Source organism: Saccopteryx leptura, chromosome 4, assembly GCF_036850995.1.
Source record: "Saccopteryx leptura isolate mSacLep1 chromosome 4, mSacLep1_pri_phased_curated, whole genome shotgun sequence".
In the NCBI taxonomy this organism is placed as follows: Eukaryota; Metazoa; Chordata; class Mammalia; order Chiroptera; family Emballonuridae; genus Saccopteryx; species Saccopteryx leptura.
This window is the reverse complement of record NC_089506.1, coordinates 106,494,563-106,638,741: the sequence shown is the minus strand read 5'-3', so window position 1 is coordinate 106,638,741 and position 144,179 is coordinate 106,494,563. Positions and strand designations below refer to the sequence as shown.

At 40.4% G+C, this 144,179-nt stretch overlaps 2 protein-coding genes across 4 annotated transcripts in view; one reads left to right on the top strand and one right to left on the bottom strand.

Moving 5' to 3' along the window:
* LOC136404213 (guanylate cyclase soluble subunit beta-2-like) overlaps nt 1–15,530 on the top strand; it is a 59,713-nt gene extending 44,183 nt beyond the window's left edge. The window contains exons 11-17 of the mRNA XM_066383615.1: nt 1,539–1,687; nt 2,193–2,339; nt 8,656–8,810; nt 11,595–11,953; nt 12,038–13,003; nt 14,682–14,844; nt 15,449–15,530. Of these exons, the coding sequence (XP_066239712.1) occupies nt 1,539–1,687; nt 2,193–2,339; nt 8,656–8,810; nt 11,595–11,953; nt 12,038–13,003; nt 14,682–14,844; nt 15,449–15,530 (2,021 nt within the window). The remainder of the gene's footprint in view (nt 1–1,538; nt 1,688–2,192; nt 2,340–8,655; nt 8,811–11,594; nt 11,954–12,037; nt 13,004–14,681; nt 14,845–15,448) is intronic.
* A 24,093-nt stretch (nt 15,531–39,623) lies between these two features.
* On the bottom strand, nt 39,624–123,547 carry RNASEH2B (ribonuclease H2 subunit B). Of its 3 annotated transcripts, XM_066380928.1 has the most exons (11): nt 122,667–123,544; nt 99,082–99,153; nt 88,817–88,924; nt 86,202–86,278; nt 81,106–81,220; nt 69,169–69,233; nt 67,326–67,431; nt 66,050–66,131; nt 64,645–64,687; nt 60,787–60,867; nt 57,961–58,377 (listed from the first exon to the last, which is right to left on the bottom strand). In XM_066380928.1, the coding sequence occupies exons 1-11, from the start codon at nt 122,728–122,730 to the stop codon at nt 58,261–58,263; spliced, it is 930 nt and encodes a 309-aa protein (XP_066237025.1). In that variant the 5' UTR covers nt 122,731–123,544; the 3' UTR covers nt 57,961–58,260. The 3 variants fall into 3 exon arrangements, with proteins under 3 accessions (XP_066237027.1, XP_066237025.1, XP_066237026.1); XM_066380930.1 differs by lacking the exons at nt 57,961–58,377; nt 60,787–60,867 and adding an exon at nt 39,624–40,264 and having other exon boundaries at nt 122,667–123,547; XM_066380929.1 differs by lacking the exon at nt 60,787–60,867 and having other exon boundaries at nt 122,667–123,546.
* Nucleotides 123,548–144,179: the final 20,632 nt, after the last annotated feature.

The following is a 144,179-nucleotide window of genomic DNA, read 5'->3' as shown; positions in this document are numbered from 1 at the left end:
GACAGAACCAGGAAGAAAGGCTTGAGGGCGGCAAAGTAGGTCAGTTTTAGAACTGTTAATTTTGAACTGCCTGTGGGATGCTGTATGTAACATGACTAACCGGTAGTTAGGAATTGTAGGGAGAGCTCAGTGGAAGTTCTAGAACAGAACTACGGATCTGGGAGTTACTCCAGGGTGGGTGGTGGTGACATAGACCCTATGAATGATGGATAAGGTCATCTTGGGGTAGGAAGTGAAAAGAGAAGACAGTTGGGTACTGAACCTTAGGGGACAACTGTTATGTAAAAATGGAGAAAAGCCAGTGAATATATATAAAACAAGGAGATGAGAAAAGAAGTAAAAATATAGAGGGAATGGTAAGCCAGAAACCAAAGGGAAGAGAAAGTTAGATTAATAGGTTATTGCCATAGATATAAATAACCCAGAAGGCACCCAGCTCTGTTCAAGGAGATATCCATTTAGTCACTCAATTTATTGAACATCTACTATGTGCCAGATCTTGCTCTAGGTACTGGGGATAAAACAAAGATCAAAACAGTCTCTCATCTCATGGAGCTTATGTTCAAATGAAAGAGATCAGAAATAACCTAATAAACAATTTTATATGAAATGTCATGCTACATAAATCTTGTGGGGTGAAGGGCAGCATTCAGGCTAAGAGGACAGAGACCTAGGTACTGTTATTTAGATAAGGGGATCCGTAAATTTCTCACTGAGGTGGTTACATTTGAAATGCAGAGACAGAGCCGTGTGGGTATTTGAGAAAGAGTGTGTCAGGCAGAGTAAATAGCATGTGCATAGGCCAAGCAGGAGGCACTTGCTGTGCCGGAAACATCAGGAAGGCCAGCGTGGCTGGAGTGGAGTAAGCCCGAGGGAAAGCGTGGAGACGTGAGGTTAGAGAGGCGGTGGGGACAGAGTGGGTCCCTTGTTGGGCTATGGTAAGGCTTTTGTGTTTTAGTCTAAATGTGATAGAAGTCTTGGAAGACTTGGGTCAGAAGAATCAGGGATCTGACTTAAGTACATCACCTGGCTGCTATATGGAATGAGCTGTATGGGGAAAGGAGTGGAAGCAGCCAGAGGAGTTGAGGACATGCTGAGGATATGGGAGCTTCTCCACTGAGCTTCGTGGTATCCTGTTTCTACCAGCCCTAACTCTGGGTCTCCTGTAGGCAGGCTCTGCCTTGACCTGACAGGGCTTCACTTATGTCAGAGTCTGCCCAACCCACATCTGTCATCCATGGCACTTGGCACATCTTACTGAGTATCTGCTTACCTGTCTGTCTCTGTCTCTAGACTGGCAGCTCCTTTAAAGCATGGTCTGCATCCGTTCATGTTATATCACTTTCCCAGCTTGATGACTAGCACATAGCCGGCACTCAGTAAGCATCAGCTGACTGAATGGTGCATGGTCAGTGGCGTCTGGCTCCTTTTCCTCAAGGCATAGTCAGATTTAGTTCACAACGGACACCTGAATTCAGAAGTTACAGAATTATTATTCTATAACCTTGGCTACTAGTAATTCTTGGTTTCCGTTGCAGGAGAATTTAAAACCTGCACAATCCTTTTTAGCGATGTGGTGACATTTACAAACATCTGTGCTGCCTGCGAACCTATCCAAATAGTGAAGATGCTGAATTCAATGTACTCCAAGTTTGACAGATTAACCAGTGTCCATGAGGTCTACAAAGTAAGTGTCTAAGTAAGGGCAGGCAGGCACTTGGTGACAAGTCTTTCTCTTCACTGGTCGGGGGGGTTGGTGTGAGTGCGAACAGGCGTGGGGAAGAGCTAACAGGAAATTGGAGGTATTTCAGAAATTTTAGTTTCTTAGAAATCCTTCATCATATCCGATGCTAAGATGCTCTTGAGAGTACACTGCTTTCCTAGAGTTCTCCTACTCCTTAAAGCAGCGCATCTAACCCAAGTAGTACATGTTGAACATACAGCCTCACACCCTGACCCTAGGAGTTTCATCTTCTCCGGGCTTTGTTTCCAGCCAAAGTGAGGGTGGGGGGCTTTTGGCTCTCCCTTGGTTATTTTCTGAGTCAACTTTCTCCCCCTCCCCACATACCTCATACTCGTAGCAAATAATCACCACTGTTCCAACAACATAGGAAAATATGAGAAAAATATCTAGTGATATGTTTGGTGCATCTAGGAAAACCTCTGAATGTTCCTTTTTTCCCTCCTTACAGGTGGAAACAATAGGAGATGCTTACATGGTGGTAGGGGGTGTACCAGTGCCTATCGAAAGCCATGCTCAAAGAGTGGCTAATTTTGCCTTAGGGATGAGAATTTCTGCAAAAGAAGTGATGAATCCTGTTACTGGAGAGTCCATCCAGGTAGCAAACAACTGAGTACTTTATGTAACACCAACCATCTCACACGAAAAGTAGGGTTCTGTTTATGAGTCTGCTCAGGTGGTTCTTGGGTATGTTACAGCAATCCAAATGAGTGATTTCTCCCAGCTCTTCCCTTCTCTGGCATATATGACTAAGTAATGGAGGTATTAGTCAGGATATAATTGTCCCAACTTCTCTCAAATTTCAGAAGAGGCTTTGGAGCTTGGGATTTTCATGTGATTCACTGCAAGTTTCTTTGTCTGTAATTTAGGACAGAACTGAACACCTCTTCTCATTTATTTTGTAGGTTTCCATTCATCTTAGAAGCCATCTCATTTATAATTCCTACTTTTTTTTTTGTTCACACATTTCAACAAGTGGTCAGGTTTATTAAATAGCCAACATTTCCTGCTTAGAAAAACTGTGTATCCAACTTGCTGTCTGACAGGTTCAGAACTCAAACTGAGGTGTGAAACTGCCTCTAGCCAGCAGGCCAGACTCCATGGTGCCATAAGATATTCAGAATAGCTTTCCTTCCACCACGTGGCTATTAGCAAGACATCTGCTCTCCCTTCTCACAGGAAGCTAGCTACTCTTATAGCTTGTTCACTTTATAAAAGTTGGACAGTTTTAGAGTTGAAAAGTAGGTCTGCCCTCTGTCTGCTCAGCAGATCCGAACTGCCCTGAGATGGCTTACAGTGGTGTCTCTTCCTTTTAAAACCTACTCACTTCCTTGCTTCAATCAGTCTATCTTCAAATATCCAACTAAAAATAAATCAAATTATGAGACACAATATGATTTTTCCAATTAAAAGCCCTATGCAGAAGATTCTGAAAATCTGTGCCACTTACCCTCACCACAATAATTTCGAGGCTGAGAAATACTGCTGATCCTGGTTATTGTGTCCACTGTGGTCTTCTGAGTCCAAGTTGGCTTTAGGTGATTGCAAGAATATCGTGTCCACAATACTTGGCCTGTTGAATGCACACAGATACATCTGTTTAATAAAACCTCCAATGTAAGAGAAAAAATCAAGATGGGAGGTAACGAGGGAGTAGAGATAAGAGGTAAGTGTTTCAGTTAAAAGACTAGTGGAAGCTATTGAAGAAAAAATAATTGAAAATATACTGTTGTGTAAATAGTGTGTGTGAAAGAAGCATAGCCACAGAGATATAAATCATGCGACAACTATAGGAATGAAATTGAACAATGAATTCCTGGAAACTGTCAAGGTGGATTTACCAAGAAGAAAACAGGAAAAGATATGATCAATTCCAAGATAAGAATAGGGACATAGTTAGGAGCATCATTAAATATCCACTAGAAACAGCATGTCATGTGAGTTTATTTAAGAAAGTAGGAAAAGGACTAGAAACATTTTCTCTCTTAAGATAATTGTGGTGCATTTCTCTTTTTTTTCCACAAGATAATGAAACACAGCCAATTTCATTCAAATTCTCCAAAACTTATACTCAGTATACTGTTTCCAAAATGTATGGCATCCTTTATATAATGCTTTTATTATTCAATCTTTCCTTTATAGTTTTTTTTTATTTTTTATTTTAGTTTTTGGTCTTCTCTTTACATTCATCAGTAAAAGCCAGAGTCTTGAGTTACCCAGTTAGAAGCCCCTGACCTACTATTCTGATTTAGTTTCTTCTTAATATTCATGGCCAACATCTGGCTTCTAAACGAAAGGCTCTTGGTTTCCCCAGTGACTTGCTGATGGGTGAGACCACATTGTTCCCCACAACCATATGACCTAATTTAGAATCAATCTTGGCATCTGGTTTTGCATTTCTCATCAAATTTAAAATCCACCTTTCAGGTTCCTCTGGAGTCATGTTCAGTTTATCTGTGCTACATTTCTACAGGTTTAAAATTAGTGCTCTTTGAGGTCTTCTATTATTTCACTCATATGGCCTTTAATATACATTTATAATTGTCATACTATGCATGAGACAATATTACTAGGTACTTTGAAGGATTCAGAGAAATATGTAACAGACTCCTTTCCCAGAGGAATTTATAATCATGAAAACAAAATGACAAGTAAATCTGATTAGGATGTAGAAGGCTCCAAGAGACTTCTATTTCCATATTAGCTCTTAAAAAACAAAAACAAAAACAAAAATACCTCAGAGAGCAAAGAAATATAAATAAGCTAAAGTCTGGAAATTGACAGGCCCTTTCAATGAGAAGGACCCCATAATTACATTCACCGCTAGTAGAGCAGCAGAAGAAGTAACCCACCAGACATGAGGGTAAGGAGAAACCAGTCTAAATTTTAGTGAACTTTTCATGGCCACATTAGGGCTGAAATGACAGGTTAGAATCCCCAAATCCTGTCCTTGATATGCCCTCATTACAGAGGCTGTACCCATCTACCAACTCTTATCCACAGGCCCTCACTAAGTACATTAGGTTATTCAGCCAAAGGATAGGAATAAGGAAGGAGAGTTAAGAAGATTTCAGTTTCTGAGGCATATGGGCCTTCCTCAAATGCAAAGAAGTGGGGCAAGGAAGGATGGTATTACAGTAGAAGAACTAAGGGAAATTCCTTTGAGGTACTCGGCTTTCAGCAAGTACACTACAATGACCCGTTGAAATCTGGAGGCACAGGGAAATCTCCTCAGGTAGAGAGAGCCATGGTAAGACTGATGAGTAAGGAGAATCCCTCAAATCTCACTGTTGGTCTATAAAGCAGAAAGAGATCTCCAATAACTCAGAAAGGTGTTGTGACTGTGCAGTATGAAGAGGTTCTCAGAGCCTTGCTGGTTCTCTGATCCTAAGCTCAACTGGACAGAAAGTCTTGATATACCTATGTAATATTTGAAGTCAGTCAGTGTTGCATGGAAACCATCAATATCTCAAGAAAAGCCCAGACCCCACTCAAATATATATTAGTTCATTCAGTCTCCATTCTTGTAGTCTGACATTAGAAGGGGTATAAAATTTTCTGAGGGGTAAACATTATCTACTTCAGTATTTATTGTACTTTCACACACAATATGGGATATATAATTACATAATTTAAAATATGAGGTGCAAGAAGAAACAAAAAAGAAGCCAAGAGAGGAAATAGTCAATAAAAACAGATCCAGAGGTAGTTTAGATGTTAGAATTATCATACAGAGTCTTTAAAATAACTATGATAAATATTTTAAAGGATCTACCAGAAAAAGGAAAGAAGTTTGATTAAATCATAAATACATACACACTTTATCTCTTTCTACTCTATTATCTATATATCATCTATCTAGCTATCAATCTATTAATCAATCAATCTATCCATCCCATGGAAATTTTTTAAAAAATTATATCAGAAATCAGTAATAAAGAATTCATTTTATGGAATTAAAAGAGACTAGACACAGTAGAGGAAAAGATCAGAGATTTTGAAAACAGACAAAAGAAATTATCCAAACTGAAATACAAAAAAGAAAACAGTGAAAAAATTAAACAAAGCATCCCACAATATCAAGTGGATCACCATATGTGGAACTGGAATCCTAGAAGGAAAATAAAATTAAAATCAGTTAAATAAAATATTTGAAGAGACAATGGTTGAAAATTTTTAATGTTGATGAAAGATATCACTCCACATATCTAAGAGCTCAGCAAACTAAACCAGAAAATTACAATAGATCTAATATATAGTCAAGTATGTTGAAAGTCTTACCAGCATGTTAAAGCAGAAAAAGAAATATAACACATACAGACTGGAAAGAAAGAAGTAAAATCATCATTATTTATAGACCAAATAATGTCACATCTAATAAACCTTAACTAGTTGTGATAAACTACCAGATCTAAAAAGTGTCATAAGACACTAGGACGATACACTAAAATTAGTTGAATTTTTATATCTAAGGACAAAATGTTGGAAAATGAAATAAAAAACAAACTATTTAAATGTAGTCTTAAATCTTAAAAAAATAATAAAATTAGAAGACTTATGCTACCTATTCTCAAGCTAGAGTAATTTATTTATTTATTTATTTATTTATTTATTTATTTATTTATTTATTTGCAAGAGACAGAGAAAGAGAGTGGGGACAGACAGACAGGGAAGGAGAGAGGTGAGAAACATCAATTCTTTGTTGTGGCACTTTAGTAATTCATTCATTGCTTTCTCATATGTGCCTTGACGAAGGCTGGTGGCTCCAGCTGAGCCAGTGATCCCTTGCTCAAGCCAGCAACCTTGGTCTCAAGCCAGTGAGCCCATGCTTAAGTTGGTAACCTCAGGATTTTGACCTGAGTCCTCAGCATCCCAGACAAACACTCTATCTACTGCATCACTGCCTGGTCAGGCTCAACCTAGAGTAATAACGACAGAGAAGAATTAGCAGAATGACTGGAAAGTAATCACTGGAGCATTATGGCATGTCAAGCGGTATACAGTATACATATTTAAAGCCAGCTAATTTTTGACCAAGGCATCAAATCAATTCAGTGTGGGAAGGAACCCTTTTTGAGAAATGTTCCTGTTACAATTTAATATTCATGTGGAAAGAAAAGTATATCTAAATTCTACCTCAGTTACATATAAAATTAGTTTAATATGTATCACAGATTTAACATAAATGTTAGAACTATCAATCTTCTTAAAAGGAAATCTAGGAGAGTAGCTTCATGGCTTTAGAGTAAGCAATGATTTCTTAGAACACAGAAAGCACTAACAGTTAAAGAAAAAAATAGATAAAAGGCAATGTTATGGGACTATTATTTTCCCCTGCCCCCTGAAATTTGTATGTTGATGTTTTAACCCCTAGTACCTCCAAATGTAACTATATTTGGAGGCAGGGTCTTTAAAGGGGTGACTAAGTTAAGATGAGGCTGTTAGGATATGCTTTAATCCAATCTGACTGGTGTCTTTATAAGAAGAGGAACTTCACATACATGAACAGATACCAAGGCTACATGCACACAGGGAGAAGACGATGTAAAGATGCAGCGAGAAGTGGCCATCTGCCAGCCAAGGAGAGAGGCTGCAGGACAAACCAAACCTGCCGACATCTTGATCTTGGACTTGCAGCCTCTAGAACTGTGAGAACGTAAATTTCTGTTTTTTAAGCTACTCAGTTTGTGGCATTTTGTTATGGCAGCCCTAGTAAACTAACATATTCTTAAGTTTTTTAAATTTCTGCTTATTAAAAGAATTGAACATACAAATTCACAGTATAGGGAAAATATTTATTAGGAAAAAATATATATCACATATCCAAATATATATAGAACTCATATATATATATATATATATATATATATATATATATATAAATAAAAGATAAACTCCTCAATTTTTTAAATGAGCAAAAGTCCTGAACAGACTTTTCATGAAAGAAGATATGTGAATGGACAGTGTATGCATGAAAATGTGCCTAACATCATTAGCCATAAGGGAAATGCAAATTAAAACCACAATGAGATATCATTTCATGCCCTTTACAAGACCAAATGTTGGTGAGAATGTGGAGCAACTAGAAGTGTCATACTACTGATAGGAATGGAAAATGGTCCAAAGACTTTGGAGAATTGTTGGGCAAAATTTCTTTCTTCTTTCTTTTTCTCTTTCTTTCTTTCTTTCTTTCTTTCTTTCTTTCTTTCTTTCTTTCTTTCTTTCTCTCTTTCTTTCTCTCTTTCTCTCTCTTCTTTCCTTCTTTCTTTTTTATCTATTTCTCTCTCCTTTCTTTCTTTCTTTCTTTTTTGTAGCATTAAATACACATCTACCTTGTGACCCAGAAATTTCACTTCTAGATATTTACCTAAAAAAAAAAAGAAAAGAAAATGTGTGTCCACAAAAAGATCAGTGCAAGAAAGCTCATAACACCTTCAAATTGGAAACTGGAATTAACCTAATAATGTTCATGTTCATAAAGAGGAGACTAGATAGGTAAATTGTGGAATATTCTTATATTAGAATAACATTCAGCAAAAATAATGAATGAACAACTGATACATACAACAATATGGAAAGTCTCAAAGATATTATGTTGCATAAACAAAGACTGATTCAAAACATGGTATACTATATAATTCCATTTATGTGAAGTTCTAGAATAGGCAAATTAAATCATGATAAAATAGATAAAAAGGCCATTGCCTCTGCAGAGAGGAGAGAAGTGAACTGGAAGGGGCTTGAGATAATTTTGTGAGGTCTATGTTATAGTCTATATTTTATTTTGAATGATGGCTACAGGATATATCAAAATACTTACCATCTGTCTTTATTTTATGTAAATTATTCTTTAATTTAAAAGTAAAAGCAAGAATGTTTGATAGTCTCTTTTCAGTGAGGTTTTCTCTCTGCAGATCAGAGTAGGAATTCATACTGGGCCCGTCTTAGCGGGTGTTGTGGGGGACAAGATGCCACGGTACTGCTTGTTTGGTGACACTGTGAACACAGCTTCTAGAATGGAAAGTCATGGGCTTCCCAACAAAGTGCATCTTAGCCCCACGGCGTACAGGTAACCACTCATTTATCCATACTTTCCTTTGTCCCTTCTTCTAGACTTACAGAGGGCCTAGCAGCCATGGGACGGGGTAGTGGAGGAAACCAGTGTCTTTCCTCCCATGCCACACCGGGTTACAGAGGAATGTTGTTAAGTCTCTGCTATAGGTTAGTTTTTGTTCTCAAAGAGCGTAAGATCTGGTGGCAAATTACAGCCCACAGGCCAAATCCAGTCTGTCGCTTGTTTTTGTAAATAAAGTTTTATTGGAACACAGCCATGCTCTTTAATTTACACACTGTCTATGGCTGCTTTCATGCTACAGTGGCAGAGCTGAGTAGTGGGGATAGCCTGTATGGCCCACAAAGCCAAAAATATTTACTGTCTGTTCTTTTACAAAAAATGTTTGCTGATCCTTGGTCTAATATTCACAGATTGTTATTTTAGAAGTGTAGTAAGTACAATGGTAAAGATATGCATAAAACGATTCTTAGGGTTTCTTGAGAACTTAGAAGAGGTGACATTCTGGCCTAAGTTCTTTTACATGTGTTAGTTCATTGACTGTTTCAGCAACCCTATGTAATAGTAAGATATACTGTTACAATTTTCCTCTACAGATAAAAAAAATCAGGCAAAAAAGGGTTAGTGAGTTGCTTTGAGTTGCAAGCAGGCTCGGAGGAGAAGAGCCTGGATTGCGCCCAGGGGTGAGGCCGGAGGGGTCGCAGTGAGTGCAGGGAGCCTGGGCGGGGTGCAACAGGTACAGAAATTCTTTGGAGGAGTAGAGTCCTGGGCTGAATCTTGAGCAAGGAGTTCCAGAGTCGGATCTAACCCAAACGGGAGTACTGGGGATGGAAAACAAGCAGTGCAAACGCTGAGGCAGAGGAAGTACAGGGAACTGTCACACAGCTAGCTTCCTGGAGTGGAGCATGTGCCACAGAAAGTGGCGAGACTTGTGTGTGCCTCACTGAATGGCTAGGCCCCCAAGGGGTGTGCAATCAGACACAATGGCAAGGTCAGGGTCATTTTTGACACTGACCACTCAGGACTAAGGAAGGGCTGATATGGGAAAGAGAAGACCAGTTAGAAGTTTGATTTGAATCAGAATATTGGCAGTGAGAATTTGGGTGAAAGTAAAATCAGCTAAACCTGGTAATTGCTAGAAATGGAGAATGAAAATGAAGGAGGTGCCTCGAATGTTCCCCAGGTCTCCACCTTGGGTGAGTAGGACCCGAATCTCGCCATCTGAAATAGCACAAGTCAGAAGTATTCCAGGTCACTGTGGCAGATGGTGAGTTCAGGTACAGAAGTTCAAAGGACTTGTGGAGAATCTTGGTGAAGATGTCACAAAGTGGATGAATAAAATTTGTAGTGGAGTTGGCTGCATCCAGACGTGGAGGAAGCACTGTATTGGTAGTACGTAAGCCATGAGAGTTGATAAGATCCCATGGGGAGGGATTCAGTATGAGAAGAACAGGGGCAGATGGAGAAGGAGGAGCCCACATAAGAGGTGGAAGCAATCGAACAGAACCAGAGAAATTCAGGGTGAGAAGCACCCTCGAGGATATTTTTAGGGAGGAGGAATTGAACAAAGGTGTCAACTATATTATACTTAACAGGACTGAAAATCGTTCACCAGATGTTTAGGGGACATTTTCAGAAGCTGTGGTAGAATGGTGGGTATAGACACTAGAGTATGTATGGGTTGAAAGGTAAAAGAAAGAGAGGATTCATACAAGATTAAAGCAGGAGGTAATTAAATGTAAAGTTCTTGGTTTCTATTTAGGATGATAGAGACCTGAGCATGCTAGTAGGCTGTGGGGATGATGCAGATGGAGAGGGAGTTGAAAATCAGGGGAGAGGTGCTGGTGAGGCCGGGGCCAGGGGAGGTGGGAAGGGAGCATGGATGGGGGTGCCTCCTGCTCTGAGACTGGGGATAAGGGGGATGTGGTGAATGCGGTGAGGAGTTGCTGCATCTCACCTATAATGGTTAACATTTCACAGCTGGACCAGATCATGGAGTAGTAGGCCTGGGCAGCTGCTAGAGAGCATGGCAGGAAGGCGCCAAATGAGGGAAAGTGAGGAGTGTGGAGAGTGTCTGAAACCTCCACAGGGCTGGCCAAGCACAAGGGAAGGTTGATTAGTGCTGAGAACTGGCTGAGGCGGCTGACCATGAATTTGAAACATTGCCCATTTGCAGTTCTGTGGTTCTTCTCCAACATCTCTCAGGGGCCATTAAATGAATAAACATTTTCTAGTTCTTCTATAACTCTGTCTTTTTTCACAGTCCCCTTCTTACCCTCTTCTTCTTGGGTTCTTTGGCAGCCAGAGATCATGGAGAGGCTTGGGTGGTTAGAATGAGCATGCTGGCCCCGCAGAGTACATGGGGTACTTGAGGAAGACAGGGGCTTGAGGAGGCACTCCTAGGAGCCTCCTGGTTCAGAACCATGTGAGGACAGTGTGCACACAGGCATTGGGATGTGACTGTAGAGGTGTGAGGGCCACAGCATGCGCTATGTGCTGGAGGGTTGAGAGGTGGTGAGTGGGTCACAGCATTTTGGTGGGACCCCTGGGCTCTTCCTCTGCCTTCAGCACCCGGTTCAGAATGTCTGAACACATCCTCCCTTCTCTTCCCTCCTGCCGTTGGTCCCTCTAGCAGGCCTGCTGATGTCTCAGAGCCCCACTCCTCAGCCGTGTGCCCTGCATCTCAGACTTCCCTGTTGTTACCCATCTCGTGGTGGTCAACTCTCCAGTTACAGACTCGTGATCTTTAATATCTGGTGCATTTATTTTCCCTCTGTTCAGAGCCCTGGAAAACCAAGGGTTTGAAATCATTGAGAGGGGTGAAATTGAAGTGAAAGGGAAAGGGAAAATGACCACCTACTTTCTGATCCAGAACTTGACTGCCTCAGAAGATGAGATCATGGGGAGACCTCCAAGTCCACTCGCTCACAGAGGTAAGCAGAGAAGAGAAGCCTCATTGTGCGTGTTGAACACGGTATTTTTCCCACCGACAACGGCAGCTCTGTTTAGTGTGGCCCTCCGGTCTGTAAGGTCAGCATGGGTATCATCTCCCACAGCAAACTGCTTCCTTCCGGTCAGGAACGCTCCAGAGAATCAGTGCGACCAGTATGCCCGCAATGCCCTTCCCTTGCACTCTGGATGTAACGATGTTCTTTGAGCTGGGCTGACAGAACCAGCCGAGGGGTCTCCCAGGTGTTTTTCATCAGGGTTCTGCCCTGTTCTAGACATGGGCTCTCCCCGTCGGCCTCTGCAACAGCTGGGAATGACTCTGGAGTCTCCCCAACAGCTGGGAATGACTCTGGAGTCTCTCCAACAGCTGGGAATGACTCTGGAGTCTCTCCAACAGCTGGGAATGACTCTGGAGCCTCTCCAGCAGCTGGGAATGACTCTGGAGTCTCTCCAACAGCTGGGAATGACTCTGGAGTCTCCCCAACAGCTGGGAATGACTCTGGAGTCTCCCCAACAGCTGGGAATGACTCTGGAGTCTCTCCAACAGCTGGGAATGACTCTGGAGTCTCTCCAACAGCTGGGCATGACTCTGGAGTCTCCCCAACAGCTGGGAATGACTCTGGAGTCTCTCCAACAGCTGGGAATGACTCTGGAGTCTCACCAACAGCTGGGAATGACTCTGGAGTCTCCCCAACAGCTGGGAATGACTCTAGAGTCTCCCCAACAGCTGGGAATGACTCTGGAGTCTCCCCAACAGCTGGGAATGACTCTGGAGTCTCCCCAACAGCTGGGAATGACTCTGGAGTCTCTCCAACAGCTGGGAATGACTCTGGAGTCTCCCCAACAGCTGGGAATGACTCTGGAGTCTCTCCAACAGCTGGGAATGACTCTGGAGTCTCTCCAACAGCTGGGAATGACTCTGGAGTCTCCCCAACAGCTGGGAATGACTCTGGAGTCTCTCCAACAGCTGGGAATGACTCTGGAGTCTCCCCAACAGCTGGGAATGACTCTGGAGTCTCCCCAACAGCTGGGAATGACTCTGGAGTCTCTCCAACAGCTGGGAATGACTCTGGAGCCTCTCCAGCAGCTGGGAATGACTCTGGAGTCTCTCCAACAGCTGGGAATGACTCTGGAGTCTCCCCAACAGCTGGGAATGACTCTGGAGCCTCTCCAGCAGCTGGGAATGACTCTGGAGTCTCCCCAAACTCAGAGGTTCCAGAACAGGCTTGCTGCACACACAGGTATCTTTCACCTTCCTCGTTTTCTGCTGGCTTCCAAAACTGGGAGGAAGGCTAAAATCTGTGACTCACCTAGCCCAAGAGTGACTAAAGAATGAGTGTAGGTTAAAACCACCTAGTGCTAAGCTGGACCAGAGATCACCATTTGGCTCATGGTGATCAAAAAAAGCAGCACCTAAAATTCAACAAGGAGGTCCCTGTCAGCTGCAAGGCAGGGCCCAACCACCCCAGCGGTCAGGGCCCCTAACAGCGGCCCTGGCCAATGCCGGGAGATCCCGACCAGAATGGGAAACCCACTAGTAGGAGGCAGGTCATCGTGAACCTCTCAACTGGGACATAGATTCATTTTGACAGAAGCTAATCTTTAGCTGCTCCAGGGCCTGCAAAGAAAAATATCTAAATCCAGAAGTTTCCTATTTACATAGCTAATATATGCAGGATGTCTCCTTGGAACATGAAATATGGCTACTATTTTTAAAAGTGGAGCTGCACCAATGAGTATTCGAAGAAGTTTTCCAATTGTCCTTATAGTGTACTTTTATTCTAATACCAGCTCACTATAGTTGTCTTGTGAGCTGTGATTGGGTTTGGCCACATTTTACTGATGAAGATACTAAGATAGAAAGATCTAAACCAAACCCTAGAAATAACTGGCTTATAATAGAGGAAAGTCACCCCTTCTTCCAGGCTGACAACAGCCCTTAGCCCCAGCCTGACTCCCTTGGCCAGGTGACCCTGAAGAGAAACAGCATAGCCCTGCGTGTGGGGCCCAGAGGTGGGCCCTCCGCCTCTTTCTTTGTACATCTGCACATTTCCCTCAACCCCTTCCTCCTCAGCGTAGGGTCCCTGTGGCGAGCCCCTGCTGTCAGGCTCTGGGGCAGGTGGTGCGGCCGTTCTGGGCCTGCCCTCTCATCCACATCGGAGCCAACGCTGGAGGCTCTGGCTGGAGCAGGAAGGGCTGGGTCCCTCAGAGGAGACCATGCCGACACTGCTTTCTGTGTCTCAGTGGCTCCAGAGTGTCACCCACGACACAGCAGGGGCTGAGTCTCTCACAGCCAGTGATGGAGGAGGGGATGCAGAGACAACAGTGTGCATACGAATGCCCTTCACATTGGCCTCTTTCCTCAGGCTAGCTCTGACAGGACATGCACACTGGCTTTTCAGGCGATTTGGGGGAGGCGTGGGAGGGAAACCAGGAAGATGAACTTGAGGTGATCTGAGTGTGCACCCAGTGCTGAGAATTATGTCGTAGGTTGCAGCAGTGCAGGGGAGGGGACCTCAGCAGTGCCTGTCTGTGTCCTCATGGGCGGATGCCCCTCCCCTGGCTCCCTGTTGGCCTGGCATGAAGATACCCAGGAGGCAACAAGAACAAGGAAAGATGGCGGCTAGGAGACCTCTTCCTCCAACCATCTTCATTTCCTCCCCTTTGTTCTCAAAAGCGGGTGCATTTGCTCATTCTTCCAGGTGGCGAATGCATCAAACATATTAAGTGTCCTGCAGCCTGCCCAGGAATGACATTTCACGGCGGGACCTCTGTCTGTCCAGTCCTGCACACAATGGGCACCTGAGGAACTCCCCAGGGGCCGTGATGTCAGAGGCACAGAAATGCCCCCCTTCCTGCCTCTGCTGCTCCCGGAGACTGCTTGCCCTGCTCACTTTTCCTTCTCACGCTTTTTTGCAGAAGCAAGTGCTCAAGGAAGTCAAGACAGCAGAACTGTCGCTGTCATGCGGTACCCAGACAGCCAGCAGCTGCCCCCCGGGAGGGCTGCAGCAGATGGTGAGTGCAGCAGCCCGTGGCAAACCCCGGTGCTGAGCTGCGTGTGGACAGAATTGTGGGGTCAGAGGTGTGGGTGATGGGAGATGGGAAAGAGCCAGAAAGGCACAGCCTGGGTGCAGTTTGGGGCCCTTATGAGTTGCTTGATGTATTTTGAGTAAGTTTTTATATGTTCCCCCAATCCACTCACCTCCCCCACCCCCTGCCTCAACTATCCCAGGAGGGCGCTCTGAGAATCTCTAACACTCAGAAACACTCATTATTCTGCACGTATCCATGAAATGAAGTTACTGTGGACACTGCTGTCACTACAAAGTGCTGGAGACTCCTCACTGTTCCTGCCCTGAGGTGTTTCACTGAGAACCCAACGCGCTGGCGCTACCTCGAAGCGTTGGCCCAGTGGCCCTGTCGCCCTGTTTGTCCTCAGAGGCGGTAGGGACAGCTTTCTCTCAGTCCATGCCTGCGCCTGACTTTCCTCAGAGGTGGTAGGGACAGCTTTCTCTCAGTCCATGCCTGCGCCTGTTTGTCCTCAGAGGTGGTAGGGACAGGAGCTTTCTCTCAGTCCATGCCTGCGCCTGACTTTCCTCAGAGGTGGTAGGGACAGCTTTCTCTCAGTCCATGCCTGCACCTGACTGTCCTGATGAGCCATTCTGTCCCCTCACATGATTCCGTAGCTGCCCCACGGGAGGCCGTGGCTTCTCGGTGGCCCAGCCATGCCTTTCTCAGACCGCCGGGCCCGTCTGGACGGATTTCTGATTATGGTGTGGCTAGCAGATGTATCGATAAGGACTAGCTGACACACTGTAGGGACGGACACGGTGTGCAACATGAGTCAGAGGCTCGGAGAACCGAGAAGCAAGCCAGCTGGGCCATTGAACCTCACTCCTGCCTCCCAGACGCCAGGCCTGTTGAGTCAGCATTGCTTTTTTGGCTTCCCCAGTAATCTGAGTAGGAACTTACCATGACACAGGCTTCCTTCTCATCTCTAATGGACGGCAGCAGACATGGAATTCAGCCCCGAAGGACTTGAGTCGCCTGCTCTCAGTGTCTGCCTTATCATAGTTTGGGTCCCTGTTCTCCAGGACTTTTGCTATGTTCGATAATGTCACGCTTAGTTCTGGTGTAGGTGAAGGCTGCCGCAGTCGCTGTGGAAGCCCCCATTCCACCTCCAGCCCCAGGGCCATTCCACCTGGTCCTTATGGGGGCGTCATTCTGGGAATAATGTTCCCATCAGTAGCCAAATCTGTCAGGACTCCAAAAATTAAATGGCTGTTGGATCTGGCTACCTCAGACAGCTGTCTGTCTCCTAGTCTCTAGGTAGTTGGGAGAACATTCCAGGCTCAATGCATGGATCACATCTGTCACAAACCTCACCAGGTTGCATTTCCTGGTGACAAACTTGTGACCACTCTCCAGGGGCATTTTCATTTGACGTGGCTCCGGGGGTGGCGAGCAGGCTCTGTCCTGCCTCGGGCTGCCTTGTGAGGACTCTTGCTTCTGGGGACTCTCTCCAGGCCTTGGCAGCCTACGCAGCGGCTGCGGGGAGAGAAGCACACCACACAGAGCCCTCTCTGAGGGCCAGCTGAGACGGGATACTCACCCCTTCCTTCAGCTTGCTTTCTCTACAAGGAGGTGGAGTGAATGGCTGGGAGGCCCATCCAAAGTCTGCCCATCAGCTGGGACACTAGGAAACACTCCTGGGACCCAGGCCTGCAGGCTGCACCCAGGCCTCATTTGCACTTCAATAACATGATTTTCTTTCACTGCACTTTCTATGTGGGTGTTAGATGTCTCTGTGGGGAGACTCCCCAGTGCAATTAAACGTGAGCATTGAGCGAAGTGAAATCAGTGTGTGTCAACTTGGATATGTAAGCAACCACCTTTCAGTGTTGACTACAAAATTGGCCTTCCAGCTGTCCCTGCTGGCAGGTTTTCCTGGCGTCTCATCAGGCCTCTGTACGTGTGTTTTTCAAATTTTAACTTGCTTCAACTGGTCTCCTCACTGATTTTCCCACTGACTATATTATGGGTTCCAGGCTGACCGGGGTACGGCAATGCACTCTGTTGGTGTTCCCTCGTAGATCACAGGCCAACAGTGTGCACTTGCTGAGTTCCTGGCAGGTGAAGCCAGCTTGGAGGACTTCTTACAGAAACTTCTAATTGTCCCTCTGGAGAACCTTGGTGACAAAGGTCTGTCTCCTGGTTCTCTCTCTCAGGGTTTAGCAGTCTGCCTGCTTGGGATGGGTGGGGGAGGGATTGCCGATTCCTCCGAATCTGACTCGACTCAACAGGAAGAACTTTCCCACTATTTGCAGTCCCCCTGATGGTTGATTCCTGGCTGGGCTTGTGGTCACTTTTTGCCAGGTCCTTGCCCCTCACTTTGCAGAGTCTTGACAATACGAGCGCTTTCCTTCAACGTGTCCAGTGAGCTGGGGTCCAGCTGGTGTGGAGCCAGGTTAAGGAGCCTACGCCCCTATTCTCAGCCCTTTAACAGCCTTACCATGGTCTTCATTAGTGTGGCTATTAACTCCTCCTGACCTTCCCTACTCAGGGCCAATGAATGGCATAGCTGCTTTTAACCTTGGTCTTCCTAGGAGTCAAGCTGTTAACACAGCAATGTTCTATAGATGGAAGATTGCTTCATTTTTATCATCCTGAAAGCTGAGGTCAGAGAGTGCCTGCTTTCTGGGGTAGCCTTGAGGACTAGATGAGATATTATAGATCATCTGAACACTGTAATTGCTGAAGACATATCAGGTATGCCAACCGCTTAATCATTTAGGAAGCTTACTGTTGGGAATTCATTCACTTAACAAATATGTGAGTCTCGACACAAAACTGTAAGAGGTACTATAGGCATTTAAAAGAATAAGAATGACCTGCTGCACACAGGGGCTTTAGATCAGCAGGCAGAGGGTGGTCCGCATGGAAGTCAGGACCTCAGCCTAGTGCAAGATGCTACAGGGCCAACAGCAAGCGCAGGTGACACTGGGCACCCTGAGGACTTGGAAAACCTCTGGGAGAAGGTATGGATGATGGCAGGAATGGGCACAGCAAAGATGTGGCCACTGTTCTGATCTCTGTAGAATGCCGGGGCTTTTGGAAACTGGCCATTTGGCCCTCCAGGGTGTGGCCTCTTGCCCATGTATAGAAATAGGAGGCAAGGGGGTGGGTGATTCTAGAATGGCAACCTCTCCTGAGACCTGGAGAATCCATTGCACCCTTTTTATTACTAGGATAAAATTCTCCCACTGGTGGAATTTTTCTCCAAAAATATCACTCCTGGAATTCAGGGCTCTTTTCTCTGTTCCCAACTTTTGTACCGACAACCTGGCCCTTCCCCAGAGCAGGAACATTACTGTGAAATCAGCCCAGGTGGAACTGACTGGGAGGAGACGAAGTGCTTGCAGGTGTGGAGAACAAACAGAAGGCCAGGGCGGGCCAGGCTGAGAGGTTCAGAGGGGTGGGGCGCCCAGCAACAGGCCCTATGCTGGGAAGTACCCGGAGGAGGGGCCTGGACAACCGGGGGGGCTCCACTGAAGGTCTGTCTTCGGGCTCAAGCCAATCCCCCCGCCCATCTTCAGTGATGTGAAGTCACAGTGAAGCCAAAATATGGTTTCCTATATCTTGTTCTGTCTGGGAGGCTAGAAAGAGGAACAGAAATGCATAAGAAATTATTTTAACTGTCAATGTAAGAATTCCCTTATTGTAACCCCAAATCATGCACTTCAGGACCCATGGAGCCCTGTCTGTAACAATGGGTCAGTGACCCAAATTCCACCTATACTCCTCAGAGCGAGAGCATTGCCCCGAATGCACATTGCTATTACTTGTACATCGCCACTCCTCCCCAGTCATGTCAGAGAACATGACTCATGTGAGGGTTGTTCTTCAAAGAAAAAAATAATTTCTCTGCAACCATGCTTTTAATTTAACACATTTTTAAACTATTGGAAGTGGTGCTTTTTTTTTTTAATGTTTTCTTTTATTGATTTTTTAGAGACAGGAAGGGAGAGAGTAGGTGAGAGACAGGAACATCTGTTTCCATACGTGCCCTGACTGGGGACCGAACCAGCAACCTCTGTGCTCTGGGACAATGCTCTAACCAACTGATCTATCTGGCCAGGTCTCGGTCGTGTTTTTAATTCTGTATTAAGCTGCATTGGTTTGTCTAACTATAAATGACGTATTCATTCATTCATTTATACTACAGAGGTAACATCTAAATATTATTATTTTTTGAAACCAGAAAGTACAGATAAACCAAAAAAAGACAACAAAAACATCTGTAATTCCATTACCCAGGAAGACTGCGATCACAATTTTGGTGCCTATCTCCCCAGACTTGTGTGTGTGAGTGTGGGTGCTTATGTGTATACATATATACTTTTCTTACAAAATGGGGATTGTCATACATACACTGTTTTATAACTTGGCAGATTATAAATTTCTTTCTTTTGAACATTTAAACACATTTAAAACCAGAGGAGGGAAATTTTAAGAAGAGATATGTTCCCCATGGTACACACTCACGTCCCATGTAACTCATGCTGTCACACACCCAAAGCCATATTTACATCATAACAACGGAAACACCCAAGTGTCTTGTACGTCTGCACATTTCCAACACGTCTGCAATGACCCTGCTATTCTGTGAGTCCTGACGTTTTCTCTGAAGTGTCCAAGAAAGGTTAATTTTGTTCAATTTAGCTTTGGTATTTAGATTATTCTGAGCGTCTAGATATTAGTCATCTATGGACGATGTACATTTCAATACTCAATCAGAAAACTCAATTAACTAGAATTCTACATTTTTCTATTATGAACAAATGTTCAATAATGAACATTTACTATAGGAAAATGGAAATTCTTCCACCATCTGGATTGTGGAATTGGATTAAAATGTCAAATGTATACCTGTAGAAATTTCAAGGGCCTTGCAATTCACGGGTCTTGCAAACCTGTGCTGGCCAAGTCTTGTTTGAATCGTCAGTGTCATGACTCACACTGATGGAGTCAGACTTTCCTTGTCCAGCTTGCAAGATGCCATCTCAGTTCTCTTCCCAACACAAGCCTGGCTCATCAATTTTTCCTCCATGTTGATCAGGGGACTTTTCCTCAAGGAGAGAAAAGGGAAGGAGGAAAAATAGTTTAATAGAAGTACAAGAAAAATGGAAGCGGAAATGGAGAAGAAGGACCACAGATAAGATACAAACAAGAAAATGAAAAATGCCAGGTGGAAGGAAGAGAAATGAGTTCGTAAGGAAAAAGCTAAGTGAGAAGTCTTTGAGAAGAGATATTAGAAAGAAGAAAAACATGAAGTGTTGAATAAAGTAGAGACTAAGAGATATGAGAAATATATTCTAGTGTTGAGTTTACTTCCAGAATTCTTTGTGAGATGTTTAGGCCAGAAAATAGATTATTCATCTTGGTTACAGAGAAATCATGGTGCTGTCAGGCCACGGAGAGCATTGTAATCAGACCCTGAGTGATGTTGATGTGTTCAGGTAAAGATGCCTTTGCTATATTTCCTTTTTTTTTTTTTTTTTTTAACTTGGCAAGTCCAACCTTCTGGTTGTTTTTTTTGTTGTTGTTGTTAGGATAACCCACCCACTTGGTTAAATTACAAAGATTACAAAGACACCAATAAGTTCTGTTATCACAGTAGTATTCTGAGGATATTTTCTCTCATAAGTCCTTTTAACATTTCTGTGAGTTGAGTGGAAGGTAGATGTATTATTTAGTCTCCTTTCACATCTGGAGAAACTGAGGCACAGAGAAATGTTAGATGGAGTACTGAGGAACATTTATAGTCTGGAAGGCAGACAGCCATATCTTCTAAATAGAAAAAAAATTCATTTCTAGCTGTAATCAACTCCTTTTTCCTCTATTTTCAATGATACCAAAACAATACAGATCTCAAGCTTTTTCATCCATTCTTCCTTATCATTTATCCTGCCTGTTTCCACTTTTGGAAAATTCAATTCCTTTTATAATTATAATACTGCTTATATCTCAAAGAAAAACAGTCTTGTAATAAACTCTGTAATTCCAAATGAAAGGAATAAAGCATAGTTGGAGTGATGAAACTAGCAGAGAACTAGCAAAACAAAAAACAAAAACAAAACTCCATATCTGAATGATTAACAATTTCCAAAGATTTTGCTGAACACGACTCAGTCTTCGGGGTGTGGGGGGCGGGGAGGGTGTGCTGTAGTGCCCAAATTAATGCAGCTAATAACACCCCACTCAGCTGACTCCAGTTTGTCCGTACCCTATAAAAATGTATTTTGAAGGTTTTTATGAACCTTGATTCCTTGCCAGGTTAGCCCCAATTTATGCATGAGCTAAATACTTTATGTAAATCATTACCGGTGACATGGTTCTGTGTGTCCCAGGAATGACTCCTTTCTTTTCCAGAGGATCCTCCCCTGAAGTGCTCACCTCATCTTGGGCCTGAGACTGGAAAGAGACTGGGGAGAAGTCCAGTGGCCCAAACTTTTCTACATGTGTATCGTTACTTATGCTCATTATTGACTAGTACATTATTGGCACATTAAGCTTGTCTAAGTCTAATTGTGATGAAAACTACCCATTGCTTTTGATCTTTAGACAAAGTTAATCTCTGACCCCTAACAATACAAGAAGCCAGGCCTGACCTGTGGTGGCGCAGTGGATAAAGCGTCAACCTGGAAATGCTGAGGTCGCCGGTTCAAAACCCTGGGCTTGCCTGGTCAAGGCACATATGGGAGTTGATGCTTCCTGCTCCTCCCCTCCCTCTCTCCGCCCCCTATAATGAATAAATAAAATCTTTAAAAAAAATAAAAGAAGCCATTCTTTCATTTGGGAACAGAAAGCTAAAGATAGAAGCCTCTCCCACATTTCCTGATTCCTAGGACACTAGAGCCTATATATCATATGTGAGCCTCTCTGAACTTGACTGTCTCTGGAACAATGCTTAGTATACAAAAATAAAAAAGCACAAATGACATATGACTTTAAAATCTTAGATGCTAAGCTTTCCAAATGAAAGTGCAGATGGAGCAGGGGATGAAGACAGAGTCCCCTGTCCAGGCCTGCGTCCGCTCCTCCCTGCACCCCTTCCGTGTCACTGTCCCCGAGGTGGCTTCTCCAGGCTTGCTCCCTGGGCTCCTTTCCATACTGAGAAATGAGACGACGCATCTTGGACTTTGTACTCTATGCGGGGCACTGTGTTAATCCCTTTATATAAATCATCTAATTTAATTATCACAATGACTCTGGGAGGCGGGTGTAATCATTATTTCCCCACTTTTCAGATGATGACAAGTGAGGCCCAGAGAGGGCGATAATGAGCTGTGGCCCTGCTGGGGACGACCCTCAGCCTGAGTGACGCTGTGCTCAGACCTCTTAGTCACTGGGCAGCAAGTCTGAAGGCGTGGTGCTGTTCTGTGAGTTATGCACACATAAAGATATGGTATGTGGCCGACAAGAGGTCACAGAGTGGGATGAAAAGAATAGTATAGCAACAAGATTGAAGTGCGTATGTGCCTTTGCGGCCGGAGCTGTGAAGATCTCCTGCCCAGAAGGTGGGAAGCGGAGCCCATAGGGCCCACACTGTTTCCTGGAGCCTGGCTCAGACAGAAACGCCCTAGCTGCAGAGGCCAGACTGAGGCTCGACTGATTTGCTCTTCTTTCTGTCTTGTTTCAGCTCCTGACAAATCAGCACCTGAGGGGAGTCCAGCAGCTGGACAGGATTCCATGGAGGCAGCTGAGGGAGCGCGGTCTTCGGATCAAACCACGACACGTCCCTTTCCTAATGACACTCTGCCCTCCGGTTTCTGTGCTCTGTTGTAACAGAGGGAATGTGAACCCCTTGACTTAATCTTTCCCCTACTCAGTTTTATGGTGATAAAGAGAAAGTAACTTCTCTTCATTTCTCAGCTCAAACCTCCTTAAGCTGTGTCTCTTCCTCACTGTTCCTTTGAGAATAAAAGTTTACGAAGGAAACACAATTCTAACAAGTTTGGGAAATGTGCTTTCACATCCCCAGGTCAAAACCGATCCCCGCCCTTTGAGACTCTGAGTCTTGATTGTTCTCAAACATCACAAGTCCGGCTGGGGCCAGTTCTGTTGTCTCCTAGCAGGAGGGAGTGTCTTTCTGGCTCCCATTGTGGCTCCACCAAACCTCTGCCTCTGAGCAAAAGCCCCCGTGGCCACCTTCAGGGGACACCCTGACCTCGGAGTTCCTCCTGTGCAGTGTCCTATCTTAAATGATGATGGGACTAGGGAGAGGGAAGAAAAGAGACCTAGACACATAGTTTTATAAATCACCCCATAACACAGGCGGGATGTGAAAGGCACTCAGCCAGGGCTTGTGGAAGGAAATAATTTTTGTTTCCAGCCTTGAAAATTACATGAAGTAATAAAACAAAAACTGCACTCCCCAGAGATCTGCTCAAAGTAAAATGGAGAGAAAAATGTGAAAATCACAGTAAGGGCCGAGTCAAGGGAGACGGAAGCAGGGCGGAGCGCAGACTCGGGCCCAGGCAGCTTCCGCACTGCTTCCCGCCTGCGCTGCTTCCCGCCTGCGCTGCCGCCGGTGCAGGAGCGCCTCCTGCAGCGGAGAGGGTCCCAAACGGTCTCCCAGGCCTGCGGTGTGGGGAGAGCGGGTGGAGAAGTGCTCTGTGGACTACTCTGCACTCAGTGTTGGCGAGAGAAAAAAAGTTATATATATTAAAGAAAATCTTAAGGGCACACAAAATTTTGTGATTCATGCTTGCTAGGACCTTTCTTGACCCCAGAGGCATTAACTTTCAGCCCTTCCCAGAAGGGCATGGGCAGAACCTGACTGTCCTCAGCCATCCCAGGAGCTGGAGGTAAACGGAAGGAGGGAGGAGTCGAATTCCTTGTTTCATCCTACTACACAGTGACTGTGTCTTATCTCTAGAAATAGGCAGGCAGGTGTGGCCCCTAGTTCCGCAAGGGTACAGCAACCAGGATTAGACTGAGAGCAACGTGCAGAGTCAACAGATATGGTTCTTGTCCAGACTGCACTGCCCAATGGCAAGGTATCTCAGTTTCACCTGCTATAAAATGGGGTTAGTGATAGCTGCTCCACCTACCTCACATACGTATTATTGGTGGTGGTGGTGGTGGTGATGGTGGTGGTGATGGTGGTGATGGTGGTGATGGTGATGAGGATTCATTGAAATACAAGAGGACAAAGGTTAATGTGATACAATAATAGGAACTACTAACATTTATTGACCATCAACCACATGCCAGGCATTGGCCTTGCATGTATGTTATACACTATTTCTGCTCCGGGCAGCGACCCCGTAATAAGACAGCTCTTTCCAGATACTTGACAGATAAGGAAACAGAAACTCAGTGATATTCAGTGGCCTGAGACCACAACACTGGTGCTGGTGAATAGCTTAAGCAAGACACATGCTGCCCTGTGTTATTACAACATCAAAGAAGGCAGGATAGCCTGTAAGTATGGACCTTGGAGCCAGATACCAGGTTTAAATCCTGGCTCTACCATTTACTAGATTGTGAGTTTGAAACAGTTGCTTAACATCTCTGTGCCTCAGTGTCCCCTTTGTAAAATGGGGCTGGTCAGGGGACCTGCCTCATAGGGGTGTCATGGGGATCACAAAGAGCTACCAACACTCAGTAAGCCCTCTTTAAATGCCAGCAATTTTTTTTTTAGATGCTCCTATTAAGCAGTCTCCCTGCTAAACCAGAGACAGGAAAGATGATCCAGTTCACAGTTCTTGTGACTTTCTCTGTATGCTTTCCTTCAGAATCCTTCACTTTAGGTCAGTTGTGAGCGAGAACCCAGCCCAGGACTATGAGCCTTGTTAAGTGGTAGCATTGCTCAAGAGATGAAGACCAGAACAATTGTTTGGTGGAGTGACAGCTTTTTGTGTTGTTTTTGGAAGAAGGGCAGAAACCTGGGGCCTCATCTCCTGGCCGTTGGCTTGCTTTGCTTCCTTGGCCTCGGTAGGATATGCCAGTTTAATGCTCAGCCATACCTCCAATTGCCAGAAATTGTGAAGCAGGTGCCTAGTCCTAGTTGAAAATGGAGAAGAGTTCGTTCAATGTTTACTATGATTGTAATAACCATTTCCCACTATAAATGAATGACTGCATCCTGCACTTGGTATCCCCCTGGAGCCAACTATTTACTTTGGAGTGAAAACACTGGTAGAGGCGAACTTCAGGTGCCCAGGAATCTAGCCAGGCTGCCAATGTGCTCTGTGAGCCCCTGGGACTCCCAGAGCCCTCAGGAGCCCCTGTGCCAAGCTGGGATCTGCGAGGGTCCACAAAGGGCAGAGCAGCTCATGACGCCTGCTCCTCTACACGCCTCTGCAAGCACTATGCTCTAACGCCAACCTCTGCTGTCTGCTTGATATCCATCAGCCAGACCTCTGGCTATCTCTCCAGAGAACACAGTTTTGTTTACGAGCAGTGAACGCCTTGCTCAGTAGGAAAGGCAGAATGACTCCAGGCTGAGCCCCAATCCAGCCTTAGGATCTTCCAGGAGGGAAACCTTCCCACACCAAACACCTCTTAGGTTCATTTTACCCAGAACCCTATCTGGCTCCAGCCCCCTCAGCTCGCTCCATCCCCGGGCACAGCCCAGGGACATGGCAGACTCTGATCCAAGCAGATGGCTAGTCTGGCTTTGGACCTAGTCCAGCAGGTCAAAGGCTACTGCACACTCCAGGCCTCTAGCCCATTAAGAGAGATGGAGATTTTCATTAGTAAGAACTTGAAAACACTGTCCACCATCCTTCCCCAAAGGAGTCCAGAGCTTAATTGCATGGCATTTACAGCCAGTGCTGCCTCACCTCCCAACCTCTAACACACCAACCCTCTGGATATAGATTCATGAATGTGGGCAGAAGGGATGAGAATGTCAGGGGTCCTGTGCGTCCCCTTCTTCCTTCCTTGGTGGACGTCTGAGTCTGGTTTTGAATGCTTGGGCCTGGCCAGGGGCTGGCCTCTCAGCCCTCTTCTTGGCTATGGCTGGCTCATTTTTTATAACCACCCAACTCCCCCACCTCTTCTTTTTCACCCCTGCTTCTTTTCCAGCTTTCTTTCAGCTCAAGTTGTGTGTGAGAGAAAGAAGGCAAAGCATGTGCCTGGCTGAGGAATAAGATCGTATCTCTCCCTTCTCAGCGGGCTCACTGTCTGCCGGTCAGGGTTATCGGGAGAGAGCAGGAAAGCGCCATTGCCACAGAGAGCCATCTGGCTCCACCAGGCTCACGCTAATGCTAATCTGTTGGTTTCTTTTTCTTTATTCTTCTTTGTTGGTGGTGTCGTTCCCAAGGACCACTTTATCGCAACTATAAATTCAGATCTGGTCCGTCTGAAGGCGAGGGTTCAGTTGGCAACATGCCCCCCCACACCCCCATCCCCTTGTAGGTGTCAGGACGTCATTGTTATCATTGGTGGGTCTATGTAGTTGTAATGTCAGGGCTGTACTTTCAAATGGAAATCAGGCAATTATGCTCCACATGGAGAAATGTGACAGATGCAGAGGTTTTACACCACTGGCCATGTCATGGGGACAAAGGCAGCCGGTGCTCCCAGGGGATGGTTACATAAATAAAATATGTTTTGAGAGCACAGAAAAATCCAGGAATAATTAGCTGCATGATGAGAGTTCATATATCCCGTGGCTGTTTAACTTCAGAATGTGATGATATGTCAATGATCCTCTTAACTCATCCTTGGAAGGCGGCGTCGGAAAGCTGATTACAATGTGCATTCAAGCAGAGGTGGACGCTGCTCCTGCATCTGTTTTGCAGTTTCCCAGTGCAAAGCTTCAAAGTATTTTAATTTGTTTCACTTCCCCCACAAAAACTGGGGTGGGGGGCCCTCCAGTTGGTTTAAAGACAGAAAGGGCTGGTCTCAGCCTGATGTCTACCTAATGGAGCAACATCCTGTCAACATTTAATGTAGAAACATAGATGATTGCACAGAAAACTATGGTAACAGGATCATGGCTACTGCTTTGGTACTTGTCATGTGCCAAGCCCCAGCCCAGTGCTCTAGTCCTGAGAGGGTATGAGAGGTAGGTACTACTGTTATGCACTTTTACTGGCACTAGAAAGTAAGTCGAAGAACTGGGTTTCAGATATAGCCTTGCCTAACTCCGGTTTTAGGTCTTGGCCACGGGTTTGCTCCCGGAGGCAGTTAATTGTGAGTGTTCCGAGCGCGCGCCCTGGGCCCCGACTTCTGAAGGGCTCTCAAAACCCCAACTTTACACTTTTTCTTTTTTCTTTTTTGGAAGAGACAGAGAGAGTCAGAGAGAGGGACAGACAGACAGGAAGGGAGAGAGATGAGAAACATCAATTCTTTGTTGCGGCTCCTTAGTTGTTCATTGATTGCGTTCTCATATGTGCCTTGACCGGGGCGGGGGAGGGGGGCCTACAGCAGACCTTGCTTGACTCCTTGCTTGAACCAGCGACCTTGGGCTCAAGCTAGTGAACCTTACTCAAACCAGATAAGCCCATGCTCAAGCTGGTGACCTCGGGGTCTCCAACCTGGGTCCTCCACATCCCAGTCTGATGCTCTATACACTGTGCCACCGCCTGGTCAGGCTACACTTTTTTTTTTTTTAATGACACCAAGTTTGGTTTCATATGTGCAATTTTAACATTAATAGTACATAATATTTTTTATTTATTTAAAAATATGGTTAACATGTATTTTTATTTTCCCAGTCTCTCTAATTTTTTTAAAGGGGCCCGATATTTTCTTATGGGCTGAGGGCCTCAACCAACCTTAATTCACCTCTGCTTGCACCCTCTTTAATGTTTCAGCAGATAATAAGAAGATACACACTCACTCATGGATTCTTTATCAAGCACCTGATGTTAGACACATAGAGCTGGAGTGAACTGAATAGGAGAGACCTAAATAAAACTTAAAACTTAAGTTTTCCTTTTAAATATCCAGCTGTTCAAACAAATGTTTAACTTGGAGCCTGAAACCTGCAGTAAGATTCAACACTCAGCGTGTCCAAAAGTGGATTGCTATTACAGTACATGTACAAAAGGTAAGGTGCTCCCAAATCCTGGCCGTTTCTCTCTTTTGTTCCCGAGGAAACAATGCAGAGCAGGCTTTGTCTATGGCTTTGGATGTGAGCAGCCCCTGAGTTCCTCACTCCGCTGCCTGGGACTACACTGCAGCTGATCCCGATCAGAACAGAGAAAAAAAGGGAAGACATTTTATCTCTCAGAAAAAGTCTTTTTAAACTAAGCATATGACAAAATAAATAAAAAAGGTTTACATAGGAATCTCTAATGCTTTCTCAGATCAACAAGTTCCATTTGAATGTCTGTGAGGCCCTATTGTAGCTAGAATACATCCATCAAATAAAACCAGAAGTTCCAAGAGACAAAATGTCTACTAATTTGCTGCTAACTCATAGACACTGGTCACACACAGAGCACCCTCTGTTCATGACCTGTTTTACCTTATCCAAAGGTAGAAAAACATTTAAGGAGATCAAACTGCTTTAGACCATTAGCTTTGTCTTATGTTAGAGGAAAATTAAATTTCTGCTCATGGAAAAACTACCTTGTCTGTTTTCATCTCTATTCAACAAATTTTTTGAAAGTATTAGAATAATAAGCTCACATTGCAGAAGTGAATGGTATCATTAAAGTACACTCTTTATGAAAGATCTGAATGAAAAAGAATTGAAAACACTAGCGACAAGCACAAAAGAGACTGAAGTCACAGATCACTCGAGAAGGGATCACTTGGGAGCTCAACAAAGCAACAAAAGCGTCAGCCATGGGCAGGGCCGACCAGACTGAATCACCCACCAACGCAACAAGGCCTGGTTCCACAGAGACCACCGACTGACTCCCCAAGAGGAGAAAAACCAGGGCGAAGAAAATGGAAAAAACAATTAAAAATCAGAAATTTAAAAATTAAAAAAATCAATAACTAAAACAGAAGTTAACAACCTCACACTATATATCATGGCTAATGTCATTCAATTAGTTAATGTTTGTGATCAGTTATTAGCATATATCTTTCCACAAAGAATTTTGTTGAACAAATTCATTCTAAGTTCTTCAACCATCAAAAAGTATTTTAAATTGAGCATTTGACAAAAATAATTCATTTACAGAGAAATTTCTAACACTCTCACATACTGAAGAAGTGCCGGATTGAAAGTTCAAGATGCCCAAATTTGCAAAGATGATTTATTAACTTAACCTAAGGTGTCTATTAATTTGCCTGTGATTAACGAGCATCAGAAACACACACAGCCTGACCAGGTGGTGCAGTGGATAGAGCTTTGGCCTGGGACGCTGACAGTTTCAACATTTTAAAATTGCATTTTAAATGGTAGTTTGGGTTTGACAATGAAGTAAAATAAACCCCACATTATACCCTCAAGCTAGCACAAATATGACAAATAATTTGTAGGCAATTACTCTGATGGGTGTTGGTAGCTGTAACTAAACATATAACCAAACGGACCATTTTCTCGGTTGATGTTTATTATAGTGGTGGTAAAAGGTAAGATTCTTTGGAAACTGATAAAACTGTAAAAATAGGATCCGTTATTACTTTCCCAAATAGCTCCAGCACCCTGAGGAAATGAGCAAGGTTGAGCATCTTTGGATTTCTTTTTTTTAAGATCCAAGTATTTTCTTTTTCAATTCATTTCAAAAATGCTACTTTTATGACATACTTTTAGTATGCATATGGGCCTATTTGTAGTATTTTTACTATTCTTTCTCTATTTATTTAATACCACACTCAGTTTTTGTAAGTTAAAAATACATTTTAATATCTGAGATGGCTAGTGTATGCTTTGTTCTTGTTTTAAAGAATTCTTACGAATATTCTTCCTAATTAAGTTTCTCATATAAATTTTCTTTCTTTTTTTTTTTTTTTCCAAAGCTGGAAATGGGGAGAGACAGTCAGACAGACCCCCGCATGCGCCCGACCGGGATCCACCCGGTACGCCCACCAGGGGCGACACTCTGCCCACCAGGGGGTGTCGCTCTGCCGCAACCAGAGCCACTCTAGCGCCTGGGGCAGAGGCCAAGGAGCCATCCCCAGTGCCCGGGCCATCTTTGCTCCAATGGAGCCTTGGCTGCGGGAGGGGAAGAGAGAGACAGAGAGGAAGGGGGGGTGGAGAAGCAAATGGGTGCTTCTCCTATGTGCCCGGCCGGGAATCGAACCCGGGTCCCCCGCATGCCAGGCCAACGCTCTACCGCTGAGCCAACCGGCCAGGGCCTAGTTTCTCATATAAATTTTAGAATCAACTTGTTGAGTTACAAAAATGTCTTGGTAGGGCATTAATTGGAATTACACACAAGGAGATCTAATTTAGGTAGATTTAGCATCTTTGTGATATTCACTCCTTTTACCTGAAAATATGGTATGCTTTTACATTGAAGACTGCAGGATCAATTTAAAGTTTTTCTCATATAAATATAGAATATTTTTTAGGTTTATACTCAATTATTCTAGTTTTTTTGTTGTAAAAGTGTAAAAATGCCTTTTCATTTTTTATATCTTCTAACTACTTGTTTGAATGTATTAAAGCTTTTGAAAATATATACTGACTTTTATATTAAGCCACCTTACTGACTTCTTATCTTTATAATCTTTTCAGGTGATACTCTTGGGTTATTGAAGTATTCAAGTATATAATTTACAAAGAATGATAATTTTTTTCAATTTCAGTTTGTTCAATTTCTCTCTTTTCTGTTTATAACATTTACACTTTATCCCTGACTTAGTAAGAATGCTATTGGTATTTCTCCTTTAAACATAATGTTGACTTTCAATTAGGTTTATTAGGGAAGTATGAATCTATCCTTTGTGTGTGTGTGTGTGTGTGTGTGTGTGTGTGTGTGTGTGTGTGTGTGTGTAACAGACAGAAAGAGAGAGAGAGACAGATAGGGACAGACAGACAAGAAGGGAGAGAGATGAGAAGCATCAATTCTTTTTTGCGGCACCTTAGTTGTTCATTGATTGTTTTCTCATGTGTGCCTTGACCGTGGGGCTACTGCAGACTGAGTAACCCCTTGCTTGAGCTAGCGACCTTGGGCTCAAGCTGGTAACCTTAGGGTCTCAAAACTGGGTCCTCCAGGTCCCAGTCCAACACTCTATCCACTGCACCACCACCTGGTCAGGCGAATCTATTCTTATTTCATTAAATTTTTTTTAGATCAATAATGAAAATTCATTTTACTAGGCATTTTTAGGCATCTAAAAAGATAGATACATATTTTTTCTTAGTCATTATATGGTGAATTCACATAAATAGACCTCCTAAAATTGAATCATCTTTGAATTGAAAATTTAACATTGTCACATTGTATAAATTTTTTAATAAATTGCTTGAGTCTATTTTTTAATATTTTGTTTCATATTTTTGCTTCAGTATTTTAAAAGTAACTGATTTTTTAAATGACACATTACCAGGTTTTTCTATCAATATCATGCTCACTTTTATGTCCCATTTAATAAATCTTTCTTATATCCATTTATTTTTGTTTGGTTTTCTTGTTTTCATCCTCTAAGCTCCTTCCTGTCCTTTTATTATTGTCTGTTTTCCCTTTAGATTTACCCTTATTTCTTTGATGTTTTGTATTTTCTCCCATTTTTACCCAATCTCACCAGTTCACACATTGTGTGTTGTCTCACTATCACTATCAATGGCCTGCCTTTGCTTTTGTACCGAGGCTTCGTAGAGGTAACTGCTTCATTAAATATTTTACATTTGCAGTAAAATACTTTTTGCTATTTTCATCTGCTCTTTGGCAACATTTTATCTGCCACTCACTTTTCCTGTTTTATTTCTTGAATCCTTCCAATAACTTGAGTTGGTTCTGTTGGATGCCTCACCTTTGAGGCAGATGAGTTTGTCTTGGACTAAATATATATATAAGGCCACATCCCAGCCCAGTAGGAATCTTCTTTATGAAGCAGGTTTTTTTGTGCATGAGTTTTAGATCAATTTTCCCCAGCCAATAAAGTCAGGCAGCTATGGTTTTTTTCCAAACCCGCTTTCCTCTCTCTTGTTGTTTGCAGATGGGGCATTCCCTGCAAGTATGTGACTTTTTAAGCTCTGTAATGACTACTTTTCACAACTACATTGGGTTCAGGAGAATCCTGCCTCTCTATTTGTTTGTTGTTTCTTCTGTAGTAAACACTTAGATTCTATTCCTCGCCTCAGCTCTCCCCTTTAAGACAGTACCTCACTGACTCACTGATTTCTGCAACCGTGTGCTCTTCTCGGCTCTGACTCCGCCTCACTGCCTGGCTTTTTGCAGCCCTTCCATCTATTTTGTTCTCCGTGGTTTCAACTCCCTTCTCGTTTTGCTGAAAATGGACATTTTATTTTCATTTCTTATTTTTCTTTTTGCTTTCCACACTTCACAGAAGAGAAGGGAGAGACAGACTTCTTACCTTCTTCAAATAAAAGAAATACATGGACATCAATATTTCATATTTCAGTGTTAAAAGTCTAAAGGATTGAAGTAGCTAATATTGGAAATACGGTAAAGAAAACCAATATGGGGTTCACTCTCTGGAGCATATAGATATTTTGAAGCTTCAAAGTGAAATTAAAGTATTTAAGCTTATTTTCTTAGTTTTCATTTGGGCAAGTCATCTTATCTCTCTGGACCTCATTTTTTCCATTGAGGGGAAAGGATCTCTAAAGCCTTAAGACAGAGTAGATAACCAAACATTCAACTCCAAGAAACAAATCGAAACTGGAAAAATAATCAGCAGGTCCGACTGCCTGCTGACGAACACTCAATACTGTAATTGCAGGACCCGGGCTGATGCAAAGGAAAGGTTTATTCAAGTGCTGGCCACCTGAGAAGATGGGGTAGCTCGTGTCCACAGAAACCCTCCTCCCTCTTTTGGTGCAGGGTGGTGGATTTCTATAAGGAGGGACAATGAACAAAAATAGAACATAGGATTAAAAGGAAGGGGTTGCAAGCCCTTTGCGAGGGGACTCAGGCCCAGAGTACTCAGGCAAGTGATCCAAGTTCCCACATCTCTCAGGGCCAGCACATCCGAAGTTCAGAGCCGGTTCTGGTGGTCGTTACAGGAACTGAAGCTAGTCAGTAACTTGTAAATTAGGGTTTTTGTGTCTACAGACCCCCACCGTCAGGCTGTCCTCTTGGCCTTGAGGGAGAAGCAGAGCGGCAGCCTCAGCGTGGGGGGAGCAGGCGAAGGGGGCGAGGCCTAGGCGCATGCGTGTCAGCTGGGGGGAACAGGCCTGTTAGCTGTAAGGAGAGCTTGGCCGGAGTGAAAGTACAGGATTGCTTATACACTTGTGATTTGTATGTTACAGAATACATAACTGTGGTCACTAAACTGGTAACATTGCGTCATGGCCATAAGGGCCACAAACTGGATTTACCATGTTACAGAAATTCTTTTACATGCTTACTGTGTTACTGCATTTTTTTAAGCTCATTTTTTGGCTAGTGAGACTAGTATCAGTGAATTAGTAATATAGCATATTGATCCCCGGGTTACAAAATCGCTGGTGCTGGAATTTAGGCTCGAGGATACTTGGACGGGAGCCGAGCATGGCCTGTGCCTCCTGCTTTCCTTCTCATCACCTTGGCAATTAATTAAAAACCAGGCTGCTTTTTATTTTATTTATTTATTAATTATTATTTTTTAAAGACTTTATTTATTCATTTTAGAGAGGAGAGAGAGAGAGAAGGGAGAGGAGCAGGAAGCATCAACTCCCAGATGTGCCTTGACCCGGCAAGCCCGGGGTTTTGAACCGGCGACCTCAGTGTTCCAAGTCGACACTCTATCCACTGCACCATCACAGGTCAGGCCAGGCTTCTTGTTAAAAAACATTTATTTTTCAATTACAGTTTACATTCAATATTATTTTGTATTAGTTTCAGGTGTACAGCAGAGTGGTTAGAGAATCACATACGTGACCGCCCTCTGATATTTCCAGCACCTACCTGGCACCACACATATTACATAGTTATTACGATATTGACTATCATTGACTTAGTCTCTAAGCATGAAGGCAGCCAGAATAACTAAATCCACTCTGCTCTTAGTCTCCTGAGGACCAAACCCAGGCTGGATTAAGGTAACCATATTCTACCTGCTCAGGCTTGTGCTCTGGAAACTACACTTAAACAACAGTTATTCATTTACTAAAATTGAAATACAATAATTTTAGGCAAATCATCCATTTAAAAAATAGGCCAAATATCTTTGAAGACCCAAAGTATCTTTTACCCAGATCATTTCTTAAAAACAAGACAAAACAAACAAAAAACCCACTGGTGTTTTTCTTCACATTAAAAAAAAAACACCAGATACTGCATTTTGATCATTTTCCACTGTTCATCAATGAAATCAATGCAAATAACCTTCATATTTGCTAAAAGAAAAAAACAGGCAAACAATTCAATTCCTAAAATTATGTTTTCTTAGGCATTCTTTTACGTTATGAACCTCCTTGGCCTTATAAACCTGTCAGCAGAGCAAACTAGGAGCTAGTTTCCTGTAGCCATAAACCCCACCGCCCTTTTCACAAGTCTTTATTCTTTGGAAGTGTTTGGAAGTGTAAACACTGGTGTTGAAAAGCATTCACTAGGAAGATAAATGAGCAGCAAAATGATTTGTGTCCATTTAGTGATTAGTTACCTCTGGGTTGGCTTGTTAACGATGAAAAGTGACGTAGTGGGCTTTGAAAGCTGTCGTCTTTCCTCACACCTGGGTAGCGCAGGTCTCCTGACTGCTCCCGCCCTGCCTGGGCCTGCCCAGCAGCAGGGCCTTGGGACGGGCCAAGCCCTGGTAGGCCTGTTCGTCAGCCCTGGTGGGGCCAGTGTCCTTGGAGCAGAGGTTCTAATCATAATTTCTCTTAGCATTTCTGTGCCAAGGCCACAGCACCGGGCAGTGAAAAAGTAAAATTCTACCCCAGAGATTCTGCAACCCTGATAGAGCCTCCTCCAAGTTCTCCTCCTTCTCCTCCTTCTCAGTCTGCGAAGGGCCGGTGGGCGCCCGGCAGGTGCCTGTGCTGTCAGTTCCCTCGACCCCCTTGGACTACACCTGCCTAAACCCCAGTTATTCTTGCTCAGGCCGACCTCCTCCAGGAGGCCCACGCTTCTATACCTGGCAACCTGATTCTCTCTCTCTCTTTTTATGGCTTTTCTATTCTGTTTGAGAACCAAACATTTCCATCCACTTCAAAGTCCCCAAATAACCTCACCTCACCCAATTTATTATCCACTGCTCCTGCACTCCCTGAGCGGGCACAAGAGGTGCTACAAAGGAAAGTTAGATCACAGCTCTGCCAATTAACAGCTGATGCATCTCAGTCCTGTCTTCCCCAGAGAAGTTACAAGTGGATATAGATGTGTTTACACTTAGTGGTGGGAAAACGTCCCCAAGACAGTAGGTGACACATGCATCCTCATCACTGTTAATGAGCTCTTACCAAATATTCAAAATAAAATGAACGAACTTCATCTTATATACAAAGTGAAGTGTATATTGGGGTGGAGGTGGGGTGGTGCTAAGTGATGGTATAGACCAGTGGTCCCCAACCCCCGGGCCGGGACCGGTACCAGTCCGTGGGCCATTTGGTACTGGTCCACAGAGAAAGAATAAATAAGTTACAGTATTTCCATTTTATTTATATTTAAGTCTGAACGATGTTTTATTTTTAAAAAATGATCAGATTCCCTCTGTTACATCCGTCTAAGACTCATTCTTGACGCTTGTCTCAGTCACTTGATACATTTATCCGTCCCACCCTAAAGGCTGGTCTGTGAAAATATTTTCTGACATTAAACCGGTCCGTGGCCCAAAAAAGGTTGGGGACCACTGGTATAGACCAGTGGTTTTCAACCTTTTTATCTTTGGGGACTAGTAAAAATAGAATGATTTGGGGAGCTGCTAAAGCAGAAATCACCCGAGAATAAGTAAGTTCAATTAAGATCACTGGGACTATAATCCTCATACAACATCAGGGTGGTTAACTCTTTCACAGAACGGTAGGAAATTTCTGACGGTTGGTCCATGGACTGGAGGTTGAAAAACACCGGACTGCTGGTCATTGTTAAACACAACATTCTCATGAATGACTTTGTTCTGCACTACAGGGATGTTCTTACCAGCTGCCTACTCTGAAATCGACTTGATGTTTAGTTTTGAGTCTTTCCACTGCCTTGTCCCGTGCTCCCTGCTTCTTATGCTGTTCAGACACAGGTGTCCCTTCCTCCTATTAGTGTGCCTGCCTTTCAGCTGTGGACCAGGAAACCAGAGTGGGAGTCTGTGAAATACAATTGTCAAAGACAGGGGTGGGAAGGGGAGAGGGGAAAGTGGGTGGGGTGTCAGCAGGGGTTGCACACTGACATCCCTGTGCCCAGACCAATTATATCAGAATCTCTAGGCCTGAGGCTCGACGTCAGTATTTTTTTGAAGAGCTTCCAGATGATTTCCAATGGGCAGCCAGGTGGAGAAGCACGCACTGCTCCGGATCCCAGGCAAACTCTACAGGATGGGCTTGGCCAACACTGCAGCCACGTGGTGGGGAGGGGAGGGACAAGAAAGCCAGGGGACCTCCCGTGGGACAGAGTGAAGGTCCTGGCCCACAGCTCTCCACCCCTCCTCCAGTTCAGAAGCAGAAAATTCATCTTTGTGAAAAAAAAATTCTGATGGGTTTTGATCTACTAGATTTCCTGAAATTATTCCTTACTTTATTCTGCCTTTCTCAGAAGAACGTACATTCTTTATTTGGGTCATTAGGAAGTAGTTGATAAATTACAAGAATTTTCACAGATATATTTGGCCTTAGTCCACTGAGGTCATTTTCATTTCAAAAAGTAAATAATAAACCACTTATTAAATGTCAAATACTGAGCAAGGTTCTGGGGATACAATGGTGTGCTGAGGGTCCCATGTTGGAATGCCTGCTATACAAGATCATGTGAGTCGGCACATAGTTGTATTCACTGCTAAGATTTACCTACTGCAGCGGCCTAGTCAGGACACACAGATGAATCATACAGGAAAAGGATACCAGTGGAGTCGGAGAAATCATGTGCAGGCTTCCTTCTGCTCCCTCCCTCCCGCCAGCGGTCACAGAGTACATACACCCCAGCAGCAAAATGCAGCAGCATGCATGCAATGTTTCTGCCCAGAAAAGCCCACTAGAAACTCTGGCCAAGGATTTTATTGGGGCCTGGTCACACAAGCTCCCTCTGCCTAGCATGTCCCGAATTTCCAGATCCCCCGGAGGAAAGCAGGCATTCAATTATACACAGTGGGCCACTTAGATCATATCGGTGTAAGGAGGTGTTACTAGCCAAGTTCTCAGATATCATCCAAGGGCCAACCTTGCAGGAAGGCAACAGCAGTCTCAGCCCTGCTATCTTAACTCCTTTGCACACGTGATAAGCTAAAACGATCTCTGCCTCCTTGGAGCTCTGCCCTGTGTAACTGGGGAGAGAAACGTTCATCTAATCACTACACCTGCGAACATAAACACATCTCTGTGATAGTTTCAGGAAGGAGAGGCACAGAGCGCCGTGAGAGCTCACACAGGGTCTGCCCCAGCCGCAAAGCTCAGGGAAGGCTCCCTAAGAGTTCCAGATGGTGAACGAGGGAGATCTGAACTGAGGGGAGAGCAGGGCTGCAGGAATAAGAGAGGGGCTTGCTGAGCAGTGAGGAAACAGTGTGTCTAGAAACCATGTAGCCAGAGTAAGCAGAGTGCCACGGATGGTCTGAACAGTTAGTCTGGCTGTAACAAATGACAAGATTGGAGCTGTGCACAGCTCCTAAAGCCTTGAGATCACCGGGAGGACTGGGGGCTTCATCCTAAGAGCAATGAGAAACAACTGAAAGGTTTTAAGTGAAGCTCTGTGTGTATGTGTGTGTGTGTGTGTGTGTGTGTGTGTGTGTGTGTGTGTGTTTGCGCGCACGCACATGTGCATTGGGGGGGGTTGGTTACTACTGTAAAGTTAAACAATTTAGTCACAATCTGCTAGAAAAAATCAACGCAGCAAAAGCTGTATATTAACAAAGGTGAGACATTATTCTCTGCTCTCTTCCTTTAGTCGTGTTTTTGTCTTACCTTAGTTTTATAGACAGGAACAGTATTCTCAGAGATGGTAGGGAAATACCCAGAGCATTTATTTGCAATGATCTCTAAGGCTCTTAGTAAATCTTCACAGCAGAATTAATTAGCTTCACCATCCATACTCATGTGAAACACATACAGTTTAAAGCAGTGGTAGTCAACCTGGTCCCTACCGCCCACTAGTGGGTGTTCCAGCTTTCATGGTGGGCGGTAGCTGAGCAACCAAAGTATAAATAAAAAGATAGATTTAACTATAGTAAGTTGTTTTATAAAGATTTATTCTGCCAAACTTAGCGAAAACCCGACATAAAGTACTTGGTAAGTAATTATTATTATATACTTTAACTTGCTGTAACTCTGCTTTATAAATTTTATAAAGTAAAGTTACTTCCCTACTTTATAAATCACCATTACTGTGGAACCGGTGGGCGGTTAGAAAATTTTACTACTAACAGAGATACAAAAGTGGACGGTAGGTATAAAAAGGTTGACTACCCCTGATTTAAAGCAAAACACATATTTTTACCAGGTAAGGGAAACCTACGAATTAAGAGCAGGGATCTAAAACCTTTCAAGTTTTGTGGATAGACTAACAATTACTTGACTACTTCTGGTATTTGGTAAGCAGCCACTTGAATACTAAATACAGAACAGTTAAACATAGGATCTTCCTCTAAGAAACTTACTAAATTAGATGTTAAGATTTTTTAAAAATTATAATTTTGAGAAATTTTAAGAAACTAATGGTATAAATGAACTGGGTATCTTTATGGTTATTGTATTAATATAATAGTAGTATGTTTTTATCATAGAAGAATTCTGACATAAGATAGGCAGCCAGAGAGCCAAGGACACAATTGATAAATGGAGTTTGTAGAAGATGCGGAGCTGTTCCAACAAGCCTTTCTCAAAGCGGGGAGCCTCACACCTGTGGGAGCATGGTGCTCCCTGAGGGGAGTGCTTCTGGAGGAGGGAGAGAGAAGGGACAGCTGTCACCCTGGCCAGTGCTCTTGCCTGAAATGTGGTCCTGAAAGGTTAACCAGTTTGCTTAAGGATACACAGCAAACTCAGAAGGAAAACGCCAATGTCGGCAGCTGCTTTGGGCCAGAATATACTGCGAGCTGAAATGGCAGCATTTGGGACTGGGCAAGGACAGGACAGAATAGGCCAAATTTTGATGCCATAACTGAATGCTGAACAATGGGCCAGGTTCTTGATTCTCACCCAAACCCAAAACAGCCTGGATTGGAACAGGTAATGTCCTCTTGAAGGCCTGTAATAGATCCCGAATTCCACAACTGCCTTCCTAGAATGGGGTTTTCGGAGCAAATTCATTCACCAGCTACAGAAGCAGGGAATGTTAAAAATCTCTCCAGATTAACAAAAATTTCTATGTGTGAAAGGAGGTATGTCAAAAATTTAGAGTACTTTCCAGAACCAGGTTGGTGTTAGAGAATCAGAAACAATTACTTCCTGTAGGAGAGGTTTGGGATCCCATGTGAATGCAGGAAGAGCACCTGAGTGGCTTCAGCCGTATTCCTCTTGTGTGGTCAGTAGACAACCCAGCTCAAACGCTTGGACATACCTGCACAAAGCCCCCACGACTCCTAAAACACGCTCACTACGTATCAGAATTCCCCACACTAACTTCCTTTTTGGCATCAACTTCCAACTTTCCCCCATGTCTTATGCCCTCACTCTAAAAAAAATAATACACATACTGGACAAATCTTTTAAAAATGAAGCAATGTTTATAACTCCAGCAGATCATAAAATGCACATGTTCAGATATTATTATGAATTAAAAGCATACATTAAAAAAAATAAGTAACGTTAGAAAGCTGGTTCATCAAAAAATAATCTTGGATTTAGTGTCAAATCCAAGATTACAATCACCACATATGCATGGTCACCACATACCTAACACATACTTGCCTAAGTCCAAGAAAGCAGAACAGGAGAACTTGGTCCGACTTCCGGAATGATCTGGATGTCACAGTGAGCCTTCTTCCCCCCATGCTTTGAAATCTGAAGCACTCTTTACTGTGAAGACCCAGCGTTCTATGGGGCTAGGCCTGGGGCAGAGGGGTGATGTGGCTTGAACCCCTAAGAGGACAGACAGGTTCACACTCGGGGGTGGCGTTCAAGTTCCACGAGGGACTCTCCTCCCAGGGATATGCCAGTGGTCTTCACACCAGTGCAACTGACCAGAGAAAGAGGACGTTGTGTGTAGTTCTTTAACCTACTTCTTTTGGCATTTGGTGATTTTTCTAGAAAATGCAGAAGTGAAAGCTGTAGCCCCTGAGGAGAAGCAGCCCAGCCTTGAGTGGACCTGCTGTCACTTGCCCCTTTTCTGTCTCTGTGCTGCAACCTAAAGAGAAAAGGAAAACACGTTGTATCCTACAGAAGAAGGAGCTGCCCGAAGCCCCAGGCGCAGCGGCACCGTCTGGAACAGGAGGGCGGCGCGGCTGGCGCAGTGCTCTGAGGATGTGCAGGTTTGCTCCTGAAAGGCCTCGGGGAAGGAAGGCTGCGGCCGTCTGCGCCTCATTCTCGGGCTCTGGGAGCGCGGATGGGTATGAAGCATATTTTCTTTCCAATGTTCAAAGGGAGTGAGATACAAAATAATGTGACGGTTGCCCAAATTTATGGAGCAGACACCATCATTTTAGAAAAAATAATACATGAAACAAACAAGATTCTAACATAATTCTTAAAGCATTTCTTTTCCCTTTGTTCCTATTTTTAAAAGTACAAAGCTTTATGTAGAATTCTAATGTATAAAAAAATAGATAGAGACTTGCTCGTGGAAGTGGTAGTCCCAAACCTCCTGCTGAACAATGCCACTGAGAGAGGTTATCACTATAGCTGGTTTCTTACTGAGGACAAAGTCAACCCTGCTTGATTCTGGAGCTGGAAGCCCACAAAAACAAAAGTTGATGGAAATCAGATTTCTACACCATAATGTGAGTAAGATGTCACAGGGATTAGACCTTCCCTGACTACCACACTTCCAGGACCCTGCCCACCTTCCCGGCCCTGCCTTCCCCACAGCCCCCAGCCTTCCCCACAGCCCCCAGCCTTCTCACAGCCCCCAGCCTTCCCCACAGCCCCCAGTTTTTCCCACAGCCCCCAGCTTTTCCCACAGCCCCCAGCCTTCCCCACAGCCCCCAGCCTCCAGCTTTTCCCACAGCCCCCAGCCTTCCCCACAGCCCCCAGCCTTCCCCACAGCCCCCAGCCTTCCCCACAGCCCCAGCTTTCCCCACAGCCCCCAGCCTTCCCCACAGCCCCCAGCCTTCCCCACAGCCCCCAGCTTTTCCCACAGCCCCCAGCCTTCTCACAGCCCCCAGCTTTTCCCACAGCCCCCAGCCTTCTCACAGCCCCCAGCTTTTCCCACAGCCCCCAGCCTTCCCCACAGCCCCCAGCCCCCAGCTTTTCCCACAGCCCCCAGCCTTCCCCACAGCCCCCAGCCTTCCCCACAGCCCCCAGCTTTTCCCACAGCCCCCAGCCTTCTCACAGCCCCCAGCCTTCTCACAGCCCCCAGCCTTCCCCACAGCCCCCAGCCTTCCCCACAGCCCCCAGCCTTCCCCACAGCCCCAGCTTTCCCCACAGCCCCCAGCTTTTCCCACAGCCCCCAGCCTTCTCACAGCCCCCAGCCCCCAGCCTTCCCCACAGCCCCCAGCCTTCCCCACAGCCCCCAGCTTTCCCCACAGCCCCCAGCCTTCCCCACAGCCCCTAGCTTTTCCCACAGCCCCCAGCCTTCCCCACAGCCCCCAGCCTTCCCCACAGCCCCAGCTTTTCCCACAGCCCCCAGCTTTTCCCACAGCCCCCAGCCTTCTCACAGCCCCAGCCTCCCAGCAGCTTTTCCCACAGCCCCAGCCTTCTCACAGCCCCCAGCCTTCCCCACAGCCCCCAGCTTTCCCCACAGCCCCCAGCTTTCCCCACAGCCCCCAGCTTTCCCCACAGCCCCCAGTTTTTCCCACAGCCCCCAGCTTTTCCCACAGTCTCCAGTTTTTCCCACAGCCTCCAGCACTCCCTGACGTGTGCAGCTATCTGATCCCTTAAGCAGAAACTTCTTGAAGGCAAGTATTTTGTCTGCCATGTTGGCTGCATTTCTAGTGCCCACAACAACATTTGGCACATAGCAGGTGTTCTTAAAGGAATAAATGAACCTAAGCTTATTCCTTGGCTTATATTTCCTTTTTTTTTTTTTTTTTTCATTTTTCTGAAGCTGGAAACAGGGAGAGACAGTCAGACTCCCGCATGCACCCGACCGGGATCCACCCGGCACGCCCACCAGGGGGCGACGCTCTGCCCATCCTGGGCGTCGCCATGTTGCGACCAGAGCCACTCTAGCGCTTGGGGCAGAGGCCAAGGAGCCATCCCCAGCGCCCGGGCCATCTTTGCTCCAATGGAGCCTTGGCTGCGGGAGGGGAAGAGAGAGACAGAGAGGAAAGCGCAGCGGAGGGGTGGAGAAGCAAATGGGCGCTTCTCCTGTGTGCCCTGGCCGGGAATCGAACCCAGGTCCTCCACACGCTAGGCCGACACTCTACTGCTGAGCCAACCGGCCAGGGCTTATATTTCCTTTTGAAAAAAACTACTAACATAACTAACCATAATTTTACACATATTCTGATTAAAACATATAAAGTAACAGTTCTTTTAGTGTCTATGAAGTTGAATCCTCTGTAAATCACATTTGGTGCTATTACCCTTCTCGAAGAGGCCTGATGAGTATGAGGCCATTGAAATAACATTTATTAACTAAAGTACAGTAAATCCTAAAAAGCTGACAGCTGAATTAAAGGTTTGCCATTCAAATACACTAGCCAAGTAAAAGCTATACTTAAATTCTGGCTCACCATTGCTGCAGCGAAACTGACCTACAGAGTTCATTATGAATAGGGCAAACTGAAGCATAATAAATCTGATTCTTTCTTCCTTAAAATACAAGTCACAACGAAACCAGACTACTGAAGGGCACAAGGCCATAAAGCCACACAAAGCATGGTATGCGTGAGAATCTCAGGGAGGCAAAAGAGGCCTGGGCCTGAGGAGGACAGGCACACCGCCAAGCCACCTTCGGCGTGTGTGGCCTCGCTCGGACCATCCAGGAAACGGAGAGCCCCTTCTGGCCTGCCTGCAGGGTTGTTGTGAAGATTAATTACACTGCTGATGTGGGCCGGCTGTAGACACGGTAAAGTGCTATTAAACACAAGGTGGGAAACCTTTCGTCAGTCTAATACCCCTGAGGAGTGCATAAATCTCTGTATAAATCTAATCGTTTCTTCAGTCAGGGTCAAAGCCTGTGGCCATCTTCCCAGGACACTACGGAGACTCTCCCACACTCTCTGCCTTCCTAGACGGGGCTCCTTGTCCGCTGCGGAGGGCTGATGCAGCTTACTGTCCGAAATCTCCAAATTCTGGATTCAGTCCAGAAGAAAGGGCTGTTTGGGAGAAAATATGTGGTACACAGTGGCAAAAAAGGGAGATAAACTTTAAGAACAGAGGAACTCAACCCTAACCTGTGGGAAGAGGCTGTCTTTCCAATCTGTTGCCGGGTGAGTCCCCAGATGTAACCGAAGCCTCTGAGGAAAGGCAATTGGTGCAGAGAGGCTAGAGGTCCGAGGGCCTGAGTCTAAGTTCTGGCTCAGTTCCTTATTAGCTGTGTAGTTCATGTGAAAAATGCTTAAAAGTTGCAAAGCACTTTTTCAGTGTTTATTTCTTTCCAATAATTGTGCTCTTTGCATTTTTTTCCACTGCAAAGTCACAGAATCCATGGAAAATGAAGAAAAAAGTACATATGACCCGACAACCCCCAGAGCCAGTATAAACATGTTGGTGCACTTCCTTCCAGAGCAGCAGCTGAGATAGGTAATCCATCTAGAGTTAGAGGCACGCCTGATGCACAGGGCGGGGTGCTGGCTCTCAGGGTCTCCTCCGCATGGCTGTGAAGGAGGCGAGGCTCCCTGAGCAGCAGGGCACGGGGTGGACACAGATACTCACGGGTCTAGTCTCGGCTCGCACAGAAGGCAGGACTGGTGGCAAAGCCGGCCGTTTGTCCACGCATCACAGAAGTGAGGCGATGGGACTGCCACCAGGGATGCTCCAGCTACTGTACTACTGTATTGGTCTTTTTAGAAAAATGACTTCTACTCTTTAAAAGCAAATTTTTAGTTTGGTTTGAAACATGGTTGGTCATTTTTCATTCCATTTACATTTTGAGATTAGGATTCCTATTAATTTGTCAGTTTGCATATAATATGGACAACACTATACACTTAGAAAATAAACAGTACATTTGAGTTTCTCACTCTGGACTGCCCTTGTGCTCTGTTAAGGCCGGAGCACCAGAAATGCAATCCTGGGAGTAGACTGCAGAGCACTAGAAGTAGACCCAACCAACAGAACACAATCCCACTCGACATTCACACCGAGTCTGGTGGAGGAGCGTGTCCTTGGGAGTGCGAAAGTGTAAAGCTTTGAAGATAAAAGAGCCTGAGCCATAGTACAAGTTAAACTGAAATTGAAGATAAACCAGACATAAAAAAGAAAAGAATATTGGTAATTTCAGATCAGTTTGAGAAATATGTACAGTTTGATGAAAAAAATGGGGGCTCTTATATGTGCACAGTGACTTTATAGTGTGCAGATGGTTCTTAAAGCTTTCTGCAAACTCAGCACACCAATAATAATAATAATAAATAATAATAAATGATTTAAGTAAGAAAATCAAAAGGCAAAGTATTTAAGCTCAAGTATACTAATATTTAGTATAACAAAGCCAAAAAGGTTTTAGTTTAAAATTCTTTAAAGAATTTGAAAACACAGACATATATGTGCCTGTGTACATGTGTGTTTAAATGTTTGTGCATATGTGTGTCTATGTGCATATAAGTGTATAATGTATATATAAGCCTGTATTGATTTGTTCCTGATATTGTTCCCCCAAGAAGCACTTGGCATGTGTAACAGCTAAGTTGTTCACTCTTCAATTACTATTCAACTCCCAGTAATGCTGTACATTGCAAGTGAGATTAGAATCTTCATCTTGGCATCAAAAGTAAAGTCAAAGATGAAAGAAAACAAAGTTGCTGATTTCCCAAATTCCCATTTAATCTATAGCTAGCGCATAATGTGAGCTCTCATTTAAGGCTCCTGGGAGCTAACATACAGCATGATGACTACAGTTAATAATACTGAATATGCACTTCATGTTTACTGAGAGAGGTCTTAAATGTTCTGACCACACAAACAAAAAAAGTAACTATGTGAGGTGATATGTTAGTTAGCTGCTTGATTGTGGTAATTATTTCACAATGTAAACGTCTATCAAAAATCATGTTGTAAAATACAAATGGCCAACAGATATATGAAAAGATGCTCATCTTCTTTAGCTATTAGAGAAATGCAAATCAAAACGGCAATGAGATACCACCTCACACCTGTTCGATTAGCTATTATTAGCAAGACAGGTAATAGCAAATGTTGGAGAGGCTGTGGAGGAAAAGGAACCCTCATACACTGTTGGTGGGAATGTAAAGTAGTACAACCATTATGGAAGAAAGTATGGTGGTTCCTCAAAAAACTGAAAATAGAACTACCTTATGACCCAGCAATCCCTCTACTGGGTATATATCCCAAAAACTCAGAAACATTGATACGTAAAGACACATGCAGCCCCATGTTTATTGCAGCATTGTTCACAGTGGCCAGGACATGGAAACAACCAAAAAGCCCATCAATAGATGACTGGATAAAGAAGATGTGGCACATATACACTATGGAATACTACTCAGCCATAAGAAATGATGACATCGGAACATTTACAGCAAAATGGTGGGATCTTGATAACATGATACGAAGCGAAATAAGTAAATCAGAAAAAACCAGGAACTGCATTATTCCATACGTAGGTGGGACATAAAAGTGAAACTAAGAGACATTGATAAGAGTGTGGTGGTTACGGGGGGGGGGGGGGGGGAATGGGAGAGGGAAAGGGGGTGGGGAGGGGCACAAAGAAAACAAGATAGAAGGTGACAGAGGACAATCTGACTTTGGGTGGTGGGTATGCAACATAATTGAATGACAAGATAACCTGGACTTGTTATCTTTGAATATATGTATCCTGATTTATTGATGTCACCCCATTAAAAAAATAAAATTATTAAAAAAAAAATCATGTTGTATACTGTAAATACATAAAGTTTTTGTCAATTATACCTCAATAAAGCTGGGAGCAAAAATAGAGCTCCTGGGAAGACAAGGAGTTTATATAACCACAATATATTCTAAAACGCAGTTCAGGTTGTGGACTTGATATAATAATCTCTGAATGTCACATAAAGCTTATTAACATTAGCAGGGCAATACAGATATAAACAATGTATGCTAACTTCAGATCCTAAGATACAGATAAAAGGACTAGAGCAGGTACAGTTCAAACCACTGACAAGAAATTCACAGCTCTTTATTTACAGAGATTAAAGATTGTATCTATTTCTATTTAAGTTTCAGTCTATATAGAGCTTAAAAATAAGTTTATGAATATGTCCTTGGACACCAAATTCTGCAGCATCAAAGAAAACCCACTCTCAGAACGAAAGCTGAGTTTCTACTTTCAACCATAGGTTTATCAAGTACCCCCAGTTGTACTGCATAATGTTTGTCTGAAGTATCCTTTACAGATTACTTGCTTGACTATCTCATGCAATAAATATTTATTAAAGGTCTACTTTGTGCTGCCCCATGTAGGTGCTGTGAACATAACCATGCACCAGTCAGACAAGGTTCTGGGAAGAGGGTAGGCAGGAAATGGGATGAAGGTACGACAGTCATACAAAGGCACCAATGTAAGAACAACCTGGCGTAGCCGAGGAGGAAAGAGAAAGCCAGATAAAAACTTAGACATTTTTAAAAATTGAACTTATTGGGGTGACACCGGTTAGTAAAATTACCTAGGTTTCAGGTATACAGTTCCATGACACATCATCTGTACAGTGTCCTGTGTGTTCACCACCCAAGTCAAGGCTCCTTCCATCACCATTTACTCCTCCTTTACCGTCTTTACCTCCCTCCTCTCACCTTTTCCCTCTGGTAATTACCATACTGTTGTTTGTGTCTATGAGTTTTATGATTATTTTTTTAATTAAATTATTATTTTTTCTTAAGCCCTTCACATTTTGAAAAACAAAGGTAGATCAAGATTCTCACTTTGACCCTTGGAAGAAAAGTCAAGTCTCAACTAGTGAGGACATTGGTTAGACTACTCAACCTATCTGCCTAGCATGTAATCCCCTTTACCAACGGCACAGTCTACGCCCAGCACTGGGCAGGACCCAAACTTGAACAGTACAGAGTTCCTGCTGCCAGGTAGCTTACCTTCCACAGAGGGGATAATTAGAATGTTTCAATAGCTGTTCTTTTCATCCTTTGCCCTCTGGGTTGGGTGTCACTGTCCTGGCTCCTATGGCACAGTGCCCCATAACTATAGCTGTTTTGGAAAGTAAATGTTATTTTATATAAAGTGCTCATAATTGTGCCAAACACATAAATGCTATACAGTGTTTGTTGTTAACAGTATCATTAGTAATTGATATGAAATCATCACATGAAAATAAGGAAATTAACATAGTTTCAAAGTATCTCAAAAACTAGGGCATTTTATAAAATAAATTACCTGTACTCTCTAAAATGTCAAGGTCTCTGAAAATCAAAGAAAGATTAAGGGACTCTTGCACATTAGAAAAAACAGAGATACAAATAAATGCAATACAGGGTATAGTAATGAATTAGATTTTGCAACAGAAAAACACAATTAGTGTAATAACAGGTGACAAATAAGGTGGTAAATTAATTAAAAGCATTATATTATTATAAACTTCCTGGTTTTGATAATTGTGCTGTGGTTAGGTAAAGTGTTAATGCTAGAGGAAGCTAGATAAATGGTAAATGAAAGTTCTATATTGTTTTTGCAACTTTCCTATAAGTCTAAAAATATTTCAAAATAAATAAGTAAAGAAAAAAGAAGAGAGAAATAGGTCTAGAAATGACAGGACATTTAAGCAGCTACTGTAGCTCTACTGAAGTATTTAAAAGAAAACATGAGTATAAACAGGAAAGAAGTGGGAAGACATAAAAAAGAACCAACAGAACATCTGGAACTAAAAATTACAATTTTTGAAATAAAATTCACTGAGATTAACAGAAGATAAAACACTACAAAACAAATTAACCTAAGTATGCATGTACAGATGAATAAAGATGTAGTATTAAAAATATACAATGAAATACTACTCAGTCATAAAAAATAATTAAATATTGCCAAATGTCACAATCTAAATGGATCCTAAGGGTATTATGCTAAGTGAAATAAGTCAGACAGAAAAAGACCAAAAGAAAGTATGATTTCATTCATATGTTGAGTAGCAAACAAAAAGTAACAAATGCACTAACAAAATAAACAAAACAAACTTACAGGATGGTGATTACCAGAGGAAAACAGGGCTGGAGAAGCATGAATTGGGGTCAAATATGTGGTGAAAAAAGGAGACTAGATTTTTGGTTGTGAGCATACACTAGAGTAGACTATAGATACTGAAATATCAATAAATGTACACCTGAAATTTATGATGTTATTAACCACTGTTTCCTCAATAAATTTAATAAAAAAACCAAAGCAAAAATAAGACATCAATGATAAAAATAAACTTGAAAATATAGCAAGAGAAACTGTTGCTAGACATTTTAACAGAATATTAAAAAAAGGACAAAATCAGTAAAATGACCTGCACAACAATATCAAGTGGTCTAGTGCAGTGGTCCCCAACCATTTTTGGGCCACGGACTGGTTTAATGTCAGAAAATATTTTCACGGACCAGCCTTTAGGGTGAGACGGATAAATGCACAAAATAAAATTATGCGACCAGCGTAAAAACTGCGGTATTTTTAAATATAATTGTCAAACTTACGAGACAAGTGTCAAGAGTGAGTCTTAGATGGATATAACAAAGGGAATCTGGTCATTTTTTAAAAATAAAACATCGTTCAGACTTAAATATAAATAAAACGGAAATAATGTAAGTTACTTATTCTTTCTCTGAGGACCAGTACCAAATCGCCCACGGACCCATACCGGTCCGCAGCCCGGGGGTTGGGGACCACTGGTCTAGTGCACATGTAAGTGAAGTCTCAGAAACTAAGGGGGTGTGAGAATAAAAGACGGGGGTGGTGTGGAAGGACGGGAAATGTTTGAAGAAATACTGACCAGAAAGTTTCCAAATTTGATATAAATTATAAACTCAAAATTCAAGAGTCTCAATGGATGCACAAACTAGATAAACACAAAGAAAACCACATAAACAAATTATAATCAACTTGCTGGAAATTAATAATAAAGAAAGAAAAACTTGAAAAGAAGCCAGGGAAGGAAGGTGACACATTTTACGAAGTAGAAGAAATACAAGAATTATCACAGATATCTCATTAAACATTATACCAGCCAGAAGACATTGATTCTTTAAAAGGATCAAAGAAATTAATAATCTGACAACCTTTCAAGAAAAGGCACATTTCTTAAAAGATATAAATTACTAAAGCTGGCACAAGAAAAAGGAGAAAATTAGAATAACTCTATCTAAATTAAAATTGATTTATTAATTAAAAACTTTCTCATAAAGAAAATTCCAGGCTCAAATGGCTTCACTGGTGAATTTTGTCCAACTTAAAAGGAAGAAACAACACCAATCTCACACAATTGTTCCTTCAGAAAACAGGTGATGATGGAATATTCCCCAAGTCAATTTATAAGGTCAATTTTACTCTGATACCAAAACTAGACAAAATTGTTAAAAAATAAAGAAAACTACAGACCAAAATCCCTCATGAACAGAGATATGACAACCCTTAACAAAATATTAGGAAATCAAACACAACACTACATACAAAAATAACAATACACTATGACTAAGTAAGGTTTATTTCAGTAATGTAAAGTTTAACACTTAAAATCAATTATTATCCTGCACATATGAAAAGATATTCCTTTATTTAAAAAACTACATGATTATCTCAGAGGATACAGAAAAATGGTTTTTACAAAATTCAATATTTATTCATGATATTCTTAGTGAATTGGGGATAGAACTTCTTCAACATGATAAAGTAAATCCATAAAACCCCCACACATATAGATCCATAATAGCAATGAGCATACCTAGACCTTGGTTTCTAAATACCATTCTATACTCCAAGGACCCTAGCTAATTCTATAAGAGGACCCTGACATAGCCAGTCACAGAACAAGTGAGGGAGTATGAAAGAATGATAAGAACATAGCAAAAAGATACAAGTGCAACTTGAAGAGGCTCCCACTGGCCCTTCTGGGACAATAAAAGCATTAAAATAAATTTTAAGATAATATAACCCACTAGATAAAATAAAATCTTCAGGTCCATACTGGTATAAGTTCATATATGAATGAATAGTGGAGAAGGAAAAGCTCTTCCTTATAGAAAAAGCTGACAAATTATCAGCAAAAGTGAATATACAAGAAATAAAAAAATATTAGAAATGATGGAGTCAGAAAAATCATGAGTAGAATCTAAAACTTATATATGAATGTTTGATAATATTAACTACTGTTGCCTCAATAAATTTAATAAGAAAACCAAAGCAAGGAGACGACATTAATGAAAAAAATAAACTCCATAATATGGCGAGAAACTGTCGTTAGACATTTTAACAGATTAAAAAAAAGGACAAAATCAGCAAAATGACCTGCAGAACAATATCTAGTGGTCTAGTGTGCATATGAATGTTTAATGTTTTCCAGATTAAAAGCTGTAACATCATCAACAAAAAAGGCAAGGTTACAAGATCGATGAACCTTTAACGAGACTCACCAAGAAAAAAGAGAGAGGACTCAAATAAATAAAATTAGAAACGAGAGTGGAGAAATAACAACTGACACAACAGAAATACAAAATATTGTAAGAAAATACTATGAAGAACTGTACGCCAAAAAACTAGACAACCTAGATGAAATGGACAAATTCCTTAAATCATATAATCTTCCAAAAATCAATCTGGAAGAATCAGAAAACCTAAACAGACCAATTACAACAAATGAGATTGAAACAGCTATCAAAAAACTCCCAAAAAAGAAAAGTCCTGGGCCTGATGGCTTCACAAGTGATTTCTACCAAATATTCAAAGAAGAACTAACTCCTATTCTTCTCAAGCTATTTCAAAAAATTCAAGAGGAAGGAAGACTTCCAAACTCCTTTTATGAGGCGAGCATAATTCTGATTTCAAAATCAGGCAAAGACAACACAAAAAAAGAAAATTATAGGCCAATATCCCTGATGAACTTAGATGCAAAAATCCTCAACAAAATATTAGCAAACCAGATCCAGCAATATATGGAAAAAATCATACACCATGATCAAGTAGGATTTATTCTTGGGAGGCAAGGCTGGTACAATATTCGCAAATCAATCAATGTGATTCATCACATAAAGAAAAGAAAGGAGAAAACCCACATAATTTCAATAGATGCAGAAAAAGCATTTGATAAAGTCCAGCACCGATTCATGATCAAAACTCACAGCAAAGTGGGAATACAGGGAACATACCTCAACATGATAAAGGCCATCTATGACAAACCCACAGCCAACACATAATCAATGGGCAAAAATTAAAAGCAATCCCCTTAAGATCAGGAAGAAGGCAAGGGTGCCCTCTTTCACCACTCTTATTCAACATAGTTCTGGAAGTCCTAGCCACAGCAATCAGACAAGAAAAAGAAATAAAAGGCATCCAAATTATAAAAGAAGAAGTAAAACTATCATTATTTGCAGATGATATGATATTGTATATAGAAAACCCTAAAGTCTCAGTCAAAAAACTACTAGACCTGATAAATGAATTTGGCAAGGTGGCAGGATATAAAATCAATACTCAGAAATCAGAGGCATTTTTATACACTAATAATGAACTGTCAGAAAGAGAAATCAAGGAATCAATTCCCTTTACCATTGCAACCAAAAAAATAAAGTACCTAGGAATAAATCTAACCAAGGAGATTAAAGACTTGTACTCAGAAAATTATAAAACATTGATAAAAGAAATCAGGGAAGATACGAATAAGTGGAGGCATATACCGTGCTCATGGTTAGGAAGAATAAACATCATTAAAATGTCTATATTACCCAAAGCAATTTATAAATTCAATGCAATACCAATTAAAATACCAATGACTTACTTCAAAGACATAGAACACATATTCCAAAAATTTATATGGAACCAAAAAAGAACACGAATAGCCTCAGCAATCTTGAAAAGGAAGAAAAAAGAGGGAGGTATCACACTTCCAGATATCAAGTTATATTATAAGGCCATTGTACTCAAAACAGCATGGTACTGGCATAAGAACAGGCACATAGATCAATGGAACAGAACAGAGAACCCAGAAATAAACCCACAGCTCTATGGACAACTGATATTTGACAAAGGAGGTAAGACAATACAATGGAGTAAAGACAGCCTCTTCAACAAATGGTGTTGGGAAAACTGGACAGCTACCTGCAAAAAAATGAAACTAGACCACCAACTTACACCACTCACAAAAATAAACTAAAAATGGATAAAAGACTTGAATGTAAGCCGTGAAACCATAAGCATCTTAGAAGAAAACATAGGCAGTAAGCTCTCTGACATCTCTCGCAGCAACATATTTGCTGATTTGTCTCCACAGGCAAGTGAAATAAAAGACAGGCTAAACAAGTGGGACTTTATCAAACTAAAAAGCTTCTGCACAGCTAAAGACAATAAGAACAGAATAAAAAGACAAACTACACAATGGGAGAATATATTTGACATAGCGTCTGATAAGGGGTTAATAACCAAAATTTATAAAGAACTTGTAAAACTTAATACCAGGAAGACAAACAATCCAATCCAAAAATGGGCAAAAGAAATGAATAGACACTTCTCCAAAGAGGACACACAGATGGCCAACAGGCATATGAAAAAATGTTCAACATCACTAATGATTAGAGAAATGCAAATTAAAACCACAATGAGATATCACCTCACACCAGTCAGAATGGCGCTCATCAATAAAACAACACAGAATAAGTGCTGGCGAGGATGTGGAGAAAAGGGAACTCTCCTGCACTGCTGGTGGGAATGCAGGCTGGTGCAGCCACTGTGGAAAACAGTATGGAGATTCCTCAAGAAATTAAAAATCGAACTGCCTTTTGACCCAGCTATACCACTGTTAGGAATATACCCCAAGAACACCATAGCACTGTTTGAAAAGAAGAAATGCACCCCCATGTTTATGGCAGCATTGTTCACAATAGCAAAGATTTGGAAGCAGCCCAAGTGTCCATCAGAGGACGAGTGGATTAAAAAGCTTTGGTATATATATATATTATGGAATACTACTCAGCCATAAGAAATGATGACATAGGATCTTTTACAACAACATGGATGGGCCTTGATAACATTATACTGAGTGAAAGAAGTAAATCAGAAAAAACTAAGAACTATATGATTCCATACATAGGTGGGACATAAAGATGAGACTCAGAGACATGGACAACAGTGTTGGGGTTACAGGGTGGGGGGAGGAGAGGGAGGGGGTTGGGGGAGGGGAGGGGCACAAAGATCATGGCTTTTCAGCATTTGCCATATTCCCCCCTTAATCTATAGACAGACAGAAAATATTTACGTATGGTGTTCCCACTATAAAGACTGCTGTCTTAGGGACAAATGCTGATGAACTATTTCAGCAGTTCCTCCTTCTTCAAAGACATATATGTCAACATAGAGCTCCATGTTTCATAGGACATACTCAAGTTCACTCCATGCTTTCTGGAGTTTTAGCACAAGGGAATGCCCCCCCCCCTTTTTTTTGTAGTATTTTTTCTTTTATTTATTTATTTTTTGTATTTTTCTGAGGATGGAGATGGGGAGGCAGTCAGACAGACTCCTGCATGCGCCTGACTGGGATCCACCTGGCATGCCTACCAGGGGGGAATGCTCTGCCCATCTGGGGTGTTGCTCTGTTACAACCGGAGCCATTCTAGCGACTGGGGCGGAGGCTATGGGGCCATCCTTATTGCCTGGGGTGGCTTTGCTCCGATGGAGCCTTGGCTGCGGGCGGGAGGAGAGAGACGAAGAGGAAGGAGAGGGGGAGGGGTGGAGAGGTAGATGGGTGCTTCTCCTGTATGCTCTGGCCAGGAATCGAATCCGGGAATCCTGCACACCAGGCCAATGACTCCGACGGGTCTACCATACCATGCTTTTTACTTAAAAAAAAAAAAAAATTTACATTTCTTTTGAATGCTGATGAACAGGAGACACCAAATCTTTTTCGCCTGCAAACTACTACCTTCTTTATTAGATCTAGCTAATAACACTGTTTTGTCTTTTTCCAAATAGCTCCAGATATATGGAAAAGATTTATATAGGCGGATGGGGATCCTCAAACCCCTCAGCGAGATCTTCTGAGAATGGCTTTTAAGATACCTAGAGGCAGAAAAAGCCCAATAGAGATCAGGGGAACTACCAGCTTTTAGGATACACCCTTAAAGGCTCCAACGCCCCAAAGGGGTCTCATAGGATGCCATCTGGGTCCTGCTTCAATAGTGGAAAGGAAGGTCATTGAGCTAAAGCCTGCCAGGCTTACACGCCTCTGCTGTAAGGAAACAGGGACACTGGAAGGTGGGCTTCCCCCTCGCTCCTCTAAGGGAGGGTTCAGTCTCTTCCAGCCCTGCTCCAGCCACCTATGACCTAACCTTGCCCAGAAAGCTGGGGTTTGCCACTGAAGGCTGAAGGTGCCCAGGGCCGTCGGCCCCATCTACGACACTGTGGACGAGCCTAGGGTATTTCTTCCAAGAAGCAGGTAAACTGATCTCATTTGCACAAGGGCCACTTAACTATGTCTTGCCTGAATAGTCAGGTTTTTTATTCTTCCCTCGAAGATCTCTGTTGTGGGTGTTGATAGTCCTATTTTCTGCTGCTTTGCTTAATATATAGTGTTTCCTTTATCCCTCCTACCTCAATGCCCCACTCATATTTCAGGCTGGGACCTACTCCTAATTTAGAGCTCTCTTTCCTCCTTTTGCCAACTTGTATTATGAATTTACCTTTGCCACCCAGCTTAGTGTATCCCAAGGTTCTCTTTACCATACCACAGTCACGGAGCTCCAGGGAAAAGCAACCTGGTCTCATCTCTCCAGGCAGAGGAGAACAGAAGCTCCATATCCACGCATGCTGCAAATGGCTTTTTCCAGTCTACCTGAATCATTACCAGCTAGAAGCAGTGGTCATTGGGACTTGGACATGAGCTGCAAAGTATAGAATGGTGACAACAATTCCAGTGCCATGTGGACTTTTCCTGTGGGGAACTTTCCTGGACTCCTGCTCCCTGTGACAGCTCCTAACAGACTGAACTGTGGTTGGGTTGCATTTCTCAGGGATTTGGCATGGTGGGGCCAACTTGGACTTGGTGAACATGTTAAGGACACTACTCTTTTATGGATTCTTGCTGTATTGGCCAAGAGTTTGCTTAAAGGCTTTTAATCACTGTAAAAAAAAAATAGAGGACTGGATGAAGAAGATGGGGCACATGTACACCATGGTATACTATTCAGCTAGGAGAAATGATGACATCGGATCACTTACAGCGGAATGGTGGAGTCTTGGTAGCATTGTGTGGGGTGAAATGGGCGAATCAGAAAAAAACAGGAACTGCAGGATTCCATACATTGGTGGGACATAAAGGCGAGACTAAGAGGCATGGACAGGAGTGTGGTGGTTGCGGGGGGGTGGGGGGAGGGAGAGAGGGGGGAGGGGGAGGGGTACAGAGAGAACTGGATGGAGGGTGGCGGAGGACGATCTCTCTTCGGGTGATGGGTATGCAACAGAACTAGATGACGGGATAACCTGGAGATGTTTTCTTTGAATGTATGTACCCTGATTTATTGATGTCACCCCATTAAAATAAAAATTTATTTATAAATAAATAAATAAATAAATTATAAAGCAATGTATATAAAAAAAAAAAGGGCAAGGTTCAGTGCTAGACAGTTTTACCACTTAAATTCTTTATAACTTTCCAGAAACAATGGGAAAGATGAGAAGCTAGAATAGTTCTGATATTAAAACATAACAGCAATATTACTTTTCAATACAGATGAAAAAAATCCTAAATAAAAGCCTTGCAAACAAGATTTAACAATGGCTAAACCAGATAGGGAACATCAATGCTGTCCTTTTTCTACTGTCAAGTAGGAACCTAACACAGTTTCATAGTGATAAATACTCTGTAGGTCTAGATGCCAAAGACATAGTTGAAGCAAGACACACGAATTACCGAGTTAAACTTTAAAGAAACTTTAAGTATGAAAGTAAATATAAAAAAATTGATATTTTATCATCTTAACAGCTAGTGTCAGAATTAATGGTCAGGTACATTAATAAAATCATAAATTAGACAAAGATGACTACTATTATTACTCTACAACACTAATCTAGATAGTCTTGTCCATGGTAATATGATACGAAACCTATAAAAGAGGCAGAACTATTAGAAGGAATTGCACACAATTTTTTCAGAGTAAGATTATATACTTTATTATGTATTACAAAACTCAATATGAATATGAAAAGAAATTTAGGTTAATAGTTTAGTAAATTGGTTATTTAAAATATAAATATATAAAAATGTAACACTTTGCCACAAAATAGCCAGTTAGTAGAAAAAAAAAGATTTCAATTATAGCAACACAAATACCCACAAGAAAGAAGTAAACAGAGCTTACGTGAAGATGAAGAACCAAATGTTACTGAAAGGTATGATTAGGGTTTTAGTAAATACAGAGAAATACTATATTCCTGAATGAGAACACTGAATTTAGTAAAGATGTCTGTTTTCCCCAAAATTTTATAGGTCTAACAAAAATATCAATAAAAATCCCAGTGGAACTTTCTCATAAAACCTGACAAAATAATCCTGCAGAACTAATGGAAAAATAAACAGGTGAGAAAATAATAAAATTAGAGCTTTTCTCATAGGATATTTAAATATAAATTCTCTAGGTAATTTGAGTTAATTAAATATAAAGCAAAAGTTAACTGTTAAAAAATTAAAAGAAAGTTAAGTGACTAGTAAATGTCCCTATAAGGGAAACATCTAAGTATAAAATTATAGAATAGTCTTAAGAGTCAATGAGAAAAATACTGACATTCAAACAGTTTAATACAGGGCATAAAAGGATAATTCTCTCTATAAGATGACAAATAATCAGTAAATGTGAAAAAATGTTCGATATCATTACTAATCAGGAAAATATGAATTAAAATGACAATAAAATGCCTTTTTCCACTTATTTGCAAAGACAACATTTAAAGCTAACAAGGCGGTACTGAATAAGATGAGAATTCACACCACCATTTGTTAGAATACAAGATTCTATAAACTTTCTGCAAAATATATCCCCACAAATATGTATCTGGAGGACTCAGTTATAAACCAGTAAGCCTGCATCTAAAAATCCACTCTAAGGAAACAATGAAAGATGTGGACAAATATCTGCATATAATCTGGTTCTACAAATAGTGAATAGCTAAAAATAATCTAAATACTCAAAACAGAAAGTGGGTTACGGTTACTAAATAATCAAATATCCAAATAATTGAAAGTTACTATCATTAAAAAAGCATATTGATAGCCTAGAAAAATGCTCCCAAAATGATGTTTTAGAGGAAAAGATGATAAAATTATAATTCCTTTTAAAAATTATAAAATATACCATATTATCTTTGTGTAATAAAAGTTGGGAAACTACAATTTTTGTTTTATACTTTTCTCTGTTTTCTACAAGGAACATGTATTCATAAAACAGAAAATACTATTAAACAAAATCTAAAAACTAAAGAATTATAAGAAGTAGTAGTTTATCAGTTTTGCTATCTGATTTCACTCAGTATATTGAAAACCATATTGCTATAGCTATTTGACAAAATTGCATTAATAAAATAACAGGCATACACTCAAACATTGTCACATGTCATTTTATTAAGGAAATTGAGATCTAGAGGTTAATTCTAGTCACTTGATTACTTTTCAGTATGTCAAAGAAGACTCCAAAGTCCATAAGCCATTAGGTACACAATTACTTTCCCATATTTTGTTTAGGAACATAAAATTCAAATACAAAGAAATGTTCAAGTGACACTAAAAACTGCTCTTTTTCAAAGGGTGGTGATTAAGGGTAAGGAATACAGCGACATGGAGGAAAGACAAAAATGCAACATGTTAAAGACAAATATTTTTGCTAGATTTCATTTTCAAAGTTTCAAATTTTTCCAGCTTTTTTTTTAGGTTTTGCACCGAAAAAGGAGTCAATACTTTTCATTCCAGTCTTGTCAACTTTAGCCAAAGCCTTTTGAGCTGCGGTCATTTTGCTATTTTTCTGTTAATGAAAATAAGAGAGAAAAATTGTTTCAAATGCAACAGTTGTAAGTCACACATGCAAATCAAAAACCAGACCATGCACGCCTCAGGTTCATTAAAGAAGGTAAGCATTTGCTAACATGCTTCATAAGGGAGTGATTATTTTTTTAAGTTCTGATTTCTATTCAGAATTCAGACCTGAGAGATAAAATATTTTTAAAGAAGCATGAAACAAACTGAAGCTTCTAAGAAGTAGAATGCTCCTATAGCTTACTTCAGGGAGGAATAATTCTAGACAGTGCATTAATTAAGTACAATAACACAAACAACGGAACAGATACAGACAGCAGTTGTCAGAGGGAGGAATTAGTCTTGTATGAATATATATACATATTTACCATTTGATTTTATTCAGAGGCTCTATGGGAAAACTGAAGACAATGCTATTATATTCAAAGATAACCTGTATTGCAAAGGATCTCAGACCAGCTACCTGGCCCATTTTCCCTTCAAAAAACAAAATACTTTCCAAAAGGCTGACTCCAAATATCTCTGCCCTGTAAATGGCTTTTTTTTTTTTTTTTTTTTTGCCAAATCCTAGCAGAAGGTAAATAGCAGCTGATTTGATTTGGATGTATCACAACTTGTTCAGCAGAAGCATAAAAAATGGGAATCAGCAAAGAAAAAACTCAGTGGCCTCCCTGGGAACTGTAAGACAGTCATTGCCAAAGTATCTTTTAAGGGCACAGCATGTGATCCCTGAAATTTTCTTCTCACATACTGTCACTTATAATTTAGTAGGCTTATTTTTTGACTGGATAATAAAAAGTGACAGTCTCTCAGATAAGTCATCCCTGCATTTAACTGACATCCTGGTCCACCCCTTATCTCACTGGTGCCAGGCCCAAGGGGACATAATGGGCAGTTAGAAGGATGGGGAAGAAATAATTCTCACGAGAAACTTAAAAACGCCCAGCTTACAGAAACCATGGAGAAAACTAGCCATCTAGCCTATCTCCAATTGGATTATTCCCTGACATCACATGCCCAGATAAATTACATACAGATTTAAGAATAAAATTTACTTAAAAACTTTAAACTATAAGGGAAGTAAATGCCGTTAAAATCTAAGTGGAACTTAACTCATTTGGGATGGCCAAGGTCTTACCTTCTAAGCATAAAAATAATGAGAAAATCATAAAGAAGAGTCATTTCTATATTTAATCCTCAGGGAAACTTAAAGCTATTTAAAAATTAAATGAAAAAGCTAAACACATATTGGGAAATTCTTTGTACCTGATATGTCATGAAAAGTGTTAATAGCCTTAATTTAGAATGAGCTCTTACATACAAACAGGGAAAACATTACTATTCCAATATAAAAATGGGTAGGAGGCATGAACTGACATTTTGCAAAATTGCAATTAGCCAATAAACATTTGAAAAATCAACTAGCTTTCTAGTTAAAGAAATATAGCCTCATCACACAGGCAAACATTTTCAAGAATAAAAATAATATCTGACATTGTCAAAAATGCAAGATGAATACTTATCAGAAATAATGGTTGGGAGCACAAATTCCTACTACATTTTTGAAAAGCATTTCATATGTATACCTCATTAATTATGGGAAGAGCTCAGGTTTCCTAAGCTCTTACTCTTAGTTCTAAATTGTGTTTAATGTGATAAGCAGAGATACAGTCTATAAATAAGAATGTATACCACTGCATAAAAACAAAATATAAAAAAAGAAGTTAAAACTATGTATCCAAAAATAGGGGAATAATTAAATAAATTATATTTCATATGGGGAAATAAAATAACATACATGAGTGAATATGATAAAAAAAACTAATACATTTTCAAAGAATGTTTAATGATATGAACAGTTTCATAATATGATGATCAATGAAAAGGGCAGAACCCAAAACTATAATATATATTATATATATATTATAATGCCAATTTTAAAACATGGATATAAATTCATAACACATATATAAGATAAAACTTAGTAAGAAATATTACAAAAATATTTGTCAGAGTGATTACTGAATGGCGGGGTTATTGACAATTTTTGTCATCATAATAATTTCTGGGAAGCTTCTGGGCAGTAGAGTTGAGAAAATATTACCTTTGGCAGCTCCTGCCCTCTGCCCCATCCTATCACTCTAAATACACGCAAAATTTAGGCATGTTCTTGCTAAGTATACTGCATTTCTCTAGTTCCTAAGGCTCCCTTGCTTGACATTTTCATTGCCACTCACAATTATGAGTTGCTGATTAACTCATATAAATAAACTTAAGTCACTAGTTAATAATGGCTAACATTATAAGATCACAATCAAGCATGCAATCATTCCCGATGTCCCCATGTGGCATCCCCCACTGGGTCTAAGAGGATGCCATGACATCAGGACACACATACCTTTTCAGTCTTCAAATCTTTAGTATTAAACTTAGTGTAATCTTCTTTTGCTTCTACAGGCCCATCTGATAACTTTACTTTCTGCAATGTTAGAGCAGTGAAGTGAAGTGGTGTAAAATGTCACCTTGACTCATCAATCTATTTAAAAGGAACCAATGTGCAATTTGGACCCACACCGAGGCCAAACGAAGTAGCTGGCCTTGCAAAGGGCTGTTTTTCCAAGCCCCTTTACATTTTGATGATTATCTAGGGAACTAAACCACACAGCCCTTCTGGGGAGCAGTTTTGGTCACAGAGAATATAATTAGGCAAGTCCCAGCCCCAGCCTAGGCAGTTGAGCAGTCTGAGCACACACTTTGCATGTATCAGGGACATGCTGACTTCTAGGACAATTTAAGGGGGGGTGTTGAATTCAGGCACAAAAGCAAAGATGAGAATTCCCTTTAAGGGAGCCAGGTGTGCAGGGCTCATGTAATGTTCATTTAGGAGTAGCGCTTATTATCATCTTTGTATAGCTTTGTGTTGTTACCTTCTTTCCATTCAATAATTTCATTTAATCCACATAACAGCTTTGCAAAGCAAGCAGCCAGCAAAAGAAGGAAGCACAGAGAGGTTAAACAGATAACTTAAAGCCACTAGTAGAGGACTTAGATCTCATGTCTGTACCAGCACTCTTTCCATAGGCCCAACACAACCAAGTCAACCTTTACTTCACGTTTTCACCTCTCACACAAGCATTTTGCACCAACAAACGTGAGAACCTTGTCAAGAGCTAGACTAAGCCATGATGTTCACATTAGGGAAGGAACCCTGTCACATTTATTATGCAAAGGGCACAGAGCAGGGCAGATAAGTCTTTAGTGTGGAACACTGACTACACAGTGATCACAACTCAGAATTCTGCAGATCTGTAAGCTCTTTGTGGACAGCAGGTTGACAGGACCAACCTGGATCCAACCTAGGAAACACAGACTGTTCCCAGCTTCACTAGTCACAGCCCAGCTCTTTCTAAACGAAGAACTGGTAGAATTGGTGCTAAAAGATGCCACAGTGCAGGTGTAACAGGGGATAAAACAACATGTCTTGAAATTCTTCACTGGAACAAGCAGAGGGCTGTCTGGGATTATATCACATCCTTCTCTTGGCCACACTGCAACTCTAGCAAGTGAATCTTCAAAAGAAAAAGACTGTTCATGTATGAGTTACGTACCAGCAAATGTAGGTGAACAAGCAACTTTCCTAAGAATCCATGTTTCTACTAAAATTAAGAGTCTTTAGGTGACACATTTTTTACCAGGAAAGTTACTTCACCCAGGAGAGTAGAACTCACAGGTAATGATGAAGGCTATAATAGTTTCACAATGCAAAAGCTTATTAAAACTATGAAGATGCTTCCTTCTCCCCTGTAGCAAATGTTCTAATACAGGTGTCGTCATAAACATGTGGGCATATTCACTTTTCACTGATGGGTCAAATAAAAAATATTAATGGCAAGAGCTTCAGATGAAAGACGCTTCCTCATAAATAGTAAACATGTAATAAGATGACTGACTTGTTCAAGTGCTCTTAACAGCTCACCATCAAACAAGACATGAGTTATAAATACTTACATAAAAGAAAATGATTGTGGCTTAATGTTATTCAACACTGTTGAATATGTTGGGGGGAAAAACCTTAATTGTTATATTTACTTATATTTTTTGTTATTTAAAAGACTGAATCACTATGGATTTGGAGAAACGTTTCAGAAGAAATAGAAACTTGGCTCAGAAAGACAGTAACAAAGAGTATGACTGAAGGGGTGTAGTTTTGGAAAGAGAAGAGGAAAAGGCAGATCACCGCAGGAATTAATACTCAGATGGATTGGTCTTATTATCATTCTTACAAATGATTTCCAAGGAAGAACTCAGGAACATCTCCAAAACCACTGCCTGCATTCAGCTCTGCTAGCTGACAGTGATACATTCAAAAGATGGAAGGGGTGAAGGATGGAAGCTGAGTTTCAACGTAGGCAAACATATGAAAATTAAGCAAAACATATTTAGGATTACAGGCTTTATGTTATCAATTACAACACAGAGATGCCTAAGAGCCACTGGTACGTTGTTTCCTAAAAACAATCAACTAGATTACTGAAAAAAATATCAGTCAAATTCTGGACACAAACAGGACAGCTAGCAGAAGACATTGTCCTACATTTGTAAACTGTAGTACATCAGTTTCAGTGTGAATACTGGAGCCCCAGGAAGACAAAACAGAGTAGGAGGCCTTGAAAAGCAACTAAAATAATCTAGGAGGCAAGGCTGAGATTTAGGAGAAACCAGATGCCACGATCTAAACCAGGGCTTGGCAAACTGCTGTCTGTGGGTCAAACCCAGCTGACGCCTGCTTTCACAAATGAAGTTTCTCTGGAACGCAGCAGCGCTGGCTCATTTACGAACTGTTTGAGACTGTCTTTGCCCCACCACAGCAGAGCGGAGTAGTTGCGACAGAGACCATCTGCTTCACGAAGCCTAGATGAGGGCCTTCCCAGAGTAAGTTTGCTGAACCCTCATCTAAGTCATAAATGAAGACATCACAAACAATTTAAAATTTTTGAAATCAAAATAAAAAAACAGAAACCTGGGTCCAAAAATAAATAAATAAACATAAAACGTATCACTCCAGATAGAATCAAATGCTAAAACCATCAAGAATAGATCCTTTCATGAACGATCTCTAAGTTACCAAGGTAAACAGATATTTGGGAGAAAGAGATATGCTTAGTTTTTGGAGTGAGAGAAATAAAAAAGACACAAATACACCTTGACTCTTGGACAATTCTCTGTCCCCTAGTGCCACTGTCAGAGACAGTGACTGCTGGCCTGGGAGAAGTGTGGTCTGACTCCTACCTAGCGCTACTCCTCCAGAGTGAGAGGTGACCTCCCCTGACAATCAGCCGACAGTGGTCCCCAGCTCTCACTGAGGCATGGTACATTTTCCATTCTTTCCTAATAAATACTTTGGGAGCTACCATCACTTCCAAACAGGACATGTTAGGGAAACATCTTGAGAATGTTGGCCACCTTGAGGATAGGGCAGAGAGGAAGTTGTTTAACAACCAAAACATGTCCACTTCACATTCTAGGGCTCCTGTCACTTTGCTGGCAGGAGAAAGACCTCACCAATGAGCTGGTGCTTGCTTATTTCCTGTCTCGGGGGTCAGGCCTGGATGGAGGGGCACTACTGTGTGCCACCAGGTGTGGCTGGTGACTGGTTTCTCTACTCTCCCAGTCTGGGGGACAAACACCAGCTGCAGCCCCCTGGTGCAGAGGGGCTGGGGCAGTTTAAGAATGTCTGAAAGAGGAAAAGGTTTTCCACTAACAGATAAATACATATTATACATTTATTGTGCTTGATCACTTCAAGTACAGAAAAAAAAAGTACAGACATCCTTGCTCAAAGGATTCTTTGTTACAAAAATCATGCTCCATTCATCTCATCTCTGTGCCAGTGACAACTAGTTTAGCAAAATGTAGTATTCCTGGTGATTATAAAGTTAATTACAGGATCTGGCTAACAAGAATAGTGAATTATAATTCTATATTATTTCTTATATAGGTATATGGTTATATGGTTAACTAACTCTTATTGGGTTTTGAGAGTACTTTATTATTCAGGTAACATATACAATAAAAAAATCTAAAATAAAAATAAATACCAATGGAGAGAGAGCCCAGTGCAATCTTTCTTCCACATAATATTACTCCATGCAAGGTGGATTTAATATCCTTTATACACTACAGCAAACGAAAGTTATATGGTAAAAGTTTTACATTTTTCCAGGTCCCCCAAGATATCTTAGCCACAGCTTCTTACCTTTGATGGAGGGTTTGGCAATGAAGCTGGAGATTCTGGAAGCCTAAGGAGTGAAAAATAAGAATTGTAGTCACAGTTTTTCATAGACAAGCCGACAGAAAGGCTGGGCCAGCTTAAGGTTCAGTAAGCCTTACTTTCTTCTGACAGCTTCACCACCATGTATCTTATTGTCAAGCACCTTAGTGTAAAGAATGAAATTTATCAAGTGAATAAACCCTCATCTCACTACTTAATTCCTTGTATTGGAGTTGTCTAAACTAAAAAATAAAATTAGAACTAATTTGTTGGATTGAATTGCTTTTATTTAGCCTTCATAAATTTGAGTCTTGGCATTGTAGTATTTTATTCTTGATAAACAATGAATCTAGCATCTATTTAAAAGTTAAAGTTATATTAACCATTAACAAAAAGCCACACAAAATTTACCTTTGTTCCACTAGAGAAGTTTAACTGACATATCTTTCTCCCCATCTTTAACCAAAACTTAAAATTTTTCAGTGGAAAGAGAAGAAACTAAAAGAAATAATGGAATACAAAGACATAAGGTCTCTAACTGTTATAGATAAGCAGTGACTAAGTAATCTAGGGAAATAATAAACAGAAGGGTGTGGCTATCAATTTAAAGCTGGTTTTCAACACACTTTAACTACCACAGGAATCAGTTTCTGCTAATTGTTTTTTAAAGTAGGACCTAGGCATTTGCTAAAAACAGCAACTATACCTATTAAAAGGTCATTTTATCTACATATGTCAGAGAAAAAAGTTATTACAAAAATAAGGAAAAGCTATTAAATTATCACACATAAAATCTGAACAGTTACTAAAATCTAGAAAAACATTTTTTTCAGCTCCTCATAAAGTCTTTATATTGTATCAAAGATCTTTACAAAAGAACACAAATCATGTCATTCTTCAATCCTCTGTCCTCAAAGACACAGACTGTGGTTTATCCTTTTCTGAATTCCAAGTGCTGGGTATAATAAAGGTACTTAGTGAATATCTAATGACAGTGAAAATAGTAAAAAATCTGTAACTGTAACTTTCAAATATTTTCTACACTCATCTACTTTTTCCTTCCCACCTTTATTTCTATTAAAATGATCGCAAAGAACCAAATTTGTTAAGTCTAACTAAGGATAAAATTTTAACATAGTTTACTGTCTAAAATCATACCAACTCATAATTCCAATCCTAACACAGTTCCCATAGTCAGTATTCACTAAATCAATTCGTTTCTATCAATAAATGTTCATTAAAAATTACCTGCAAACCACAGTCTATGACATAACTCCAGAATCTCTTATCAGAAACAGTGATGTGATAAGCCTTAAAGAAACACCGTTGCTGGAACACCAAGAAGTGAAAAGGTACTTCTTAATCATGACTGAAGAAGAACAATACTCACTTTAAATATTTAGATAAGTCATCACTTAATTCTTTAGGGATGTAATCAGATATCAGACCGTGGGCATAACGAACATAGTCCTCTGAAATAAATAAAGAGTGAAAGAAAAAAAATTGGTAACAATTCTAATAGATTTAAAGTCAAACTAACCAGAGTTCAGATTATGGCTCTATTTGGCCTTAGGAACTTAAGCTCTTCACCAGTTTCCTCATTTGTAAAATGGGGATGCTAGTGTCTATCTGTCAGAGTAGTGAGATGATATGAGAGATGAGATAAAAGATATCAAAGGTATGATTATATAATACAAGTACAACACAATAGATGCCCATTAAATGACAGTTAAAACCGAAATTTAGGGTGGTTTCCTTAGTTGAGGCCCTTGAATATAAACAAATAAAAAAAAAATCAGCTGTACCAATATGAAATATTCATGTCTTTTGAAAAAGACTAATTGTTTTTAGGTCTGTTTTAGTATAGAATAAATCTAATTGAACAGTAATGAGTATGCTTATTTAAGAGAAATAATATCTCTATTAAGTTCTTGCTATATAAGTGTACTAAACATTATAAATACTTTAAAACTAATAAAATGCTTTAAAAATGTAAAAACTAAACTAAGCACAGTACATAATTATTAATTCTAAAGCATTTGGATCCTTAGTACTGAGGATTAATTAAACACAGTTACATAAGACAATAAAATCTGTTTTAAACCCTGTTAAATATTTTTATGTAGAATACTAGGGGACAAATTTAATAATACAATGGGATAATCACACAGGGATATAAGCTATCAATAACAATACCCCAGGTTTGTTGCTGGGATATTTATTCTCTTCTTTTTTTTTTCTGCCTTCCAGTTAAAATAACAATTTTTCCTGAGTATTAGTTAGAAAGTATCTGCTTTTTGGACACAGTCTCAAGAATCTCATTCTAAACTGGGATTTACAGGGGTTAAGGGAGATCATTTGTTTACACTGGCTACTCGGTAAAAGTCTTGGCACATAATACACCCTCAATAAATGAAAGCTAGAGCAGTTATGGTTGTTATTATTAGTGCAAAATATATTTTTTCTGAATGAATGATATAAGTATCAATTAGTGACAGAGGCAACCTTTGGCAGAAACATTACTTGGTTCTGCAGCAAAATGCACAACTGCTACAAGAGGAGAAGACAATGACAGGAACACGAACCTTCTGACATTAAGACTTTAAAACTGTAAGAGAGGCATTCCAGGAAAAAAAAAGTCCTTTTTTAGCAAATTATTTACTTACCTTCCTTGTCCCTGGAAATCTGGTGACCAGGGAAAAATGCAGTTGACTGCACCCGGGCACCAACATTTACGTGGTTGGTTTTTAATGCTGCCACAGTCCGGTTAACCTGTGAAATAAGCAAAAGAGGAATACTAGGGCATTCCGAACTAACTCTAGAAATCCACAGCTTTCCAGATAGTTCCCCATCCATTTAAGAGTAGGAAGGAGTATTTCTTCAGCAGATATCAGACGATGAGAAAAGGCTGTGCATCTGGAAAAAGGCTGAGCAGCTGCTACCGCATTTTCGGATGATCTCAGCACATGGACTTCGGGATGACCTCAATATGAGAGCACTGATGCCAGAATCAGGCTGTGGGGCTTTGCTCTGTGACCATGGGCTAATTACTTAACCTCTCTGTGAAATGGGGATAAAAATAGTACCTACCTCATAAGATTTTTATGAAGATTAAATGAGCTAGTGTACAGGATGGGGCAAAAGTAGGTTTATAGTTGTTCATATGGAAAATAATATAAACATTAATAAATAATGATATGAAAATAAAATTTGTGTTTTGCATATTTTTAACTGTAAATCTACTACTGCCCCACCCTGTATGTAAGACCCTTAGAATAGAACCTGGCATAAAGTTTATATGTAGCAATTTTCTAAGCAAAATAAATAATGTAAATTTCCCAGGAAAGTAAACACAATAAATATAAACTTCACTTTGCTAGTCATGTCATTATTATTTGCTACTAGCAAAAACTAAATGTCAAGACTCTGTTCAGTATTTACACTCATTCTTCACCTACACAGACTAATATTAAGGCAAATGAAAAGTAAACATGAGGTCCTTTTAAAATCTTTTCACTACCCTGTAGAGTAGGTGCCTGATTAATTACACAAAGTTCAGTTCCATGCCCAGTAACATATGATGCACAAACATGTTTTTCACAAGACGAAAGACAGGAGATACAAGAGAGAAGAGAATCCTGGGAATCAGTACTGTGACTACTGGTATCACTGACCTGCAAACACTGTCAGCAATAGAGCTCCTCTGGTGAGATTCATAATCAACATGAAAGCACACCACCTCCTTACCAATGGCTTCAAAGTAGTTTTTGTGCTGTTGCTTTTTTTAGCCACAACCCACAGTATGAAATATATAGCAAACCAATAGTGAAATGCATATACAGTATAAATGTTGCATAGCTATACTTCCTACTTGCTCTTACTCTGTTAAATTTTAATTAACATCCTACCCTACCCTACCCTATTCCTATCCTATCCTATCCCATTCCAAGAGAAATACTGGTTGTCATTTATAAATCAATTTGAAAACACTGCCAGACTTTTTATGCAGTCTACTTCTTAAGATCACTAAGGTACAGGGTATGTCTGGAAGAGGACTCTTCTTCAGCATCCAGACACAGGTTGGGACACACTTCCTCTAAGTCTGAATACAGTGTGCCCCAGACCCCACTTGGCTGTGTGCTAGCAACATTTCCCCCTGAGGCACTGCGGACTGGCTGCAGCACATGCACATTGGACATGGTATCGTCTACCTTGGAAGACTCAAATTTACACCAACACAGAGCAAGAACTTCTTTCATTAAGTGGTGAAAATCAGGGGGAGATGGAGATGCAGGTAAAAAAAAAAAAAAAAAAATCCAGTGAAGTCCAGAGACACATAAGTTAGGAAGGATGGAAAGTAAAAGATTTCTTTTCACACTGGATATTTTTATACAGTTTTCCTCTCTCAGTTGGAAATTCAAGATGGTCTTTGGATGAAGACTTACCACATTCTCTAGACTTTTAAAAAGGTGCATTGAATTTTTCTGCCATACTGGAGAGGTACTATACCTTTTTTTCCAGCCACTTTAATGTCTTCTCTTTGCTGTACTTGTAATATTTTTTTTGGTCTATTTCTGGATTAAATTAAAAAAAAAAAGATTGAGTACAGTAGATTTAAAAATAAAACTCATAAGGTTATATGATGTACAACAGTGGTCCCCAACCTTTTTTGGGCCATGGACTGTTTTAATGTCAGAAAATATTTTCAGGGACCGGCCTTTAGAGTGGGACGGATAAATGTATCACGTGACCGAGACAAGCGTCAAGAGTGAGTCATAGATGAATGTAACAGAGGGAATCTGGTCATTTTTAAAAAATAAAACATCATTCAGACTTAAATATAAATAAAACAAAAATAATGTAAGTTATTTATTCTTTCTTTGCGGACCTGTACCAAATGGCCCATGGACCAGTACAGGTCCACGGCCCGGGGGTTGGGGACCACTGATATACAAGATTATTTAAAAATACTTCCTAATAATGTATATGTTTGAAAAACTCAATTGCAAACCTGAGAGTACACTTGGGACATTCAAAAGATTCCTAAACAGAATTCAAGTACTTCAGCTTTCATGCGACCATTAAATAAATGAGAATTTAAGCAACTCCTCAGATTAATCAAGCAAATCTGTAGAAGGTAATTTTTAAAACAAAATTAAAAGTGAAGAAAACTTTATTTTTCTGCATACTTTTAAATTCATCTCAATGTTTTCAATGAACGATTACTTTTCTAAAATAAAAACAAAATCCCCCCAAAGAAAATTAAGACTAAAAGCAGATGTCTGTGAACTTCATTCCATACCAATACACATAGATAGCTACTCAACACTATTGTGGTGGGGTAAGTGGAGAAAAAAAAAAGGATATAGCTCTTTCTCCGTAGTACACTATTATCCATTGCTATTTCAGGGGCGTTCAGATTTATGATATGCTCGACCTGGTCATTTTAAAGGGATAAAAGTTTCATGTCTTATAAATTACACTTCCTGTCCTCAAGATCCACAGGGCATTACCTACTGTGTCACTGAACCACTACTTCCTAGTCACACTTCATTCACGGGCGTCTCGGTTTGCATGCATTCAGCAGAAGTAGCACTTCCACTCGCAGCTTCCTGCTCCCCACGGAACCTGATCTGTGACCACTGGGAGCCCTAAAGGCAGAGGGAAACGCCTGCGTGTGACCCTGCGAGAGTCGTCCCAGGTGGTTACATAAAATGACATTTTCTCTCTCTCTTCTCTATAACCGTAGTGGGAAGTGCAAACTGCCTATTCAGGGACTGGATTTTTTTGCAGTTTGTTAAATTGCTTGAGTTATTCCAAACAGCTTGCATGGGGGTGGGGACGGCAGGTGGGCGATAGGAGGTGGGCTAGAGTGGGATCTGGACCTATGCACCCCTCTTCTCACGACTTGTCACCGAATAACAAAGAGGAGGCACTGTTGCAAATGGTACCGTCAGAAGTTTGAGAATTCCAAGATGCAAGGTCTGCTATCCCAGGAGCTACGACTACCTGGACCAACAGCCTGCCGCAGAACCATGGCGGAGGAGACCAGACTCGATTTCCCTGAAGATGATGTCCCAGACCATGTACATTAGGGGACTTCTAAGAGCATACAGCAGTCACTCAAGAAATTGTACACTGTTCAACGTATTTTAGAAGTGCTGTTCATTGCCTGAGACAAAACATCTCCAAAAATCTCAGGGCTCAGGTCTCTCCTAAGACCCTGACTAGTTACTCCCCTCTTGTCTCTACATCCAAATTCCCTGAAAGAACATTCTACAACCTGTCAGTTTCCTTCTTCTCTCCCACTCCCTGAGCCCCCTGCAGTCTACTCCCTTCCTTTTTGAAAATACTCTCTCAGGAGACACAGGCCCTGAACCAATCTTCCTGGGTTCCCATACATGTAGCTCACGATGTCACCTTGGGGAGTCACCTATTAAGTTGGACAACCCATATAAATTCAAGAGCATAACACCTGGCACATAATGAATACTTAATATTAGTTAAGACCAAATGAGAACTGACAACCTGTTCACTATAACAGCATCAGGAACTAATGTGCATTCAGGCCTCTGCTACATTCTTCCTTCCTTCCTTCCTTTCCTTCCTTCCTTCCTTCCTTCCTTCCTTCCTTCCTTCCTTCCTTCCTTCCTTCCTTCCTTCCTCCCTCCCTCCCTCCCTCCCTCCCTCCCTCCCTCCCTCCCTCCCTCCCTCCCTCCCTCCCTCCCTCCCTCCCTCCCTCCCTCCCTCCCTCCCTCCCTCCCTCCCTTCTTTCTTTCTTTCTTTCTTTCTTTCTTTCTTTCTTTCTTTCTTTCTTTCTTTTTCATTTCTCAGAAGCTGGAAACCGGGAGGCAGTCAGACAGACTCCCGCATGCGCCTGACCGGGATCCACCCAGCATGCCCACCAGGGGGCGATGCTCTGCCCCTCTGGGGCATCACTCTGTTGCATCCAGAGCCATTCTAGCGCTTGAGGCAGAGGCCACAGAGACATCCCCAGCACCTGGGCCATCTTTGCTCCAATGGAGCCACGGCTGCGGGAGGGGAAGAGAGAGAGGAGGGAGAGGGGGAGGGGTGGAGAAGCAGATGGGCGCTTCTCCTGTGTGCCCTGGCCGGGAATCAAACCCAGGACTCCTGCACGCCAGGCCGACGCTCTACCGCTGAGCCAACCGGCCAGGGCCTCTGCTACATACATTCTTTATACACATTTTCTCACCGAATGCTCAGAATGAATGGCCAGTGAAAAGCATTATTTGGCCCCATCTTAAAGGAATGGGTATGGGCAAGTTCAATGAATTGTCCAGTCTCTGAGCGGGAACACCAGGACTGCTCAAGCTGACTGCAAAGCTGTGGACCTGATTTTCATTTTACCGAAATCAATGAGATTTTCACTCGCCTCAGTACTCCTGAACCTAGTTTTGCGTGGGTAAAACCTCTCCCACGTGGTTCTATAAAACCTTTCTCTCAGTTTTTTGACATCTCCGATGACTCTTCCTCTGATTCTTTTCTAGTGTTACTTCTTCCTCCTCTGAGGCCAACTGTACCTTCCTCCTGGTGTGACTTCAGCTTATCTCAGCAAGGCTGAACAAACCCAACCAGGAAGCCCACAGCCCTGAGATGAGACCTTTTGGGCCTAAAGCCAAACTGCCCACCTTCCTCCCAAACCACCCTCCTGGAAGGCCAGGCTCGACTCTCGGAGCCATTACTCACTCCTGCCTGTCTCCCCACATCCTCACTGGACTCCATGGGGGACGGGAAAGAGCCAACATTATCTTTAGGGGACAGTGGGGGAGGAAAAAGCAAGCAAACAAACAAAAAAACTCAGAAATCTAGAGGCTTAGCTTCTTATGCTGGATCAGTAACCACTTCATTTTTTAAAACCAATTGTATTTAGTAAGAATATTCATATGATAAATACACTCATTTTAAGTGTACAATTTGAGAGTATAGACAAATGTATACAACCAACCATGTAACCATCACCCAGAAAGTTCCCCTGCGCCCTTTTGCCATTAATTCTCCCATCCCTGCCCAGACCTCAGGTGACCACTGGTCTGCTATCATTATAGATTAGCTTTCACTTTATTCCAGAACTTCACAGAAATGAAATCACATGGTGAGTCCTCTTTCGTGACTTTTTTTGCTCAACATAGTTTCTTTGAGGTTCCTCCGCTTTTTTGCAGTTAGCAGTGGTTCTTTCGTTTGCATTATGGAGAGCATCTTGGGTATGCTTTGCCACATTTTGTTACCTACTCACCTACTAAAGGATATTTAGGTTGTTTCCAGTTTTGGGCTATTTTGAAAAACTTGCTCTAAAATCAAAAGGCTGCTCTGAACATTCTTGCATAAATCTTTGCATAGATCTATGTTGTCTTATGTCTTGGGTAAATATCTAGGGAAAAAATTACTGAGTCATAAGAAATTTCCAAGTGGTTATACCATTCTATGCCTCCACTAGCTAGGTAGGGGAGTTTCAATTATCCACAACTTATTGTCTGCTCTTTTTGTTTTACTCACTCTTGTGGATACTAATATTTCCTCCTGGTTTTAATTTCCATTTTTCCACTGACTAATGATATTGAACATCTTTTCATGTACCTATGGGTTATTTATAAATCTTCTTTTCTGAAGTGTCTGTTCAAACTGCTTGCTAAATTTTTCTGGGTTGTATATCATTCTACTATTGTGTTAAAAGAGTTTATATATTTGAGATATAGTTATCAGATATATGCTATGTAAACATTTTCTTCCAACTGTGGTTATATGTTCTTGTTTTCTCAATGTTGTCTTTCAAAAAACAGAAGTGATTAACTTTGATGAAATGTATTTATAATATTTTCACTTTATTTTGTATTGGTTTCAGGTGTATAGCCTAGTGGTTATATAATCATAGTTTACTTTACATAGTGTTCCCCTCGATATTTCCAGTACCCCAACTGGTGCCATACATAGTTATTACAATATTATTGACTATATAATTATTTTATGGTTAGTGGATTTTGTGTCCTAAGAAATTTTCCTATCCAGAGAAAGGTTTTCTATGTTGTTTTCATTTTTGCATTAAAGTTAGTGATCCATTTTGAATTAATTCTTCTATATGACAGTGAAGTAAGAGTAATGTGAATTGTTTTTCCTATGGAGGTCCAGTTTTTCCGGGTCATTTGTTGAAAAGACTATCCTTTTGCCCACTGAATTATGATGATACCAGTAAAAATGATCAACTGACTCTAAGTGTAGCTCTACTTCTTACAGTAATGACACACTTGTCATAATTATTTTAGCTTATAGTAAGTCTTAAAATCAAGTATGTAAATTCTCCAACCTTTTCCTTCTTCAAAATTGTTTAGGCTATTGTGGTCTTTTGCATATATAAATTCTAGAATCATATCAATTTCTGCTAGGAGAACTGGGCATTTTAACAATATTGAGTCTTCTAATTCATGAGCATGGTATATCTCTCCATTTATTTAATTCTTCTTTAATTTCTCTCAGCAATGTTTTGTAATGTTCAGTGTACTGGTCTTACACATATTGTGTTACATTTATTCCTGGGACATTGTGATTTTTAATGATATTATAAAGGGTATGTTTTTATTCCATTGTCCATTATTCACTGCTAGTATACAGAAATACAATTAATTCTTATATATTGAATTTGTATCCTGAGACTTTATTATTCCTAATGATATTTTTTGTAGATTCTTTTCATATGCAAGACCATATTGTTTATGTGTAAACTGTGTTACTATTTACTTTCCAAACTGTACACCTTTTATGTTCTTCTTATCTTAATGAAACTGTTAGGACTTCCAATTCAATGGCGAATAGAAGTGGTGAGAGTGGACACTCTTATCTTGTACTTTATTTATCTTAAGAGAAAAGTATACTGGCCCTGGCCGGTTGGCTCAGCGGTAGAGCGTCGGCCTGGCATGTGGGGGGACCCGGGTTCGATTCTGGCCAGGGCACATAGGAGAAGCGCCCATTTGCTTCTCCACCCCCCACCCCCCTTTCCTCTCTGTCTCTCTCTTCCCCTCCCGCAGCCAAGGCTCCATTGGAGCAAAGATGGCCCGGGTGCTGGGGATGGCTCCTTGGCCTCTGCCCCGGGTGCTGGGGTGGCTCTGGTCACGGTGGAGCGATGCCCTGGAGGGGCAGAGCATCGTCCCCTGGTGGGCAGAGCGTCGCCCCTGGTGGGCGTGCCGGGTGGATCCCGGTCGGGCGCATGCGGGAGTCTGTCTGACTGTCTCTCCCCGTTTCCAGCTAAAAAAAAAAGAAAAAAAAAATATAAGAGAAAAGTGTACTGTCTCTTACAAAGAAATATGATGTTAAGTTAGGTTTGTCACTGATGCTCTTTACCATACTGCGGAAGCTCCCTTCCATTTCTTAGTTGCTGAGAATTGATAGTATGACTGATTTTGTCAAATGCTTTTTCAGCATCTACTGAGATGACCATACAGTTTTCTTCTATAATATGTAAATATGGTGAATTATACTGATAGAGTTTATAATATTTAACCAACTTTGCAATACTGTGGTAAACCCCACTTTTTTCTTTTTCCTTTTTTAATAACATTCTAGGTATATAGATGAAGATATGAACACATAAAACAGACACAACACAAGCGGACACTGCTCCTCCCCACGTTTCCACGCCGGCCGACTCTGCATGGCTTGGGGTAGGGAATCTCATTTGGAAGGCAAGGGACTCCCAGTCTCAGAGGCCAGTGCCTGCTGCCACCTGCCCCGTCACCTTCCACAGGAGCATGAGCAGAGCTTAAAATTCAATGAGAGTGAGTTTCCCAGCAGTTGGGGGCAGTGGGGCCCAAGCTTGGTTATAATGTATTAACCTTTTTATATATTTCATTTGCTAATATTTTGTTAAATTTTTTTCCTGTCTATTATCATAAGGGATATTGGTCTAGTTTTCTTTGTATAATAATTTTGATTTTGCTCTGGGGTAATTCTGGCTTCATAAAATTAGTTGGGAAATATTCCTGTTTCATCTATTTCTAGAAGAGTTTGAGTATCATTTTTTTTTTTTTGAGCACTATTTCTTTCTCAACAAATGGTAAAATTCACAAATGAAACCAGCTGTGGCTGGAATTTATTTTCTAGGAAGTTTTTAATTAAAATTTATTTAAAATGGAACATTCCCCGGACATGATGATCATTAAGAAATATCAAGCCTGACTGGTGGTGGTGCAGTGGATAAAGCGTCGACCTGGAAATGCTGAGGTCGCCGGTTTGAAACCCTGGGCTTGCCTGGTCAAGGCACATATGGGAGTTAATGCTTCCAGCTCCTCCCCCCGTCTCTCTCTCCTCTCTCTCTCTGTCTCTCTCTCTCTCTCCTCTCTAAAATGAATAAATAAAAATTAAAAAAAAGAATGTTTCAAAAAAAAAAAAAAAAGAAATATCAAGCCTGAATATCCCATAATGTTACAGAAGAACCAAGTGCATAAACTACTGATTAACTTTAAAATTTACAAATTTTATAAGCAAGGGGGTTTAAAATACTCACAAAAGTCACAGATCACCCATAATTATGAAAAATACCACAACACATTCGTTCATGCTCTAAATTTAATATTTGTGAGCATTAGTGAGTTAGATAATCTGCACATATGCTGGAAAGATTTCTCTCCTTAATGTGTCTGGTGCCTATAAAACTGGTCTCAAACATCTGGAAAGATTGGGTTTACAAAATAAAGATGGAATGAAAGTGAGTCCACAATTAAATAACATGTTCAGCAATTGGGTAATCTGTTCGCAAACCTGAATTTCCCTGATGGATTGTTGAACAAACTGCCTAGAGCACATTTTCACATCTACTTTCTCAATGTTTTCCACACCTGAGAAACTCATATGGTCTCTTTTTCTCCCTGCCTCCAGGGGATAGGAACTTGGCAACTGTACTCAGGGCATTTTAATCAGGTAAGTTTTCCTGGCTCTTCCTGTTAATCACATTGGACAGCACAGTGCAGCTTTTGCCTGCAATATGAAACAGTGTTACACTCAAGATGAAGTTCATAACCTTTTATTAGTCCTTGCCCCTGTCATCTCTCCACTGAATGTGAGCTTCTCTGGCAAGAAACGTACTGAGCCCCAGAGCTAGCAAACAGACACATCATTTCCTTTGCTAATAAAGCCGGCTGTGCTAACTAAGGTCACTGCCATCATCATTCAGGATACAAACAACCATGGCTGGGTTTATTTGGCAGGGAGAAGGCAAGGGGGACGGGGAGGTTTTCATAAGCTTAGCAGGCTTAACCTGATCTGTAATGCCACAGACTTTTAAGAAAGCATCTGGAGTCTAATATCAAAATAGCTCGCTGGGGAATTTGAGTATTTGAGGTTTTACTCTATCTGTACAGTGCCTGTGGTGAGGGTGGACGTTAAAAAACAGCAGCTTTCTTCTTCATCTGTGCTCCCACCTCGGGTATTACCTGACTACTCTTTAGCAATCTTCTTTGTTTCTTATTTAAAAATCCTAGCAATTAAATACAGAGAATGGAACCAAATTCTAACTTATAAATGGTCAATAACCCCAAACAAATCGCAGCCAGCATCCATGGAGATCACTGAAAGAGGGCAACACAGTGCCTCAAAAACAGAACGCTCACAGCCAGGGTCAGAAACACTGCCTGCTCCTTAAGCTGCTGAAGCTCTCCCTGTCTCCTTTCCTGTACCCCTCTTCTTGCCTCACAAAGGGAAATTATCAAGAGGTGATACAAGATATAAGAAACTTTAAAAAGTTTCTATTTTTACATGACAGCACCTGAACACTCTGAGTATTGGGGAAGTGTTACACAGTTATAAGGAAGAGAAAGAGTTGCTGTCAGACAGAGAGACAGGAGTTCAAATCTTGATTCTACCACTTCAAGTTCTATGATGTTAGTCAACTTACTTAAACTCTTCCAGCTTCAGCTTCCTCATTTATAAAAATGTAGGTTATAATAACAATGAAAAGGAATTACTACAAAGATTCAATAATATATGTAAAACAATAAGTATAGAGATGGTATAGAATAATTTCTCAATACATGTAAGATATTTTATTCCCTGTTACCCCCAGTCTCCTATTTAAACCACTAGTATATATATTAATAAACAGACCATCAAACAAATGTTATTGGTCACCTACTGTGCACCTAATACTTAAATATCACAAAGAATTAAAAATGTCTAATTTGCCTGACCAGGCGGTGGCACAGTGGATAGAGCGTCAGACTGGGATGCAGAGGACCGGGGTTCAAGACCCCGAGGTTGCCAGCTTGAGCGCGAGCTCATCTGGTTTGAGCAAAAAGTCCACCAGCTTGAACCCAAGGTCGCCGGCTCCAGCAAGGGGTTACTCGGTCTGCTAAAGGCCTGCAGTCAAGGCACATATGAGAAAGCAATCAATGAACAACTAAGGTGTTGCAACGTGCAATGAAAAACTAATGATTGATGCTTCTCATCTCTCTTTGTTCCTGTCTGTCTGTCCCTGTCTATCGCTCTCTCTGACTCACTCTCTGAATCTGTAAAAAAAAAAAAAAAATCTAATTTAAAAGCCTTAATAGCACAAACATTTATTGAGCATTTACTACATTCCCAGCACTTTCTGAGCATCTATTTACATGTTATTTCCATTAACTCATGAAGCATCTCTTTGTGGTAGATACTACATACTATTAACTGCAATACTTAAATAATATTCAGATGTTGATCATTCAGAAATCTCAACACTATAAAGCTAAGAGAATGAAAGTTTTATCTTATGATTTTGAACAACTTTGCAGAATACTAATTATAATGTGTGACAGAATATAGGTGATACTTTCAAACCTTCAAACTCTTCATCTGACAGATACAGGAGGCTGAAAAGATTGAATAATTTGCTCAAAACCACATACAAAATATATTTTTAATATTCCTTGTAGATAATCAGGTCCTGATCAAATTACCAGATTGTTCTTAAAGAAATTATTTCCTCAAAAGAGATATGAAGCAAATATAACAAAATATTAACATTTTTTTATTATTGAGGTTGGTACAAATAATATTTGTAGTTTTTTCCTCCAAGTTTTTCTGGACGTTTAAAATTTTTTAAAAATTGCTTCATCTGCTTATATAAGCAGATATATTATCAACCTTTATATAAACCAGAGTTCTAACAACTCTAGGCCTCAAATTTTTCTTTCTTTCTTTTTTAATGACACTATGGCAAAGCACAAACTAACTGAGATTAAATTTCACGCCGTAGAAGGTATGTAATTCTCTAAAAGTCCTGGCAGTTTTCTTCACAATCAAATTCTTCCCCTAATGATTTGGTCTATAAATCTCAAAATAATTGAAGGTTTAGAAACAAAATCAAAACAAGAAAAAAAAGAAGAGAAATAACCTTTTCATCAAAATACATAAGCAATCCCACATTACTTGCTTTGTCTCCAGACCCAAAACAAATCTGTACGGTAGTTTTCTTTATGTGGGTTCTATGTACAAGGACAGTGGGAGGCTCCAAAGTGTACAACTGGTTACTCAGAGCCGGGCAAACAAGGTAAGTGTAGCGCACGCACTTCTTGTCCGGGACTTCCAAAAGCTGGGCAATGTTTTCAAGTGAAAGAGATTAGGACAGGAGCTCAGATGACTCAATAAGAGGTCAGGGGGTTGGTATGCAAGAAGGAAGGAATTGGAGAGGGGAAGCTCTTGTTCTGAAACACAGGCTGTAAGCTGTGCATGAACAAAGGCCAATGCATGAACACCCGCTCTGAATCTGGGTTTCTGGGTTTGGGTTTAATAGTTCTTATACAGCTAATGTAACAGTTTTAAATAATGAGTTAATTGCATTTTCAACTGTATTTATTAACTTGACAAAATTAAAGTGAATTGCAATTATTTCCCCATTACCTTAGCTTTCAGTAATGGTTATGAGTTACTCATTTGTCACCAGAGAAGGACTGCTGTCTCCCGCCGGGCTCAGCATTAGGGGATGTCTTTAATGGACTGCTTTGATAAAACCTTGGCCCCCACATACCCCTCAGGTACAAAACGGAGCATTAAGTCTAGCCAAGTGTGAATGTAGTAGACCCCTCAAATGTAAAATGCAATCAGTGAGGTTCTCCCCTTTCCCACTGTAGGCTTACACTTCTTGGAATCACTTTTTTTGGTCCCCGAAGTGTAATCGTTGGCCAAACTGACTGTGACGCCAAACAATAACAACAACATATCAGTTTATTGCTTGGATTCCCACCCTGCTTGCACCCTGGAACTAGCTGGATGATTACTTGAAAGATGGATACTAAGTTTGTATAGTGCTTTTGACTAGTAAAAACACATCCACACACACTGCCTCCCTTCCTCCTCTCAAAATTCATCTGTTTGTCACCCAGCCAGTTCCTCCCCCCATCTCTTCTGTCTGTGGGATGCTACCACTACATACCCCCTTGGTCAAGGTACAAACCCAGAAGTCATCCTGACTCCTCTTCTCTTTGATTACCATCTAGTCACCAAATGAGGTTGGTTCTACCTCCAAATCGCTGCTTCCTTCTAGGTTCATCTCTCTCCTGGCGTCAGGTGCCATCATCTCCTGCTTAGACCTCTGCTGCAATTTTTGTGAATCTGGCCTCAGCTTCTCCAATATTATCCACACTGCTTAAATCTTCGCTGACACTCCAGGACCATTCGGTAAAGTCCAGACAAACATATGCTCTTTACCACCTGAACCCTTGCCCTACATTCCCACCCCATTTCTCCCTTACCAATTTCAATCCGTCCCTGGCATGCTATACTCTGGCCACACTGGACTCTTTGGCACTGCTTGAATGTGATAGACTTTTCCATACATCCATGCCTCTGTCATGCTGCTACTCTGACATAGCCTTCAGGTCTCCGGTTAGAGGTCATTTCCCTTTTGAGAGCAACACAATACACACTGAGCTGCACTCCCACCCAACATAGTCTGTGCATCCCCAGAAAACCCAGAGTTCACCTCCATTAGTCCCTGCTGTTTGCCCTACTTGTCATCTGCTCCTATCAGACCCGAAGCTGAGTGAGAAAGAATAATGTCTTACAAGTACCGCTAGAGCCTACCACCAGGGCTCAACATAGATGCTCAATAACCGCTTCTTGAATCAGAGGTATAGGTTTTATGGAATATTAAAAATGAGAACTATGAGGCAGAAAGCAGTTAAAAGTCAAGGGCTAATTCAAAGAAGAACTAAGACAAAAGCCCAAGCCTTGTGAAACCTGGCCCTTAGGACACAGGGCACCACATTTCACCAGTTGGAAGGTCAAATACTGAACAATCCAAAGTAACAGAGGACTAGAATTGACAAGTGGAAGCAAAATTTGAATGACATCTTCTGCTCCAATCCACACAGAATAGCATTACATTCAGTGGGCCTTCAAGCAGCTCTATTCTCAGACAGACGCCCACCTGTTAGCAGCCATCAGCCTGATTTCAAAGGCTATATTTACCTTTTTCCTCTGTCACATGTCGAAGTAACTTCTCAAGTTCAAGAAATTTCAGTAGCAAGATGCAATTTGGAAACATGTCATCCACCACAACTTGATCTAGAGGCTGAAACTTTCCCTGAAAAAAGACTTTAGTCAGTTAGAATGCAAACGTGACAGTCAACAAACACACATTTAAAAAGAGAGAGAGAGAAAAAAAGATACATCACTGTGTAGCTGGACTTTCAAACTAAGTTCAAAGCCACTTGTTCCACCTAAGGAGTCCCTAACCTGGGACAGGCTCCAGAACAGACTCCCAGTTTCCCTTTAGGAAACTCTGTGAGGGTTCCAACCTTAGTACAACCACTGGAAAAGACGGCGGCAAAATCCTGGAGAAGTACGGAAGCTTGCAAAGATGGCAGAGATGCCTAGAGCGGGTTCAACCCATTAATTTGAAAAAGAACCAGCTGAGGTCACAGAGCAGGAGTCCTGACAATCATCCAGGAATCAGCCTGGATCAAGGCCGGAGTGTGTCTTTCCCCACCCATCCTCACTTCTCCAGGGCTTTAAACACCACAAGCAAAAGAAAAATACCCCAAGTCAACCTATTCCTGTCAGTGGTCAGACAGTGTTTCCAAATTTAGACCATAATAAAAGAAAAGATAGTTAGAGGGGTAAGTACAGTGAAGCTGCAGGCATTAAATCAGGCTCAGCTAGATAAGTGTATCTGGCCTGGTGGCCAATGGGCCAGAGTGCAAAACACAGAAATTCAGAACCATTTTCTTCTCAGTTAGGTTTAATTTTTCTTACAGCCCTGACCAGCTGGCTCAGCGGTAGAGCATCTACTTGGCATGTGGATATCCTGGCTTCTATTCCTGGTCAGGGCACACAGGACAAAAGACCATCTGCTTCTCCACCCCTCCCCCTCTCGCTTCTCTCTTTCTATCTCTCTCTTCTCCTCCTGCAGCCATGGCTCAGTTGGAGCAAGTTGGCCCCAGGTGCTGAGAATGACTTCATGGCCTCGCCTCAGGTGCTAAAATAGTTCAGTTGCTGAGCAATGAAGCAACGACCCCAGATGGACAGAGCATTGCCCCATAGGTGTTTGCTGGGTAGATCCCAGTCAGGGTGCATATGGGAGTCTGTATCTCTGCCCACTCCCCGACTTCTCACTTAAAAAAAATAATAAATAAAAAATAGGTTTAGTTTTTCTTAACTTTACTAGTGGTATGCAGAGAAGTTTGTCTAAATTATTAGTCTCCTGACTTGGGGATTATCAGACTTTTGTATGGTTTTGCCCGTGACCATTTCTGGCTCACTCTACTTTTCTGTTAGTGACAATTCCATTTGTAGACAGAAAAAACTGAGTCTGATCAGTTTTCTTTCTGAAAATACAGCTTTCTTTGTTTTAAGGGGGTCATTTTCTCATTCATTCGGTAGCATATCTGATAGTTTGTCATACTGTCTGTTAGCTTAACAAGTGGCAAAAAATGCCTCAATTAAAATGTTCTCTTTGCCCTCAGACAGTAAAAATAGTTCACAGATTTCCCGTCTTACTGTTTTTAGATTTCTACCTTAATTAATAGTCTCCTATGATCAACTAATATTTTAAATATATAACTATTTTAAAACAATATTGTACATATATATAATGGACCACCATTTGGTCATAATATAATTTCATAATTAGTGTTTCATTCTGTTTTTACCATATATATATGAAAAGGAAATGCAATAAGCAACTTGCTTTAATATAATTTATAACAGTTGGAAGAACTAGAATAAAGAATTATTTCTTCTGATGTTAAAATAAATCTTATAATTAAAAATGAGTAAGTCGCCTGACCAGGCGGTGGCGCAGTGGATAGAGCGTCAAACTGGGACAAGGAGAACCCAGGTTCGAGACCCCAAGGTTGCTAGTTTGAGCGTGGGCTCATCTGGTTTGAGCAAAGCTCATCAGCTTGGGCCCAAGGTCACTGGTTTGAGCAAGGGGTTACTTGATCTGCTGTAGCCCCCCTACCCCATCAAGGCACATGTGAGAAAGTAATCAGTGAACAACTAAAGTGCCTCAAAGAAAAATTGATGCTTCTCATCTCTCTCCCTTCCTGTCTCTCTGTCCCTATCTGTCCCTCTCTCTGACTCCCTGTCTCTGTAAAAAAAAAAAAAAAAAAAAAAAAAAAATTAGTAAGTCAACAGTTAAAAAGTGTGAGCCAATATTTTTTTTTCAAACACATAGGAAAACATCATGTCTAAAACATAGGGAAGGAAATACCTAAATATCTCATTGTTTACTTTAAAGGGCATTTTTAGTATTTAGAAGAGAAAGATGGTTTACAATGAAAGCCAACCACCACCTTAAGCAGGATTTCTGCTTCATTCTGCATCTGTCAATCCAAATGAGCCATAACATCCCCAGAGATTCCAGAATGGCAGGGTCAGGATTAATCCACCAATTGTGGTCTTAATGCAAAATAGGGAAACACTCCCAAATATATGAGGGTGGGGGACTTTAAATGTTCATCAACGCAGGTACTAAGGCTGGTTCATGGCTTTCTTTCTGTTAATGTAGCCTAGAAAACAAATGGGAACCAACTGAAGTTTACAACGTCCTTCCTGAATACTGCCAGCCCTTCCTGGGGGTGAATGGACCATTTGCGTTCATTAGAGACCCATGGCTCACTAACTTCACTGCTGGTCTGCTCAAATTACACTATCAGGGTAGCTTCTAGATAACGGGAAATATGATTAAACTAAGGGATAAAACTTCACTAACCCATACAAAAGGACAGAAGATATAGGAAAGGATAAAAATAAAAGAAGCTAAGCTGCACCATGAGAAAGCATGACAAAGTTTTAATTCAGTTTTATTATATCAATATTTATAGCAAACTCAAAGTGACAGTCCCACAAAATAGAAGTTTTGGAATTTGGTCTAAGAATTAAATGAGACAAAACCGTAAGCATTTAAACTATATGCAAACAGTAGAGTGCAAAAGAACAGATTCTTCTAAGCAGTTTAAATAACATTTATTTGTTGAAGTTGTTTAAAGGTTTTCAAACTGTGGTTGGCAGATCCCTGGGAGTCCCCAATATCTTTTCGGGGGGCCTACAAGCCCCTGATATTCTTGATCAAAAGTAGGAGCAATTACTTTTATTTAAATTCTTGAATCTTAAGTGCAAATCTTTTAAATTTTAAATGCTCTGTGTGATAACAGTAATGTTGGGAAAGTGTGTCTGCCGGGCTGTCTCAAAGAACACACGGGCTAGCAGAGAGCTGCCCCGGCTGCTTTTCTCAAGCATACCATTTTTACCTAAAACACCCCAAAACCCCACTATGAACTATGGTGATTCAAACTTGGGTATCTGGCAGAAGCTGTCACAGCACAAAGGGACTGACAAGACTTGTAGTCAATGATAAAATTTTAACTTTCAAGCAAAAATTAGAAGTCTAGAATACCTATCTGCCTCTGCCATTATGACAGCTCCCCAATAGTTAGAGTTTTCTGGTAGGATCAGTGCTGATATCAACAAAAGTGAGTGTGCATGTGTGTGTGTGTGTAAAATGAGATGTGTCACCATTTGGAAAATCAACATAATTCAGTGATGCAATACTTTCCAAAGTTATGTATGGGCAAAAGGTCCATTCTCAGTAAAATAGACAACAGATTTTTTTTTTTTTTGTATTTTTCTGAAGTTGGAAACAGGGAGGCAGTCAGACAGATTCCCTCATGCGCCCGACCGGGATCCACCCGGCATGCCCACCAGGGGGCGATGCTCTGCCCATCTGGGGCGTCACTCTGTTGCAACCAGAGCCACTCTAGTGCCTGAGGCAGAGGCCATAGAGCCATCCCCAGTGCCCGGGCCATCTTTGCTCCAATGGAGCCTTGGCTGCGGGAGGGGAAGAGAGAGACAGAGAGGAAGGAGAGGGGGAGGGGTGGAGAAGCAGATGGGCGCTTCTCCTGTGTGCCCTGGTCGGAACCGAACCCAGGACTCCTGCACGCCAGGCCGACGCTCTATCACTGAGCCAATCGGCCAGGGCCTAGACAACAGATTTTAATGTAACAGAGCAGGGAAAGTTCATTGACAGGGTCTCAGATTCCACACTGCAGCTGACTGTTAAGAAACTATGCCTTGTTGACTTTTGGAGTAGTGTCAAAGAATATCCACAATTGTCTGAAAAGGCTTTCATACTACTCCTCCCTTTCTGACTACACGTCTGGGTCAGGCTATTCTTCATATACGTCCATCACAACAATGTATGGAAGCAGACTGAACACAGAGGCAGATAGGAGAAACCTATTGTTGTCTCTTAAGCTACACATCAAAGAGACTTACAATAATCTAAAACAGTGCCACACTCATCACTGAATTTTATTGTTTATTTAATTAAAAAAGTATTATTTATGTTAATGTATACTGGGTTTATTTTTATTTTAAAATAAATTAATAAAATTATTTTTAAAAATTTCTCAATCTTAATTTCTAATGTAGTAAATATTGATAGATAATAACAGGAGCAAAAAGCTCTATGGGATCTAAGAATTTTCAGGAGCGTAGAGGTGTCCTGAGACCAAATGTTTCAGACCCTCTGGCTAAAATTATTACTATTAATTAACCTTGTCTTCGTATCACAAAGGTAATTTTATCTATCTGGAATTCCTTAAGTCTTAACTAGAGCTTCCCCATTAATGAGCTTTTTACTAGACAATCCCTAGTTTACCTATTTCACGATCTCTCCCAAATAAGAAAATGAGAAACGATAGTATCTTCTTTCTTAAGTCCTGAAATCAATTTCTTAACATTTGTATTACATTTCAAAGCTAATGAGTACTTAATGATAACACCTTTCCTTGCTAGGCTGTGTCAAACAAGCACAGTGCACAGCACAGAGGGTCAGGAGATTCCCGGAAGTCACAGGTAAGCCAGGTCAAGGTTCATGTGCTGGTTCGCAGGTCTCGCTAGTCCACACCGGCACATACGGTACATGTGTTCTATACCAACCGATCTAACTCTGAGTTGTGGGGAATCTATATTTGGATCATGAAAAGGAGAGAGAGGAGATCAAGCAATAAAACAATCTATTCTGGTTCCTCACTGTTATTATCCCAAACTGGGAAACTCACCTCTTTGTCAGCCTTTATAAGGTAGTGGAGGAGCAGAAATAAAGGGTCCATGGGTGTGGCAAAGTGGAGGAGACCTCCTACAGAGTAGAAAGAGAACAAAGGGAATTAACGTCTGAACAGAAAACTTAGCCATTTCATTCTAATCCCAAAGTGGAAAGAATTCATTGAAAACTCTATGTGAAATTCCAAGTACAGAAGCTCTCCTGACAGGCCCAAAGGTCTAGGTGATTCTCTCAAAAGGCAGAATGTGGTCAAGATTTTACTCCAAAGAGCTTCAAATACCGTGTGCAGTCGAGACCCAGACACTGAAATTAATCTTTAACTTTCCATTTCTCTTTAGAAATAATTTTTAACAGAAGTCCTCCCCACTGCCCCCAAAACACAGGGTCAGAGAAAAACATGTACAGAATGTGAACCAGGCAAAGAGGAAACTTATGTAAGTCTATCTGTAAACTGCAGTAAAATGGAATGTCCTGTGTTTTTGAAGACAAAGCCATGAGAAAGCAGTATTACTCTCTCGGCACATAGCTCCTACTATGGTATGTGGGCTCACAACTTTGAATTACTGATGACTCAAAGCTCAGAAAACTGTTTGACACCCCAGGCCCTATCCCAAACCCAACCCCAAAGAAAAAGGCAAGAGGGCAGAAGTCTATCTAATAAGACTGCACATAAGAAACTGGACACTCTGCTGTAAAGGTGATGGTGCTTTCCAGGGAAAAGGAAAAAGACAATTCAGACAAACTAGCCTAACTGCACTCTGCTTTCCTTTCCTGTATCACCCCCCCCTCCAAGCTTCCCAGACCTCCTCTTCCACAGAAATCAATCAGAAGAGGTATTGCAAATGGAACAATAATTCATTTAGCACCATATTTATTATTTTCAGGAAATATGTGTTCTTACTTTTATTCTCTAGTAGAGCAATCTACCTATAGAGCCAAGAAATTCTAACCCTGAATTATATATAAATCCATTTCATAGTAAGAAAAATAAATTAAGGAAGTAGTTTCGTATTATAATATTAGTTGTATATTTTTTCCAAGTAGAAGAGAAGTTTATAAAACAACCTATCAGATTCTCTGATTCATTTTTTATAAGGCACCCATTCTATTAGGAATAGGAATAGGAATAGGTTTGTAGGTTTGAAAACAAAATCCTAGCAGCCATTCTTAAAAACAGATCCTTAAGATTAAGTTTAAAATAAGACAATCATGAAAAAAGCAGGAACTTTTGCTGTGAACCTAAAACTACTCTACTTAAGGGGGGGGGGGGGGCAGATACTGACTCAGTCCAGGAGAGATGATCGATATTTTCCAGTTCCATCTGGATATTACTGTGCCTATCTAGCTAGACCCAACTGCAAGTGTACGCCTTATGTCACACGTTGGAACTCTGACATGCTGCCAAATGAACAAGCAGAGCAGCAACACTAGAAGGGAATTCCTGTGTTCCAGCTACCAGAGTATGCATAGACTACCACTGCATTTTGGCAACTGAAAAGCACTTTAATTCTTCTCAAACACATAGGTATATGAAATGTATCAGCAGCATGAAACTATTCTTCTAGAATGCTTTAGAAGAAAGGCAAAATGACCTTTCTACCTTAGCACAAAGTAGCCACATACACAGGCAACAGAAAGCAGCGCTCTCTGGAAACAGTACGAACAGGCAGAGGGAATGCAGAGTGCGTCAACCACCCTATAACTCCCCACCCCCACCCCCACCCCTGCCTCACAGAACCATCAGAAAAACGTGAGGTACCCTTTTGCCTGCTGAGTCAACGCTACTCCAAATGAAAGGAACATGAAAAAAATTAGAACTTTGGTATTGAGGGTGTGTGTTCAGGGGAGGGGGGGAAATGGCAATAGTAATTTATATAACAAAGCATTAAAAAATCTGTTATATTCTATTCTTTTTTAGAAGCTATGTCAGTATCCATTTTCAAGGAAATAAGATGTGTAAAACTTGAAAATCCTCAAATGTGGCTAATAGAAGAACAAAGAGCTTCTAGACCAAGGGTCCCCAAACTGCGGCCCCTGAGGCTATTTATTTGGCCCGCTGCACTTCCGGAAGGGGCACCTCTTTCATTGGTGGTCAGTGAGAGAAGCATAGTTCCCATTGAAATAATGGTCAGTTTGTTGATTTAAATTTACTTGTTTTTTATTTTAAATATTGTATTTGTTCCCATTTTGTTTTTTTACTTTAAAATAAGATATGTGCAGTGTGCATAGGGATTTGTTCAAGTTTTTTTTATAGTCCGGCCCTCCAACAGTCTGAGGGACAGTGAACTGGCCCCCTGTGTAAAAAGTTTGGGGACCCCTGTTCTAGACAAAACAAAGTGCACTCCCTGGTACAAAAGTCCTCTACCTTTTGAAAAGGATGTCAGGGTTTTAAAGTTGTTAGGTAAAAATTTCCTACCATTTAAGATACATAGGTATTGAGATAAACTTGCTCAAATTATTTTTCCTTTCTCCTGATTAACTCTACTCTGGCGCCAGTGAAGAAAAGCACATCGACCAGACTCCAACCCAGGAGGGCAGACCCATGTGCCCGTGAAGGATGGAGAAACTGGAACATGCTGTTTAGTTAATGGAATATACACACTAGTCACTTACCTGATTGAACTGATTGATTTATAAACCAAGAATGGTGTTTTTCCTTGAAAACTTTTATTTCAAACAGCTGCTGTAGACACATATTGAGCAAGTAAAGGGCTCCTTCCCCTGTTAAGAGAAATCTGTTTTTTATTTGTAAGTTTTCACACACACACACACACACACAAAATCAAAAGACTATCCAATAGTTCTGAGGAATGTTCCTAATATAAACATAAACATACATAGATATACATTCTAAACAAACTGACTCCAAGGAAAGCTTATAGCTATTATATACAGATGCTTGTTTTCCAGTTCTATAATCTTCACTGAACTTAAACCAATAAATAATAAAAGGCAAATTACTTAACTATTACAAAGCCTCTTATTGAATCCACCATCAGACCAAGAGGAAAAAGCCTTTCTTAAACCACCCAAACCTAATGATTCAGCCAGATGAGCTGAGCTGGCAAGTTTGTCCCAGAACCCAGGACGGCTGCATGCCAGCCCCCCTCCCCCAAGATAAGGACTGAGCCTGCAGATGCTGAAGGCCACCTCCTGAGTGAGAAAGGCAAGGGCCCTGTAATGCATGACATTTTCTTCTATACACAGAGAAATCAAGGACTTCGAATCTATCTCTACCGCATGCTAGGTATGTGCCTTTGGAGAAGTTATGTGAACTTTTCTGCACCTCTGTTTCCATATCAGTGAAATGGGAGCAATCATGAACATACCTCACTGGGTTTTTATAAGGATTAGAAAGAGAATACATGCAAACTTCTTAAAACAATACTTGGAACAGAATAAATGCACAGCAATATTGGCTTTTTATTTTTTCCATTGTCAGTGTAGCAAATACAAACATTTGTTCAAAGTTCTGTGGTCTATGGATATTTAGATAAAAAAGAAATTTTATAAGAAGCCCAACATTTTTATACCTTTACTTGTGTTAAAGGCTTTAGAACTTTTGCTGCTATCTAAAACTTCTCTTCAAAAAATATTTCTCACCTCAACCTAGTCTTATGCATAAGAATGAGCTCCAGATAATGTTGTGGACAAATTATACTTAATTTCATATTGAAAAAAGAAAACTGGAGGAAGCCAAAACTATTTTTCTCTTGCTGCTTCTATTTTATAGTTTTCCAACAACAATAAGGCACACCCACTGGCTTCCCTTGCTTTTACTCTTCAGTATTACAGTCGCCAGGAGAATGCGCTAATTTACTAAGTAGCCAGTATCTACCTACAACCTTATAAAATTAATAATAACCTTTTAACATAAAGCTTATAAAATAAGTTAATGGAAAAACAATTCCATATAGAGATAAATAATATCATTAATATTACTACCTGGTATATTTTAATATTTTTGCCTAAAAATTAAAAGACAAAAATGGAAAATACATTGAAATATAAAGTTAAAATAAAATTACTTCTGATAAAATATGTATCTCTTTAATATACAATGTTTTTATTTATTTTTATTTATTTATTTATTTATTTATTTATTTTTGTATTTTTCTGAAGCTGGAAACGGGGAGAGACAGTCAGACAGACTCCCGCATGCACCCGACCGGGATCCACCCAGCACGCCCACCAGGGGCGATGCTCTGCCCACCAGGGGGCGATGCTCTGCCCCTCCGGGGCGTCGCTCTGCCGCGACCAGAGCCACTCTAGCGCCTGGGGCAGAGGCCAAGGAGCCATCCCCAGCGCCCGGGCCATCTTTGCTCCAATAGAGCCTTGGCTGCAGGAAGGGAAGAGAGAGACAGAGAGGAAGAAGGGGGGGCAAGGGTGGAGAAGCAAATGGGTGCTTCTCCTATGTGCCCTGGCCGGGAATCGAACCCAGGTCCCCCACACGCCAGGCTGATGCTCTACCGCTGAGCCAACCGGCCAGGGCCAGAATGTTTTTAATACAAAAATAAATCACCCTTTGACAGGAAAAAGATATGCTCCTTTCTGGTCAGCTACAAGGTACACCTAAAAACAAAACCATGCCTTATCTTGGCATGTCAGGTAAAAAGCCTTTTTTTTTTAGCCCTGGATGATGGTTTATTACTGTACAGGAGGCTAAGTATTCTAAGAAAAGTTGGCTTAAGAAGAGAAAATTATTCTGTTTTCAGAGAGAAATCAAACATGTCACTTTGTTTTGCCATCACTTCTGAAGAATGAATAAGTCTATGGACTGAAATTATAAAAATGAATAACAAATGTCTTCCTAGGTCCAGCGAATCATCTGAGAAGACTAGTAATACCATTAACTTACTTCTGTCACCCTGCAATGCCACTTTACATTTAAAAACTATTCAGTTAGAGCATACAGAGGAAACTAAGTACATACACACTTTAGAGCCACAATATTCAAAAACCATTCCAGTTACATTAAAAAAAAAGTCATGGAGATGACGTCAGAGTAATGGTGGGGTAGGAAGCGATACCGATAAATCTACCCCAAAACTCAACAAGATCTTCAACCAGAAACAGAAAAACCTATACTTGGAGCCTCCAGAAGCTTCGCAATACACCCAAAGGTATGGTCGAGTGAAAAATTGGCTAAATATATAACCAAACCCCGAAGGAAATAGGGAGTAAGAAATGCTCCGCCTTCCTCACTAACCTAAACAGGGCGGCTTTCTCTGGTAACTGTGAATATAGAAACTGAGGCGGGCAAAGGGGGTGAATAGATACAGGCCGCGGCACAAACGGCCGAACCAGGCTGTGGCAGGGAGATCCAAGCCGAGGAAAAACTGATCCTGTGGCAACCCGGGCAATACAAACTAACACTCGCGCCAAACCCAAACAAAGAAAGACAAGCGGGGCGGCCATTTTACCTGGTCTCCTGGTTGGCGTGCGCGCAGTTAGTGGGCGAGAGATTTCTTCCTAGGCCCCGAGAGTGGGTGCCCGTGTTGCCCCACAGAGAGGCAGGGTCAGAGGCCTTTCTGTGGGCCGAGGACAGAGTCTCTGGGCAGCCCCAGCACCCTGGGAAAGCCACGCACGGGAGGGAGTGAGAACTAATTCCAATGGTGGAGATTTTCCGTGCTGGAGGGGTTTCACTCAGAGGGAAACGCAGCCGGCCTCATATCCTGGTTTGCGCGCGCAGATAGTGAATGAAAGATTCCTCCAAGTGCCTCGGCAGTGCGCACCCGTGTTATCACACAGAGGGGCAGAGTCAGGGGCCTTTGTGTGGGCCAAAGCAGAATCTCGGGCCGCCCCAGCGCCTTGAAAAAGCCGCGCACGGGGACGGAGCGAGACTCAATTCCAACGCTGCAACTTTTCCCTGCGGTTGGGGGTTTCACTCAGAGCGTGAGACTGCTGGCCGGATATCCTGGTCTGCGCGCGCATACAGTGAGTGAGAGTTTCCTCCAAGCGCCCCGGAAGTGGGCGCCCGCCTGTGTTACCAGACAGAGTGGCAGACAGAGCCAGAGGTCTTTGAGTGGGCAGAAACCCCGCCTGATTATGCTAGCAGCTCTGACTGACTGAGCCTTACCCAGAGCCCTGTGCTGAGTGGAAATAGAGTGGGGAGTTGCCAGCTCTTTGAGCCTCTTACTATCCAGACAGAGGCAGCAGCAACCCCATAGCTGGATTATCAGGCTACTAATTGAGGAAGGAAAGACTAGGAGAAAGGCTCCAGGAACACGGACTCTCTCACTGTCGGAGCCTATAAATGCTAATGAGCCTCGACTGCCAACGAGACTAAATCACAATACATGACATTGCCATAGAGACTTATCAACTGCAAACCTCTACCTGAGCGTGCCAAAGGGGCAGAACCCGGGGTACAGAGTCACCGACCAGGAAGAGGGAGAGAAAAGAAAAAGCCAGAAGATAACCTCTCAAAATCAAGAATAATCTGCAGACTTTATAACCTATCCCATGTTATTATATTTGTTCGTTTGTTTCTCTTATCTTCATTCTTGATACTTTTTTTCCTCCTCCAATTTGGCCGATTAACTCTCTGCCGGTCTTACTCTCTCCTCTCCTTGAACTACACTACCCATAAGTGTTACATCTCCCATTATCTTTTCTCTTCTCTTCCTTTCTCTCTATGAGGGTTGCACTCCAAAACACTTAACTCTCTCTCTCTCTCTCTCTCTCCTTTCTTTTTTCTTCTTTTAGTGGTTCCCTCTTTTTCTCTCTCTCTCTCTTTCTTTTCTCCCTCTATATTAGTTTCTTCCTTTCTCCTTTACATCTCCTCTCATTCAAACCTCAATAACAAACAAATTATCTTATCTGGGACTCAAACTTATGTTTGTGGCAATTTGGGGGTTTTTACTTCACCTTTTTAACTCACTAGCAGTGCTCCCATCCCTGGCTCTCCATTTTATCTAGTTCTTGTTCCACTAAATACAATAGTAATTTTTTAATTTGTCCCCCCATTTTTCCGATTTCCTCTTATTCCTCTCATCATAACTCTTAGACAACCAACACCTAAAAGCAAATCATTTTATTCTTGACCCAAATTTTTTCCTTATTTGCTTTTTGTGGGTCCATACGCTCTTTTTTTTTCTTCGTTTTTTTTTGCCCCTTTATTACTTTTCCCCAATTCAGGCCCTCCATCAGAGGCATTGTTTGTTATAATTCACAGTTCACCATAAGATTTTCTCAAGAAAGAGGGGAGAGGAGAGGAGAGGAAAAAAGGAGGGGGGGAATAATTTCCTTTTTCTATAATTTTTATTTTATTTTATTTTTCTTTATTTCATTATTAATTTTTTTTTTAAAAAAACTCTTTTCGATTTTTTATTTTTTTATTATTTTTTTTATTTTTTTAACTTTTTATTCTTTATTAAATCTCATTACTACTATCAACAAAACCACCCTCAGATGCCATTAAGGAAGAGAAAATAGAATATCATGGATACAAAAAAAAGAGAGGTAACACAGCTAGAAGAGGAAAAATCTACGGAGAAAAAATTTAATATATTGGAAACCTTGGAGCTAAATGACAGAGAATTCAAGATAGAAATCCTAAAAATACTCAGAGATATACAAGAAAACACAGAAAGGCAATTTAGGGAGCTCAGAAAACAACTCAATGAACAAAAAGAATATATGTCCAAGGAAATTGAAACTATAAAAACAAATCAAACAGAGATGAAAAACTCAATTCATGAGCTGAAAAACGAAGTAACAAGCTTAGCTAATAGAACAGGTCAGATAGAAGAGAGGATTAGTGAAATAGAAGACAAGCAACTTGAGACACAACAGAGAGAAGAAGAAAGAGACTCAAAAATTAAAAAAAATGAGATGGCCCTACAAGAATTATCTGACTCCATCAAAAAGAATAACATAAGAATAATAGGTATATCAGAGGGAGAAGAGAGAGAAAATGGAATGGAGAACATACTCAAACAAATAATAGATGAGAACTTCCCAAGCCTGTGGAAAGAACTAAAGCCTCAAGTTCAAGAAGCAAACAGAACTCCGAGTTTTCTTAACCCCAACAAACCTACTCCAAGGCATATCATAATGAAATTGACACAAACCAACAGCAAAGAAAAAATTCTCAAGGCAGCCAGGGAAAAGAATACAACATATAAAGGAAGGCCCATTAGATTATCATCAGATTTCTCAGCAGAAACTCTACAAGCTAGAAGAGAGTGGACCCCAATATTTAAAGTCCTGAAAGAGAGGAACTTTCAGCCACGAATACTATACCCATCAAAGCTATCCTTCAAATATGAAGGAGAAATAAAAACATTCACAGATACAGAAAAGATGAGGGAATTTATCATCAGAAAACCCCCACTCCAGGAATTACTAAAGGGGATTCTCCAATCAGATACAAAGAACAAAAAAAAACAGAGCCACAAGTAAAAGCTCCAAGAAGAACACAATAAAACCAAATTTAAACTGTGACGACAACAAAAAGAGGGGGAGAAGATGGAGATTAACAGTAGCAAAGGACGATGGAGCGCAAAAGTACTCAGAAAATAGTTCGCTACAATGAACAGGGTAGGGACCCTTTTCATTACTCAAAGGTAACCACCATTGAAAAAACCACCACAGAAGCACATGAGATAAAAAAGATAGCAACAGAGGAAAGATGTATGGAATACAACCAAATAAAAACAAAAGATAGAAAAACAAAAGAGAAGGATCAAACAAGACACAAAACTAACAGAAAGCAAGATATAAAATGGCAATAGGGAACAAGTATCAATAATTACACTAAATGTAAACGGATTAAACTCACCAATAAAAAGGCACAGAGTAGCAGAATGGATTAAAAAAGAAAATCCAACTGTATGCTGCCTACAGGAAACTCATCTAAGTAACAAGGATAAAAACAAATTCAAAGTGAAAGGCTGGAAAACAATACTCCAAGCAAATAACATCCAAAAAAAAGCAGGTGTAGCAATACTCATATCGGATAATGCTGACTACAAGACAGGAAAAGTACTCAGAGACAAAAATGGCCATTTCATAATGGCTAAGGGGACACTGAATCAAGAAGACATAACAATTCTTAATATATATGCATCAAACCAAGGAGCACCAAAATATATAAGACAGCTACTTATTGATCTTAAAACAAAAACTGACAAAAACACAATCATACTTGGAGACCTCAATACACCGCTGACGGCTCTAGATCGGTCATCCAAACAGAGAATCAACAAAAACATAGTGGCCTTAAACAAAACACTAGAGCACCTGGATATGATAGACATCTACAGGACATTTCATCCCAAAGTGACTGAGTATACATTTTTCTCCAGTGTACATGGATCATTCTCAAGAATTGACCATATGTTGGGCCACAAAAACAACATCAGCAAATTCAGAAAAACTGAAGTTGTACCAAGCATATTTTCTGATCATAAAGCCTTGAAACTAGAATTCAACTGCAAAAAAGAGGAAAAAAATCCCACAAAAATGTGGAAACTAAACAACATACTTTTAAAAAATGAATGGGTCAAAGAAGAAATAAGTGCAGAGATCAAAAGATATATACAGACTAATGAAAATGACAATACGACATATCAGAATCTATGGGATGCAGCAAAAGCAGTGATAAGAGGGAAGTTCATATCACTTCAGGCATATATGAACAAACAAGAGAGAGCCCAAGTGAACCACTTAACTTCACACCTTAAGGAACTAGAAAAAGAAGAACAAAGACAACCCAAAACCAGCCGAAGAAAGGAGATAATAAAAATCAGAGCAGAAATAAATGAATTAGAGAACAGAAAAACTATAGAAAAAATTAATAGAACAAGGAGCTGGTTCTTTGAAAAGATCAACAAAATTGACAAACCCTTGGCAAGACTTACCAAGGAAAAAAGAGAAAGAACTCATATAAACAAAATCCAAAATGAAAGAGGAGAAATCACCACGGACACCGTAGATATACAAAGAATTATTGTAGAATACTATGAAAAACTTTATGCCACTAAATTCAACAACCTAGAAGAAATGGATAAATTCCTAGAACAATACAACCTTCCTAGACTGAGTCAAGAAGAAGCAGAAAGCCTAAACAGACCTATCAGTAGAGAAGAAATAGAAAAAACTATTAAAAACCTCCCCAAAAATAAAAGTCCAGGCCCTGACGGCTATACCAGCGAATTTTATCAAACATTCAAAGAAGACTTGGTTCCTATTCTACTCAAAGTCTTCCAAAAAATTGAAGAAGAAGCAATACTTCCAAACACATTTTATGAGGCCAACATAACCCTCATACGAAAACCAGGCAAGGATGGCACAAAAAAAGAAAACTACAGACCAATATCTCTAATGAATACAGATGCTAAAATACTAAACAAAATACTAGCAAATCGAATACAACAACATATTAAAAAAATAATACATCATGATCAAGTGGGATTCATCCCAGAATCTCAAGGATGGTTCAACATACGCAAAACGGTTAACGTAATACACCATATCAACAAAACAAAGAACAAAAACCACATGATCTTATCTATAGACGCAGAAAAGGCTTTCGATAAAATAGAACACAATTTTATGTTTAAGACTCTCAACAAAATGGGTATAGAAGGAAAATATCTCAACATGATAAAGGCCATATATGATAAACCATCAGCTAACATCATATTAAATGGCACTAAACTGAAGGCTTTCCCCCTTAAATCAGGAACAAGACAGGGTTGTCCACTCTCTCCACTCTTATTTAATGTGGTACTAGAGGTTCTAGCCAGAGCAATCAGACAAGACAAAGAAATAAAAGGCATCCATATCGGAAAAGAAGAAGTAAAGGTATCACTTTTTGCAGATGATATGATCCTATACATCGAAAACCCCAATGAATCCACAAAAAGACTACTAGAAACAATAAGCCAATACAGTAAGGTTGCAGGATCCAAAATTAACATACAGAAGTCAATAGCCTTTCTATATGCCAACAATGAAACAACTGAGAAGGAACTCAAAAGAATAATCCCCTTCACAATTGCAACAAAAAAAATAAAATACTTAGGAATAAACATAACAAAGAATGTAAAGGACTTATATAATGAAAACTATAAACCATTGTTAAGGGAAATCGAAAAAGATATAATGAGATGGAAGAATATACCTTGTTCTTGGCTAGGAAGAATAAATATAATCAAGATGGCTATATTACCCAAAGCAATATACAAATTTAATGCAATTCCCATCAAACTTCCAATGACGTTTTTTAAAGAAATAGAGCAAAAAATCATCAGATTTATATGGAACTATAAAAAACCCCGAATAGCCAAAGCAATCCTAAAGAAAAAGAATGAAGCTGGGGGCATTACAATACCTGACTTCAAACTATATTATAGGGCCACGACAATCAAATCAGCATGGTATTGGCAGAAAAATAGACAATCAGACCAATGGAACTGAATAGAAAGTCCAGAAATAAAACCACATATATATAGTCAAATAATTTTTGATAAAGGGGCCAACAACACACAATGGAGAAAAGAAAGCCTCTTCAATAAATGGTGCTGGGAAAACTGGAAAGCATGCAAAAGAATGAAACTGGACTACAGTCTCTCCCCCTGTACAAAAATTAACTCAAAATGGATCAAAGATCTAAACATAAGACCTGAAACAATTAAGTACATAGAAGAAGACATAGGTACTCAACTCATGGACCTGGGTTTTAAAGAGCATTTTATGAATTTGACTCCACAGGCAAGAGAAGTGAAGGCAAAAATTAATGAATGGGACTACATCAGACTAAGAAGTTTTTGCTCAGCAAAAGAAACTGATAACAAAATAAACAGAAAGCCGACTAAATGGGAAATGATTTTTCATACAACAGCTCAGATAAGGGCTTAATATCCAAAATATACAAAGAACTCATAAAACTCAACAACAAACAAACAAACAATCCAATAAAAAAATGGGAAGAGGATATGAATAGACACTTCTCCCAGGAAGAAATACAAATGGCCAACAGATATATGAAAAGATGCTCATCTTCTTTAGCTATTAGAGAAATGCAAATCAAAACGGCAATGAGATACCACCTCACACCTGTTCGATTAGCTGTTATTAGCAAGACAGGTAATAGCAAATGTTGGAGAGGCTGTGGAGAAAAAGGAACCCTCATACACTGTTGGTGGGAATGTAAAGTAGTACAACCATTATGGAAGAAAGTATGGTGGTTCCTCAAAAAACTGAAAATAGAACTACCTTATGACCCAGCAATCCCTCTACTGGGTATATATCCCAAAAACTCAGAAACATTGATACGTAAAGACACATGCAGCCCCATGTTTATTGCAGCATTGTTCACAGTGGCCAGGACATGGAAACAACCAAAAATCCCATCAATAGATGACTGGATAAAGAAGATGTGGCACATATACACTATGGAATACTACTCAGCCATAAGAAATGATGACATCGGAACATTTACAGCAAAATGGTGGGATCTTGATAACATGATACGAAGCGAAATAAGTAAATCAGAAAAAACCAGGAACTGTATTATCCATACGTAGGTGGGACATAATAGTGAAACTAAGAGACATTGATAAGAGTGCGGTGGTTACAGGGGGGAGGGGGGAATGGGAGAGGGAAAGGGGATGGGAAGGGGCACAAAGAAAACAAGATAGAAGGTGACAGAGGACAATCTGACTTTGGGTGGTAGGTATGCAACATAATTGAACGACAAGATAACCTGGACTTGTTATCTTTGAATATATCTATCCTGATTTATTGATGTCACCCCATTAAAAAAATAAAATTATTAAAAACTAAAAAAAAAAAAAAAAAAAAAGTCATTACATTACTATTATCGGAGGGGAGGGGAGAAGTGAGGATGGGAGAGAAAGAGAGCTTACCTGAACATGGATTAACCAATTTTACAAACATAAGCCCACTTTTCATCTTCTTTGAAGCATCTTTTAAATATTCTGAAAAGAAATAGTGAGTTTGTAAAAATTAAGACATTTACTTTATTGCTCTTCTAATATACTTTACCCTGATTTTCTTATATTTACATGATTTTTCTTCCTAAAAATTTTAATTCAATTCTACTGCTTAGTTGCTGTGTGACCTTGAGAAAATGATCAATTTCTCTGTCAAGTGCAGGGGGCTTTTAGGCCATTTTAATTTACTTCTTTGAGAAATGATGAGAAACAGGACTTGAAGTCATATGGCTTGAGTTATAACCTGGGCTCAACTACTTGATAGTTTTGTCATCTTGGGCGAGATTCTTCTTGTCCTGTCTCAGTTGTCACATCAATAAAATGATAAAAATATATATACTTGCCTTTCAAAGGATTAAATTAGCTAATCTTCTGAAAGTTCTTAACATACTCGGACAAACAGAAACATGATCTAGTTTTAATTACTAGTATTATTATTTTATTGTTATTATTATGAAATAGAATCTTTTAAAAATAAATATTTCCTGAACATTTATATTTTTTGCCCCTAGTTGTAATTACATAGCCTTGTCCTCTGCCCATTTTTCAAGGGGGGTATTCATCTTTCTTTTACTACTTTATGAGTAGTTTTTATACAGTAAAAATATGAATTATTTGTGTCATACTTAGAAAGACCTTCTCTTTCTCTAGATTATATTTTCTTCCTTATATCTGTAACCTATCTGACATATATGTGGGTATAAAATATGGGGAGGAGATCCAACTTTAATTATTTGACAATGGGTTGTCCAATTGTATCAACACCACCTACTGAATGACCCGTCATTAAAATAATTTCTTAATGCTCAATGTTTAAATACATTTATAAGTCTGTCAATAGACATTCTATTTTAATCCATTAATTTGTGTCTATATTAACATTAGTACTTTAATATTTTAATTATCATAGCTTCAAAATACATTTTAATACCATGTGAGGTAGGTCCCCTCATTATTATTTCTCCTATAATATTTCACTGTCAAAGTTTTAATCATATAGCTTAAAAATCAAGACCATTACAATGTTATTTTTAACATCCTCTATACATTTTGAATGGCATATTCATGGAACTCATTGAAAGAGTCTCTCTCCTGAAGGAACCAGAGGGCTTTTAATAAGGAAGAACAACAACCTACCAAAGGGCAAAACAGAAAGCTTCAAGGAAGGAAGGGAACTTTCAGTCACTTTTATTTTTTATGGTCCCTGCTCCCTTTACCCCACTTCAGATCTTCATAAACTTATATATAGTAAGCATGTTTAGAAATCAGCTTCCTCATGAATGGTTAAAATACAACTTTTTTTTTCTGAAAGTAATAGTGACATTAAATATATAAAGAAAAATACCCTAATTTTAAGATTCCTACTTGCAATCAAGTGGAATAATAGGAACTCAATTACCCTCTCACCTGGTGTAACCCCTAAAAAGACAAAAATATACAAAACAACTATTTCTACGACAATGGAGGCTGAGCCAAGCAGAACGGTGATCTCTGAGAGATGGGAAACAAGGTGAGCCCTGGGATCACCCCAGTTTACTGCCTTGAGAGTTTCCAGACCATGGAGCAGACTGGGAGAACTGAGGTAAGCCTGGAAGATCCCCCGCGTTGAACAGAGGAAGCTGAGGGTGCTGGAGACACCACGGCTATAGTTCTCAGGTCAGTAAACAGAAAATGAGAGAGTAACAAAGAAAGAAAACCTCAGAGGTCTGCAAAAAGGGCACCGGTCAGTGTATGCATATGATGTAACTATCTGAGGGCTGGGAGAAAAAGCATCTGAACAGGTTAGATGGAACAGTACCTCACACTCACTCAGGGCCTTAAATCTGGTCTATTCCCAGACAGAATGGAAAAACCTCACAATTCAGAGGGCACTGGATAGAGTAATCAAAGGGTCTTCCCTCAGCAGTAAGAAACAAATAACTGTAGGTTAAAAGCTGCCCTGGTTCCCCTAAACTAACTTTACAAGTGAGAAACCTAAAAGGATCAAACTGTTTCCAAGGACCTTCACTGTATCCCAGAGTGAAGTTCAAGATTATTTATAGGAATACAGAAATATTCATCAGCCAAAAAAGGAAAAGTCACAATGTCTGGCTTATAATCAAATATTACTAGGCAGTTAAAGAAGCAGAAAAAGATGGCCTATAATAGGAAAAATAAGTGTATTATTGAGAAATTGGTATTAATATGAAACACATATCTTACAACAAACAGATAAGAGCATTAAAAAGAGTATTCCTCACATACAAAAAGTTAAGTAGAAACAGCATTTTTTCAAAAGACCCAAGTTGGGATGAGATTAATGGCAGAAGAAAAGATTAATGAATTTAAAGACTGCGATAGAAACTATCTAAAATAAAAACACATTTAAATTAAAAATAATTTAAAAAAAATCAGTTAACTCTGGGACAAGCATCCTAAAAATAGATATGTAACTAGAGCTTCTAAAAGGCAGGAGCAGGGACAGAAAAAATATTTAAAGAAAGTATGGTTGAATATTTTCAAATTTGATGAAAGCTATAAACTCACAATTCCAAAAAAGTTTAATAAACTCAAAGAAAAAAGGAATAAAACTATACATAAAAAATAGTTCAAAACCAGTAATGAAGAGGAAATCTTAAAAGCAGAGAAGAAAAAAGACATTATGTGCCGAGACACTAAAAATGACAATAAATTTCTTGTCGGAAACAGTGCAAGCCAGAAAACTATGGAAAAACATCTGTAAAGTACTAAAGAAAACATGATAAACACAGAGAAAATATCCTTGAAAAATGAAGGTGATAAATAGACTTTTTCATACATACAAGAGCGGAAAACAATAATCACCAACAGACCCATGCCACAAGGAGTGGCAGACAGAATAAGACACCAGATGAAAATATGAATCTCAACAAAGGAATGACCAACAACAGTAATAGTAACTGCAGCGGTAAATAAAAAATAATTTTATTATTATTTAAATCATTGACTAAACAAAAATAACAATAATTTAGTGCAGGGTTTATAGCATATGCATAAATGAAATGTATGACAACAGCAGCATAAAGGCCAGGAGGAGAGAAATGAAAGCATACCATTGTCAGTTTCTTAGGCAAATGTGAAGTGGTACAATATCACTTAAGTGGATGATTTAAATGTGTACAACAAACCCTACAGCAGCCACTAAAATTACAAAACAAAAAATGCTGTCACTAATAAGGTAACAAAAGAGGTGAAGTAGAATCATAAACCAAAAGGCAGCAGAAAGGGGACAACAGAAGAACAAAGAATTGATGAGACAAATGGAAACAACCAGCAAGATGACAGACTCAAACCTAACCATGTCAGCAAGCACATTCAATGTAAATGCCTGTTCACCAGTTCAACTGCAGTGACTGTCAGACTGGATAAAAAAGTAAGATAAAACTACAGGGTGGGGCAAGTTGTTTAGAGTTGTTTGTATGAAAGGCAACACAATGATTAATAAATAATAATACAAGAATAAACTGTTTCATGTACTCACAACTGTACACCTACTTTTGCCCCACCCTGTATATTATGCCTATAAGAAACACACTTTAAAGATATATAAAGACACAGTAGATTAAATGAAAAAGTCATAGTATGCTTATCATGCTAACAGTAATTAAAAGAGAGATGAAATGGTTCTGTAAATAACAAAGATTATTTACAGGGATGAAGAAGGTCATTTCATAATCCTAACTGTTCATGCTCACGAATACAGAGCTTCAAGATGAGCAAAGTGAGAATGGACAGAGGCCCTCTGCCCCGTCCCTCACCCCTGGCAAACACCAGTCTGTTCTCCATCTCTGTAATTGTCATCTTGAAAATGTTACACAAATGAACCATACAGATTCAATTTTAAGAATCTTTTAAGACTTTCATTTCTGCAACTTATAAAAATGTAAGCACGAAGTTTAGCACTGTTAACAACTTTCACAAGAAATGAACACAGGCTACGGCTTTCTCTCCTCTCCCTCGCTGCTTCTCACTTTTCCAGTATCACATAATCTTCATCTTAAGGCACAGAGAGGGGACTTCTTTCTTCTTCAGCACTACACCCTTTATTTTATTTCAGTACTACTGTAAATCTTTTAACTTTAAACTGGTAAATTATTGATTTTTCTGTTTCCTTTTTTTATTTCAGTAGAACACTTTAGTTCTAGTGATCCTTGCCAGTTCTCCTTCAGCATTCCTAGTCCTCCAGAACTTAAAATAATTAAAATTTGCAAATGCCAAGTCTAAAAAGATACGTTTAATAACTACACAAGGAAAGCAGTGTTTCCATTTTTCCCAGGAAGAGCAGTAAATCCAGAGGATTAGCTATAGCTTAAAACGTCAAATTATAAGACCTTTGGAATTACTAAGTATTAATAAATACTGACATTAATGTGTTCTATTGCAAAATGCCAGTGTTCCCTGAAATAAGCTTTGAGATATGTTAGTGTAGATAAGACTGAAATGTCTACTTAGTAGGGGGGAAAAGTCATTTTTCTCACTGTGCCGACAAGACCTTGCTGTGGGACTGAATCTTTCACAGAATTCCTCTGCTTGTTTTTGCCTCTCTTTTACAGTAGAATGCATTTCCAAATTAATCTCTCCTGCCCACTTTATTCATTTGTTAATTACTGATTTAGCAAATACAGATCCAGCCCTTATCCATGAGGAGTTTTGGGATGTTCTGTGGTAGAGACAAATATTGATTCAAATAATCACACGAATATAGATTGCAAATGTAACAACTGCTGTGAGGAAGAAATACATGGAACAGGAGACCTTGACAGAGGATGCAGGCATACATGAGGAAGTCTGGGAAGGCTCCCTGTGCCTAGCTTGGTTAAGTTCTTTGCTTTGATGGCTAAGGAGTAAACGGAATTATGCATTCGTTTTGTTCCTGAGCCAAACTCAGTCCACAGAAGGGCTGATCCGCACTTTTTGAAACTTTGAGATAGGTGCCAATATTTGAAAATCAGGTGATTTTACATAAAGTGCAGACTTCAAGCATATTTTCATAAATATAAAAAACAATTAGGGGCCCCGGCCGGTTGGCTCAGTGGTAGAGCGTTGGCCTGGCGTGCAGAAGTCCCGGGTTCGATTCCCGGCCAGGGCACACAGGAGAAGCGCCCATCTACTTCTCCACCCCTCCCCCTCTCCTTCCTCTCTGTCTCTCTCTTTCCCTCCCGAAGCCAAGGCTCCATTGGAGCAAAGATGGCCTGGGCGCTGGGGATGGCTCCTTGGCCTCTGCCCCAGGCGCTAGAGTGGCTCTGGTCGCAACAGAGCAACGCCCCGGAAGGACAGAGCATCACCCCCTGGTGGGCAGAGTTCACCCCTGGTGGATCCCGGTTGGGCACATGCAGGACTCTGTCTGACTGTCTCTCCCCGTTTCCAGCTTCAGAAAAACACACACACAAAACAAACAAACAAACAAAAAAACAATTAGGCAAAGATTTTGCCTTGCACAATTAAAAACCTGTCAGATGGCAACTACCACTCTCTGGGTGCCCTTAGTCTTTCCTCTACAGCACCTTATACACTCATCTTATGGTTGGATGACCAGCAACTGCCATGTCTTTCCTTCCTAAATAAACTGCCTTCTCATTGGTTAGATTCTATCAACCCACAGCAGGACCTAGGAAATATCTGGTGCTAAACAAATAACAATTTAGTAATAACACCAATCTTTTATCAAATCTTTTTATATTACCAATTTTCTCTTACTAATTTAGGCACTATTTTTTGCACTGAGAATATAGTTGTGAATTAAACAACACTCCTGCCCTCATAGAAAGACTGCCTTCAAATCCCTTTCTCTTCCCCTTCCCCTGCCTACTTCCTTCTTCATGCCAGTCCATCAGTCCCAACCTCTGCCCTCACCCTTCAATCATCTAGTCTTACAAGGCAGAAATAAGATCCAGATCATCTGGAACTGGAAGGCTCTGGGTCCAGAACTGTGTTGTTAAACAGAAATAAAATGCATTATATAAGTGTGAGCCACATATGTGATTTGAAATTTTCTAGAAGCCACATTATAAATGGGTCAAATAAATTTCAGTGATATATTTCTAAAACCAATGATATAGTTCTTGAGTCTTCTCTCTTTTATTTATGGTCTAAAGCAGGGGTAGTCAACCTTTTTATACCTACCGCTCACTTTTGTATCTCTGTTAGTAGTAAAATTTTCTAACCACCCACCGATTCCACAGTAGTGGTGATTAATAAAGTAGGGAAGTAACTTTACTTTATAAAATTTATAAAGCAGAGTTACAGCAAGTTATTTTATTTTATTTTTTTAGCAAGTTTAAGCATATAATAATAATTACTTACCAAGTACTTTATGTCGGATTTTTGCTAAGTTTGGCAGAATAAATCTTTATAAAACAACTTACTATAGTTAAATCTATCTTTTTATTTATACTTTGGTTGCTCCGCTACTGCCCACCATGAAAGCTGGAATACCCACTAGTGGGCGGTAGGGACCAGGTTGACCACCACTGGTCTAATGCTTTATCAAATTTGTTGATCTTTTCAAAAGGGTTAACTTTGGTTTTGTTAATTTTTCTTGGTTGTTTTACTATTCTCTACTTTATTTCTCCTGTAATCTTTATTTCCTTCCTTCCACTTGCTTTGTTCTTTTTCTAGTTTCCTAAAGTAAAGTTTAGTTTATTAATTTAAGATCTTTCTTCTATTTTAATGTAAGCATGTACAGTTGTATATGATGCTCTAAACACTGCTTTACCTGTACCCCTTATGCTTTTGATGTATGTTTCATTTTCTTTAATTTCAAAGAACTTTGTTCTTTGATCCATTGGTTATTTAGGAGAGTATCCACATATCCGTGAATTCCCCAAATACCCTTCTGTTATTGTCTTCTATTTTTATTTCACTATTTTGGGAGAGCATATTTTGTATATTCCATTACTTTTAAATTTATTGAGGTTTGTTTTATGGCCTAGAACAGAGGTCATCAAACTTTTTCTAAAAACCGCCCACCTTGCAGTGCTGGTCAACCTGGTCCCTACTGCCCACTAGTGGGCGGTCCAGCTTTCATGGTGGGCCAATCTTGGCGCTGTTTGGTTGCTCTGCTACTGTCCACCATGAAAGCTGACATGCCCACTAGTGGGCAGTAGGGACGTTAACCAGCACTGCAAAAGTGGGCGGTTTTTATAAAAAGTTTGACAACCCCTGGCCTAGAATATGGTCTGTTCTGGAGAATGTTTCATGTTCACTTGAGAAGATTGTGTAGCCTACACAATTGTGTTGAGAGGAATGTTCTATAGATTAGTGGTTTTCAACCACCAGTCCACCAGAAATTTTGTGCTGGTCTGCAAAGAGTTAACCACCCTGATGTTGAAGATTATAGTCTATAACCACTGGGTCTACAATCTTCATACAACACCGGGGTGGTTAACTCTTATACGGACCAGCACCAGCCCATCAAGGGTCTATAATCTTCATAAAACATCAGGTGGTGAACTTTTTCATGGACCAGCACCAGTCCATCAAGGGTCTATATTCATACAACATCAGGGTGGTTAACACTTTCATTGACCACCATGAAATTTCTGGTGGACTGACAGTGAAAAACACTGCTATAAATGTCTCATAGGTTTAGCTGGTTTACAGACAGTGGTACCTTGACACATGAGTTTAATTAGTTTCATGGCCGAGCTTATGACTCAATTTGCTCATGTGTGAAATCAAATTTCCCCATTTAAATTAATGGGGATGCAATTAATCCATTCTGGCCCCCAAAAACCATATGGATATTTTATTTTATATGCTTTTAAATAAGAAAATGTACTTTATAAATAACAAATACATATACACACACACACAATAAAAGAGAATGTAAAGAAATAAACTGGTTTATGAAGTGTATTTACCTTCAAGGTCGGGTGAAGATGCTGGCAGAGAGGGTTTTCATTTTGTGTGCTTTTGCTTAACATAACTTACTCTCTACACACTTAATGCTACATTTAATGCAAAATTGAACTTACACACTATGTATGATATGCAACTTTATCGCTAAACTTAATTGCTATTTTTTTACTTTGCCTAGTCATCATTTTCTTCACTGACTTTTGGCTTTTTCACTACACTTTCCTCGCTTTTAATTAGAGGCCGTTTCAACAAAAACCTTTCCATGGAAGTTTGTTTCTTCCTCTCTTTCAGAACGTTTGCAGGCCATCTAGTGGAGGGTGGTAGAAGCTCATGATTCAAATATCCAGTTGTGACTTAAAGCAAAAAATTCTGCAAGTGACTGCTCGTCTCTCAAATTGCTCGTGATTTAAAGTGCTCATGTGTCAAGGTACCACTGTATTGGTCAACTTTTCAATTTCCTTGATGATACTTCTCCTAATTGTTTTATCCATATCAAAATAGGTTATTAACACCCCCCAATGTTACTGTTCAATTTTCTATATCTTCCTAAAAAACTAGTCTTGTGATCATTATAAATACAACATGTATTATGCCCAGTAACAATTTTTGTCTTCAGGTCTATTTCATATGATATTTGCCACTCCAGCTCTCCTTTGACTACTGTTTGCATGGTATCTCTTTTTCCATCTGTTTATTTCGAACCTATTTGTGTCCTTAAATCTAAAGTGTTTGTCTTATAGGTAGCACATGGTTGGATCATGTTCCCCACCACCACCATTCTGCCAATTTCTGCACTTAATAGGAATGTTTAATACATTTACATTTAATGTCATTACTGATAAGGTGGACTCTTCATCTGCCATTTAACAATTTGTTTTCTATATATCATAAGTTTTTGTTCCTCTAGTTCTCTATTAATGCCTTCTTTTGTATTAAAAAGATATATTCTAGTGTGCCATTTTAATTCCCTTTATCTTTTACTATATTTTTGGGAAAGTTATTTTCTTAGTGGTTGTCCTAGGAATTACTATTAGAATCTTAATTTACAGATTAACACTAACTTGAAATTTTCAACAATATATAGAAACTTACCTCCAATATATTCCTTTTCCTCTTCCCCTTTTGTGTTACTATTATTATATAAATTATATCTTTTTATAGCCTATTAACAGTTTTATTGTTCTTGACTTATGGAGTTGTATTTTAAAACAGATAGGAGAAAAGAGTTACAAACAAAAATACACTGTACTGGTTTTTATATTTTTCTATGCATTTACCTTTACCAGTGCTCTGTATTCTTCATGTGCATTAAAGTACCATCTAGTGCCTTTTCCTTTATATCTGAAGGGCTTCCTTTATTATTTTTATGGGTCAGGTCTACTAGTGATGAATTCTCTGTTTCTTTATCTGAAAATGTCTTCATTTCTCTATTAGTTTTGAAGGAGAGTTTTCATATGTAGAATTCTTGGTTAAGTGTGTTTTTCTTTCAGCATTTGAATATGTCATAACACTAACTTCTGGCTGCTGTGGTTTCAATGAAAAGTCAGCTGTTCCTTTGACTGAGCATTCTTTACTTGATAGGCCGTTTTCTGCTGTTCTCAAGATTCTCTTTCTTGTCTTTGGTTATTGTCAGTTTGGATATGTGTGTATGCATGGATCTCCTTTAGTTTATCCTACTTTGGATAAACTAGTATAGGTTTATCCATTTATATATATGCTGGTATGCTTGATGGTGCACAACACATCTCTAAACTGTGTTCACTTTTGTTAATTCTTTCTGTTTCTCAGGATAGATAATCTCAATTTATGGACCTTCAAGTTTGCTGTTTCTTTCTCTGCTAGCTCTTGAGCATAACAGTAAATTTTTCATTTCAATTACTATATTTTTCAACTCCAGAATTTATATATTCTTTCATAATTTTTCTTTATTGATATACTCTATTTTGATAGACTTCATTGTCATATTTCCCTTTAATTCTTTAGACATGGTTTCCTTTAGTTCTTTGAGTACATCCATAATATCTGATTAAAATTTTTGTAGAATAAGGCCAATATCTAGGGCTCTTTAGGAACAGTTTCTATGGGTTCTTTTCTCTCCTGTGTATGAGCCATACTTTTCTGTTTCTTCATGTATCTCATATTTCTTATTTGAAAACTGGACAGTTTAGATGGCATAATAATTAATGTGATAATCCTGGATATTAGATTCCCCTCCCCCAACTCACCAATATTTGTTGTTGTTGCTGCTTTTTGTCATCATTGTAGTTGCTGTTTGGTTAGTGACTTTCCTGGACTAATCCCATAAAGTCTGTATTTCTTTCTAGTAGTATGCAACCACTGATATCTCAGTTAACTTAGTGGTTATCTAATGATAGAGCTGAGATTTCCTTAAGTGTTTTGAAGCAGTAAGTCTCCCAACATTTACTGAGGTGTTCTGCCTATATGTTGGGGCATACCTTCAACATCCAAGCACTTAAAACTTCTGTCTTAGCTTTCAATTACTGCTCACCTAGGGCATGGGAGTCTATCAGAAGTAAGAAATTATGGCCCTCTTAAGTCTTTCCTGGGCATGCACACAGCCCTGCATAAGGTGCATGGCCTTCTAATTTGCTAGGAATCTGTCAGAACTCTTAAAAGCCTCTTATGAGTATTTTATTGCTTTATCTTCCTTTGAAGTACTATCCCCTCGGCAGCTGATATGTTAAACAATTGCCACTGATTGTTTTTGACAAAGGCCCTGGGGATACAGCTTTTCCTGCAGAGCAAGTTCTGAGTTTCACAGGGCCAAGTGCCTTGTGAATGGGGTTTTTCCAGGGAGCTGCAAGACAGGTCAAATAGGGACAATGTTCTGAGAATGGGACTTTTCTGAGGCGTTCCAAACAAGGCTTGCCCCATCCAGTGGTTGCAAGGCAGCTGATTTTCACAAGTACCATGTTTTCAAGACTGCTGGTTTTCAAGGCAACTGCAGACCTGAAGCAGAGGGAGATGAGAACAGTTCAAGTTACAATGCCACAAACCCTGCTTAATTCAGCAGTTTTTCTGGAATAAACACTCCTCAAATTGTTGGAAGCTGTTGGCTAATTTCAAGAGTTCTGAAAAAGTTGATTTTGGCCATCTTTGTCAATGTTTTCATTACTTTTATGAATTTACTCCCACCAAGTTTTGAAAGCTTAGTAAAGAAAAAAGAACTCATGCTGCTATAATACTTCTGATAAATTTCTTAGTCTATGCCTAGCATTAGGCACAGAAAATTACCTGTATCTATAAACTAAAGGCTCTATAAATGTTAAAGAGTTTTTAATTTTCATTTAGATTTGGAAAACCCTGAGTCATCCAATGGGCTAGTTCCTCACCCATCAGACTTGGAAGCTCCATCTTTTTTTTTTCTTTTACTTGCATCTAATACAGCTGAAGGATAGTTAGGTTAATTAAGGAAGACAAAAATATGCTTTTAGAATAATGGGAAAGAACCAGAAATGGAAGAGAGCGGGAGTGTGAAAAGGGCTCTCTATAAACCTGTTTTTAGCTAATGCCTATTCCTTTGATAGTATCAGCATAGGAAGTACACGAGATATGGATTGAGACAGAAGCACAATCCAATCCCAGCCCTTCTCCTTACTCAGCAGTCTGTCCTTGAGCAAGATATTCAACCTTTCCATGCCTCAGTTGTTTCCTTTATAAAATGGATATAACAATAATCATCTCACACGTTTTTGTTAGGCTTAAATATATATGAAAGAGCCTTGAATATGTAGTAAGCACTCAATTAAGAATCAGTTTTTTCTCTCAACTACATGGAAACATTAAGAATAAGTAGAGATTACTAAAATCAAAATGTAAAAGTAAAAAATCCCACATACAGAATTACCTACAGGCCTAACAGCTTTTGAATAAATGATGTTAGGATCAGTATATAATTTCTAAAAAGCCAGAACACAATGCACTTTATATGCAAAAATTAAAGTAACTTACAGTAAAGTACCCAGCAGAGTTTCTCAGTAAATGTTATATGAATGTGTTGTTCAATTTTAGAAAAAGCTAAATAAGAAATGGTAAAAGAAGGTTTTGATATATAATGAACAGAACTTCATTTATCTAGAAAAATTACTCATATGAAACACTATTTCTAAAAGTCTTCTGAATAAAATAAGACTTCATGTTATATTTTTTTAAAGAGTAAGTTTTACACTTCCTTTTTTTTACTGTTTTCTCTTACATAACAGATGACATAAGCCATGCTAGCTAAAAGAGTGTTTTTAAAAAAACAGAAGAAATTCAGACAAATCAGAAGCAGGTACTCTATCTTTGGACCCACTTCGGATTCAATATCTCCAACTTCCCAATTCCTCAAGCCCTGCCACTCTAGTTTATGTCAAACCAGTTCCACACCGTTTTCTGATAGTCTCTGTGTTCTCTGTAAAGATCAAATTTTGTGTCCCACCCGTCACCATTAACACTAGCAGCAAATCTCACATCTGTTTATTATCCTGAGCCAAATACCTCAACCAAACTGATTGCCACTTTCCTGATATTTGGATGTGAGATAACGTGCCACGACAAAGACATAACTGTGTCTAATAAATGTAAAATAACAAACAATAGATAATATGTATCAGACATTTACTATATACCAAGCAATGTCCAGTATATGTTACATAATGCAATCCATATAATATTTCTATGAGGTAAGTATCATTTTAATTCCCATATTTTTGGATGAGAAATTTGTCCAAAGTAAAGAAACCTCTCTAAGGTCACAGAGCTATTCAAATATATATATTTGAATATTTATATATATATATATATATATATATATATATATATATATATATATATACATTTTAAACCATGACACTTGAGAGAAACTCAATCTCAAGTCTCATCCTTTTTAACTCAGAAAACACAAACTGCAGTTCTATTGAAGCACAATAACCATCTTGGTCTGACTGCTCTCCTATAACACAAACGTCTTGAACTCATCTATCCTCCGTGCTCTGTCCTCCTCAGCCTGGAGGACCAGAGCGTCATCTACTCCGCTAGGGGTGCAGCAGAAGGAAAAGGAAAGAGCAGGGCTTTGGGGAAAGTGAGACAAAGGAGGATCAAAAACTACAAAAGGGATGAGAGAAATTTGGTGTGGAACACAAGAAACATCTAGTGATAAAAGCAGATAAAGTTGAGTTTGACCGATGACCAAAAAACCTCATCTTCCTATTAGAGAGTACAATACCCTATACATAGCTGCATAGACCCCCAAAGTTATCTGTGACATTTTACTAGTTCAAAATTAAGAGTACATAGCATGTATCAGCATATAGACTTCATGACCTAATAATTTTGAAGAGTTAGTCATGAAGCATAAGCCAAATTTAGAATGTGTGAAAAGGGATCATGTTGCATACTTTTCACTTAGACTATATAATAGGGGGTGTTGTACAGCTGATATAAAATAATCAACTGGTTTTTGAACTTAGCAGCTCTTCCTTTTCCTTCTCTGGGTTAAGACAAGTTTCTCTATTTCATTTAAAAATTTAAAGACATGAGACAGGAGAGAGAGCCACACTTTTGCCAAGTGTTCTTATGACTTGGAAGCCATGGACATTGGTTCATGACCCTGTCTGATTTTTGGCACACAGCAGATAAGCTCTGAGAACATAACCCACATGGAGAGGAAACAAACCAAACAAAACACCAGACACCAAAGCACCACTCACTTTCTTTTTAGATACCATATCAAGGCCGCTCAGGTTTCTTAAGAAGATCTAGTGGGAAAAAATATAATGAGTAGCACTCTCATGCTCTGTGTTCTAAACAGGCCTCAGTTCATTTTCTGTAGACATCTGCCATTAGCATCTATTCAGAATTCATGGTTCCTTTTTGCCTGATCACCAGAGATATTCCTTGGAACCACTTTGCTAGGACACAAATATAATGTGTACAAGACAACCCCGCAGAATGTTTAAGTTCTTTGCCACTTCTGGGAATTCTAATTTCAGTCATAACTGTAAGCCCTGTCGTCCCGAGATGTTAGCACTCCCATATGGTCTGAGTCATTTTTCTGATTTTGAAGAGGTCTGGGTCATTTTCCTGACTTTGAAGCTCTCATCTTCCTCCAACATTAGAGGAGGCAAACCAAGAAGGGAAATACTGGACAGGCAGAAAGGACAGACCAGACTGGGATGTCAGTAACTGGCTCCAGGAAAGGGTTACCTGGTCTCTGGTCATCAGAGGGAACCCTACCCTTCCAGGTCTCAGCTCTCCAATGGTAGCAACTACCACCATTCAGTCAGCAGTGGCCACAGGAGAGCCAGCAGCCTATGCCTCCTAATTCCTATTGAGTGTTAGGTAGATTATTTAACTTCTCTAAGTACTGTAGAACAGTGATAATAAAACTTGCCTTGACTACTTTCCAAGTTCATTGTGAGGGGCAAATACTGTACAATAACATACCATAGTTCCCCATGTATAAACGCACCCTTTTTCAAAAAATTTGGGGTCTAAAAACTGGGTGCACTTTATACAGTGCTTGTAGATATATTACTTGCATTTCCCACCTGTTTTTGCGCTCATTGTTGTAGTTTTTTTACTTTCATTTCTCGCTTTTTCATACTTGTCTTTGCGCTCATTGTTTCGCAGCTGTTACAGGTATATTATAGTAGGTTATGTTTCGCCATGTTCTGCCCAGAAATGGCTCAGAAAAGATTTTCGTACAGCGTTGAATTCAAGTTAAAAGTGATCCAGTTTGCAAAAGTGAATGGAAATCGTGCTGCTGAACGTAAGTTTGGTCCTCCTCCAACTGAGAAATCAATCCGAGTCTGGCTACAGGAAGAAGAAACCCTACTGAAAACACCACAGCCGAAGAAGGCCAGGAGAGGCAAGTCAGCAAAGTGGCCTGATTTAGAGAGGGAATTGAAGATATGGATTGAACAGCAAAGGGCAATTGGAATTCCTGTGTTCACAAAGATGGTTCAGCATGAGGGAAGAAGAATTGCTGATGAAAAAGAAGTTACTGATTTCAGAGGAGGACACAATTGGTGCTTCAGGTTCATGAAACGGAATGGACTAAGCATGCGTACACACACCAGACTTGCCTAAAGAGGCCTGAAAGCTGTGTCATTCAAAGTTTTGTCATTCAATGTCGGAAGACACATCAGTTTGAGTTGGAACAGATTACAAATATGGATGAAGTCCCCTTCAATCTGATGTTCCAAGTAACAGAACTGTTGATAAGAAGGGGTTGAAACTGTAACTGTGAAGACAAGTGGACATGAAAAGAGCCATTATACACTTGTTATAGCTTGTTGTGCCGACAGAACCAAGCTGCCTCCTATGCTGATTTTCAAACGCAAAACAATGCCAAAATAAGACATTCCTCAAGGAGTGATTGTCCATGTTCATGCAAGGGTTGAATGGATCAGGATGGGATGAAGATCTGGTTTGAGAAAGTTTGGAGAAGATCAGGTGGGTTCTTACACAAACCTGCCGTATTGGTGCTTGATCAGTTCAGGGCACACATAACAAAAAACACAAAGAAGATTGCTGCAGAGCAAAAAACAAAACTTGCCATCATACCTGGAGGCTTGACATCCTAGCTCCAACCACTTGCTATCAGCATTAACAAACCCTTCAAAGCTGCCAGAGAGATGAATGGAACCAATGGATGAAGTCTTCTGGGGACAATTTGACACCAGCAGGAAGAGTGAAAAAACCAATTAAAGGTTAAGTTTGTACCTGCATGAGAAGGTCCTGGGATAATATCAAGATTGAGATAGTTGTCAAGTCATTTAAGAAGTGTGACATTTCAAATGCCATAGATGGAGCTGAGGATGAGGCAATATTTGAAGACAGTGATTCGTCATCAGACACAGATGAGGACAAGCTAATGGATGGGAGTTTTGACAGTGATGAGGAGTTGTATGAATTTTATGATGAATAAAACCTGAGTTCAATAACTTTATGTAATACTTTTTTTTTTTCAAACTTCGGGCCCTAAATTAAGGTGCATCTTATACATGGGAGTGTCTTATACATGGGGAAATATGGTACATCAAAGTGTACTGTAAAAGTGTAAGAGCCAGAGGATGGGCTTCCTAAAACTTACATAAACCTTGGCTAAATGTAGGAGAGTATAAATTACAACCAAAATCAAACTCTCCACACATATAAATCTCTGCCATAACTGTATGCTATTCAGTTAAAGAAACCACCAATAACAGAGAAACTCAGAATGCTTGACTCACACAGGCCCGGTCACAAGTGGCTCAGGCTTTTGACCGGAGCTTAGTCACACTGGTGAGTGACGGCAGTGGCTGGGTCTTGTGCTGTGTGTCCTCACTCTTTTCTTTTCCCAAGTACTTTCTCTACTCTCCAGTACAGCTTCGTCCACCCTCTCACCTTGTGTTTGTAGAAGCACCTGCCCCTCCCTGGCTACTGCTAACAGGGGGTACAGGCTGGGTTTCATGGGATCATAGCAGGCCCAGTCAGAAGGCTATTTTGAAAAGTTTAAAACTAGAACTAAAAGAAGAGAGGAAGCTTCTCTCATCAGACACCAGGAGGTTTGAGGTTTGGGTGCAGAGTGCAGCCAGTTTTCCACTAAACAGAGGAAGTTGGTTTGGGAACTGAGGCCCTTGCAGGGAGATCAGCTCCGGCTAGAGAGACCTCAGCCAGCCAGCCTGGACCCTCCTCATTTCAGAGGCAGAGAACAAAACAGGCGCCCGAACATGCACATCTGACCACTTCACCAGGGAGCCCATTCCACCTTAGCGGACAGATATAGCTAGAAAAGAGAGCTACTTATAAAGATATTTAAAAAAAATTTTTTTAAGGTAAATGCATCTTTTTTTTAATGTTTATTTTATTGATTTTAGAGAGAGGAAGGGAGAGAAAGAAAGACAGGATGTGCCCTGATCGGGGATCAAACTGGCAACCTCTGTGTTTCGGGGTGATGCTAACCAACTAAGCTATCTGGCCAGGGCTATAAAAATATTTTAAAAACAAATATAAATAAAAAGGACTACATAAGCAAAGGCTATTGCAGGAAGAAATAAAATGTGAGACATTTATTCTTTCCATAAATGTTTATTAAATGCCTCCTCTGTCCCAGATTCAGGTTAAGAACTTGGAATGCAAAAGGGAGCTTCCATGTAACTAATTCAAACCAACAGACAGAAACCCCGTGAGACTGGTACTGCTCTCCCAGGGTAGCGATGAGGAAATTGAGGCTTGGCAATGAGGACACAATTTCTCCAAGAGCACAAAGCTAGTGAACAGCACCAATCCAGTTTTAAGTGTGTTTTATTGTAGTCAGACTTCAGAACACTGGTGAGTTGTTTGTTTCTTAACATTGTGGTTAAAGCTCAGAGGACATGGGGGAAACCCATGTAGCTCCTATTCTGCTATTCAAATAAAAAGTTATGAATACTGCTTATGTTCCTTTTGTGAGTTCTTTTTTCTGCCCTGGAGAATAAATATGCAGGACTCATGAGTTCTTATTTATAAAATGTCCCAGGTCTTTGGAACAATTACTACTAGTAGGACAAGAAGATCAGGCTCCGGAAACAGCCTAATTACAACTGGCAATTAAGTCAATCCACTTCAGAACGTGCTCAAATCGCAAGGGGAGCAGATCCAGTGGCCATCTGAGAAAGGTCAGTCTGGTTCCCACCAAAAAATGTTTCATAAAGACAAAGCCAGACTCAGGATTTGTGTGGAAAATGTTACATATGCTCCGTGTTAGAAAACTCAGAGACTCCCACAGCTGCTGAAGGCCTATGGAGGACCATTCAGTAAATGACATATCTTCCCAGAAGCTGAGCTTAATTATTCAGAGGTTGTCTAAAATCAGCACTTGAAATGGCCCCGCCTCCTCAGCCCCCTCAACCTCCTGCCCCATGGCTGGCCAAGCTACGCACAGGTTCCTCCCATGTGAATAAGCTCTCCTGGAACTAAGGAAGCTTTCAGCTCACAAAGTGTATTTCTAAACACAGACATACATGCAAACAGTTTGACAAAGAACAAAAAAATCTGCCTAAATATTCCTTCTGAGATTAACCATGTGCACTTAAGGAGGAAAAACTTCTTTAGTTTTTTTAGGGTCACTGAAAAGTCATTTAGGTCTACAGTAATTCTTCTTTTGCCACATAGTTTTACTTTTGTCAAACAAGGTGTTCTTGGGGTCTTATTAGAAAGCTACAAATCAGTAATAGCACTGATATAAATTTTTTCCATCATTAAATAGGAAAATTAGTTTTTCCTTTTAAACTTTATTTCTCTTTAATTCTTTAATTAGAACATAGTTCGAAACTTACATTCATACAATGCTTTCAAATTCACTTTTGCATTCCATCTGAAGAGGCTCTAATATCATTATTTGTGACCGTCACGGCGCCTCACATAAAAGGCTCGTTACTGTATTTGCAGTGGCAACATTAGGCAGAAAGGCCTGGGATTCTTAACTCCCCAAAAGTAACAAACACATCCTCTACCCCAGCCAGCTGGGTGGAGGGAAATACAACCCTTCCTAAAATAGTTTTAAACATGTATTTGTATGAAATAAAGTTGAATTACTTTATTGCAAAACTTGTCTATAGTTGAAGATTTACTCTGAAGTCCAGTTTGATCAGAGGACTGAATGGACATTTTCAGCCTAAATGAACCCAAATGAGTTTTTTTTTAACGGTCCTGAGATCATTTCTATCTTTGCTTTTCCCCCTCACACAGCATTAGGGTTTCCTTATGTTTAACATTTCCTTGGAGATGGCTAAGAAACAGGGCTCAGCCACATTAACAATCGACGCAGTCTTCTAACCTACACTTAGTAAATTTGTTCCCAGCTGGCCTTCCACATTACAGTCCACTCCAATTTAGCAGAACTGACAAGTGTACAAAACTTGGACTACAGAAAATATTTAAAATATGACTTACACATTTACTTTTAGGGCAGCAAAGAGGAATGGAAACTTCTACAATATTCCAAAAAGTAGAGATGTTAATGGTCTCTTATAGTAACTAAAACTGCAAATAGGTTAGTATTCCCAGGCCTTTTATTTCATTTCCATTCATGCGGGAGGGAAGCATCAACTCATTATTCTACTTAGTTGTTCCATTTTGTTGTGCACTCAGTGTTTGCTTCTCATATGAGCCCTGAACCGGGGATCAAACCCGTGACCTCAACACACTGGAACAATGCTCTAACCACTGACCCAACCAGCCAGGGCCTCTCAGGTCATTTTTAAGGAACATTTCAGACTGTCCTAACCTACGAGAAACAATTACCTTACTAAAAAGGAAGGTAGGTGTGTTTCTGCTGGCCCATGAGAATCAAGGCCCCAAGTCTGACCACCTCACAAATATCCTTGCAAGTTCCAACTTTTATTTTTATGGGATATTTGATTTCTTCAGACAAAGGGAAAAAATTAAGAGACTTACACAGTACTTTTTAATTTACTCTTCAAGCTATAACACAGTGCTAATGCAGGCAACTTGATAAAGTTAAATATTGGGAAAAAGGTGCTAACTCAAGGTTTGGTAGCTTCATGGATAAATCTCTAAAGATCTTCTGGCTTGTTAGTTAATGTGCTCCCTTTTCAGTATATACAGTAAGCTCTTCAGATTCTTCTGCCAGAAATTTTTGAAAACCAAGCACAGACTGCTTCCATCAAATACTTTTGAAAAAAATCTCATGTAATCTTTGTTTCTTTACTAAGGGCCCAACTTTCTGTAGCTATGGTGCTCACTCAGCTGAGGGTAGTCTCCTCTTCTCAAATGCATAACTTACTGGAGCCGATTTCCTAACAAACACGTGTGCACACCTCAGACCCTGTGCATACAAGCACTCCCCTGACCATGTCCGTCTGGCCTACCGCAAAGAGAGCCAAACCTCAGGGTGGCCATTCCTAACACCCAGTCCAGCCCTCGCGGGCTGGTCGCACTGCCGTGGCTTTCAGTGTGCTCCCCAGACCAGCAGTATCAGCATCACCAAGGAACTTGTTAGAAATGCACATTGTCAGGCCCACCCCAGACCCACTAAATTAGAAACTCTTGGGCTGGAGCCCTGCTCCCCAGGTGACTCACACCCTCAAGTGTGAGGAGCACTGTTGCACTGCAGTATCAAAGCACCAGCGTTTGTACCCTGAGCCTGCAGGTGGCACTAAAGGCCGGCTAGAAGAAACTGCAGAAGCAGGAAGCTTAAGGCTGTTACAGAACCTGCCTCCCTGTTTTCTGTCAGTTCTACAGGAGCTGCCTCAGCCTCCTCCAGCGAAGCCAAACGTCATGCTGCGTCTCAGTTTTGAACAGGAACTGGGCTGAAACTGTTCTTACAGCCCCAACTGAAGAAATAATAACCCCCCAATTTTACAGGATGCAATCAATATTTAATTTTTTGAAGGTTCTGTGTTTAATATAATGAGGATACAAACACATTTTAAGAATTAATGTTAAGAAACTTAAATTATTCTCAGCCATTGTAGGTATCTGAATAATAATAATGTACTTGATCTGAAAGAATAAACAGAGTTCCTACCCTTAAAATCTCATTGAATTGATGGAACAAAAGTGAGACAAAGATATTTCTTTTTTTTTTTTTTTCTTTTTTCTTTTCATTTTTCTGAAGCTGAAAACAGGGAGAGACGGTCAGACAGACTCCCGCATGCGCCCGACCGGGATCCACCCGGCACGCCCACCAGGGGGCGACGCTCTGCCCACCAGGGGGCGATGCTCTGCCCCTCTGGGGCGTCGCCATGTTGCGACCAGAGCCACTCTAGCGCCTGGGGCAGAGGCCAAGGAGCCATCCCCAGCGCCCGGGCCATCTTTGCTCCAATGGAGCCTTGGCTGCGGGAGGGGAGGAGAGAGACAGAGAGGAAGGTGCGGCGGAGGGGTGGAGAAGCAGATGGGCGCTTCTCCTGTGTGCCCTGGCCGGGAATCGAACCCGGGTCCTCCGCACGCTAGGCCGACGCTCTACCGCTGAGCCAACCGGCCAGGGCCCCAAAGATATTTCTAATATAAAGCATATACACAAGTAGCCCTTTACAAGATTCTGTCAAGACCATGAATTGTGCATTAACTGTTTTACTATACAAACATCTCTAGTGAGGATGTGGAGCAACAGGAACTCACACACTGCCAGTCTGAGAGTAAATCAGTACAACCATTTTGGAAAACTGTTCTGCAGAGACTACTAAAACCCATCACACAAGTACCTAGGACAAGCATTTCCACTCTCCGGTATGCACACTAAAGAAATGAGTTTCTCTGTCTATCCTAGAAGTGTAATTCAAAATAATTACCAACTGGAAATGTCCATCCAAAGTGGAGAAGATAAATATTATGGGTATTCATACAATAAAATATACACAGAAATGAAAACACAAACCAACCAACAAACAGCTACACTCAGCCTAGATGAATCTCACAGGCATAATGCTGAGTGACAGAAGCCGGACACAAAGGAGCACACACCAACCCAAAGAAGAGGCAAAATCAGTCTCTGTAGACAGAGGTCAGCAGGGAGGTTACCAGGCTATCTACCAAACAGGCATGAGAAGCTTGCTAGAAAAGTTCTACATCTTGACCTGGAGGATGGTTACAGAGGTATACACATATGAAAAGTTCAGAGTTGCACACTTAAATGTGTATATTGTGTGTATGTTATATCTCTTTGGACGATTGAACAGGTTAAAAACACAACAAGGCCCTAGCAGGTTAGCTTAGTGGTAGAGCACTGGCCTGGCATGTGGATACCCCAGGTTCAGTTCCTGGTTAAGGCACACAGGAGAAGCGCCCATCTGCTTCTCCACCCCTCCCCCTCTTGCTTCTCTCTCTCTCTCTTTCTCTTTCCCTCCTGCAGCCATGGTCCAATTGGAGCTAACTGGCCCCAGTCACTGAGGATGGCTCCATGGTGTCAACCTTAAGCGCTAAGAAGAGCTCTATTGCTGAGCAACAGAACAACACCCCAGATGGGCAAAGCATGCCCCCTAGAGGGTTTACCAGGTGGATCCCCCGTCCAGGTGCATGTGGGACTCTGTCTCTGCCTTGCCTCCTCTCACTAAATAAAAAAAGAAAAAAATACACACAAAAATATTAACAAACTGACATGTAACAATGTTGGTCAATAAGTTTATAAAATGTGACTTTTATGTTTGCTTGCTTATAGTTTGCATTGGGGGCTGAGCAGCGCCAGGTAAGTCTGTGGAATTGCAAATTACCTTCCTGCTTGGAAAGGGCCATTGTCTTGCTAATGTTTGCTGGAGGAGAAGTTTTTGTGCCAGAAAGTTTAGAAGAGAGAGAAGAGGGCAGAAGGAAGCCATGTTTGCAGAGTAAGAGAAGAGGGAATGCAGAGTGCTGAAGAAGAAGCCAGTTTGTGGAGAGAGAGAGAAGGTGTGCAGATGGGAAACTAGAGCCGAGGAGCTTTTTGTGAGCTCCGCTGAGTATGGTGGGGCCTTTAATTCTAGGAGAAACCAGAGAAGATTCTCCGGGTTGTGGAACCAGAGAATGTGTCAGGGCTTTGGGAGCCCTGTGTGTTGCTCCTCGGCTGAGAGGCTTTAATAAAGGAATGGCCCACCATTGTTTGGCTCCACTTTTTTTTACTGTCTATCCGAATTCAATTAGAACCTGCATGTTCATGGCCACAACAGCAGCAGCTACTGGCCATACAAACAATTTTCAATATCCATCATAAAATCTATGTTACTGGGTAACTATATCCTCATCAGCAAATACTTCAGCATTTGCTGAGCTAAATCTCATCAAATACGGAGAGCATCAGACTTTCCTCATTTCCAATGTCCTGCCGTCATATCAACATATCATTCTACACAAGGACCAAACCTTCCTGGCTTTCACTCTCTGGTCCCAAACTCCTTTTATTCTTCCACTTAACGGGGCCCATCACGTGTGGTAACTGTTCATCATCCCAAGTCCCTGCAGGCTCTGGATGGCTGATTATCTGGGTAGGGGTTGGGGTATGAAAGACCTTCCTCCAGCATTCCTGTCATTACCTACCCCCTGAATCTCTTTGAACCACCCCTGTCCTACCCCCTACCACCATCCAGCTTCCACCAGCCTCGCCATCCAGGGCTTGTCTCAGGGCAGGGGACTCTTTCCGAGGCCATTCCGGGCCTACTTGATTCTAGCTTCCGATCCAGTACGGGCCCAGACGTGGGGCCACCCGCTGAGTGGGGCAAACTAAATTACATCCCGAGGGCAAGTCACCCCCAGGCGCCATAGTGCACCCAGAACCGGAGACCTGGAATCCACATTGCTTCCAGCAGGCCCCGGCCACCCCCAACAGCGCACAGAATCCACAAAGAATGCGAGCGGGGGACGGGGTGCACTGCCGGCTTCGGGTTTGAACACCGCAGGTGGCCGTAACGTGTGACCCAGATGAGGGACAATGTGTTCCTGGGGAGAACAGGGCCCAGCAGCGGGGCCCAGGAGCGCGCTGAACCTGTGCGGCCGGCCCGGGGCTCAGCGCCGACTGGGGCCCGTAGGGGTGCGCGCCGGCGCCGGGAGCCGAGGGCCGGCGGGGGGCGCTCCCGGCCGTGGCAGACGGGAGCCCGCACGGCGCCTCCCGGGCCCGCTCTGCGCGCTCCCGGGCCGGCCGCACGCCTTGGGACCGGAGTGTTTACCTGGAAGCAGGAACACATGCTGCCGGGCGCCCGCGCCGTCACCACAGTCCGCGCGACCCGCCATGCCGCCCGCCTCCTCCCGAGCTGAGCGCGGCGCCTGAAACCCGGCGGCGGCGGCCTCGACCCTCGGAGCGCGGCCCGGCTGGGCCTGCCTGGAGCCCGGCGGGAAACGGCGGGGGAGGGTCTGTTCCGGGTGCGCGGCGCGCTGAGGCCTGGCAGGGCCGGGAGGCGGCCCGCGGGACGAGCTGGGTTTCGTTTCCGGAGCCAGAGGGCTGCCCGGGTTAACTTTTTAAATTTAGCGGCAGGCGACCGGCCGGCAGGGGGAGGGTCGCGGCCTGTCCCCTCCTCACTCCGCCAGAAGTAGGTGCTCACCCCGGGCGCCGAGTGACGCTGCGCCTCGGGGCCGCACGGGGACACGGGGGCGGACGGGTCGCCTCGGCCTGCGGCGCCAGGTCAGCCCACCCCGCGGCCCTTCCAGCGAGGTGGTGGCGCGGCTGAGGGACCCCCAAGCGCGGGAGCCGGCCAGACCGGGCCGGGGAGCTGATGGGGGCCCCAGGACGGAAGTCGCCCGCGCCCCCCGGGGGCTGGAGCACTTGCACACAGCTGGCTGGGAGGAAGAGCATGCGCCCAGTCCACGTTAATTCTGTCCGAATCCTTGTGTACCCTTCGCTGTCGATTATCAGTTGCATTATGCGTAGAAATTAAGAACAGTGTGGGTTTTGTGGTTCATAACGCATGTAATCCGTCCTCAAATTGAGCTGAGTCCTTATCACTAAAAAGAAGTTTCACAATTTGAGGCACAACATATGAATTTGCTATTTTGGAAGACTTTGTAATGAGTTAAAAACGACATTTTTAAAAGCAGTGTTTAAAAAGTCAGGCTCATGAAATTGGAGGAATTAAACTTCTAAAAATAAAATTTTAATTGAAAAGGGAATGCTTTGTGTACATAGTTTTTAAAAAGATAATAAATAATTCTCTCATACTTTAAAGAAAAGTATGTCTCCCTCCTACCCCAGATCCCCAGTCCCCAACCCCAGGGCAATTTCTGTTTACAATTTCTTTTTTATTCTTCCAGAAATTTTCCATGCACTTTAAAATTCTTAGGTCTTGCTTTTTGTACAAATGGAACAATAATATACGTAACTCTTGATGCCCTTTGCTTTTCTCGTTTAATCCTGAAGATAAATTCGGCAGCACTAGGTCTATCTCAGTCGTCTGAAAAGAAATTTAGTTTCAGTCCTGTTCACAGAGAAGAGAAAGACCTTCTGGCTGAGGAGCGGCACCCAGATGCCAACTCTGGGGCAAAGAGCAGATTGATCTTGCTCTTTCTCTTCCCTCCCCAAGGTTATACTTGGGTAAAGCTCGGGTGTGTAGGCCAAATCCCCAGGCACTCCATAATCATGAATAACAGCTACAAGAGAAGTATTGCACACAGTTCCCAAGCTCTAGCATACAGAGCTGTTTTTATTTTTCTCTGGTCCTTTCCAGCCGTTAGCTGTATGAATATGTATTTTTTACATATTGTTTACACAGGGTAAAGATAATTTTGTCTAGTTTTCTCCCTTTACATTGCCATAAAAACATTTGCTATGGCATCCAGAGCTATCATTGTTAATGGAGGCATATCACTTCATAATGCTAATGTACCAGAATTACTTAACCATTCCCTATTGTATAGTAATTAGGTTATTTCAAAGTATTATTATAAACTGCTAGAAAGTATACTGTATGTGCACTATGCAGCAGTTAGAAGCAATGAACTAATGTATACATAATGAACCAGATGTACCTGTAGCAACCTGGGTCCTTTATAGCAAGAGAAAAAATAGACATAAGAAGAGATTTATAGCAGAACAACATGTAGATAAATTAAAAACACACATGAAAAACATGTTTTATAAGGATACATGCACACTTAAGACCATGTATCAAACATAAGAAATGGATGTCTTTAAATTTGGAGGAGAATGGAATACAAGATGAATAAGGAATTGAGGGGGCAAAGAAAATCCAATCAGAGAGGGGCCAGGACACATGGATAATTGTCACTATGTCCTATTAATGAGAGTATTATTAACTTTCTCATGTATAGATCCAAGAGCAAAAATATATATTTTTAAATGTGCTGCAGGCTCTGGCTAGTTGACCGGAGTGTTGGCCTTGCATGAGGACGTCAGGTTCAGTCCCCAGTCAGGGCACGCATGAGAAGCGACCATCTGATTGTCTTCCCCTTCCTCCCCCTCCCCCTCCCTCTTCTCCCTCTTTTCCTCTCTCACAGCCAGTGGCTCAGTTGGTTCAAGAGTCAGTCTCAGGTACTGAGGATAGCTCGGTTGATTCGACCATCGGCCCCAGATGGGTTGCCAGGTGGGTCTCAGTCTGGGCACATGCTGCATGTGGGAGTCTGTCTATTCCCCCTCTTCTCACTTAATAATAAATAAGTAAGTAAATAATTAAAATGTGCTACAACAAGCATTTCTAAACAATTTTTTTATCCACATAAAAAAAAAGTACCTTCTTGGAAGAGGGACTAGTGATATTAGACACTGACTCCGGTGCCCTAGTGTCCTCAGGGTCAAGTCCAAGGCACTATGCTTTGAACACATGGTCCTTGAAGTCTGGTCCTCACTTGCCCCTCCAACCACAGCTCCCACCACCTTTCACTCCCCGCTCTGTCCACAGTCTGACCATGAAGTGGTTCCGTCACATCACTGCTTCCGTCACATCACTGCTGGACTCTGTGCTCCCGAGCTGGGACTGCTCTGCTCTCCACCAGGCTCATTCCACTCCCTGCTCCCATCACCCTCCACCACTGCCTGGACAACTTTCACTCATCTTTTAGCTCTTCCTTAGACAATACCTTCTCCATAGCACTTCTCTTCTTGCCTCCCTACACCCTCCCCGAGAATGAGTGAGATGCTTCCAACCTTCCCAATTATCTCACCAGGCAGTGGAGCCTCTGATTCTCTTCAGTTCCTTGAGGAAGAATAGCATCTAGTAATTCACCACATTAACCTGAAAAAATTACAATGGCTTTCTCTGAGTACTGAGACAAGCTCTTCTAGTCCTCCAGTAGCCTAAAGGGGAAGTATTAGTATGATACCCGCACTTTATGGAGGATGTCTATAAATTTAGAGAAATCAAGTAATTGCTCACCGTGCACAACCAGCAAGTGCCAGAGCAGGAACCCCAACCCAGAGATTGGGCTCTTAAGCCCCCCTGCCTCCTTCCCTAGAGTCTCGATGCCTAGGACAAAACTGTGTGGACACATCATGTGCTCAGCAAATATTTTCTGAATAAACATATGAGGATAGATAGGTAGTAATGGTAATAGTATGGCTTGTAGTATTCGAAGTTTTATAAATAAGAACAACTTGATTACATCGAGTATATCATAAAATATCCTATAAGTTAATTTTTAGTCCCACTAATATGCAAAGAGACATCAAGTCAGTCTGGAAAAACAAAAAGAAGAAAGGAATAGCAACCTTAATACCTGTAAGTACAGAATCATAGAAACTTTTCTAAAGACAGAAGCAAGAGATGTTCATTTTCTAGTAAAAACCAAAAAGGATCTGGGAAAAACCAGCTCAGAGTCAAGCGACCTTTAACAATGCTAACTGATCAGACCAGAGAACCCTTGAACAAAAGGTAGTGGAATTTATTTTTCTCTTCTAGATTATTAAAAACATATGAGAATGCATCTCTAGTAACAAAATAAAAATGAAAATCTACGCTTATCATCACTTTTATCCTGAGAAAAGGTTGTTGCCTTGTTTTTGTCTTGCTTCCAAATGCTCATCTTGGAACAACAGAGGAAGCAAAACAGTACTCACGCATAAGCTGGGAAGCAGCAAAGGGCCAGCTATGAAAGGGCCAGTACTTTAGAAAAGAGACCAATGGGTGGTACTGAACCATCCTTTCCAGGAGAGCATTTCTCTTATAGTCACTCCTTTATTAAGCTCAGCCTAAGATTGGATTGTGCTTATTGCAAAAGGGGCAGTGTGACACATACCCACATTTAAACATGAGATCTGCCAGTTATAGAATAAGAATGACTGGAGCTTTTGAGAAAGAAAGAAGAGCCCCTGACAGCGAGAAGCTGGCCCACAGCTCACAGCCAAACCCTGTCTTTCCCAATAGACATAAACAATTATCCAGAATACCAGCTTCAGACAAGGCTGCTCTGAGACCACAAAAAAATGAGACAAAGCAAGTGCACTCCATGATTTTGGCAAAGCACACACACACACACAAAAAAATGGGTCACTGTGTCACCTGTATACCAGGTACCCATTCTCTTGACCAAAATAAGTGACTGCTACTTCTTTATCAAGCTTTATCCTCATTCCAGCTTCGCCTCCCTGCAGACAAGATTCACTGAACTATCCAACCACAGAATTGCCCAGTTTCTAAGAGCACCCAATCTAGAGTGGATCCTCCCTTCCTTGCATCCTCCTCCAGTCACCCAACTAAAGCCCATACCCTCTGATGTTTCCTTCTAGCATGATTTCCCATGGCCTGTGTTCTCCTTCCCTGCAATGAGGAACAAACCCAACTTGTTCAACTACAGGTGTGTTCCAGGCATTCTTTGGCTGAAGCATATTCACGCTGTGTTTGCACATTTCCGTGTGTATGTGTGTGTGTGTGTGTGTGTGTGTATAAACCTAACATACATTTTTATAAAATCAAGTAGCAAGAAAATTCAGGTAATTCAGGCTCCAAAATATACTTTTTGCTTGCACTCTCTGTAGAGATAACCATGATCAAATGAATCAGATAATCAGATAATTGCATATTTTTTTGCATGGTAGCTGAGCAATAACTATACACTTCATTTAATTTGCAATTTACAGTTGAATTTATGTTCAAATTTAAGTACGGATTGGGATGAAGTAGGTATAAATTTGGAGATGAAAAAATATTGCTTTTATTTTCTAGCACAATTCTAACAGTATGTTAAATAATAAGCACAGATTAAGACAATGATTGAAAGAAGAGGCCACATCCTTAAGCATTTCTTGCCAAGTTCTTGTGAGTTTTTGTTTTGTGACTCTTTTCTTTTTCTATTTATATAATGTCAATCTATTTGAAGTTTCTTTCTTTTGTTATTTCTACCATCAGATATGACTTCAGCCAGCCCACTTATGGCATTCTTACAGCAATCATGTACAACTCAAAAGTAATATTTCTGCCATTTCTTCCAGAAATTATTTATTTCACAATTATCTAGCTTTTTAAAAATAGAAACTACTTTATATACACTCCTTAGATAAATAGATCAAGGAATCTTTTTAGAAATAATTATAGAACAGCATTGCTGACTTCATTAGGTGCAAGTAGGAGCCCCTCCTTCTATGTTGGAAAATTTGAGGTTGGAAATAAATGAAATGTATCAAATATGTAATCCTCCTACCGGGTGACAGAGCCAGCTCCACTAGGGACCTATATTCCTTAAATTGGATCACTCCAGAAACAAAATATCAGGACCCATCACATTGATCTTGTTACTTTCCCCAAGGTTTAATGTTAAAAACAAACTGTGTTATTTATTTTCTGACCTCAGCTACTATTTCATTTTCCATATTGGGTAAATAAGTTCTGCAGTGGCACGTTTTAATGATCTTGCCCAGCTGTCTTAAATCTATAAGTTACCAAAGGCTCATTTGTTAACCTGTGCTATACTCTTCTGGAATAGCTTCCTAGAAGTTCGTGGAAGCTTTTTCTCTGACATAGCAACCAGAGGAGGAATAGCCCCTTTAAGGAGAAAATGCAAAATAGACTAGCTGCTTCTGGGAAGTTAGAAGTTTTTTTTTGTTGTTGTTGTTGTTTTTAATAAAAGGCAAGATATAATCTCAAAATGTAATAACAACATCCAGGTAACTTCATATTTGATGCTTGCTCTTTCTCTCTCTCTCTCTGACATACTCTCTTTCACACACACACACACACACACACACACACACACACACGCATGTGCAATGTGATCCAATCTAATATTTATTGACACCTACTCTGTGCCAGAAACTGTTCTGGATGCTTAGGTTTTATCAGTAAATAAAACATAAAAATACCTGCCCTCCTCGTGTTTATATCTAGCAGAGGAAGATAAGCAATACACAGAATAAATAAGTTCTATAGTACAATATAAAGTGGCTAGTTCTATGGAGGAAAAAAATGCAGCAGGGAAAGGGGTTTGCAAATATGAGAAAGGTCACAGTTTTAAAAAAAAGCAGTCTGGATGGACTCCATCAGGAAGGTAACATTTGAGCATATACTTAAAGGAAGATAGGGAGTTAGGTGGGTACTGTCTTCATGACATGGGTTCCAGATACAGAGAACAGCCAGTGCAAATACTCCACGGCTTGGCACATTCAAGGACAGCAAAGGAGGCTGCGGGGTTTGAATGTAGTGAGCAATGAGGGAAAGTAATAGGAGGAGAGGTTGGAGAAGTGAGGACTTCCATGCCCTTAAAGGGGGTAAAATGGAATTCCCCCAAGGGCTGACCAAGCAATGCTAATAGAGTGTAATAATGCATAATTGAAGAAATTTGATCAATATATGGCCAAGAGAAAAAAATAGAGCAACCAAGAGTATTGCAGCTAAAAACTTGAAAAAAGCCCAGTACTGTATTACACAAAATATTTTCACTGTAATCCACAGTGAAATCCACAGTAAGAAATACATTTTATAGCATGACCGAGCAGTCATGCAAAAGACATGCCAATAACATTGATAAATTGATTTCACAGCCTAGTAGTAAATTGTGATCTATAGTTGAAAAAGCATTGCTATTAGTAATGTGATCATTTTGGCTACACCTTAACATGTGGATAACATAATCAACACATTGTCAACTCTGACCTTGCTTTGGCTAAATACCACACAGGACTTAATGACTTTAAACAGGGAACCACCATTAGCTCATTAATCAAAATAGAATGTATATATAAGATATTCTGCTTTCATGACAACTGTCATCATATAAAAATATTGTGTGAGCTGGGTCACTATTAGGAAATTTAAAACGTGAAATTTGGGTGCATCATTTTTGACAGGCAATCCATATTTATGGTAGTTGGTTAAAGAAATTTTATGTCAAATAAATCAATATTTAATGATTTGACCCTAATTAGTAAATTTGCTAATAGTATTTTGTTCCTTATCTCCAAACCAATCTTTCGATATATTTGTTTTTAGAGAACAGTAAAAATTGTAAATCTGTACCTCAAAATGTTCGAGAATAACTTGATTTTATAAGTATATAGACAGTGGTACTTTTCTGAACTGTTAAATCTCCCTTTCAAAACTCAAAATTCATTTTCAACTATATTATGATTTTAAATATTTTTTTTCAACTCAAAAAGTTTTTAGATTTGCCACTGGATACATTTAAGTTTTATAGCACATGGGTTTGTCTCCAGTGACCCACTTAATGTACAGTTGAGTGTCCATTTTTTTTTTTCAACAGTGCTATCCAAGGGATCTTTCTTCAGTGATGGAAATGCTCTCTGTGCCGCCATTAACTTGAACTAATCAGGTGCTCTCCTTGGCAATCAGACAGTAGTCAAATCCCCGGAGATGTATGGAAGAGTGGTAGGTTTCTGAAAAGTACTTTGGTTAGGTAAGGTACTAATGAATATTCTGCAGGTATCAGTATCTTCCATGACTGACCTAGTATCTAGGGAGATGGGGAGAACAGAACATGTCCTAGCAAGTAAAAATCTTATTTGGAGGCACCAGAAGACAGGGGTTGTTGACAAGTATGGGTGTGATATTTTTATGAGTTCAAGTTAAGATCCTCAGTCTAATACTATCCAAAATGTATTTGGTATATATATATATTTAATATGAACTGAGTTTCTCATTCACTGCTGTGGTTTGGGTGGAAATCACAGGTTCTATGCAATTGGAAGAAAGTTGTCTAAGATAAATTATCAAATATGTATGAGAATGGGAGGCTATTCCCGATGTACAGTTGATGAACCTGCAGCCTAGGATTTGGGATAAGTGAAAATTCAAGGAATGCTTAGACCTTTGGAAATTTGGCTACAGTAGAGAATAAAAGATATTTCTAAAAAATTTTTTTTCTCGATTCTTGGTATAATTATACTTTGAATCATGAATGCAGCCTATTTCTTGATAGGTAGGTTTGAACTGCAGAAATTCTAGTTCAGCTTTGACCTCTACTACTGGCATCGTTTTAATGTTAGTGCCAGTTGATATGTGCCTCCTTTCTTAAGCAATAAGAACATTAAGTGTCCTTGAGTTTATTAGAGGAGCTGTGTTTCTACCTCTTTCAATGCATCCATTTTGGATGTTAATGGGGAGGTTGAACTGTGGCCGAACTGAATTTCTAAGCATATCAGTGTGGTTCCTGGTAAAAAAAAAATGAAACCCTTTCTCCATGTCATTATGAGATGTATGTTAATTTTTTCTAACAGTGCATCTGACACACACCGAACAATCTCATTTCTACTTCATAGAGGGAAAAGGTTAAATTTATGTTACATGCCTGTAGGGTATTTTAAAGTGAATTGGGCCCTTTGTGTCTAATTTAATTTGTGTAAGATTGCTGTTGATGATTACAATAACTATTTAAGATTTTTGTTAACAGTCTGTTACGTGGACTCAATGGAAACACTCCAAAAGCAGTCTGTTCACTTTCCCCTGTCAAATTCGGGGTACACAGCCTTCACAGATGTTGTAAGTAGACATTGATATGAAAAGAGGATAGAACACAAATTAAAATCATAAGTGTACTCGAACTGCCAACATTGAACTTTGGTTAAAAACATCTGTCACATAAAAGCAAACCTTCGGAGCTATTGCGTCTCATAATACTTGTCTTTATTTTTCATATCTTTGGCATTTTCATTATTTTATGTTACTGTTCCCTTTGGAATTCTTTTTTAACAAATGATTGCTCCTCCTCCTTCTCCTTCTTCTTTTAACATCGCTGACTTTTCTACGAGAACTGCATTTGTAAGGCATTGGTACTGATTCTCAAGCATGGCTGGAATCCTGATGGTCTCATAGAATGAAAAGGGCAGCTGACTCCTGCAGAGGACTGGAAGGAAGCACATGTGTTTAACCTATACAGTCCAATAGCAAATCAGATTGACGCTTTGACTCTTTCTACAAAGTTATTTTGCACCATTAAAAAGTTTACAGTTACCATCTTTCAGACATGAAGCTTCCATGAAAAGCACTTTGGTTCAGTATTCCTTTTTGTGCATTCGAGATTTCAGGATGTTCTTGAGTCAGTCTCCTGATAGTTGTTATAAATCACACTTTTTTCAGATTTAAGCTTTTATTTCTCTCATCACTTTGTTTCATAGCTTTACAATTTTTATCCCTTTGTTCTGTTTTCACTTTCTTTTGTCTAGGGTTTGTATTTCAAAACCACACCCCTCTTGTTCATTTTCCCTCTCCTTGTTTTTCTCCTCCATCTCCCCTTCCACCTTCTTTTACTCTCTTTTCTTTATAGAGTGAGAGGTTTACCTGAGAGAATAAGTGTCCTACGAGCTGCAGTTAAGTGTCTACACCCCAACAGCACAGCCTCCTTAGCACCGCAGTCCACTGCCCAGGAACACTCCTTGTCTATGTGCAAGTGAGGCCAGGGTGGGCACACCAGCACAGATGCTGAGGATTGGAGGCAAATATTTTAAAAAGAGTCAAGTCAAGCCCTGGCCATTGGCTCAGTGGTAGAGCGTCGGCCTGGCGTGCAGAAGACCCGGGTTCGATTCCCGGCCAGGGCACACAGGAGAAGCGCCCATCTGCTTCTCCACCCTGCCCCCCCCTCCTTCCTCTCTGTCTCTCTCTTCCCCTCCCGCAGCCGAGGCTCCATTGGAGCAAAGATGGCCCGGGCGCTGGGGATGGCTCCTTGGCCTCTGCCCCAGGCGCTAGAGTGGCTCTGGTCGCGACAGAGCGGCCCCGGAGGGGCAGAGCATCGCCCCCTGGTGGGCAGAGCATCGCCCCCAGGTGGGTGTGCCGGGTGGATCCTGGTTGGGCGCATGCGGGAGTCTGTCTGACTGTCTCTCCCCGTTTCCAGCTTCAGAGAAATACAAAAAAAAAATAATAATAATAAATAAATAATAATAATAATAATAATAATAAATAAAAAAGAGTCAAGTCATTTATTGAGTAGTAAATGGCGGCAACCCTTATTTAGTCTTGATTTACTCTTAAGAGTGATACTGTAATTCATACATTATAATCAATCAGGTGATTGAGGACATAAAATTTAAGTGGAGAACATTACCTTGATAGACATTTAGCTGGAAGTTTACCATAAAGCAACCTTACTCAAAACTGATTTTTAAAAGTGTATTTAAGTGGCCTTGGCCAGGTTGCTCGGTAGGTAGAGCATCTTCCCTGAGTGCCGAGGTGGCGAGCTGGGTCCCCAGTCAGGCCACATGTAAGAAGCTACCAGGGAGTGCACAACTAAATGGAACAACTAAGTGGAACAGTGAGTTAATGCTTTTCTCTCTCTTCCTCTCTCTCTGCCTAAATCAATGGAAAAAATCTTAAAGAGTATTTATGCATAAAACTTGAACATAATACAGTCGTCCCTCATCATATTGCGATTCACTTTTTGCGGTCTCACTGTATCGCGGATTTTTAAATTGTATATATATAATTTTGTATCATGGATTTTTCGCTATATCGCGGGATTTTACGTAGTTTTAAGTGTGTAGAAAGTGTTTAAGGCCCTGGCCAGTTGGCTCAGCGGTGGAACGTTGGCCTGGCGTGCGGGGGACCCGGGTTTGATTCCTAGCCAGGGCACACAGGAGAAGCGCCCATTTGCTTCTCCACCCACCCCTCCTTCCTCTCTGTCTCTCTCTTCCCCTCCCGCAGCTAAGGCTCCATTGGAGCAAAGATGGCCCGGGCGCTGGGGATGGCTCCTTGGCCTCTGCCTCAGGCACTAGAGTGGTTCTGGTCGCGCCAGAGCGATGCCCCGAGGGGCAGAGCATCGCCCCCTGGTGGACAGAGCGACGCCCCTGGTGGGCGTGCCGGGTGGATCCCGGTCGAGCGCATGCGGGAGTCTGTCTGACTGTCTCTCCCCGTTTCCAGCTTCAGAAAAATACAAAAAAAAAAAAAAAAAAAGAAAGTGTTTAAGAGCATAGGAAGTGTTTATAAAAGTGTGAGAAAAGTTAATAACTGTGGGAAAGGTTTATAAGAGTGTGGGTAGGGTTTATAAAGCCTTAAAATTTATATAAATAATAAATAAATACAAGATTGCTACTTCGCGGATTTTTGCCTATCACGGGGGAGGGGGCTCTGGAACCTAATGCTGTGGTAGATGAGGGACCACTGTATTAACCTTATTTATTAATTTAGAAATCTCTATTGTATAGTATTTTTTGTTTACTTATTTTTTCTTTTTTTTAAAATTTATTTATTAAGTTTAATGCAGTGACATTGATAAATCAGGGTACATATGTTGAGAGAAAACATCTCTAGATTATTTTGACATTTGATTGTGCTGTATACCCCTCCCCCAAAGTTAAATTGTTTTCTGTCACCTTCTATCTGGTTTTCTTTGTGCCCCTCCCCTCCCCCAACCCCTCTCTCCTTCTTTACCTCATCCCCCCTCCCCCCAAACCTCCACCCCTGTTGCCATCACATTCTTGTTCATGTCTCTGAGTCTCATTTTTATGTCCCTTCTATGTATGGATTCATATAGTTCTTAGTTTTTTTTCTGATTTACTTATTTCACTCCTTATAATGTTATCAAGGTCCATCCATGTTATTGTAAATGATCCGATGTCATCATTTCTTATGGCTGAGTAGTATTCCATAGTATATATGTACCAAAGCTTTTTAATCCACTCGTCCTCTGATGGACACTTGGGCTGTTTCCAGATCTTTGCTATTGGGAACAATGCTGCCACAAACATGGGGGTGCATTTCTCCTTTTGGAGCCGTTCTATGGTGTCCTTGGGGTATATTCCTAAAAGTGGGATAGCTGGGTCAAAAGGCAGTTCGATTTTCAGTTTTTTGAGGAATATCCATACTGTTTTCCACAGTGGCTGCACCAGTCTGCATTCCCACCAGCAGTGCAGGAGGTTCCCTTTTCTCCACATCCTCGCCAGCACTTATTCTGTGTTGTTTTGTTGATGAGCGCCATTCTGGCTGGTGTGAGATGATATCTCATTGTGGTTTTAATTTGCATTTCTCTAATGATTAGTGATGTTGAGCATTTTTTCATATGCCTATTGGCCATCTGTATGTCCTCTTTGGAGAAGTGTCTATTCATCTCTTTTGCCCATTTTTGGATTGGATTGTTTGTCTTCCTGGTGTTGAGATTTACAAGTTCTTTATAAATTTTGGTTATTAACCCCTTATCAGACGTATTGTCAAATATGTTCTCCCATTGTGTAGTTTGTCTTTTTATTCTGTTCTTGTTGTCTTTAGCTGTGCAAAAGCTTTTTAGTTTGATATAGTCCCATTTGTTTATCCTGTCTTTTATTTCACTTCCCCGTGGAGATAAATCAGCAAATATATTGCTCCGAGAGATGTCCGAGGGCTTACTGCCTATGTTTTCTTCTAAGATGCTTATGGTTTCACAGCCTACATTTACGTCTTTTATCGATTTTGAGTTTATTTTTGTGAGTGGTGTAAGCTGGTGATTTAGTTTCATTTTTTTGCAGGTAGCTGTCCAATTTTCCCAACTCCATTTGTTAAAGAGGCTGTCTTTACTCCATTGTATTTCCTTACCTCCTTTGTCAAATATCAGTTGTCCATAGAACTGTGGGTTTATTTTTGGGTTCTCTGTTCTGTTCCATTGATCTATATGCCTGTTCTTATGCCAGTACCAGGCTGTTTTGAGTACAATGGCCTTGTAGTATAACTTGATATCAGGAAGTGTGATACCTCCCACTTTATTCTTCTTTTTTAAGATTGCTGAGGCTTTTCGTGTTCTCTTTTGGTTCCATATTTTTTGTTTACTTATTTTTTCTTTTTGTATTTTTTTGAAGTGAGAAGTGGGGAGGCAGAGTGACAGACTCCCACATGTGTCCCATTGGGATTCACCCGGCATGTCCACCAGGGGGTGATGCTCTGCCCATCTGGGGCATTGTTCTTTTGCAACCGGAGCCATTCTAGCACCTGAGGCGGAGGCCATAGAGCTATCCTCAGCACCTGGGCCAACTTTGCTCCAGTGGAGCCTTGGCTGCTGGAGGGAAAGAGAGAGATAGAGAGAAAGGAGCAGGGGAAGGGTGGAGAAGCAGATGGGCACTTCTCCTGTGTGCCCTGGCCGGGAATCACATCCAGGACTTCCACACACTGAGCTGATACTCTACCACTGAGCCAGCCAGCCAGGGCCTTATATAATGCTTTATTTACTAGATAATTGACATTTAAAAAAAAGTAATTTAAAAAACTAATACAAAAGTTTGTGGATCATCCCACCTCAACCCTTTTCTTCCTGGTCACCTCACGTTAGTTATTGCCCTCCTTCCGTAGGCTGCCATTTGCACTATGAGATTATATAATCTCTAAGTTCTTTATCTCTGAAAACAAAATTTCTTTTATACTAAAGTGGAAAATACGTCAATGTCATAAATGCTGAGACTCAAATCAAAGGCCCTGCAATCCTATTTCTCCCCATAACTCATTCTGTAATATTAAAGTTTGATCAAGCCTTTTTAATTTCTTCACAAATACATTTTTAAAGATTTTTTTCCAACTAACCTTTCAATTTTATGTGCCTGACATTAACGATCAAAACACCCTTATCTCCGCCATTCTTGCAACTCTATCGCATGTTCAACACTTGACCAAAACAAGAGATCCATATGATTAAAGTAGACAGATATGGCGGTCTTTTCACAATTACTTAAATTGTGAGGATCTCATTTGAGAGTGGGAACTCTTTAAAAAGCTTGATTCTCCCTCCTGCGTGGAGCTTTGTCTGTTGTGACTTCACCTTAGCTGCTGTGTTGACTTCTCTCTTGCAGACCTTCCTTATATCTGCCTCAGTGTGTGATGTGCTCTTAAATGTTAATAGCTGCCTCTGTGTGTATTTGCGAGGACGGGAGTCTGGGGACAGAGGATGATTTATAGCACTGCCAATTTTAAAGCTACCAACTTGACATCATTGAACCCAAAAATGAGAAGTGATATGCACAACAGGCTCTTGGGAGCAGGTAAAAGCTGGCTCATAGATTATTAAACTACTGTTAAAAACAATACAGCAGGCCTTAAAATGGAGTTACTTATGAACAAAAAACCAATGTCACCAAACCAAGACTTAACTAGGTTCATTTCTTCCAGAAGTGGAATCTTACACCAATTAATTAGTTGACAAATCAACATTAGTCAGGCAATCAGTCTGATAGTACTTGGAAAGTTTCCCCCTGCGCCAAGGATAGCTCAGTTGGTCTAAGTGCATCAGCCTCAAGTGCTTAAAAATAGCTCTGTACTGGAGCATTGGCCACAAACAGAGTTGCCAGGTGGAACCTGGTCGGGGCAGCATGTGGGAGTCAGCCTCACTATTTCCCTTCCTCTCACCTAAAAAAAAAAAAAAAAAAAAAAAAAAAAATATATATATATATATATATATATATATATATATATATATATATATATATATATATATATATACATATATATATGTCACTACTGAAAAAATTACACACAAAGAAGAGCATAATCTCTTTATGAGCCTGATACCCCAGGGCATGCCTAAATATGCACAGAGGCTTCGAATACCCAGCTTCCCATGTGGAGCTCTGACTTTGCTGAAAGAAGTCTAGAAAATGATGTAGTCAGGCAACTCTCTGCGGGCCACACATCTGTACAGAACTCAGAAGCATTGTTTATTTCAGCAGAGATATGGAATAAATTATCTTCAATAATTTGGCTTCTGAAATCACTATTTCAAATGTTAGACTATGGTAAAGTTGCATATGGTGGGAGGGCTCACATCTAAATCACGATTCTTTTATTTCTGCAGAAGTCCACTGGAAGGTAAACCCCATGGCCACTTGTATTCTGTATCTCAAGTACGCAGGATAAATGGTCCTTAACACAAGTCCTTGGTACACAAGTGAATATTTGTTCAATAAATTTATTATATGAATTTCATCAAAATCTGGATGATACTAGAAGGCATTTTTCAGACCAAGTAAGTTTAAGTTCCTCACATTTGATATGGATGTTGAACTTTGAGACTTGAAAGTATTGTTTAGCCATATTTAAAACATGTGTCTGTGTGTATATTTAAGGTAAATCAAATTTTAAAAAAATCTCAGGTCCATCCATGCTGCTGCAAAAAGTAAGATTTTCTTCTTTTTTATGGATGTTTAGTACTCCATTGTATAAATGTACTACAGCTTTTTTATTCACTCATCCACTGATGGACATGTGGGCTGTTTCCAGATCTTAGGTGGTACAAACAATGCTTCAGTGAACATGGGGGTGCCTATCTTCTTTTGAATTAGTGTGTTAGGATTTTTAGGATATATTTCTAGAAGTGAGATAGCTGGGTCATAAGGCAGTTCCACTTTAATTTTTTGAGGGAACTCCATACTGTTTTCCACAGTGGCTGCACCAGTATGCATCCCACTAACAGTGCAGGAGGGTTCCCTTTTCTCCACATCCTCGCCATCACCACCACTTGTTTGTTAATTTGTTAATGAAAGCCATTCAGGCAGGTAGAAGGTGATATCTCATTGTGGTTTTAATTTGCACTTCTCTGATGATTAGTGATGAGCATTTTTCATATGTCCATTGACCATCTGTATGTCTTCTTTGGAGAAATGTCTATTCAGGTCCTTTGCCCATTTTTTTAAATGAGTCTTTTTAAAGATTTTATTTATTCATTTTAGAGAGCAGAAAGAGAAAGAGAGAGAAAGAAAAAGAGAGCGAGAATGAGGTGAGGAGCAGGAAGCATCAACTCCTATATGTGCCTTGACCGGGCAAGCCCAGAGTTTTGAACTGGCGACCTCAGTGTTCCAGGTTGACCCTTTGTCCAATGCTCCACCACAAGTCAGGCGTCCATTTTTTAATTGGATTGTTTAGCTTTCTGATGTTGAGTTTTAGAAGTTCTTTATAAATTTTGGTTATTAACTCCTTATCAGATGTATCGGCAAGTATGTTCTCCCATACAGTGGGATGTCTTTTTGTTTTGGTAATGGTATCTTTTGCTGAGTAAAACCTTTTAGCTTGATATAGTCTCGTTTGTTTATTTTGTCTTTTATTTCCCTTGCCTGAGGAAATATAGCTGCAAAAAAAATTGTTTTGAGAGATATCTGAGAGTCTACTGACTATGTTTTCTTTAAGCATTCTTAGGGTTTCACAACTTAAATTTTGAGTATATTTTTGTGAATGGTGTAAGTTGGTGATCTAGTTTCATCTTTTTGCATGTTTCCCAACACCATTTATTTTTTAATTTTACTATTTTTTTTTAAGGTGGGAGGAAGGGAGAAAATAAGACAGACTCCTGCATGTGACCTAACTGGGATCCACCCAGCAACCCTGTCTGGGGCTGATTCTCTGCCCATTTGGGCCATGCTCGAGTACCAAGCTATTTTTGGCTCCTGAGACTGATGGGCTCAGACCAACTGAGCTATCCTCAGCACCCAGGGCCACTTGATCTAACTGAGCCACTGGCTGCAAGAGGGGAATAAAGAGAGAGAGAAGGGGGAGGCAGAGAGGGATAGAAACAGAAGGTTACTTCTTTTGTGTGCCCTGTCTGGGAATCAAACCCGGGACCATGTTCTATCCACTGAGCCACTGGCCAGGCCCCAAGTTTTTCTCTATGATATATACATACTGTATCTTGTTTGAAATGACTTCCTCATTTAGTGATTATAAACGTATACAACTGTATTTTCTTCTAATATTTTTATAGTTTTGATATTTTACACTTAACACTTTAGTCCATCTGTTATGTATACTTACACATGATATTTTCAACCAAATGGATAGCCAATTGTCATATCACTAATATTGTCATCACTGATTTGAGAAATTATATATATACTCAGCACTTGGGGCAGGGAACTTGGGGCCCACCTGGGGCCACCTGATTATGGAACAGGAATGCAGGAGAAGTTCAAGTCCTCTGGAACTCCTTCCTCTAACATAAATCAGCTTTCTGCTCCAGTGGATGGCCCTTCCCACAGGCGCAGCTTCTGGTAAGTGTATACCCAGCTGGTTGTGAGTGTATTGACTTCTCTGTCCATTTTACCACCATTATCCCACTTTTAAAACTGGTATAGCTTATAGTATATTTTGATATATGGTATAGAAACCCTCAACTAATTGCTTTTATTTCAAAATTTTTTTAGTTATTTTGATGCTTTCTTTTCTAGATGAACTTGAGAATGATTTTGCTTAGTTTTATAAAAGTCATATTGATGTTTTATTGGGATTGCATTGAATTTCAAGATTAATTTAGAGAAAATTAAAACTGTAAATTAGGACAGCTCAACAGAAAGGGAGTATTTTTCTCCATTTATTTAGATCTCTTTATCGCTCTCAGTAATTTTGTTTTACATAGTTTTTTATATCATTTCTTAAAAATGTGTGTTTAATTTATTTCCAGTTAGTTTGTAGGTTTGTTGTTATTAAATGAGTCAGTTTTTGTATATTGACTGTATATATCTGAAGTAAGCTCTCATTTGTTCTCATAGTTTTCCGTTGATTTTTCTGGATTCTCCAAGCAGATGTTTCTGCTATCCACAAGAGCCCAATCTGTTAGTCTCCATACTGCCTCATTTCCTCCATGAGTGTTAAATTTTGGAATTTAAAATATTAGTATGCCCCCAGCTTCATTCTTTTTCCTTAGGATTGTTTTGGCTATTCGGGGTTTTTTATAGTTCCATATAAATCTGATGATTTTTTGTTCCATTTCTTTAAAAAATCTCATAGGGATTTTGATGGGAATTGCATTAAATTTGTATATTGCTTTGGGTAATATGGCCATTTTGATTATATTTATTCTTCCTATCCAAGAACAAGGAATATTTTTCCATCTCATTGTATCTTTTTCGATTTCCCTTAACAATGCTTTGTAATTTTCATTATATAGGTCCTTTACACTCTTTGTTATGTTTATTCCTAGGTATTTTATTTTTTTTGTTGCAATCGTGAAGGGGATTATTTTTTTGAGTTCGTTTTCTAATATTTCATTGTTGGCATAGAGAAAGGCTATGGACTTCTGTATGTTAATTTTGTATCCTGCGACCTTACTGTATTGGTTTATTGTTTCTAATAATCTTTTTGTGGAGTCCTTCGGGGCGAAGGACAATCTGACTTTGGGCGAGGGGTATGCAACATAGTTTAATGACAAAATAACCTAGACATGTTTTCTTTGAATATATGTACCCTGATTTATTAATGTCATCCCATTACCATTAATAAAAATTTATTTAAAAAAAAATATTAGTATGAAAATTTAAGGGAAATAAAATTGTTTTAATAAATTTTGATATATAAAATAAGAGATTTCAAGGTATACTTTTTACGCATATATAAAATAAATATTTCATATTTTACCTTGGCTTTGAAATAATAGTTATGTAAAATTTTTAAAAAGTCACTGTTAAATAGAGTTATATATTAAAATTAGCATTCACTTAGAAAGTATTAGGTTTTTCTCTTAGCTAAAATGGATAGGACATTAAGAATTCCTTCAGTGTTTTTTAAACAAATTATCTAACATTATCTAGGAATGATCCATTAAAGCTTCTGAGAAAGCTTAGAGATTTAAACTGAGGAGTTAAAGATTCTACTGAATGTGGTTTAAATTTTCAAATGAGAATTATAGACCAAATAAAATTTATAAATTATTTCTTTTTCTTTTCTATTTTTTCTTTTTTCCTTTTTTTGCAAGACAGAGAGAGGGAAAGAGAGAAGACAGACAGGGACAGACAGACAGGAAGGGTGAGAGATGAGAAGCATCAACTCCTAGTTGCAGCACCTTAGTTGTTCATTGATTGCTTTCTCATAGGTGCCTTGACCAGGGGGCTTCAGCTGAGCCAGTGATCCCTTGTTCAAGCCAGTAACCTTGAGCTCAAGCCAGAGACCTTGGGCTCAAGCCAGTGACCATGGGGTCATGTCTATGATCCGATGCTCAAGTCAGCGACCTCAGGGTTTTGAACTTGAGTCCTCAGCATTCCAGACCAATGCTCTATCTATTGTGCCACTGCCTGGTCAGGCTACATATGATTTTCTTGATTAAATACTTGAAATTTGATCATTTGTATAAGCCATTTGAATTTTATGGTCAAATTAGCATCTACAAAACCTCACTTGTGAATTAACAGTGGACTATCAGAGAAACAGATGAAATTTTAAAAAATAGACGTTCTTTATGTTAAAATATGCAATCCCATATTTTTATGTAAACATGTTTGCAAATATTTTACATCTTTTCCTCTGAGGAAAAATAGGGATATTTCAATTATATTCAACAAATCTTTATTTTTGAAATGGATGTTACCTTATTTCAACTCTTCTAACCATTCTCAATAATATTTTGAAACAAAAATGAAGAAAATGACCAAACAAATAAAAGAAGCTGGTCTGTTGGCCTCTCTTGTTTTCCTAGCATAGAGAGCCAATGTGGGAAGGCACTAATCCAGTTCTCAAAACTGGTTGAGCTCTTTCTTGCTGCACTCAGGGTTTAAGAGTTAGAGACTAACAATACATCTATTGAATCTCCTGGTATGAAAGTTTGACTTCATGGAAGCATATGCACAGTTATCCTTTAGCAAAAGCTAAACAAAAGAACCCACTTCCCCACCCCTTTTGCCACAGGAAAGGGAGCTCTGGAAATATCCAAGGAAGAGAAGAGTAAAAGAGAGGGTGGGTAAAACCCCAATGTCTATTCAACTATAAATCCTAACAAAAGAGACATTGGAGAACAAGAATAGAAAATGCCTTAGAAAAAAAAATTGTAGAATAGATTTGGAAAGATTGTTTTTTCTTAGTTTTAAATATGTCAACCCAAATAGAGCATTTGTTTTTATTATATTCAAAGGACACCTACTTGAACTTAGAAATACACACAAAGTGATCATAGAAAATGATGAGGGTCAGTGACCCCATTTTTTTTCACTATGATTAAAGATCCTGGAATACAGTTGTATCAAAATACTTTCACATTTATTTCTTTCCCATTTTATTACTATTATTCTCCCCCTCAGTACTTCAATATTATAAGCCATATCTACACAGATCATTGAAATAGCTCAGAAAATCAAGCAGCTTTTTAATTTTTCCCTTAGAGGGAAAGGATGTTCTTCAGAGGTTACATTTCGTGATCAGAAATGGAGGGGCGAACTCAGCAAGGTTGTCTTGTTGAAATTATGTGCAAGCAGCATAAAAATCCATGGCCATCCGTCCTGCTTAAAAACCAATTATCTACCGAAGCTATACTAATTAGGAAAATTACATCTACTTTTTAAAAACCCATTATTGATTTTTTTTTTTTTGCCAACGTTAAGAATTCCTCCTAGAAATAAACTAATTATTAAGAGGAAGTTCAGTAATTATATGTTCAAGAAAAGTGTTATTTTTTGTTGAGGAGATGAGTTGCACATCAGATTATATTGGAACAGGCAGGTGGGATTCAATATTTTTCCTTTTTTCTTTCCTTTATTAGACTTCCCTTTTTTGGTGCACTTAGTTTTATAGGCTTCACTTTGCTTCACCAGCTTAATCAGGTCTGGGCAGGCAGAGCATATATGATGTCCCGAAAACACATTGCCCTATGTAAACAGCTGTTTTTGGCAATTCAGAGGTTTTATGGCAGGAATGCATCTTTTCCTCCCTCAAAATGAAATGTGTAGGCCAAAGTTAGAATTGCATGTCCATTTTTATGAATTGGCACATTCAAATGTTACAATTGGGTGTTTAAAAGGGGAATTTGATCTTTTTTGCTCTTTCTTCATCAGGCCTCTATCTTTTCCTATATCCATTGTTTTCTCTTTTACAGAACATTTTCATATCTTGGTATACTAGTCAGCATCTGTTTATCCTCAATAATAACTTTCATTCAAGAATAATAACTCTTTGGCCTCTTTGGATATGTTTTGTTTTGCCCCCACCTATGAAGTTCACTAGGGTGTGTTGAAGGTTAACAGCTCCATTTCTGGAATTCTCTTGGATCCTTTTTGGGGAAAAATGCCAAAGTATATAAGGAGGGCTCAAATGTATCTGGGTCTGCCAAGTCCTTTGAGGAAGACTCACACAGCTGCACCTCTGCCAGCTCCCCTCTATTCTCACTGGGCCCAGCTTCTTCATGATTTCACAGAAGCGCTTATATGTTTTTGTTCATGGAAGAAAAGAACTTCTGGATTACTAGAAGCAAGAGAATCCTTATCTATACAACAATGCTCTACCTTGTCCATTAACAGGTAGAAAATTGTTTCTTACCTCACTAGGGTTTCTTTCTTTTCTTTTCTTTTTTTTTTTAGGTGTTTGATAACTCTTAAATTTATTTTTAATTTGAACTTAATTTTATAATTACTTAAAATTTACAAGATTAATATAAAG

Excerpts from the sequence above, each read along its gene's own strand:
- RNASEH2B (XM_066380928.1), bottom strand. The coding sequence starts at position 122,730 with ATGGCGGGTCGCGCGGACTGTGGTGACGGCGCGGGCGCCCGGCAGCAT. Across the intron at positions 99,154-122,666 it reads GCATGTGTTCCTGCTTCCAG|AATATTTAAAAGATGCTTCA; the intron begins GTAAACACTCCG and ends ATTTCTTTTCAG. Across the intron at positions 60,868-64,644 it reads TGCCAAACCCTCCATCAAAG|AAAGTAAAGTTATCAGATGG; the intron begins GTAAGAAGCTGT and ends CTAACATTGCAG.